Raw genomic sequence first — 141299 nt, 5'->3', positions numbered from 1 at the left:
TGTATTGGTGTAAACAGCCTTTCAGCAAATATAGGCTGAATAATAGCCTTAGGTAAATGCATTAAAATCATATGCTAATTAGCAATGTGTCCATCTAGCTTTTGTTTATTTAACCATGAGAAGCTGCTGGCTCCGGGTTACAGCATGCTAGTCTGATTAAAGCTATAATACTGAAGAGATATGTCAAGTTAGAGGTGTCACGATAGCTGTGTACTGCATGATATTTGAAACTAAAAGATAAGTGCCATTGATGTACATATAATGTAACTACGTTTTTGTATAAATTTGTAAAGCCCAGTTCAATTATTCCATTTTATTTTATTTCATTTTATTTAAATGTCACCAAATCTCAACAAACGTCACCTCAAGCCTCTGCATATTGCAAAGTAGCCTTAACCGGGGATTTACAGCTCTGTGGTAAATTTACACCATAGGTACACTGTAACTGCAAAACCCTCTGAAACTCTGCGCCTTAACCTCACGTGCACCACACCAGAAACTGTCGATTCTTCCCGTGCATTTCTGGATACTACTTCACCACAGTTTTTGAATTGATTAGTAGAGAACAGCAATCAATGCCTCATATATAAGAAAAGATATTTACAGTACCAGTACAAGGACTCACATGTGTCAGCAAATTCCGAGGGACATTCACAAAAATCAGAATAGATGTGAGGCAATGTACAAAGATGTGGAAAAACTTGAGGGACAAATGTGTTTCTCTAAGAAAAAAAAAAGACCACAACAAAGAGCGAGGACCCAGAAGGCAAGAGAGTCCCAGCTTTCTATTTATTGTATTGTTGCTGGCACTGCATATGAAACATGACCACACAGTAATTAACACATAGAAATGGCCCCGAAGAGAAAACCCCAACCATCAGACAATTACCACATCCGTCAGCAACACTTGGGGATAGTGGGGAGGAAGAACTCCCTTTTGACAGGGAGAAACCTCCAGCAGAACCAGGGTGGGGCGGCCATCTGCCGAGACCAATTGCCGGTGAGGGGAGGACAACAGGACAAAAGACACACTGTGGAAATGCAAAGTGGTGTATAAACATACAGAGTGAAGAAGAAACACTGCATTGTGGGAAGGCTCCAGCAGCCTAGGCCTATTGCAGCGTAACTAAGGGAAGATTTAGAGTCACCTGATCTAACCTTAACTATACGCTTTATCGAAAAGGAAAGTTTTAAGCCTGATCTTAAAAAAAAGAGAGTTAATGAACAATATTAAGGTTTAACTAGGATGAATTCTCTACACATGTGGCTACATTATCATTTTTGTGAAGCCAAATGCTGACATCAGGAGAGCCCCGAGTTGAAATAATTGATTACATCTGCGGAAAATTGATTTTTCCATCTTTTCCTCCATTAATGGACTGAAACCAGTGCCCAAAAATCACTAATAAACCTAACTGTGGATTTGGGGAATTATTGCACCCCGGCCGGTAACTGTAAAATCTATGAATGTGTTATTCAGTTGGTTACAAAAAGCACATCCATGAAATTTAGTCAATCTTTTGAGAGTCTTGATGAAGCGTCGAGTCCATTTATTACGGAGTTTATTCCATGACAGCAAAGCGGGGGAGAGAGATCATTAAATGCTTCCGCTTTCTCAGACTGAGACGGGGGGAGATGCGATGGAAAAAACAACACTTCACCTGTGCAGCACCGCTTTTGTTTAACCAGATTAAATGTCCCTCTGTGTAAAGACACCAACCTGGTGGAGGCCATCATCCATATTAATGCCACCTGCAACCCAATGCCAGTGAAAGTTGCTTATTGTGGAGTGTCTCTTTGACCCCTCTAGGAACCCCCCACACACACACACACACACACACACACACACACACACAGAGTGAGGAAAGCTATCAGCCTAATGGAAAGGTAAAAGTGCTGCTAGGGTTGACTGATGCAAAGCAAACACAGAGAGACAGATAGGACAAGACAAGAGAAAGGTGGGATACACACAGGACATTCACACACATATACTCACACACACAACCTGGAGAGGTAATAAAGGCAGTGTACTGTGCACACAACCACCCATGCAGACCACACCTCACTCACTCACACACCAGAATTCACTGACTTACATTAGCACACAGGTACACACACATACACGCTAGGTGCTCTCCCAAGGCAAAACCCAGTGTCTCACATCTATCTCAGAAGATATGTGTAAGTTTAGCTTTGCCGTGCCTTACTCTTCATGAACACCTGGAGGTTATTTAACCTGGATTATGTACTGCTTGCATATACGGGCCAGATACTGAAATCCATGGCTCCTAAACATGCACAGAGTCACCCCACCAGCTGTGATGTTTCACCTTTATTGTCCGGCTGAACAGACAGCTACATGTCTTCAGGTTATTATAGAAAATCTAGTCTAATAGCTGCTGTAATGGAGGTTATAATGTTCAGGTTTTTATCAAAGTGTGTGTAGAAGTGTGCCAGTTCAACTGTGTGGTCACTTTGGAGGAGGCAGTTTGGGTTCATTTGCACTGCCTTATACTGAGAGGTGCTTCTATTAATACCAATATCAATTATCTTCTTTATTGATTAATCTGGCAGGTAATTTCTCAAGTAATCGTCTGATCCATAACACCAGACCTGAGCTGGCCAGTTGGAGAGGTGATGTCTTTATGCTGTTGCCCAAGTCAAGAACTCAAACCTTTTATAATATGTTAGGAAAAGGAGAAAGCAGCAAATTCCCATATTTGTTTCCCACTAAATATTATTTTTCATTATTGATGAACCTGCTGAAGTTTGGACTGTCACAGCATCTAGTGACTTTATCCGGACAGCATTCCGGGACAAGGACGTGAAAAAGAGAATTTTGAGGAACTTTTAAGATTTTTAAACTAGAAAAGTCAGAATATTTAATATCTCCTTTCATCTCCAACCTCTAATATTTAACCCTCTCTGATAGGCAAGAGGTGGACAGAATATGAGCCACATAAAGATAAATCTCTGGAGATTCACCGCAGGGCTGATAGACCGCGTTGCATCGGCTTAATTCAGTGTAAAAATGTTTTAACAAGGGGGGATCTGTGCAGCACAAAGTCTAAAATCAGAAGAAGAAATGTGTTTTAAAGACGCCGCTTTAACCCGGCGTTAATCTGCACACTTCCTGATCTCTACCTAGTTATCGGAGCAGCAGCAGCTTGTGCTGACGTGCTCTATAGGCTAACCCCCACCACCACCGGTACCTCCACCTCCCCCGGCCCTGCGAGACAGGCCAGCAGCCTTATATTAATTACAACCCCCCTGTATGCTAGATTCCGCTGTCACATCAGCCGGCACCGTGAAGTGGTGAGCTGGGCTGCCTGGTGCAGACGCGCTCCGAGCCCCGGCACAGCGGGAGGTCTGTGTACGCCGACCAGCCAGGGAGTGAGCGAGCCATCCAGCCCCGCTACCCTTGTCCACACTCATCTCCAACCAAATCAATGCCTCGCCACTGATACAAGCAGGCCTTTCCCCCCTTTTTTTTTTCTTTAAAAAAACTAATTCCTCTCCGCATCGTGCAGCCGCAACCCCCCCGAGCCCCCAGAAAGGAAGAAAAGAGGCTCAACAGCGCCGAACCACAGCGCTCCATCTTCGCTTTGTCCTGGAAGAAAACCTCCACACGGACACAAAAAAGCAGTCGAGGAAAGGAAACCCTACCTTTCGACTCAACGCTGTCCCCGAGTAGAAGTAGTAGGCTATCCCCAGCACCCACAGCACAGCAAAACACAACAATATCCTTGATTTCCTCCGCATGGCTGCCTGGTTTTTGCGTCCCCCCGCCCGTGTGTGCGCTTCGCGGCTCCCCCTGCTCGGCTCTCCTTTCGGCTGTGAGCGGCGGCTTGTCCCGGTCTGCTGTGTCCGTGCAGGGCGCTTCGCCGAGCGGCTTCGGCAGGCTTCGTCAGTCGATCAGACGGAGCGGAGCGAGCAGGAAGCAGCAAGCAAACATCAGCGAGGTTAGAGGGCAAAGGCTAGCCGACTCTAATCCAATCAAAACACCGGCCTGGAAGAGGGCCGGAGCCGTCAGCGAGTCAAGCTGTACCGAGCGGTTCCTTACTGAAACCGAGAAACAGGGGCTGGATAGTCCCCGAAGGAAATGACTTGTAAACGTTCAGTTATGTGTCTGTGGGAGCTGTGAGAGAGGACGTGTGATCATCGTGATTTCACTCTGTGTGGAGCCGCATACGCTCTAAGGAGTCGGTAGGGGCGCCAGAGATATCCTCCCTGCTGCAAACCGGGTATAAAAACTGAAAACGAAAGCTTCCCGTTTAAACCTTTCATTGCCCTGACATGAACTGACCCATTAAAGGTAGAGACGGATTAAACAGCGCAGAGGTTTTGTTTGTTTGTTTGTTTGTTTTTGGGGGGATTGAAGAGTTACTTCTTTTCCATGTCTCCTTCCTGCCCATGATGTTGCACATCGAAATAGGTTTATTTCAGTAAAAAGATCTGGGACAGCAAAGGAACAATGGGAACTGCATCCATTCCTTTAGATTGGTGTGAAATCCATAAAAATGAATCCCACAGTGGAACCTTTCGTGTCATTTCTCACTCATATTCGTATTTAATCTAATGAATGGTCAGAAAATAACAATACTGAGCTATTTTACTGTAAAATTAATTATTAATAATATTTTTTTCCATTAAAAATGCCAGACTTCTTCCCTTTGTAAACTTAAACTGTGACTATTTACTGCTTTTCCATCACTTGTATCCTAAAGCAAAAATCTTGAGTTCCTCAACATGTGGAGCCACTTTACAATATTGAAGTGGTTAAGATCTTCCTACCTTTGATCCTCCCAGGAACATTAAAGTTCATAATTGACGCCTCTTGGTCTAACAATAGGTTTTTGATTTTGAACTGCAGACAAACAATCAATTAATCCACTGATTAATCAATAAAGAGATTAATGAGTTTAAGTAGAACGTTAAAGCAGACAGTCACAGTCATTCTAAGCTTGTTAGCTGTGTCTTACCTCTGTGCTCAGACCAGTCTGGATGTAGCTGGTTGGTCCTGATAAGCTGTTGAAGTTAAAATCTGGTGTTTGAAAACAACTTATCGGTTCTTTTAAATCAGTAATCAGTGCTCATAGTGGCCTGGCTGCTTCCCAAAGGACATGTACTATAAATATAAACATGTCCATGGAAACCTCAGACGCCTGTCTGCATTCATAAAGTGACTAACTATCACATCATCCATGCATTCAGTGACAAAAGATAAATCATGCTTAACTGGTTTTATTGAAAAAGCTAATAAATTTTGTCTCCTGTATTAGCCAGAGTTTCTTTTTTTTTTCCCCTGCAAGGGCAGGAAAAGCGGGAAAGACTAATTTATTTTCTTCCTCGTTTAAGGAGCGGAGGTATTGTGCAGCTAATGCATGTGCATGTGTCCTAGAGGAACTTGACCTCATCCATCCACTCATGCATCCATTCATCCGTCTTATTATTTTGTAAGCACGATTCACGTACAGTATGATTTTCAGTATGGTCTTTCTTAAATAGGAAGAACAATTTCAATCTTTTATATTTTCCTTTTTTGCATGTCAGATATTCTGAAATGGTAAATGTATTGGTTCCCATGTTGCACTTTTCTAATCTACTTGAGCACTTAGAGCACTTTATACAACATGCCTCATTCACAAGCTCTTCTGAGCGGCTGCACCAAGCCCAGCAAGACGAATAAGGGTTTTGTGAGGCATGCAAAGCTGCTTTAGTAGAGTCCAACAACAAGAATATGGATCTGGAAATGAGTGTCATAGGTTTCCTTTAAATTTCCTCAAATGTGCAGTATGTCATCACCTCCCCAGTATCTTTAGACTAATGAGAGGAGCAGTGAAAAACGTGACAACGATGGAAGAAAATCGTGCGCTTAGACTCCTTTGCTCACAGTAAAACGCTTTCAGAGGCTTTAAGCAGTCGAAATCCATAAAACTGCAAAACTTTCAGACACAAAGAAAAGGAAACATTCGTCCTGCCTAAAATTGTTAACATTTTTAAAACACAGTTGAAATAGACTTTTCTATGATCTGCAGCACTCAGACCAACTCTCTCTGACATCGAGCTCAGCTGGAACACCCCTGGCTAAACTAAAAGGTCTAGCTCATGTTCTGCGTGGTTCAATCTGCCTCTGACATTTTTCATTTTAATGGTGACAAAATGAGATTTTGACTGGAGAGCAAAATGCTTCTCGGTCCAAGAAAAGAAAAAAAGAAAAAAGAAAGAGATCCTATCAATACACACACTGTGCTTTTCTCCAAAGATGTCCCAGCAGATGTCCCAGCAGTACACACAGAGACAGACGCACATGCAGAAAAACACACATTTACTCAGCGCTGCTCTCGCTATGGTGGTCTGAGAAGAGACTCGGTGTGTTTATGTTACCTACAGTAGTTTTAAAGTATGGATGGATGGAAGTCAAACTGAGAGAATGGGGAGGAGGACTAAGAAGCACAGAACAGAAACAGATGTGCTTATTTAGCAGCACTGAAGTAAAAGAGGTTTTTATGTTTTGCCCTTTTGCCTCCGATGCCCTGATTAGCTCTTATGAGAATCTCAAGTTACCCCCGAAGGGGTCAGTTTGGCTCTAGGATTTCAGATAAAGATCAGCAGCAACAAGTGACATCTTTTTGGCTTTGATCATGGCTGTGAAGCTGTTATGCAGCAAGAAAATGTCATGTCTAACTTTGTTAAATCATGTTGTTGTCTTCTTGGTCTTATTTTTTTAAAGGCCTGTGCAGCAGCCATTAAACAAGAACAAGTGTGGTGTATTTTATCATTTTATGTTATGATAATATATATACACAGGAACTTAATTATATGCAAATTACAGTCTGTTTTGGCTTTTGGATTAAAGCTGAAATCTAAAAACTGTAATTAAAGGGTCAGTGAAACATGACAAAACCATCTGAGGGAAGTTTTTAATTTTACAAAATAAGCCACATTTAATGGGCAAATTTCCAAAGATGGCAACAATATGATAACAGGAAGTAGAATCCCAGGCTTTCTGAGACTCTGTGCAAATTTGTTAGTTAAATCTAACGTTATAAACACAGAGGAGAAAGAGTTGCACGGAGAATAACAGTCAGAGGATTAAGTGCAACCAAATTACAGCTGACTAATTTTGTTCATTGTTTCTATGATTAGAGCTCTTTTGTTTCCACAAGTTCACACCCCTGTGTTTGTTATCACTGTATAAATAAGTGCTGAATGGAGCGAACACACTGGTGTAGTTCATGGTTTAGAAAAATAAGCCTCAGATTTTAATTCACATGCCTTTAAAACCTGCTGTGAAGTGGCAGCGGAATATGAGCTCATTCACTTAAAGTGCAGGTGGTTCAACATTTGCTGAGCTGGGAGGACTGTTTAAAAGTCACTGCTGCCAAGAAAAAAAGGGATTTTCTTCCCCAGGTCTGGAACATGGAGGAATGGATCCAGTTTTGAAATATCCCAGTGCAACTGCCAACTATTTGTCAGACTCAGAGATGAATTGTGCAAGTATTTTTCAAGCTGTGGTGACCGGGGACTGCTTTCTTGATGACAAAGTTTCCAGATCCATTGTACTTTACGATTAGTGTGTACCGATCCTTCAAGCTGACTTGCCAGAGATAAACTAAGGCCATCAGTTACTTTCAGTGTCAGCTGGCTCTTTGGGCATCGCTAGAGTCATTACAGAGTCTGCTTTTCTTCCAGACATATATGCAGTATTTAGACAGCGATTACACGAAAAACCTGAATGCTTGACTCCCACAGTGAGGTCACATACTGCGAGGCCATGTCGTACACCTCTTCAACTGCTTGTTAACTCAAATATCTAATTAGATAATCACACGGTTGCAACTCAGTGCGTTTAGACATGCAGACATAGTCCAGACAACCTGCTCAAGTTCAAACCAAGAATAGGAAAGAAAGGTGATGTCAGTGCCTTTTGAATGTAGGCTGTTGGTGCCAAACATGCTGGTCTGAGTACTTCAGAATCTGCTGATTTGCAGGGATTTTCCAACATAACCATCTCTAAGGTTTATGGAGATGGTTAATATCCTGTTAGCGCCACTTCTTTGGGTGAAAATGCCTATTTGATTTGAAGGCCTAGTTTGCCTTGTATCAGTAGTTCAGGCAGATGGTGGTGGTGTAATAGTGTGAGGAATATTCTCTTGATAGACTTTGGGCCCCATAGTACCAATTGAGCACCATATACAGCTTGTCTGAGTATAGTTGCTGACCATATCCATCCTGTTACGACCACAGTGTACCGATCTTCCGATGCCTGCAGCAGGATGGCGTTCCATGCATCATGATTGGCATCATGGCTGTGCAGCTGACAGAGCTGCAGCAACTGTGTGATGCTGTTATGTTAGTATGTTGAATTTATGGTTCTGAAGGAAAAAGAGGGTACAACCTAACCCTAATGACCTAATGAAGCAGCTTTTGAGTGTATATTAAGATGCGGTGAATCCTACAGTGAGGCGATCCAGTGGCTGTCTTATGCTGTGGGGGTCATACAGTTAGCCTTTACTCCAGGGCGAATCATTTCTGTTCTGCACAAACACCTTTGTTCTATATATAGACCCTAAAAGCAAACTTGCTCTGACACGCTGCTGGTTTGCAAAATCTAGTGACCCACACATTTTTTTTAAAAGGTGCGGCCTCTTCAGACTTCATACCTCACACCTTCAGAGCTTTCAAGGAGCCAGAAGAAGTCAGAAAGAGCCAAAACAACAGCATCCAGTGTTTCTGAGAACAGCTGAAGACGTGCACGGGAAAACCTTTAACAAGACATTTCCTGTCTCCGTTGTTACCTGCAGTTTATGCCTCATTTGTGAAGCTTTTACCGAGGCAAGCGGCACCTCAAGGGAACGAGGTTTTTTTTTTCTTCCTTTTTTTTGTGTCCCGTTTGGATCTTTAGCCATCAGAATTGTTGTCTTAAGGCCAAGAAAGATGCCAAGCGGATTTATTTTACCAAGTGGATCATCATGGCCTTGCCATATTGGTCCATTTGATTGACCTTTATTATAATTATGAATTTATTTTATTTTCAGTTGCTACAAACGGGACAGACATGACTGGGGGATAGGACAGGGAGAAAGAATGAAAGAAAGAGAGGGAGAGAAAGAAAACCAAAGGGGAGAAGAGGTTTATAAAAAAAACAATTCTCTTGATCTGCGCTGTGACACTCCTGTAAATAAAAACGTTTTCCATTTATGCCATTAACGCAGAACCTGGAAGACGGGAGTTTTCAGACTGATCGATGCATTATGAGAGGGTAAGTTCTGTACACGCAGGCACAGTGATGACGAGTCCATTTAGTAGTTTTAAAAACACGTATATCTGACTACTTAGGGTTGTAAGAAAAAAAATGTTTTCGATTAATTTCTCCCCCCCCAACATTTAAAAACTGAGCACTTCCAGTTTTAAGAGACATCAAAGCTCCAGATCTGTTATTCAAGCACAAGTCACGCCAATATGTACAGTATATCTCTGTAAATACTGAAAGAGTTCGACTCTAGCCCCCCCACCCTTTTTTTCTTGACAGTTTTGCATTAATGTTTACAAACACTGTCAGTTTAAACACTCGCTCCAAAGCATGAAAATCCTAGCTGTCACTTACTGCCAGTCTTTGTAGCGCGGCTGATGTATTGAAAGATAGAAATATTAAAAGAACAAAACAAAAAAACTGTTAGATCAGTGTTTCTAAGAGGAGGGAGGGTCACACAATGGCAGATTTAAACTGCTCTTCATACACTTTTAATGGTAAATAGGCATGCTTTCATCGTTAGATGAACAGTTTTAGCAGCTGCAAACAAACAGAGCATGTATGATGAAAGCGTGTGTCTAGATGAAAGCTGCGATCATATAATAGCAATATCTGTCTTGCCAAAAAAGTGCCCACCGTGCACTATAAATCCAAATAATGAGTTTCACTTTTTTCCCATTGTAAAACAGCTACAAATCCTATAGATCGAATCAACATTTGGTCTTTTTTTAAACGGTTAATTCATCAGCTTTTCCATCAATAGGCAGCGTTTTTTCCTGGAGCTCTTCTTATATGTATAACTGAAACGTCTCCTTTTTCTCTTGCTTTACTCTTTATTAAATTCTGGATGTTTATCCACCCAATTTCCACCTGACAATCAACATTCTTGACGCCGACCTTCACTTTGCATCTTTTCTTTTATCCAGCCCAGTTTTGTGTCTGTTTTCATTCAGGCATGTGTTGCTCTGGCTCACCTGTGAAGTGTGTAGATTTATTGCACTAAGTTGAAGCCTCTACACTAGAAACGACAATAAAAAGTGGGCTCAACACTGAGCCTAGCAGTCTGAAAGACACGCGGATAACCTGCAGCATCTCCCCTTTGAATCGGTCTCTGTAGAATACCAGCCTTTCAGATCTTCCCACACATTTCCTGTCTGATCCGCTTCTATATTCAACTGAATAAAGGCAAAAAATGCGCACAGAATTTTGCGACACATGAAATATCGAGCCCTTTGAATGTTTCACAAGCATTTGTCCCCCTAAAATCTGCAACAATGTCATATTTTGACTTTCATATTTTGATTACACATATGCTGTTGTCCGCTATGAGTAAGTGCAGCAGATGAAAAATAGCAACATGCCCAGTATATCCATCAGAGGAAAAAAAAGGATTTTTTCTCCATTTTCTAATTAATTATGTATTCATTCATTTATTCTTTCTTATGTAGGGCTTACAGTCAGGAAGTCTCAGGCTAAGTGGGTGAAGAAAAGAAGCAGGTGCGCTGGCTTATAATCACATTTTCAGTGGGAGGTGGTTTTGCTAATGAGCTTCTGGTTTTCAAACACGGTGTTAAGATTTCCTGTACTGACGCGGTCACACCGGCGGTTAATAGCCACAGAGGACACAGGGTTGATTTCAGAAGTAGAGGGGCAAATCGGCAACCAACGCAAAGTCACTGCTGCAGGGGCTTGAAGATCTGCAGACTATATTAAGAAACATCATATCATCATGTAAGCCGCAGCACCAGTATGATTTCTATGTTTCAGTGTCGGTGCTTTGTTACCATTGCGAAACAGCTGCAAAACACAATGATATGATCTGTGCAAATGAATAAATTTACTTTAAAATGGTAGAAATATATCCAAAAATTGCATGTGGTGATTTAAAAGTTTCAAACTCCAGCAACATATTTCCTGCCATTGCTCATAAAGATGCTGAAGGGTGGAAGAATTTTGAGGAAGCATTTTTAATAAACTTACAAACTTAAAATTAATATATTTGTTACCATGCAATGATTGAAACGCAAAAAGAATACAGGACAAAGGAGTCATTTAAAGTCCTGCAATCACACATGTGCTGTGTCTTTAGGGTTCAGGGTGTAACTAAAGTGATCTCCTTGCAGTTTTGTATGCATTAAACAGATATTTATATGAGGTGCAACTGTGTTTGTGGTACCTGCAGGTCTGGTTACAACCCTCCTCAGGCCACTCCACGCAACTGCTTTACTTTACATAATCCTTGTAACTCTGCTAGTTCGAGCTGTTTAAATGTTCACAAAGGTGATGGTAGTCAGCTGTGGTGGTGCATAATACATCATGGAGCCAACACACACTCGAGACGCCGATCAAATAAAAAAGAAAGTTTCTTCTCTGTCCTCTAAAATATAAAAGGTATGATTTTATACATCTGATGACTTTGGAGGTTAAAGGTGCTTCTACACCACGCTGTTTTATTCTTTTTGAATAAAAACCTTCATCCAAAAGAAAGCAGCTGAATCTAACTTTTCAAAGGTTTGAAGTTTAAGTGAGTCAGTTAACTCTTTGGTATCCAGGGATGCTTGCTTGAGTTAACAATCTGTACATGTGATTTACAGGCAGGTATCCAACCATGAAACCAACATAAACAAAGTATGAGACGGCTTCACATTCCCATGAAATTTCAGAGATATTTATAAAACTGGACAATTTAAACTATCTGATCATCAATGGATGTGAACTATTGTGCAAGAACATGTCTTCTAAATTCAACTGTCAGATACATTATCATATATATTAATATTCAACAAGCTACTGGAAGGATTCCTGTTTTTTGGAGGGTGTAATGTCAGTCTATCACTGAATGTGTTCCTGTGACTGGTCAGCACTTCGTGGAGTGGGTGGGAAGTATTATTCAGCATTGTCTTTATCTTGAAAAACATCCAACACTCTAATACCACCAGCTCCACCCCCACAATGCTACAGGCCCTGCAGATCAGTTTATTGAGTCTGTTGGCATTCGCCACCCTCAACCTTCTGCCGCAGCATACAACAGTATAGAAAATGGGACTGACCATGACTTGTAGACAATCCTGAGCATGTTAAATGACCTCCGCCACCTCAGAAAATAGAGACGGCTCTGGCCCTTCCAGTAGAGTGCAGTGGTGGTTTTAAACCCAGTCCAGTTTATTGTCATTGTGAACTCCGAGGTATTTATAGTCCTCCGCTACGTCCACCTTGACCCTCTGGATTTCTGGTCTACTTAAAGTCTGCAATTATTTTCTTGGTTTTTGTTTCACCACATGACAAAGGAGTCCACCAAAGCCCGGTACTCTGTCACATCACTGCCACTGATGCATCCAACCACCTCAGTCATCAGAAAACCTCTGTAGATGGCAGGTCTCTGTTCAGTGGCTGAACTCCATAAAGAGATGGATAATACTGGATATAATCAGTAAATGATGCTCAGTTGGTATTAAGGGGACCAAAGTGTGGCAAGAAAATATCCCTACACCATTACACCACCATCAGACTGATCCACTGATACAAGGCAGGATGGATTCATGCCGTTTATGCCAGCTTTCTGCCAAATGTTGCACCAGAAATCCAGACTTATGAAACCAGGCAACCTTTCTCCAAACTTCTATTTTTAACAGGTTTAATATCTCTTCACACCTAAATGAAGGACAGGTGTGTAGGGGGAAAACATCTTTACACAGATAAACTTCACACACTGTCTTGCATAAATTGCATTTTAATCCAATTTAACTTCATTGAGTGAATTAAAGGTCACGAAGGTCAATTTAAGTCCAGGTTTTGTGAGCGTGAGTGAACTGTAGGCTTAGTTTCCTTCTTTTTAGATGGCAGGAGTGGCGCCCAGTGTGTTCTGCTGCTGCTGTAGCCCATCCAGGCTTTAAGGATTGACAAGCGTTGCTGGAGTGTGGTTCAGAGATGTTCTTCTGGATTGTATTAAGTGGTTATTAATTCAAGCATTCTAGCCATTTTTCTGTCACTCCTGACATCAACAAAGCATTTTCATCGATAGATCTGCTGCTAACCGGACATTTTCTCTTTCTCCGTTTCTCTGGAGAAAGCAGTGTGGGAAGATCCCAGTAGATCAGCAGCTTCTGAAATACTCAGACCAACAACCGTGCCACATTCAAAATCACTTAAATCAGTTTTCTTCCCCATTCTGATGTTGGGCTTGAGCTTCAGCAGCTTGTCTTGACCATGTCTACATGCCTAAATGTATTGAACTGCTGTCATGTGATCGCTTGATTAGATTAGTGGAGGTGTATCTAATAAAGTGGACAGTGAGTGTGTTTTGTCTTGGTTTTGAAGACAGGACTTCTCACAACATTTAACAAAATTGCAGAAATCATATATTTATTGTCTTAGGTACAAAATCCACCGTCTTAATTTTACAATAAACTCCGAGGAGCAAGAACATCAACAGTGACATCATATGGTATACAAAACTGATTTTCTACTTAAAAATAATCAAACATAAGCAGAAAATCTACTTTTGTGTAATTAAACTGAAACCTAAACTGAAACCAAAGGCGATTTGGGCAGTTAAACAGTGTACTTTTCCTCTCCTTGCCTTTGTGCTTTGTGATAGTGGGTGTAGCTGCCGTACAGCTCGTTGAAGACCTCCCTGACTCCCATCGGCAGTCCTGCCCTCAGAAACTTGATATCCTGCTCCTTGCACAGGTCCAGTATCAGATAGATGCCCTCAGTAAGATGCAGCTTCACGTCTGGTCGCAGAGTAACCTGGAGAGGTCATTTATGAAAGAGGACGAGACAGCAGAGACAATAAGAGATACAAGAAGAATTTATATGAATCTGAGGTCAGACATCATTTGCTCATTTCATAAATCACATCTGTGTTCCAGCGAAACGATGATCCTGTGTACACACATCTCTTCCTCTCTGTTTTGCACTTAACAAGGTCAAATTTGCATAGGAATATGATACCGTATGCTGCAATATCCATCAACCCGATGTCAACATTTCAAACCGGAAATTATGCGCCGAAACAGTTAAATACACATTTAAGTCGTTAGTTCAGCCATAAGTTTCAATTAGAGAGACATCAAAGGACAGATATAATCATTTATACTGACAAAAACTATATTACTGCAAATGCTCAGAGTAGGACTACAAAAATTCAACAATGAAGATCAATTAATTCCCCAGAAACCCAGAAAATATCTAAATACAGAGCAGTCCATAGCAACGGTCCACAAACCTAGATTCAAACTTCCAGGTGCATCCCAAAAAGAGTTTCTCAAATAGGATCGATAAACATCACAACTTAAAAAAAACAACATGATCTACATTAATTTGCAGTTTGACACCTCATGACAGCAGATTTTATAGTAATAATCAGCAGTTTGCGTCACTGTTGCTCCAAAATGCGCTAAAAATGTAAAAAGTTGTATTTTTAATCCCACGCTGTAGTTTACATATGAAATTCAGTACAGGGTTTTGCCTGGGGGATCAAGTATACGTGGCGTCACACTGCTGCAGAGGATTTTTTAGTTTTCTGAAAATAGGAAGGTCTTACACGTTTCATCTGCACCTGAGTGACAGAAGCAGAGCAACGTGTTCAGCCAACGACGGGTGGAGCTGTCTTACTCTAATAACACGTAAAATAGTCAAACAACAATGATTGTGCTCAGTGGACCCTGCACAACGAGCCAAGTGGATATTCAATATCGTCTGGTTATTCATCTCTGTTACACTACACTGCCACAGACGCACAGGTGTAACACACCATGACCTGATGCTATCAGCGGTGACCGCAGTCTACAGACCTCTGACAATGAGCGAGGAGGTGATGGCTGCTCTGTGCTGCTGACTGTACCCGTTTAACGATTAGATAAAACCTGAGTCACATAATGATAGGCTTCACACATGAAGGAAACAACCCACCATGGGGATTTCTGCAAACAAAGCAGTCAGCAGCACATAGTAACTGCTTTGTGTGCAGAAAAATACGAAACTGAGACAGAAGAGGCAGAAAATGAACATGATAACCAAAGCTATGTAAAGAACTCGTCTATTTCCGCTTTTTATATTTACATTCAGTGTTTACTTATAAAGCACTACTTGTTTTTGCTCGAAAATAATACAATTATATTCAATTTTTTATGGTCCAACAAGCGTAACAGAAAACCCCCAACATGTGTTTATTTTTCAGGTGATGATAGGATAAGATTTCCTGTTCTGTTTTCTGGTCCTTGTTTCAAAATACTAAATTTTTTTTGGTATTTTTGGCTTCTCGTTTATATGTTTTATTTTACTTCCTGACAGAGTCCAGCTGATGGCTAGGTGTGCGTGTGTGCTCAAACCGGGGATCCTTCATGCATAAGACAAAAGTGTTAACGACTACATGCAGAGCGACAACTGCACAAAACAACCGATGGTTTTGAGATTGCATTTTGGCAAACAAACGGCCTCTTTTGGCCTCAGCACAGGACTGTTTACTGGCAACCAAATCCTGCTCATCATATAACTCTACATAGAAGAAGGGCAAACAAACAGAAACCACAAAGCAGAAAATCACCAAAATCATGCTCCTTGTGACCAGATTTTACGCATTCATACGCATGCAAATATCTGTTTAAACCTAGATCAGTCTACCCTGTGACTGATAAGTTCGAATCGCCCCTTTGCTCATCACGTGAGGTTTGGAGCTTTGCTCAAATCTACAATTCAGCACTTTGCACACCGACGAGTAGTCTCACAGTGGATTGCACATTTGTGCAAATACTGTCTCGATCTTCACTGGTCCTAACCGAGGGGAAACAAAACTGCAGTTCCTCCAGGTGTCACTTGAGGCTTTCTGCAAAAGCGAGTCAATCCCCATAGATTCCCGTATTAAAATGCCTTAACGTTACAGTATTAAAAAGCATATTTACAGGGTGATATGAAATCATAGCTTTCCCACTCATACAAACTCCATGTTTGGTGATTTAATTTAATAAACTGTTGATAAAATGTTGCTTTGCTGCTCCACAGGAGGTTTGCTTCAAAGAGCCACGAGGAGAAGCTCTGACACAGAGGCAGCTAAATTACAAAGAGCACAGAGTCTTTAAACTATTCCCATAAGTCCAATTTTAGGATTATTAGATGATTTACGGAGTACAAAGAATCCCAAATATGACTTCCACGCTATTTCTGTCTGTCTGTCTGCCCGCCGGTTTGCTCATTTTCTTTTTCCCAGTATGCGACTCGACTGGAAACTGCTGAGTCAGGCTGGCGTCATGTTAAATACAGTCTGGCTCCTGAGAGCAGCCGCTCTCAGGAGCCAGACGTGACTCACTGTACTGAGGGAGCTTCACTCCAGCACTCAGAGTTACAGTAATCCTGGACCTGTTCACTGAGATTTGTGAACATCTACAGTTTGGCCAATGGAAATCACCGCTTCTGAGCGTCAGCGCCTCCATCGCTCAGCTCAACGGCTACCAGACAAACTGGGCTGGATCAAAGGATCATCTGAGATCCTGCTGCCTCTTCCATACATCAATGTCTGTGTGTGTGTCACTCACAGCTGTAGAAAATCACAGGGGATGACAGATGGGGAACTGTCTTGGCTTTCTGTAATACTATGTGTGTGTGTGTGTGTGTGTGTGTGTGTGTGTGTGTGTGTGTGTGTGTGTGTCTGGCATTTCATTGCTCTGTCACCAAATTGTAAAAACCATCAGAAAGAATATGTTTCCAGTACAAATATTAGTAAATCAAGACACAGAGAACATTCATACTGTGTGTGTGTGTGTGTGTGTGTGTGTGTGTGTGTGTGTGTGTGTGTGTGTGTGTGTGTGTGTGTGTGTGTGTGTGTGTACCTTCTGCAGCTCTGTGACGTACTGAGCCACCATGAAGGCTGAGAGCGCGGTGAAGCTCTGAGCGGCTGCAGCAATGTGAGAGTACATCCTCTCTACGAGCCTGGAGCACTGGAAATACACATCACTGTCTGGACCTTCAGAAAACAGAGAAAGGTGTTCATGTTATTCAGATGTTCATATGTGGAATGTAAAGATATTCTTTACTTTACAAGATTCTTATTTTATGTTACCCAAACCAAACTAATGAGCAATAGATAAACTGGAGCGTAACACTGCATTGACCGGCCGGATGTTTTCAATGACAGCTGGAGATACAAAGCTGCAAATCCATGATCTGTATATAAAAGATGGACATTAGTAATGGCTCGTGTCACAAGCAAATTGAGCTGTTTTAGCTTCTAGGTGATCTTTTAAGAGCATTGCCTTCTTAGTGTCTTGAAAGCAGATTTGATGATACAGCACTTTATCCTCCATTTTGACTCTAACTGGGGCCATAATTTGCAAAATGAGCACCACGTTGCACTTACAAAACTCAATAATCTCATAATGAAAATGTTTAATGAACAAAAAAACCAAAGAGACATTTGAGAGCACGCCGAAAATGTCGTCAAATTTTGCTAACGTGGCCTGTCGTTTTGGTGGCCGATCGTGCGCCTCTCAATTTTTGCAACTTGCCATATTATGGTTGAAGACACGAGCGTAACAGTGCAGAAGCCCAGAGAGTGACAAATTATACAGAGGATGTTGCAGCGACTTCCTGTGAGCTAACAGCGGTGTAAATAGAAGTGACAGTGCGATGATGTTGCGCACCACACAAAGCGGCCAATCCGGTGGCGTACCCGCACCTTAAACTTGAAAACAAGGTGACAACAAGCCAATCTATGTGCTTTTCTATTCTGTTATTCTGTTCAGCTTCATTCACACAGCTAAAATCATTAAGGGAAACACTTGATCATCAACCTGTGCGCACACTAAAGCCTTTTTTGGGGAGTTGTCTGCCACCAATGCAGGGAAATGGATTCACAATAGTTTATGTTACCTAACTGATCAGGTGTCCCCTTAAAATCTCTGATTAGTATATTGTTGTATCACACTGAAAGAAGCTGGATAGGTACATCCCTAGAAATGTCCAGTTCTTATATACAGTCTGTGCTTCAGCCTTTTTTCCATTTCTTTAATTACACAGTGAAGCATTAATCAATCATACATGTTTATTTCTACAGATACAAGAGCCTGAGGACAATATCATCATGGTGTGATTGCAGCATTAAGACAGCTGAAAATTTAAAGCTAAACCCCAGAGTGCTCATGCAGCACTCTTATTGGTACAGAGAATAGTTCCTATGGTGACTAAGTAGGAGGTTACTGCAAACAGAGGTCTTAAATTTACAGTGGATTTAAAATGAGAAAATGAGCCTGTAACCTTCTCTACTTCTGGGAGGCTACTGCCAGAAGTGTTGAAACATGTGTGGGCATAGCACAAAGTTTGTGTCAGCTCCAGATTACACAACGCAATTTATTATTCTTCAGTAATCTGCAGTTTTATTTTTTGTTGGGAGGACGGTAACAAAACACAAGCCACATCTGTAGTGAACAGTGAACGCTAGTACAGCCCCTTCATCAGAGTAAAGCAGACTGTTTTTCTGGGCCTTGAAGACATGATAACGTTTCCTGTTATGTCTTTCACCTACAACTTTACACTGTGCAGTCCTAACAGCCTGACTGAGCTGGTTTGGCCACATTAGTGAACGATGTTAATGTTACCTGCGTCACCGTCTCCTCTTTGCCGACCTTCCTGCACAATAGAAGCCACTAGACGGTAGAAGACATTTAAGAAGGAGGGAGCTGCGTTTAACATCGCCTGGAAACACACACAAAAAGTAAACAGTCAGTAACATATATCTGAATAGGTCATACTTCTGCCTGATAAAACACTGTTATACTGCAATTGCTGAAAAGCAATAGATCCTGGCAGAAAACTGTAGACTCTTAAATTCCCAGAAGAGTCATTAGATTTATTCTTGAGGATTTGCAACTGACTTTGGATTATGTTACATTCCATTCACACCACTAATACAGCATTAACATGAATTGTGCTCAACCCGACCTAAACTCATGAAATACTGTCATATGTGTGGTAAAACACTCAAAGGAGGACAAATGTTACATGTTTTTAGGATCTGACAAACACAGAGCAGAGAACTGAATCCAAGACGGTTTAAAAAAAAAATGGACTAAGCAGTCCTGACAGATCCATCTGTTACATCGCTTTCACAGAGTTGTAACGGAGCAGCCATAAACTTACAGCTCGCAAAATGACTGAGGTAAAAGTTGGATTCCCGCGAGAGCTACGCATGCATTTTTGTCTGTACCTTGCTCCCTTCGGGGAGACTGAGGCAGGGAAGGAGAGACGGGAAGAATATAAATGAGGAAGGGATGATGTCACCAGCTCTGGTTGGAGCTCAGCAACGGTTTCCATCGACTTAAACCTGCTCCATGCCAACCTACCCGGCCTGCCAGCTCCCCGACCTCTCCCTGCTGAGCCTCCTCCCTCACACCTCTCTGACATAACCCTCTTTTCTATTTTGTCTTGAAACTTCCCTCATGTATCACGTTCTCCATCTCCGGTTTTATCCTTTCATCTCTTTATCGCTTATCTTTTACTCCTGTCTCTTTCTCACTCTGCTTTCCTTCACTGCCTCCTTTTTCCTCCCCTCTTCCCCCTTCTCTTAGTCGTCTTTTGTCCTTGCAAACATCTGATATCACTTAGCTCGTTCATGGCTGGCTTTATTTAACACAGCTGCCCCATTTCAGCCCGGCTTTGTCGCTGTTACTGAACAACAAACTGTCAACATTTTAGATTCAGAAAAACTGAAAAAATTATCGCATTAACAAAGCCGGAGCAGAATAAAGCGTGTGGGCCGGGATGTAGATGGCTCCATTTCTTCAGGATAAAAAAAAAAGTTCATTTTTACGACCTTTTGGGTGCAAAGTGAACACTCCCAGTACAAGGCAGAAAAAGTAGACATCGTGATGTTTTCCATGCAGCTGGTGAGCTGCAATATCCTTTTGTTGAAAGCGGAATTCCTTCGAGGCATCCTGTGAGCTCAGCGGCACCACATACCACATTTTCTTCAAATCAAGGATTCAAACCAGCAGCCTTGACCTACAGAGACCTTCATTATACAAGTGTGTAGGTCTGATTTCATAAGTCGGGGGCAGAGTGCAGGAACAGCTTTTAAAAAGTACCTTTTTAATGTTCTTTAGCTGTACAAAAGCATCTTGTAGAAATTTATTAGAAAATTATCTATGAGAATTAAACTGCTCATTCAGCTTTTTGTAATAATAATGTAAGCGAGCAGCCGCACCCAGCAGCCTGGCTGCGCATTACAGGCAGCAAAGCCAAATAAAAACCTGTTTGGTCAGAATGCATTATGAATGTGGTGACAAGGAGTTTGCAAAGTATTTTAAGGTCTAGATTTACGAGTGAAACTGGGCGGTAGCTGGATGGTTACACAGGATCTTTGCCTGTTTTATGAAGTAGACAATGATGGCAGAGTTCATGTTTGGAGACAGAGCCTGATGGTTCTGAATTTGAGTGACCATTCTAAAAAAAAAGTAGGTGCTACCTTAGGCCATAAGTCTTTGTAGAAGTGTACTGGAAAACCTTCTGGTGCTGAGAATTTATTGTTTGGGAGATTTATTTATTTGTTGTGGATCATGAGTAATGTTCCCAGTGGAATCCTTTATAGAATGAATAACTGTTTTTTTCCACCTAAACGTTGAAATAAAGTCTTATTTGATATCAGAGCGGTGTGACACTTTGATCTTGTTGTCGGTACTAAAGTAGATCAGCAGCGAAGAGTGGCCTCACATCAAGGAGGTCATTCAGTGTTTGGAGTCCAGCTGCAGTTTACATAAACCTTACCTGCTGCTGAGTTATGGCTGAAAAACGATCTGTGTTTCTGCAGTAAATTAATTAACTGCTCATCTTTTTGCATAAAACACCAGGAGCACATAAACTCTTGAGTCAAGGCTAAAAACATCTTGTAACAGGTTAAACTGATCCTGAACTTTGGACACTGAAATCTAATCAGCTCATCTGCAATTCAAAGAGAAAGTTTGTTTGCAATTTGAAAATTCCCTTTAAGACATTCCAGAGAAACTTTCATTACTGTTCGCATGTCTCTGCCCAGGACGCCAAGATGTTCCCAAGCCCATCGTGAGATCCTGGGCTCTCCAGTCCCTAACAGATCAGCACAGCGTCAGTATCACTGGTACCAATCCATCCATCCATCTCCTGCTCCATTCTCCCCTCCCCTGACCCAGAGTGAGCACTCCACCCTTTTCCAGCTGACAACTATGGTCTCAGATTGGTGCTTATTCTGGTCCCAGTCACTTCACACTCTGCTGCAAACTGCCTTAATGCACACTGAAGGTTATCACCTGATGAGCCCAGAAGAACCATGTCATCTGCATACAGCAGCGATATGATCCCAAGGGTGGCAAAGTGGAAACCCTCTGCTGCTTGGCTGCAACTAGAGCTTTGCACAATGTGAACAAAGCTCTTGGCACGCCTGTACAGGAACTGTAGGCAAGTGCAGTTTAAAGAACATACTTTTTCCACATTTCCAAAGCCACTGTCATGTGCATTACAATGTTCAGTGTCTATTTACACGCACAACACCTTGACATGGTCAACTATTTTAGAGCTAAGCAGCAGTGAAACACATTTTATATAATTTAACTGAATAAGTTCTCACTTATTAAAAAGCAATCCCCTATGCCAGACTGGACCCTCTTACACACTGCATGTTTCACACCCCTGCACCACTTCTTTTACCTGTCCCTTCATACCTGAGGATGACACTGGATGATGGCGAACAGCGCCTCGTGAACAGCCAAGAAAGCTGAATGATAGACTGTTGGGGTCATGTGGTCAAGGGGGACTGACTGGAGCGCTCCAAGAATCAAAGTCACATGATGAGGGCTGGTGATTTGCCCCTCCCCCTGTCGAAGCAGTGATGTCATCGACATTATCGTGGGAATGGTAAAGGGAAGGGTCAGCGAGACGTCCTGACTGGATAATCTCACTAAGAACTGTAACACAGAAAGACAAAGACACAGTAAAGGTTCGATAGATGAACACGTACAAACAATGAGAGCAAGAAGCTACAAAAATCCAAGCCTTCCAAACATTAAAGTATTTCCTTCACAACTCATCTTTTTTTTTTTTTTTTTTTTTTTTTTTAAAGCTTTCTGGATGTAATGAATACCGAAAATACATATTTAACAAAACTGACAACAAAAGGCTGTTTCACAGCAGACATGACTTCCCACAGCAGCACAGGTGTGCCTAACAATATTAACAATGGACCTGTTCATCGTATTTTAAGGTCCCATTAAATCAAGTCAGTGACAATGAGCCAGCATGCAAAGCAACAGAGTCCACATTCACAAAGTACTTGGCTCAGAGTAACTCCCAGAAATGAAATTCCAAGTGTCAATGTTTTCTAAGGACTGAAAGTTTGAACTAAACCCTGCAAAAATAACAGCTATTTACAAATATCTCAAACACCTAGGAAAGCCCTTAAGGTGAAAAACCATTAGGAGTACTGAGGATGATTTTTAAGAGAGCAAAGGCCACAGCCACAGCAACCCCCGCCCACGCCTTCTAGCAAGGACATTACATATTTGCAGTTTGCATTTGTTGACTGATTCATGGTGTCAGCTCATGCAAAAAACACAGTCCACCGAGTAGACAGGTAGAGCTGGAGATGAGGCTGGAGAGATGGATGACCTCATGAACTATTCATGCAGTGAGATTTTGATCACGTGGTTATAGGTGACTAACGGTGATTACATAACTGCAGAAACGACTCAGTGCATGCATGCAGGCACGCCTCACTGGTGGGCTCTGGGAATTGGTTTAAGAAGGAGAAATGTTTTCCAAACCCTGGAGTAGTCGTTATTTTGCACTTTTCCATATTACAAGCCTACATTCACACACAGTTACACAGCACTTTATTGTATGACATTAAAAGCTTTCTACCTACCACACACATAATAAATAAAGAATAAATAAAGAATAAATAATATAATTTTAAGATTTCTAAAATACTTGTGTTTCCTATGTTTTTAACTGGTGGTCTAATACATTTGTTAAGCATTGTAATACTGTACTAAATAAATGCAAACAAAAATATAACAATCGGCATGTAAATTAAAGTAGTTTTGTGTATTTCCAAAGAGAAATCGTGACAAGTAACCACCATTAAGGAGCTGAAGAAAAAAAGATTTTAATAAAATTCTGCCTCTTCACTTAAAAGAAGAATTTAATTAGAATATTTTATGCTTTTGAACAGGCTCTCTCTCACATGTATAAAAATACAGACTTGACAGATAACAAAAGCGTGAGTGAGGGGATGTGTGTCTATCAGAGCACTCCGTGTGAGTGGGTGGGGGTCTTGATGAAAAGGCCAAAAGAGCATAAGTGAAAATTACAAAGAAGATGAACAAAAGACTGTGGCTGTCTTTGGGCGCTGGTGGCTGTCAAGCATTAAAAAATTACAGGCATTTTTATTGAATAAAAGAATAAAAAAGGTCCCATGTACTTCCAGCGCATGGTCGCTAAAACCATCACAGATGATGAGCCGGAGATCGGACTGTCACGTCTCATCATCATGGCCCAGTATCTGCTTGTCTTCACTATAATGTGAATGTTAAACTGATTATTCTTGTTTAATGGCTTTTACCTAAATAATAATAAAAAAACCCATATATCCTAAACATGTAAGCAGTCATTTAACTTGTAGTTTGAAGCCAGTTCATTTTCCAGTCACAGTTTCTGACTCTGGCCTCAAAACAAAGCTGGCTTCATTTCGAGGCGTGCCCCACACCCATAACCCCGTTTGTCATCATTCCAGTGATTCCACACCAGGTGTGCAAACTGATTTAACCGTCTTTTTTTGTGAAACAAACAACTGACCAATGACACACAGCATTCCCGCAATAACACAAAAGGTTTTATATTCTTTTAGCTTGGACAGCAGCTCCTCCCGACAGGCAGGCAGGGAAACTACGAGCGTGAAATGCATTTTGTTTCTAAAACACTGTCCTCACTCTCTTCATGGTGATCTGGGACATTTTGGTGGTCTGGCAGAGATTTTAATACCAATTTTAAAAATTACCGCAGTAACCCAAAGTAGGTCGTTAAAATTAGGGGAAAAAATCATAATAATTTTAAACACAGTTCAAACCAGCATGCTATTGAACTGAAAAATGTGCATACATACAGGGGATGCGATTAAACTTTAAATATGATTGAGATTAGACAGAAGGATCAGAAGAAGCACATGTTTTGGAGCATAAACACCATGATGTAATCAACTGATATTCCTGATGGTTTACAGCTTCCACCTCAGCCTCTCTGCAGGTGCAGGTGGGGCCAATAAGAGACCCAGGAAGCATTTGACTTGCACGTCTCAAGAGGAAACCACTTGGGAAACAAAGCTGACGGTAGCTAACACCGAGCGCCGCCAGAGGCAGTCCAGTCGACTGACACAGGCAATGCAGAGAAAAAGGCAGCTGCAGGCAACAGTTAACAAGCCTACCAGAGGTTACCTACAGTCTCTCTTACTGTCTTGATTGTACATTTAAGGGGCCCCTTTTAAGTACTGTATATATGTGCATGAGTAAAGTGGTGCTTTTGTGTGTGTGTATTCTCACTGCATTAAACTCTGTATGTGTTCGAGTGTGAGTGTTTGGTTTTCTCACCACCACAGCAGATATAATCTGTGGTGCAATGAGCCACAGAGCTCTGGAGCAGGTTTCAGGCAGCTGACAACAGGACAGCAGCTTAATGGTGATTACTGCAGATAGTGCCTCCTGGAGAGCAGCAAACAGATAGAAGAGTTTGAAAAAACAGTTAACACAGAGTATTAAACATTCTTATTCACTGTGGGGAAAAAAAAAAACCAAAATCACAACCTCCCATTTGTCAGGTAGATAAAGAGAAAGCCTCTCATCTAAAACATTGTATTAACAACACAGAAAAATCTAAATTGTGCAGATTCTACAGGTTTTAAGATCATGAAATCTGAAATAGGAAAATTCAGTCTCAGCCTCACCCTGCAGTTTCCTGCCCTCAGCTTGCTAATGTCCAGTCCTTCCCTGATCGTCATCAGCAGTAGATTAAATCGACTTGTGGTACTTTTCGCCACCAAGTGGCGCAACAGCTCCTGCACAGCCGGCTCCAGCTCACTGAGGTCAGTTGAAGGCAGCCAGGGAGCTGAAATCAAAGAGATCGAAAGAGATTTTAGCAAGAAAACAGAATCATTAATGTGCTGCATTAATAATAAATCAGTCCATTCAATAACACGATGGATGCAAGCAATGGTTGCTTCACTGAGTGAATGGGTTAAATGCAGAGAGGAATTCCCCCACAGGGAACAATAAAGTACACATAAAATATACTGATCCAAACAGAAATGTTGTCACTAAAACTGACAAAGGCAACAGGGAGACTGGTTTCATAAAAAGGGGTTTATCAGGCTTTCTCTTTTATTATTTTATTACTTTTTGATCTGTGTGATGTCAACCAGAACAGATATTCTTAATTAAATATTCTTAATTGTGTTTGCAAGGAGCAGCCAATCAGAAGAAAGTTGCACCAAGGCCCCAGGATAAGTTGTCGAACTAAGCATCATGTAAAGCTGCTCTAGTGGAGCCCAAGAATCCTCTGCAACAGAATTCAAATTCAAACAACTTGAAATTTAACTAGCTGGGTTGAATCTGACTGTCGTACGTGCGACAGAGAAAAGCTCATTTTCTTTAACAGATGGCATGAAATACTCCCTTAGTTGTATTCCTGTGTCAATGTGTGCGATGTGCAGAGGTAATTACTGAAAGGACAACACTGACTGATTGCACAGGTGAATGAGATGTTTGTTTTTAATATGGTTGCATATACCTGTCAGTAGCCTGTGCACAGTCTGCAGTATCTGAATGTAAAGGTCATCCAGCTCATTTCTTCCCTTCTTCATCCCTCCTTCCTCCTCCGTGTCTTTTCCCTCCACCATCTGCACAGCTTGGTAAAAGGAGGACAGGAAGCGGAGAGAGGAAACCAGGAAGTCCATGGGCCTGGGGGCAGAGCTTATTTCTTTAAGGATCTGCTGGCAGAAGCCTTGATAAAGGCTCATATGAGTGAGCCTGGTGCCACTGTGCTTGTTCTCATCCTCCACTGAGAGTGAGGACAGCTCAGACTGCAGCATGACTGTTACGACATCTACTAGAAAAGCTTGACCGAGGATGCTGGCGGGCTGGTTCACCCCCTCACTGAGAGTTTGGGGCTTTAGGACAAACTCGACAGCTGGTACCAGCGAAGCAGTTATTTTTGCAAGTATTTGGGTTAAAATCTGATCCAGTGCCTTGCTTCTTCCCAAATTGGAGATCATCACTTGGGAGAAAGAAGTCACAGATGCCAGCAAAAGATGAACTGATGACAAGGAAGCCCCTGAACTGGATTCAGCATTTTGTATGCTTGTCACTTCCTCGCTAGTAAGATAGGAAGCAAACTGGTCCAGGTTGAGTCGAACACTACTGTTTCTGATAATTATCAAACTGACTAAGGTCTGTATGAAGACCTGCACCGCTTTGATAAAATCCAACCAATCAGTGCTGCATGTGGCTTGAGCTCTCGCACTACTTCTATGCCACAGGAGAGACGACAAAGCGGCCTGCAGCAAAGTACTACCGTGCATGAGCTTCAGAACACTTTGGAAATTCTTACTCTCTAGGAGATGAGTGAGAACCCCGAGCAGCTTTCCTAGGAACAGAGCATCACCTCCAGATTCTGTCATCCTCTCTGGCTTACAGGAGGTGGAGGTGAGCATAAAGAAAAGCAGGAGGAACACACAGGAGAGATCCTCAGAGCTCAATCCATCTGGATGTAGGATTGTTAAGATTTGAAGTAAGCCTACCAGCTCCCTGCTTTCTGTTTCAGTCAGCAGTACAAAAATCTCTCCAGTTTTAGAGGATGTCAAAATATCCTCAACTATAGTCTCTTTCTTCACCAGCGTGGGCAGAGGCTGACTGGCATCTCTCTGTGAAGAGACTGCCTCTCTTTCCTGAAATGTCAGAAGTGTGGAACAAACCTCGGGTGTATGTGCTGCCCCGAGCACACAGATAATCCTTTGTGTGAGTGACCAAACTGTGGCGGAGAACAGTGAAGGCAACTCAGCAAGCATTGGGCTTTGAAGAAGCTGCGAAGATATGAGGGAGACGGTCAGAGAGTCGGGCGGCAAGTCTTCTGATCCGTCTGTCCGTCTGTTCAGAAATGAGCTGATAAGTACGTCAGCTATGCAGCGCACGTCTTCGCTGCTCAGGTGGCAAAGGATCAAAGGTAAGTTGGTCGTAACAAGATACCAGTGCGCTGCAAAGTAGGAGCTGGTGGTCACGCTGCTGATCTGCCTGTCCCACGCCTGCTCTCCATCCAGACTCACCTCCAGCTCAGATGTAGCTAAAATAAACTGTGCTGACCTTTTTAGAAGCGCTGCGGTGCTGGATTCGCCTAATAACACGTCGTCCAGCAAAATCTTCTTCATCTGCTGTAAAGTGAGGAGCTTGAGCAGCATGCAGCTCATTGGGCTGTAGGAGGGGGATGGACGGTGACAAGCAGGTAAGATGTCACCTGATAAAAGACTCTCTATGTCAGAGATTGGAGAACTAGAAGGAGCTTCATCAGGAGATGCATATTTGTAGCAGTGCATGTGGAAGAGTGTATCCACCTCCACCCAGGTGTATCTGAGCAGGAGAGCTGCCTCCAGGGTCTTCTGCTCCCACAGTGCTCCAGTTTTAGACTCTGAAGGTTTCTCTTTGAGGTTCAGACTTTTTCTGCCTTTCTTTGAGGCCTTCTGAACTGAACTTGTATTTCTATTCTTCTTCTCTGTTGAAACCACACGTAGTAACTCCTTTATCAAGCTCTGAAACCCCTTCATTAGGTCCTGACTCTGCCTCACCAAGGGAACAGGAGAGGCATTGTCTAGAGTCTTCAGATTGAATAAAACAGCATGAAGCAGCTGACTGAGGGGGAGGAGTTTGAGAGAAGCGTCTTTTCTCTCTTGGTCCTCATGTTCTCCATCAGTCTCCATTCGCTCTCCCTCTGTTTTCTCCTTCACCAGGTCAGGCAGTATGTATTTCCTAATGGCCTCCATCACCGATGAACAGATCTCTAAAACTTGGGATGGAGGTGTGTCCAGAAGGCAGGTCCTGAGAGAGGTGGAGATGCTTTCAGGCAGAAGAGGAGGTCGAAGGTCATCCAGAGCAGGCTGGCAGATCACTGACACGAGCTCAGAGAACAGACGAGGCAGCTGACGGAGCTTAGTGTAGGTCTGGAGGAGGCTGCACACCATGAGCTGTTGGCAAGTAAAGTTTCATTAAAACATCACCATCTGAATATTCATAAATTAAAATGAATAAACTCAATTCTTAAAAAGTTGGTGGTGCTGTATAAAATGTATATTAAAACAGAACACAATGATCTGCAGATTTTATAAACTCACAGAAAAAACACAAAAACATATCAAATGCTTACATTTAGACATTTTCACATGTCATGACAAACATCAGCTTATTAAAACATTAAAAAAGCAAAGAGTTTTAATCTCATAATCTATAATACATAATTTCAAAAATTCAGGGATTTTGGAGAAATCTAACAAAGGCTAACAAATCAACACTGGATGACTGAACTTTGGACCGTCAGTTAGCCATCATTCTGTCATGGAAATAAGGAACACTTCCAGAAATCCAGAAAACTATTTTGTGGTCAAACAAATCCAAATTTGAAATTCTTTCTAGAAAACACGAACACTGCGTCCTCTATACTAAAGAGGAGAAGGGACCATCTGGCTTGTTATCACCGCTCAGTTCGAAAGCCTCCATCTCTGAGAATATGAGTGTGCATTAATGCCTATAGTAATGGCAGCTTGCACATCTTGAAAGGCAGCATAAGGGCTGAAATGTATATACAGGTTTTAGAGAAGCATGACCTATCTAGGTGACATCTGTTTCAGGGAAAGACTTCCTTGTCTTCCTTCCATATTTCAGCAGGTTAATCTGCAATATGCAGTTTAGCAATGCTACAACTTTATTACAGCAGCATGGCTACATAGGAGAAGAGGGTCCAGGTGCTGAGCTGGCCTGCCTGCCTGCACTCCACACCTTTCATTAAGGGAAAACATTTGCACATAATGAAATGAAAAATATGACAAAGAAAACCTGGGACTGTTGAGCAGCTAAAATCCAATATGAGGATATACAAAGGTACTTTTTCTCAGTTTAAACAGTTAATATGTTTTCTGTGTTCTATTGTAAATAAAATATGGGGTTATGAGATTTGCAGATCACAGCATCTCAACTTTTAAGAACTGAGTTTGTAATTAAAAACACTGATTTATTGTCCTTTTTTTTTTTAATTTGTAAAATATAAAAGTTAAATGAAGACCTGTCTGGCGCGTTGCACTCGTGCTTCCATGCATTCGGCATTAATCCAGGCTGAAGATAAAAGCTGGTCCAGATCTGGCTCGAGAATCAGATGATTGAGACTCAAAAGCACTTTCAAACAGCGGTACCACGATGGAATGCTGAAAGTCAAGACGGGAAATTTTTCTATCATAAGAAAAGAAAATTATTCTGTAATTTTATTGGAATAAAAATGTTTTACAGAGAAGTTGTTCTTTACCTCGGCTGGGCCTCGTTGAAGAGCAGTTGTCCCACGGCTCTGTAAAAGTTGAGCTGGACGTCTTTGTGTCGTATCCTGTCTGCGGCCACATTATAAATACCGGTCGACAGCGCCTGGCTTAGGAGGGACTCCACAGCCAGCAGAGCCAGGTTCCAGTTCTCTGGGGAGCTCATGGAAGCTGGAGGTGACTTCTGCTCACCAAGATGAAGATCTAAAGTTGGAACTAATCTGCTTAGAAAGTAGAAACACAGCATCCTCTGCTCCTCCTCATCTTCTACCCTCGCTTTCCCGTACTTTTCCAGAAAAAACTTAAACAACAGACACAAAGCACTGGACTTCACAGGGTAATGTAGTGATGGCTCACAGTAACCCCGGTCGCTCAGTTTGGAAAGTACAGCGTTGACAGGCTTGAAAGGCCCCTTTGTCCCTCTTGAACCACGTTTCCCAGAATCCTCTTTAGGTGGAAGGAGCTCCTCCTTGTACAAGTTCAGGTGCTCAGAGGGGAAGAGTGCCAACTGAAGGATGGAGTCCATCTTCATGCGGATGTCTCTACAAAGCTGTTGACGGAGACGCAGGTGAGCGAGACGCGCTGCAAATTCTCCCGAGGTCAGCAGGTGCCGGAGCAGGACGAAGGGTTGGAGTAGGTGGTTTGTCACCATACTAGAGACTCTGCTAGGATTGGCTTGTTGTCGCTGCACTGACAAATACGATGACAGCACCTGAAGCAACACCTCAAATAGGTTAGCTGAATGGAGGTTTTCCTTCGGCTTGGAAGAGGATTTGTCAACGTCCGACTGTGGCTGATCTACTGAACTGCCATTCAGCATGTCCATCTGGGAAGTCTCCATATTTGTTGCAGGTTCAGTCTGAAGACACTCGGCCATCGATTCATCGTGACTCGTGACAGGCTCCTTCTTTAGGTATTCCATGGGCAACTGCTCCTGCAGCTCACGACAGGCCAGCGAGCAGAGCTTGGCCAGCAGATCAACCATAAGTTCATACTTAGATGTAAAAACAGATGAGAGTGCAGGAGAAGAGAAAATGCACTGACACACGCTCAGTATATAGGACACACACCCCGACGACTTGGAGCCAACGTGTGCGCACTTCTGCAGCTGGTCAAGCAGCTGGAAGCAAAGAGAAAAAGCTGTGAGTAAAACTTCCACTTGTCAAGTTAGTAATTCTGGGACCTTTTAGTATAATTGCGTCTTTATCAATTCATGCTACAACTGTAGTATTAACCCAGAACTGTGCAGGACATGCTCTTACTATCTTCTAATGACACAAGACAGAGTCAGAGGAGATCACATGTGCTGTTATATCACAGACATGATTTCTGATTTAACTGCTGGAGTACCTGTGCCATGTTGAGCTTGAGAGTGATGGTCTTTCCCTGCTTGAGGAAAGACTGGAGCTTCCGGCTGTGAAGCACATCATCAAGGTAGCACCACAGGCCTTCCAAGAAATCCTGGGAAAACTCCACCTTTTTACTGTAGTAGAGTGAGAGGGCATGGGTGCACCAGTCCAACAGCACCTACAGACAGATTTAGGTTAGCTGCTGCTTAATACACGCCAAAAAAGAAATTACCGCGCTACAAACATTCACAAGCTTCCACTTTTACCTGTTCTTTGTTGGGCAGCAGGCACTGTGAGGAGATCCAGGCAAAACGTGCCAGCTTCAGCTTGTTATCCCATGGAGTCTGTGGGCTCTTTAGTTTCAGGTGGATACCCGAGTAGATGGCAGCCATCGCTGCAGCTGCTGATGCAAAAGGTCTGGAAAGACAGGAAGAAGACAAGGAGTGAGCGGTTACACAGAGGAGAAGAAAGAGGAAACCTGGATATTCCTGATAATCATTAGTGATGGTGAAACCAGCTAGCTGGGATTATATAAGACAGACAAGGAAACAGAAAGAGATAAGTAAGGCTTTTCCTGACTCTTATTTTATGCAACAATAATTGGAAGTTTTACTTCATTTTATTTTTATAAATAGATGCTATAGAAGTATGTAACTGTCTGTCAGTTATAAAGTAATATTCAGATCCTGTTTTTTTATATAAAAGGGAAAAAACTATTCCATCCATTTTTTTAGTTTATTAGCATCCTCCAAATAGCTGCGATAAAATGAAAAGAATTACTATACACATGAAGTAGTTTAGTGACAAGCAAATTAAGTTTGGCACAGTGTTTAAACAAGCTGTCTGAAACAGTTAACCACATCATTTTAACTTCAAAAAGCTTTTTATATGTATTTGTCAATACCCTGAACTTCACCTACTCCTACTTAAATAACAGGAAATAGTGTCAAGAGTGAGGGGATATAGTGTTCTATAGAAGTGGCTGCTTGACTTTATTTTAGCACCAATGCGTGTCTTAGTATTTGTGACATATGTTGTAATGTATATATACACATATATATGTAATGACACTGTGAGTTTTACCTATGAACAAACAGCAAAACAGTTGTGTTAGGCTTCATCTAAATTATCAGACATCAGTTATCCCCATCATTGCAAACTCTCTGTACTCACTAGACTGCTCCCCATCTGTCTAACATCTGGATTACAACCGGATGTGACTACATTCAAGGCGGGGTTTTTTTCACTTTATTGATCAAACAACTGATTATTTATATCTATTAAACTAATTATGAGCACAAAAAAAGACTGGAAATAAGCTGGCTGGTCTGACGAGTCTCAATTTTCTGCTGTGAACTGCTGTGATCAGCTCTCAATTCAATATGGTCCCCTTTGGGATGTGGTGGAAGACGAGATTCACACAGTGGTGAGGAAATGCACCTGACACATCTGCAGCTGTTGTGTAATACTATTATGTCAACATGGATCAAAATCTCTGAGGAATGTTTTCAAGATGAATCCACGAAGATTTAAGGAAGCTCTCAATGAAAAGGGGATCAAATCCGATATTAGCAAGGTGCTCCTAGTGAAGTGGCCTGAGAGTGTATCGCTTTGCACTATTTATAAGCAGCCCGAGAAGTCTTTACAGCAGTGATAAATTTTTCTTTACCGTTTTAAACAAAAGTCATCAATTCATAATCTAGAACTGATCGTTTTTATGCATTCTGTCGTTTTATATTATAGAGTACTTGTTGTTCCGAGTTTATTTGCCCATCTGTCGGAGTTACTTTAACTTATAAAGTAAAAAAAAAAATCATTTATAAGAATGATAAACCAGTAGAAGTCCCATCACAGAAACACACACTGACATGCTTAATGCTAACGGCTAGCTACGCAGCATATATTGATACTAACGTGGACTAATCCCGGTGCTGCTAGCCGCCTGCACGCATACAAATCAGCTCAGAACGTCTGATTTACTTGATTATTACCATCGACCCACATCTGACAAATTTAGGTCTTTCAACTTACTGCTTTGGAATCCGCACGTGTCTCCTGTTTTCTGATTTGAACGACCCCTCAACTTTCACCCTGCCGGCCCAGGCACAAGCAATCGAGAGACGATATGAACCTGTCGGCTTGAAGTACGCGCACTACGCGTACTACGTACGGTGCGTACTATAAGTACGAGAAGTGCGGAAGTGAGAGGCTTGTGAAATGGGACGGTATACGCTTCGTCGCGCTGTTCAGGTTGCCTAGCAACCATGATACTAACCGCGAGACACCTTACATACAGCATTGTTTGACAGAAATGAAGGAGAAAAATGTTTTGTTGGTCATTCATTTTTGTCATGACATCACTTTGATTAGTTGAGTATCTGAGGCTGAGACCACGGGACTGTAAAACATGATTGTTGGGCTTCATTTCTGTGCTGAACAGTCATTTAAGATTAGTTAGTAAATAACAATTAGTTAATGTTGTTCATGAGACTAAAATCATCTCACTGTGGTAATGTAAATATAATATGGCCAATATTATAGTATTGTCAGATTATTATGATATATATATATATATATACATATACATATAAATAAAGTACAAAGTATAAAGTACAAAGTTGTTATGAAGTCTGTCACCCTTTTTTTTCTTTTTTCCCTTTATTTATTTATCCTTTATTTATCTTCTTATTTCATTGTACTGTATATTGTTACTCTTATTTGCCTTGTATGTCTACTGTACAAACTGAACTGGAATGACTGACTGTTCGCTTTATAATTTCAATAAAGTTTGGAGAAAAAAAACCTCTTCGGCTGCTCCCTTCTGGCAAAATTCTCCACACCCACCGCCGCGCTATGAATTGTGGGATATATGGGACCACGAAGCGTGCACCGGACCACGCTTGATATTTGGGGAAATCGACGGCACATTTTGAGTATGCATTTGATCACGCAAAATCGTCAACAATCTAATCCAGCTAACTTACTTAGCGAGGTACGAAGAACAGGCCCCAGGTCAGCCCCTAATCAGAAGGTCGGTGGTTCGATCCCAGGCTGCATCCTGGCTGCATGCCAAATATCCTTGGGCAAGATACTAACCCCGTGTTTGCCTACTGGTGGTGGTCAGAGGGCCCGATGGCGCCTGTGTCCGGCAGCCTCGCCTCTGTCAGTGCGCCCCAGGGCAGCTGTGGCTACAATGTAGCTTGCTATCACCAGTGTGTGAATGTGTGTGTGAATGGGTGAATGACTGAATGTAGTGTAAAGCGCTTTGGGGTCCTATGGACTAGAAAAGCGCTATACAAATGCAGGCCATTTTACCATTTACCATTAAAAAGATGAGCATAAATCAAGGACTTGGCTGGAATAGCTCAGGGTAATTTAATCAACCCACTGCTCGTTCTAATCATGACTAATGATATATTTAATCAGGTATCAGGGGACATAGATAAATCAGTTTTCACTGACAACACAGCCACCTGGAAGAGAGGAAGGGAGCCTGCAGCAGGTTTCAAATAAATTACAGGAAATAGGCAGATACAGATGTGGGCAGCTATGTGGTGATTCCTTTTTTCTCTGGAGAAAATGAAAATGATGCAATTAACCAGAAAGCACACGAGAGAGGACTGTTTTACCCATACAAAGCAGATATGACAGCAATAATCATGTTACTATGGTGAACAATCTCACAGAAAGAAAAGTTTTGTTTTACATAATCTCAGTTCTGACAGTCAGTCAGATTTACTATACAAAGCACCCCCCACTATATTATTGCCTAGAAGAGAAGGGGAGGGAAATTAATTTGTACTGGAAAATGTGGGTACGAGAGGAAATGGACGAGGTGGAGGTGTCACTAGGTAAACTGGCATATTTCAGCAAATACTATGCTAAACTGCCTACTGCAGCAGTTTGGATTCATAGTAGAATAGTACAGGTGCTGTAGTGCCCTGCCTTCAGTCCAGACTTTTCACCAACTGAAAACATTTGGAGCATCATGAAATGAAGAATACAGCAAAAAAGGACTTTTAAGCAGGTAGCAACCTCTATCAGACAAGAATAGGACAGTATTCTGCTCCCAGAAGTCCAGCAGTGGGTCTCCTGTTACCAGATGTTTACAGATGGTTGTTAAAAGAAGAGGGGATGCTACACAGTGATAAACACGGTTCTATCCCAGATTATTGAAACCTGTTGCTGCCTTCAAAATTAAAACGAACTCTTATTTTTGACAAGATGAAACATATTCACAGAATAGTAAAATGTCTCTTTAAAAAAAAAAGTTTTATACATCTTCTATGTTCTATAAAGGGTGAATTTATGAGATGAGATTTATGAGCCACCATGTGGAGTGATCTGGGATTGTTTGGTTACGTCTGGGAAAGTTTATATCGTCAGCCATTGAAGTCGGCGTTGAGTTGGAAGAGGTATCTTGTGTACGCGAGACAAATCAGGGTCACATTTCCTGTTTATATCTTTTACCCTCTTCGTTAAAGTAGGTCTATCCTTTCCAGCGGACTTTCTGTTGGTCAGTATTTGGCAGCTGGTGTTTTCACTTCACCCGCCTGCCAAACGGACTTTTAGCGGCAGATGAGAGCGACAGGCGGGGTGTTGGTAGCTGTTCGGTGATAAGAGATAAAGTGGGTAAAAGGTGGCTGTCAGGAACAGATAAAATTGACAGCAACGGTCTAAAAGCGACAATGTAGCGGTTACAAGCTGTACGGGAGGACACGGTGTGTTGGCAGACCGGCTGGATGTCCAAAAATGTTTCTCCTGGTGGACTTACTGAACCAGAAACACATCGACACCCTCAAAGACTGAGTCCGGAGAAAGCAATACAAAGAGATTTATTTATATTTTTTGACGAAATCATCAAGTATCATATATTATCTGGTAAATAGCTGTGAAATAGGACGATGTGTCTTTTAATACGCGTGCCAGGCTGCACACACAAAGTGCATCTATCCAGGTTGAAGCTAATGCATTCTAGGTTGTTATGGCTGGAGCATCGTCCGACCTTCTCAGCTGCCCTCCGGAGGACGAGGCAGTCATCCGGGCTCAAATCCTCACTCCATCCGACCCTGGCATTCCCTGTGTGGGCTCCCAGGCCCTACATTACGGTCCTACCGCGCAGCCCCCTCACGGGTGTCCCTGTGCTCTGCGCACACAGCCGGACTCTCGCTCGCACACCTGTTGCCTTTGCTAGCTCTTCAGCGGCCTCTACACCCTCACCTGCCGGATCAGTGAAGACCCAGGCGGACACAGAAAGAAGCCAGGCCCCCACCACGGTCCCCCTGGAGGATGTTAAAAGGATTTTGAGACTGGCTCACCCGGAGAGAGGAAGACTGGCAGGTAAACTTTATGTGACCTTTTACCTTAAGGTGTAGCCATTAACAAAAACCATCAACAACATAACTGGATCATTAACTTTAGGTGTTTCACTGACAGAGTAAAAAGCATTTCTTATTTTTAAAGTGCTTTAACCTTAATAAAAACAAGGTGTCACTTTTATTGTAATTTTAGAAAACTGTGTCTGATACTCCCTTTTGTGGGAAATATACGTTGATTTTGCATTTTATAATTTAAATATCACTGACTCGCAAAATGTGGACTGCTGTAGGTGATTTACAATCATTAAAAAAAAATGTAAATTTATTTTTAAACTTGACATGACGTGAATGTATTTTTAAACTTAAAAAAGCAGTGCTAGGGATTTAAAAGGAAAAAAGAAAGAAATAATAGTAGGCTTGAACAGTAGGAAAGACTTCAAATAAAACAGGTGCCCAAAGTAAATGTGTTACTGTGGAATCAGTTCGTTTTTGTTTTTTTTTAGTTATGTTGAGTGCCAAACACATTATATGCATGACAAACCCCACACTCTAGTCTGTGAGCTGTGATGCTACTCTGTGACATGTGCTGCAGAGTCCTAAAGCGTTGTAAACAATGATTTTGGTGCCCGGCTGATAGTGTCTCTATCTGCTGACACACTTTATCAGTTACCTTTAGGATATTTACAGCATTATGAAAGTTGATCCTTTCCTTCTTTTTTCCCGATGCCCACAAAAAACGTGTTAGCCTTCTGCTCAGTTTAAATTTCAGTTTTGTTCATAAAATGGGCAGCAATGTCAGAAAATGGACAGATGTCTATTAACCAAGGCAATATAGACTTGCTGTCCTAACCATACACAGCTCATTCACACTTATGTGCATAGCTGACACCATTAGGTCCATTTTAAGCCTGGAAAACCCCTGCTTATGTTGTGTAAATAGCTGTGGATTATTATTATTATTATTATTATTATTATTGGTCTGAAAACCTTCAAGCTCCCCTGGAGGTTTTTGCGTGTCGGGTTAAGTTTCAGAGCTGATGGTGTTCTGGCACACTTCATTTCTTCTGTTCTCTGGATTGATGATGGCACAAATATTACAAAAATAAAATCACAAATCTATTTCTGCTTGCCAAAGCTGACCTCACACATTAAACAAGAGGTTACTTCCTGTTTCTGTAGAAGTTTATTTGTAGTTTTATAAGGTTTTCGTAAGTCCTCCTGTTTCCCAACCCTCATGTCATGTGCATGCAAGCGTAACAATCAGTTGAAGTAAAACAGTGTCTACACTTTTACCATGTTTTTTGTAATCAGTGACAACCGGTCACCTCACTGTACTTTACAAAGTGGTCATTGTATTTTCTTTTAGGTTAGGGTTGCATTTCTTTAGGGTTCACAGTTCTTTAGTATCTCTGGCTTACATTAACCTCATCTGATCTCATGTCGAGACTGCAGCTGTACATGTTGAAGTCAAATGGTATTCATTGCCTACTATAAACCTTTCTTGCTCCTCTTTGCTCTGTTTAAAATATCTGTGACATTAGAAAAACCTCCCATAGTAGTTGTGTTGGTATAACTCTTTCAAAGAAGAAGATAAGACTTTGTTTAATAATTTCTAGCCCTGGGTTTTTATTTTTCACACACATTTAAAGTGTCACATTTTTGCTTTGGTTCTGATTTTTCTCTCTTTTTGTTGTTTTATCCACCACAGCTGCTATAGGCTTCCTGACTGTCTCCAGTGCAGTAACGATGTCAGCTCCCTTCTTCCTGGGCAGAGTGATTGACACCATTTACGCCAGTGCATCAGACGCCGAGACGATGACGGCCTCGTTGACGTCGCTGTGTATCATGCTGGCGGGGGTGTTTCTGTGTGGTGGAGCGTGTAATGCCGCCAGAGTCTACCTCATGCAGTCCTCAGGTGAGATTTACTCACCTGACGTAAACGAAGGCACTTAATTGGGTAACTATTAAAAAATTAAAAACACTGGACAGCTGAGACTACAGTTAAATTTGAGCTCTCTCCTCATGGTCTGTGCTTTAATCTTCATAGTTCAGGGAAATAATCCAAACAACCATTTAAGGAATTATTTATTTAAGAGATTGTTTGCAAAGAGTTGGATCTAAAGGTCAGTCTTACAGTGTGACCTGAAGGCTTTGATGTGATTGTGTTACCACAGAGAGCCTCGTGTCTTGCCCTGTTTATTTATTCAAAAACATAAATGTCACAACTACAAAGAGGTGGTTTTATGGAAAACTTAGAAGCTGTAGTTACTTTTGCCAGCCATTATCCCAGCACAGAGACTTCCTGGAGTCTCTGCTTCTTTTTCTTTCTCAGCCAAGAGTAACATTAGAGTGTTGGGGGGTGGGATGAAGAGCAGGACGTCCCAACCTCCTGTCTGGCTGAGGCTGTGTGGCTTCTTTTCATACTTGGAAATCTAAATTGGCTGTAGATGTGAGCATGTGTGTTACAGGATTTACCCAACCTCTCAATGGATGGATGGACATGAATGAGGGAATCTCCCAAAATGTTATTCTATCTCTTTAGTTAATTAATAACACCTGTAAACATTGAATTTACAATTGGCCAAATACTTACCCGAACATAATCAAGTGTGAACCAGACGTTTTTCTGGCATGGCCAAGTGCATGTAATTTTGCACAGCAGCAGTTGCTTTCTCCCTCTCTGATCACGTTTCCCATCTCTCTGCAGGGCAACAGATTGTTCGTAATCTCCGTGCCTCCGTCTTCTCCTCCATTCTCAGACAGGAAGTGGCATTCTTTGACAAGAATAGGACTGGCGAGCTTATAAACCGTCTCTCTGCTGACACGGCCGTGGTGGGCCGCTCAATCACAGACAACTTGTCAGATGGGCTGAGAGCCGTTGCCCAGGCAGCTGCTGGTGTCAGCATGATGGTGAGTACATCCCCTCCGAGTGTGTTGCTCTTGTCCCTCAGGTCATATCTGAACCCTCTATTATTGTTTTTTGTTTGTTTGTTTGTTTGTTTTAATTCTTTATTTGCAGTTGATATTCATAAATGCAAATTCGGAGCCAGTACGATCTCATATCTTCTGTTGGCTTTTACAGAAATATGAAAGTCTCATGTAATCTATTCTGGGAGGGATGGAGTGCACACACAAAGTTATGAAGAATTTTCAGAGCGACTTCGAATTGATGATATAATATATCTATCTACTCATGAATTGTGGGTGCTTTAGGCAGCAACCAATGTCTTTAGTGAGTGCTTTTTTTTTTTTTTTTTTTTTTTTTTTTTTTGCAGGCAGAATATCAAATATGTATTCATTAGAGTGTATCAGAGGAGAGCTGCAAAGGTAGATGAGTGTTAAGTATGTGTTTCAGCCCTTTGTGAGAAGTGAATTAGTGAATGTCTGCGTCATAGGGCCTCATCAGCCGACATTCCCAGAATATATGCCAGTGATTGGTTTCCTGGAACCCACACAACCACGTTTAGAATCTCCTCCTGCAAAATGTGCTTTCAGTTGTGGTGGGATAAACAAACAAATTAAATATGCCAATTCAAGTTCTTTCACTATCCGAGAATATGTATATTTCCACTGAAATTTAATACATTCAACTAGTTCTCATTGGATATTAAGAAATTGCTCCTTTTTTCCCTGCATTTCTCTTTAATGATTCCATGGTGTGAATATATTTATTTAATTATTTGGTCAAATGCTTTTTTTTTTTATTTTTATAAATTTTAGAGATGTTGCCCTTAGTTGAATCACTTTGGTAAGCATCAAGGAATATTTTCAATATTGGGTCATTAAGATCTAGTCTGTGTCTAATGGTGTGTTCAAATATCTGAAAAAGTCCTGTTTTTCACAGTGACAGACCTTCCTCAAACTTGATCCATTTCATTAGGCTTAACCTCAGCATGTATTTGTAAATTATCCTCTAGTTTATCTTCTCTTCTTAAAATATCCCAGACTTTCAGCTGAACCTTGATCCATGGATCTGTACATTATTTATAAGTCAGGTTTTATATGCCACTAGTGCACGCACCAAATCCAGTGGTATATAAAAAAAATAATACGTAAAACAGTTGGGCTTACACCAAAGGAAAATCACAATGTGATGTTTTAAAAATAGGTTTTAAGTTGCTCAGTCATAAATATTTTTTGTCATAAAGTGTCAAAAAACAACAGAAAAATGCTAAAGTGTATTTTATATAATATAAAAAATACTGTACGTCTACATGAAGACCAGCTGGGAACCTGGAAAAACCCTGTGAATGAGGGAGGAAGCATAAAAAATTGCTGATTAAATAACTGTGTAATGATTACTATGGACATAAATATTATAAAGTCAATGTCCTGGAGCCACAAAGATAATTATCCTCCTCAGAATGAGCCTTTTGAAAAGGCACACACACAGCGGTGAAGTATTTTGCTCTTATCCGTGTGACTTCTGGAAGCAAAGAATTGTTGGAAATGTCATCTTCAAGCTGAAATGTCACGTAGTTCCTGTTTAAAAAAACCTTCCTTGTATATCTCTCATGCTCTCTCTTACATTAAAGCTCTGTTTTAGTCATTGAGCAGCACTGGAGCAGAGCATGTCTGCTTTTGAAGTGTCTTATTATTATTTTTTCTGTGTCTGATCTGCAGCTTCTCATTCTCTGCTGCGTGCTTGTGGTCACAATGCTATTGTTAGACTATAAAACTGTTGTACAGCAGGTTTACCAAAATAATTATTAGCATGAGGAAATGAGTGTGAGGAGCTGCCACGTCTCTGACAAACAATGCTCATTACTAAAGTCACAAAATGTGTATATGTGAATATAAATCATGTAGAGTTTTGACAGAGAGGTTGCTAAATTGTTGCTTGCTTACTGGCCTTTTAATAAACTGGTTTATCAATAGTTCATTCTACCCATTTTCATACTTTATAAGATTTTCTTCATGGTTTAACCTCTCCCCCTTTACAAGGTGTTTTTACTTCTTGTAAGGAAGTAAATGTATTTCCACTTTTTGTAAATGGTCAAGGAAATGAATGGAAGTAATTACCGTAATCAGCTGTTAAACTGGGTGGATCAGAGTATCACAGATCACAATAGCTCCATTAGCTGTCTAAGTCTTGTGATGTGTCACTGTGACCTCACTGATTTAAATGCTTTCACGCTTAACAACAAAAATGCACCCAGATTTCCGCACAGTGGCTTCTACAGTGGATTCAATCAGATCAGAGCGAAACCGGCAACTTTTTAAAATTTTAACACAAGTTTAACTTTTACTATTTGAAGAAGAAAAGATTTTCTTCCTTGTCAAGTGAGCTATAACTGAGGTTTTAATGTTGCTGATTAACTCGATTAAACTTTTCAGTAGTAATACTGAAACAACGCCAAAATAAAATAACACTCTGTCTTCTTGTGGTTGGTGTAGATTGTGTATTGGCCCTTGATGTTTGGTGTGGAGTATTATCGTGACTTAGGATGGTAAATGAGTAAATATATTTTCTTTCATGTTTTGCATCTTTATCAAACTCTTAAAGGTCATCAGCTGTGTTGTTACTGTGAAACCATTTTCTATAAACTTCCTTCACCAGAACTCCTGTTTTCGCTTCTTTCTCTCTTCTTCTAGTTCTACGTCTCGCCCAGTCTTGCGAGCTTTGTGTTGCTGATTGTTCCTCCTATGGCCGGTCTTGCTGTCATCTATGGCAGATACCTTCGCTCAATCTCCAAGCGCACACAGGACGCACTCGCACAAGCCACACAGGTACGCAAACAGACCGACACCGCATCTGGGTTAAACAGCTTGAATTTATATTACTAGGATTATTGTTATGATCCAGTGTTTTGGTTTTTAAGGGTAGTTACCCAGTGTTTTTGGCCTTTTCAAAAAAGATCCCATGTAAGTCCTACAAATAAAGTTTTCAATTCTTCACAAAATAAATATTATTAAATATAACAATAATTTGATAGGCTAAATAATAAAAAGATACAATAAAAGTAAAAAATAAGTTGAAAATGTATAATAAAGATAAACTACAATATAGAGCCATGTAAATATATGACTATAGTGCATAGCTTAAATAGTTTACTAAGTGTGGTGAATGTAATTCAAAGTGGCTTTGAAGGCAGTCAGTATAACAGAGTGTTGTGCAGTAGATCCTTAGTTTTGTGTACATGTCATATAAGTGCTTTACTTCCTTAGGTAACTTAATTAAATAGGCAGACAGAGTAAATTTTCTTGTTGATAATTTGATTTTCAATCAGTGAAGTCCTAATAAAATCACGTTTGTGTGTAGTTGGCAGAGGAGCGAATCAGCAACATGCGGACAGTCAGAGCTTTCGGTAAGGAGCTGTCAGAAGTCGACAAATACACACAGAAGACTGACCACGTCCTCGGCCTGGCTAAGAAGGAGGCTGTGATGCGGGCTGGTTTCTTTGGAGTGGTGAGTACGTTTGTGTCCTTTCAGTGATGCAAATCAAATACGTTAGCAAATGAGGTGTTGCACTCAAGCTTCTGCTTTTTGCCCCATAGTTTGAGCTTGTCACAATCAAGGAGGTGTTGCACCATAATTGCCGTTTGATTCAGTTCTCCATGCAACGACGGAGAATATTTAAACCAGCCTGTGTGCATTAAAAGTTAAATAAAGCGCAACGCAGCATGTCCAGCGTTATAGCTTTTAAACAGTTACGTAGTCTATAAAACCTGCACGTCTTCTCTTTTCATAGCTTGGATTACTCTCCTTCTTTTATGAACGTGATCATATATAAAGCATTTAATCAACACCATGTGATGCACTGTCAACAATAAACATGCACTGTGTGTTACCTTTTATTGCAGGGCTGATGAGTTTGTTTGTTGTGAGGCACCAGATAAATGTGCAATATTTGTAACAGGCATTAAGACAGAGACTGGTGAGAAAACTCAACATTTAGCTCGTTGTGCTGGTTCCCTAATAGATGATTATCAGTGTAATTGAGGAGCAGTGGTCCCAAATGTTATGTTAATTAGATAACATGTGATCGGTGTGTGTGTGCGTGCGTGCGTGTGTATTTCAGACTGGTCTGAGTGGTAACATGATGATCCTGTCGGTGCTCTACAAAGGAGGCCTTCTGATGGCCAGTCAGCACATGACTGTGGGAGAGCTCTCATCCTTCCTCATGTACACCTTTTGGGTGGGCATCAGTATCGCAGGTAAGATGTACATATTCATACATACATACCAGTGTATGTAGCATGTGGATGTGCAGTTGCTGACAGCACGCTGGTTTTGTGTTTTACTTGCAGGTCTGAGTTCGTTCTACTCTGAGCTGATGAAGGGTTTTGGAGCCGGGGCCAGGCTCTGGGAGCTGCTGGACAGAAAGCCTGAGTTTCCTCTAAATGGTCAGTACACACAACATTTTATTATTCTGATTTATACCTGCGCGTGTTATGTTGTACTACTACTCACTCAAAGTGTATTTGTATAATGCCTGAGCACATTTTACCTCTAAAGTCAAGTTCAAGTGAGTCTTGGACCAGGTCCATTATACCAGAGATGCCACATACAGACCATTGAAACTCTCCTTTCTGTCAGTGTAAAGAAGTGCAATTTAACAGTGCCTCTCAGTTTTCCTACATTATAAAGTCAGAGTCAGCACGACTCTTTGTGCTTAAAGTTTTAAGAAATAAATACAAATAAAAGAAAAGGCTCTGGTAGTTCATAGCCCAGACTGTGCTGTAATTATAAATCATAAAGAAAATATCTTTTTTTTTTTTTTTTTTTTTTTTAATTTTTATCCTCATTGTGGACCCAATGTCGATAGTGGAAAAACAGGAACTTAATTGTTTATATTGTTTATCTATTGCTTAATTACATTGGTTCCCTATGAGTGGCCATGGGGAGGTCTTACTGTGTGTGCGTGGAAAGAGAGGAGTTGAGATGGTTAACGAAGTGCAGGAGAGCGGGGAGGAGGGACGATCAATTTAATGGGTCTCTGGTTTGTTTGGGGAGCTGAGCAATAACTGCTCTGAAACCTGAGTACGTGATCTTAGCCTGGCCACAGAACTCTCGAGTGGTTTTGTTTGTGGCGGCAACTTAATCTAACATCGAACTGATCCGACTACCAGGTCTGCTCCTCGAGTTTGAGCTAAACAGCTCCTGTTGTCAGGTGTGCTTTAAAATCTGGGGCAAACTGGAGCAAACAAATTGTAGCAACCTGCCTAGTTGTGCTAATGTTTCTCTCACTGTTGTCTGAACTGAAAACACAGGCCCCTAATTTATTTACAGGCCACAACTGAGCTTCAAGTACAGTAAAACTTCTCAGATGGAGAAGCGTCAGAAATGCAAATCCTGACATGTTTAGCATTTTGCTTTCATTTTTCCTTAATGAAATAAATAACCTAAAGCAAGTTTTCAGACTCTTTTCAAACCAGAACAAACTGTAGGTCAGAAACACAAAAAGTGGTACAGATGCTTTTATAAGCAAAGTATGACGTTGTTGCATAGAAGTGCGTTTACGCTGTATATTAATTTTCAGAGGTTTTATTGATAGTTTCAAGTTGCTACTATAAAACACAAGTTGATTTAACATTTCGAACATCTCTCCTAGAAACATTCATCTCACATTTACGTGTTTAAATGTACGATTTCTGTTTAAAATCAATCTCGAGTCGAGTTTTAAGCTTTGTCTGGTTTAATACAATAAAATCCTCTGCTCCTCCACAGAAGGTAAAATCCTCCCAGCGGACCAGCTGAAAGGCCAGCTCAAGTTCTGTGATGTCTCTTTTGCCTACCCGACACGTAAAGAAGCCCCCATTTTCCAGAATCTGAATCTCTTGGTCCCGGCCGGTAGCATCATGGCTGTGGTGGGGGCGAGTGGATCTGGGAAATCATCCATGGTTTCACTTCTTCTCAGGCTGTACGACCCCGATGCTGGTGAGAACGAGCTCGTTCTGTCCTCTCCGCCGTGACTGTAACACTTGAAGCTACTGATAAAGTGGATTTGACATGGATGTTTTTGTTCAGGTGTGATCACCATCGACGGTCATGACATCAGGGATTTAAATGCTTACTGGCTCAGAAGTCACATTGGAACTGTTAGCCAGGTAATACTTTAATGGTTAACTTGTTTTATACAGCAGATATAACGCACACCACACAAGTTAAATACGGCAAAAGCAATGCATAATGTATTACAATACATGACCTCTCACCCCTGCTGCACTTTTCGCCTCCCTCTTGCAGGAGCCGGTGCTCTTTTCCTGCTCTATCAGAGAGAATATCGCTTATGGAGCGACGGATCCAGATGCTGTAACCACAGAGGACGTCTACAGAGCAGCCAAAGTAGCCAACGCCTATGACTTCATCCAGACGTTTCCTAAAGGCTTTGACACTGTGGTGGGGGAGAAAGGAGTGCTGCTGTCAGGTGAGGAACCAAATCAACTATTTATGAGCCGACACTACAGAAAGTTTTATTTGTGAGACTTAAATGGGAACTATTTTTTCATCTGTCCAATTCCTTAGACATTTATTTGTGCTTTCACTGTAGTGCCTTAGACTGCTCTAAATGCTCCCAGTATAAGATAAATTTAAAAAATATATATTTAGTGCCATGAATTAAATATTTAAGAGTAAAAATATGGAGCTGAACATGAACACAATAGACCTCATTTAATTTGTTTTAATTACTGAGGAAGCATGTTCAAAATTCTCATCATGAATGGATGGATTTAAACTCCAAAATCATTTTATGTTTTAATATTTGATACTACCTGTTCAGAAGCTCTATCTTTAGACTTTAAACTCCTTAAATGGGCGCAGGTTTCTTTTTTGAAAGCTTGCGCTATCAGAGCATCATTTCATTATTTCTTTCTGGGGTTTTTAGCTGCTGTTGACTAACTTGACTCTGACTGTGCACATAATTACCTTGTGTCTGTTTGTCAGGTGGTCAGAAGCAGAGGATAGCCATAGCCAGAGCTCTACTCAAGGTAAATAGACCGTAATTGTTTTACGCATCTAGAATCATTGCATTCACCGAAGAACTTGAGTAGATTTATTTTGACTAGAATCTTCTACTCTTTTTCCAGATTTCCTTTTTGTGTGAAATGGTGTCTTTTAATCATATTTGTGGTTTCTTTCCACAGAATCCAAAGATCCTGCTTTTAGATGAGGCTACCAGGTGAGAGACGGGGAATGAATTATAACTTATCATACTTTGTTGATTTGTTTGTCATTGTTTGCTCATCTGAACATGAATACGGATTGTAAGTAACCTGTGATAGAAACTTAGTTTAAAGGTGGATATTAATTTATTTTAATCTTCATTTTTCTGTAGTGCGCTGGATGCTGAGAATGAGTTTCTTGTCCAGGAGGCTTTGGAGCGTCTGATGGAAGGTACACTTTACCCGCTTTGCTTTCCCTGCCTTTCCTGTTGCGTCACACATACGTAGCCACACTTATATTTTATTTCGTGCTGTTGTCGTCCTTTTAACAGGGAGGACAGTCGTGATCATCGCTCACCGTCTCTCTACGATTAAGAACGCGGACGCTGTTGCTGTGCTGGACCAGCGGCGCATAGCTGAGTGTGGCCAGCCTACTGAGCTGCTAGGAAACAGGCAAGGACTATTCAGGAAGCTGATGGAGAAACAGGCGTTTCTACAGGAAGAGCAGCAGCGAGCACTTATCTGATAGGACAGGGAGCACGGATGCGTGAATGATAGAGAAATCAGGAGGTGAGGTCACTGTCTGTGATAACCTTTGAACTCCAGTTGAAGGGAAGCCACTGGAAAAAATCAAATTTTATTTAAGGCTGAAGCTTTTCTTTCTGTCTCGTTGCTGAAAAGACTGCCGTACATAGCATCACATGTGGATCACTCAGTACTTTTTGAAAATATCTCATCTTATGCTGAAGAAGGTGAGATTAAGAGAAAGGACTTATAACTACAGTTTTAGGGGAAAAGCTCAAATCCTGTTTTCTATCATTCAGACGTTCAGGAGGAATTTTGAAGAATTTAAATGTGACACTGTGTCTGCATCTGGATTTCTTTTTTTTCTTTTTTTTTTTTTGGTCAAGTTACCAAAACAGTCCAGATTGATTTTTACAACTCTGCTAAATGTATATTTGTTTTTGTCTCTCTACAGCTGATTTTTTTTTCTATAAAGACTTGAAGCCTTTTACTGTCATATTAGAGTCTAAAGAACTAATGAAACAAATGAGCAGCTATATATATATATATATATATATATATATATATATTTATATATATGTATGTGGTGTTTACACCCTTGTAAAACAGGACTGAACACTATTTTAATACATTTTGATTAATGTAAGCACATTTGTCAGTTTTAGTCTAAACCAGTTACACTCGTGTAACTGTTTGTGTTCAGGATTTAACTGACAGCCTTGAAACTGTTGAACTCTACTGTCTTTGTTTGTCAAATGTAATACAAATGAGTTCAGATGCAGGGTAAAGCTGACTGAGGCTGCTGAGCAGACACTTTTATGTTTGGAGATCTGCTGCTCTCAAGGAGGAAGGACACTGGAGTCAAGTCAATAGCGTCTGTGCAGGTCTGCGTATCATCAAAACGTCTATTTCACTGTCAGAAATCCACATTTTCATCATCTTATATTGTTTTCAGAAAGCTATGCAGCGCAGATGAGAGTTTAACCTTTTAATTTGGAAAAGCCGAAAACGGCATTGCACCTTTAGACATGTGAGTGTACATGTGAGCACAGATGACGCTGCTTAAAACTGCCTATGTGGCACAATCGTCTCCTCTGTGCACAGCCGGGTGTTTACTGGATGTGCACTTGGCTGGCTTTAAGTTCTCTATAGACATGTAACCATCTACATGTAGCTACAGTGCTGAAGCTTATAAGACACAGACTCAGAAGCGATGACACTCCTGCATAAATATTAGGTTCATAAATGCCCTCTTCACGTCTCACTGAGATTCTGTTTGAGAGGATATTCCTTCATTTTTAACCCAGACATGTAAATGTCCTGAGGCCAAATTCCCTGCTTCTCTATCAGAAACGGCTCCTTTTGATTTGTCGCTGTAGAGCCCAGTTAACCTTTGTAACGAGTAGCTGGGAACATTACTGATGACAAGTCTGCATTAGTTACTAAACTCCTTTTATATTTCAGTGAGTGAGAAAAAACAAGCAACATGAAGGACTCGTATAATTTATCACGTATCATTAATATAGATGTTATAGTGCTGTCTTACACATATTTGCTGTTTGTTACATTTGGACACTCTGGTCCATTTTGAACTAATTAATCGTTGGAAACTGTCTATGACAACTGGCTAAAATATCAATTTAGCTCACAGTTTGTAGGCAGTGATGTGAGGTGGCTCATAAGTGACACTAATGCAGATGTAGTTTTAGGGGAAATTAATCCGGCATTGATCTGCAGTGACTTATCACTTTTAGAGTTATTTATTTATTCATTGCAGCGTGTAGCCTGTGTTTCAGGTGGATTTTATCTGTGTGTTCTTTATGTTAAGTATATTGAACACAAGGTGGTTTATTGTGGACCCGTTTCTTCTTTATCATTTTTTTTTTTCACTTCAGAAGGAAAAACAATTTTACTCAAATCACATTAGAGTTTCACATCATTGCGACATGTTAGTCCACATTTTAGAGCTAAGTTTACTTGAAAAGTTGCCTTGAATGTCTTTTTGCTAAACTGGAGAAGCTGGAGAGTAAATTCACTCCACACTAAAGTAAATGCTGAACGTCCAGCTGACAGCAGGTCAATGTGCTCACACAACTCACAGCTGCAAGTTTCTTTTTCTTTTTCTAACTTGTAAATAGTGACATATAAATATGACACGGTGGGTTTATTATGATACTTCTATGTAAAGATAAATAAAGTAAAATACTAATAAATTGCTGTGTGTGTGTGTGAGTTTTATGTGAATTTTTTGTAAGTGGTTTGTTATCATACACAGCTACTAGTCCCCATAGAATCAAATTACACCAAAAGTCACCCCAGGGTGCTTAATATTGTAAAGTAAAAAAAACATAGAAAACCCTAACAATCAGATGAACCCCTATGAGCAAGTACTTGGTAACAGTAGGAAGGAAAAACGTCCTCGTAACAGAAAGAAACCTCCTGTAGAACCAGGCTTGGGGAGGGGCGGCCGTCTGCCACGACAGGTTTGGGGATCTGGGGAGGGAGATGGGACAAAAAGACACTGTGAAGAGAACCAGAGCTTAGTAACCAATGATTAACAGGCCTTTTATGTTGCGGGTCAAACTGGCCTGTTTTAAAGTTAAAAAAAAATTTTCCCTTCGATTTTTTAAAGTATTTTTTAACCCCCGCATGTTTATATCACATAGATACTGTCTATCTTGCGTGCTGCACAATATCGTTTATTACTTAGTAAATACTGATATCTATGACTAGCTAGTTTATTGTGATGGTGCTTTGTTTTCTCTATTATTATGTTGCTCTTTGTTGTTTGCTGTCTCCTCTGTTTGTTTTTGTTTGTTTGTTTTTTTTTTTTTTTTTTTCTCCATACAGGTGACCCAGGAGTTTGTTTTTTTTTCTCTCTCTTCCCCCCCCTTCTCACCGTCTCTTCTCCCCTTTGGTTTTCTTTCTTTCTCTCCCCCTCTCTCTCTCATTCATTCCCCCTGTCCTATTTATTAAAAAAAAAAAAAAAAAAAAAAATGACAAAGGATGAACTGAAGCTCTGCCATCACGTAATGTCGCATACTGCTGTTTCTGATGTCATTTAAAAAAAAAAAAAACATAGATAGTGTTTGGGTCAGTTCGACCTGGCATTCAAAGTGGTTGTTAAAGGGGTCAAAATCTATTTGTTTTATGTGCAGCTGTGAGACACATTTCACCACACGCACAACACTCCCTACATGAGGTTCTATTGACCTCGTGTAAACCGCGTGAATGCAGGTGGCGTTATGACTTCTTCTCCACCCACATTGAGGGGACACTCGCCAGCAAGAGAGCAAAACGTGTAAAGAATCTCTGCAGTGGAGTCCTGACAACATTCCACAGCTACATATGAGACATTCTCCTGTCAGAGTTTTACCGAATGAGCAGCAGAATAAAGGGTCATATCCCTGAAAGCTCTAAAATTCAACTTTGATCATAGAGGAGGAGGATCTGTCTGCAGATGAAGACCATCGTGAAGTTAATTCTGAATGTGAACCAAATAAAGAAACTGATTTATATTTCTCCAATCATGACAATAACATCAAAATGGTGAAATAGTCATCTTCATCCTCAAATATACATCAGGCAAAACTGCAACATAAAGATGGCCTTTTTGGCTCCCAGAAACAAATCTAAACAAAACCACATGCGTAGCATAGAGGAGAGAAGGGACATATTTTAAACAATCAGCCACGTGGTGACAGGTGTGCTTCCTCTTAAGCCCCGCGTCACACGGGTTGCCCACCTCCAAACCAAACCGAGAGAGTTGAATGAGTTGAATGGTCATCACACTAGTATTTAAACAGTTTACAAAGAAGCTGTTACACTCCCACTCTTCAATTGACTTTCCACTACAGTTCCAGCAGAAACCATGTGATGATGAATCAAGCAGTCCCAGCTGCTCTGCCGTTCTGTCATTATATCACATTTGTTCATCCATATTACATAAGTATCTGGATGATTACATTTTCAGCCTCAATTCAAGGAGTTTAATAAAAGTGTTGCACTAACTTGCAATGTAATATCCACGGGAAATAATTCTGTAGTTATCCACTATAGGTGCCTCTCAGGGCTTTTGGTGTTGCTGACTGAGAAGTGCTTTTATTCTTGAATGTATCCGGTCCGTGATTTGACCACTGTTAAAGTCTCTCTGATTGGTTTATTTTGGTTAATGATGAGCTCCTTCATTTGCACTGACATCACTTCACTTCATATTGAGAGTTCAGGTGAACAGCCTCTATATTGTTAACACTTGGGGGGAAAAATCCAGATGTTTTATCAGCTAAATTTGTCATGAAAAAACTCAGTTGTCCAACTACTTTGTGCAAAACGGCAGTAATTCTCCTCATGTTCATTGACCTAACCGCGTTTCAGTGCGTGCCTGTGCAGTGTTTCAGGCTCTCACTAGGTGGCACTGCTGCTTCATACACTGAGCTACCTTCCTGCTGTGAGGCTCTCACTTCAGGTTTCTGGTTCAGTCCTTCATACCAGACTGAAACCTCATGGTTGTGATATGATTAATGTGTATTCAGCTGCTGGTAGGTTGTGATGACAGTGCTGTGAGCTTTGCTGCAAATAGACCGTTGTCCCATCTGCTGGCACACAGACAGGTCGTGGCATTGAAGGGATGCAGTCGATATATTTATCCTTGTAAAACGTTTGTTACACCTGGGGGGCAGCTTAAAAGTCCATGAAGATGAATCAAGTCTTTAAAATTTGAAATTTGTCAGTTCTGCTTTGTAAATGACAGGTTTTATAGCACATCCACACAAGACTGAACCACACTGAAAACATCTGGAATAAAACAATGATTTGATGAATAGTTTTATTAATTCTTGACCTTAGTGACCAAATAATGCTGTAAAAAAGACTATCTAATTTAAAGTCTAAATATCTGATCTTGGAATATTTCTGACATATTGCTCAAGACTTTGATGTCTTGCTGCTTCCATTAGTTGGCATTCAGCTTAAGACTATAGACTTTGGGTTCTCCCCTGCACCAGACCAGGTCTCCAATTCCAGCTCCATGTGCTGCAGCTCCCCTCACCGATCCCCACGTGACTACACTGAGCTATTTGAGGAACGCCAAGAAAAGAGGTCCTGACCCTTCTTGGCCTTACACAGCAGCATTCAAAGTCTTTATTTGTCACTTGGAAACACCACACAGAGCCTTACATTGCTAAAAAACAAACAAACAGGAATATAACTATATAATATATAATAATAAATATAACTAAATAACCAGAATAATTTACGTTGCGTTTTGAATCTCAGTCATGCCAAAGCACCATATGGAGGAATCTCAGGAGAATTTCTACAGTCACATAAAGCAGAGAAGACTCAATATAATTTTGAGAAATCCACCGAATAGGTAGCCATGCATCAACCTCTGCCTGTCTTTGGCATGTCACACCGCCCATCATCTTCCATAACACTGCCCACATGGTGACATTTTACCATCTTCATGTTATGCTCACCCCGAGCACTGGAGGGTGATTCCATGAGCTGATTGAATCAAAATGAAGAGAAACAAGAGCTGATAAAGGAGCTGATATTTTATGGTTGTGTTCGATTTTTACCTGTCCACTTACAACATCCTCAGTATCCTCAGCCACTCCTCACAGCAGCAAAATGGACAGCAAGTTCATTTAAATCTCCAACATCAAGTCCTGCCTATTCGCTCTTAAAATAAAGAAAGATCTACTGTACATGTCGAGCATGCTGCCACACTTTAAAAGGTAGCACGCTCATGTACAGCAAGAGTATTGGTTCCAGCTACTGAATGCCTGAGCTTGTGCTATTCTTACACGTTCCCTGTCACTCTCGCCCTCTGTGCTCCCATGATAGTCCTGAAACTTTCAGCTGAAGAAAGCCTCACTAGAAAAGTTGCAGGTAGGCAGCCACAGAGACTGAGGGAGCTTTTACAAAGAAAATACCCTTTTCCTTCAGCCTATTCACGTCTAAAAAGTGTCCAAAATGCTCTCTGTCACCAAACTACATCTAATTTTCAAAACACACAAACCCCCCAAAATATTCTACCCTTTCCAAAGTCTCTGTCTCTCTTCAGCTGCCTCGGTCACACATCTTCCGACCAACTGCACTCATCTTTTCTGCCACCTGCTGCACACACCCTTTCACCTCCATCTTCCTCCTCCCTCTATGCTCCAGGCTTGCTCTCTCTAATCTCCTCCCCCTCGGCCCCTCTAACCTCCTCTTGCGCGTCTCCCTCTTGCGCTCCCCAACAACTGCCCGTCCCTTTACATTTTAGGTGTTTCACTGGCCCCCGGATCCAAAATGGTTCACAGCAAGTGCATAAAAGTAGCTCAACCTTGCTCTGCAGCTCCTCCACCCCTTCAGCCCCCCCACACACACGCAAACACATTCCCTAATCCACATTCTCTCTACTTTCGGCCTGTACCCAAGGAGGCCCTGCTCATTTGCTCTCATCCACCAAGGCATCCAAGATTTTGTCAGCCTACCTCCTCTTTTCCTATTTTCATTGACATATCAGTGAGCACAGGTGCTGCAGAAATGCATTTTAAGTTCAGGAAGGAACCACTGAATTACTGAATGCAATTAAAAATTACCTGATTAAGTCCTCTGTTTACACAGGCAATCAATTCATTACCTCCAACCTCTTGCAGGCCATAGTTAGGAGCTGTAATGACAGTCCAGGTTATGTAAGACTATGTGTTGATATTTCTCTCTTCCCATTGAAACCCAGCTCGATAAGTAAAATATAGAGCAACCCCTTTTTATCAGTCAATATGTCCATTATTGATAAATTACCCATCATGATATATTTCAAAATATTTGCAATTAGATGTGTACAAACAGCCACAGTCAACACAAATAATCTACAAAGAAATCCTTGATCTAAGATCTGAATATTAAAAAAATAAATAAATGAATAATTAGTCATGTTAATGCTGTCCTGCTTTCTGTATGCTGCTTTCAGGTAGGAATTCCAGGAGTTGCCAGACCCATTGTGATTTTTTTTCTGTCTGATTGATCAGTTCACCATAAATATGGTTCTCTTCTCTCCTGCTTTAGATCCATCTCTGTTTTTGTTTTGTTTGTTTTTTTGTTTCTACTCTAATCTAATCCTCTCTCACTCCTCCTATGGAGTTATTATAACCACCTTGGCACCTCCTCTTTCATTCCTTTCGGTGTATCCGTCAGTAATACACACTAACATGCATGTACACACACACACGCACGCACACACTCTCCATTTGTCACACACGCACCAGCTCCCCTCCTCCATTGGAGTTATAATTAATCCAACTGCTTCACTGACAGAGCAGAGTAGCCCCTTCAAATAAGGTTTCAGCTGCTGGCTACTTCGAACTTAGAGCTCCGTGAATTTGAAGCCACATGGGCTGCAGAATCCGATTTTGAGTTTAATTCATTGCACGTCTTGATACACGATTTAATGCATCTTAATACATTTGTGGATGCAGTTATAACTGAGAAGGGGGGGGGGGGGGGGGGGTTACGTTTGCAATCTCCTAATTCTGATTGGTTCTCTGTACATTGATCAATATGTTTAGTATTTAGTGTTTTTTAAAAAAAGAGTATATTTAAACTAGCAATCAATGAATAAAAAGTACACTTTTATAGCAACACTGTAAGTTAATTCTACTCTAATTAATGTGATTAATTAGAAATAAAGGGTTAATTCTGACATATGATGGCTGAAATAATGCAGTACATATTTAGCTGTTATATACAGAATTTCCAACTTCAGCTTTTGTCCGTTGACCTTTAATAAACCTGTATTAATTGAGTTATTAATTGGCCCTGTACAGCTCTCTTCCTGGTTGACCTGTCAGTCACTGCTTCAAGCCCTGGCCCTCACCGTGGCCTAAATCTGTTCAGATGAGGGAAGCATATTCCCATTTTAAGGCTGGATGAGGCCTACTAGCAACAAATCTATAACCCTGCTTGGTAGCAATTGGCGTCTCCCCTAGAAACACTCCCCAGTGGTCCGCATGGTCCTTATACGGCCCTCGAGGTGGGACCGCGAGCCTTGATGGGAGGTCAGAGCGACAGTTCCATATATGGCGCGCGCTCTCTCCACGTCGGGGGCGCGCAGCGTCACTTGTGATCCCCTCCTGAAATCCGATTGATGGAGTGCCCTCCTTGCCTTCACGTCGGCACCCCACCTCCACCCACTCCCTAGCCTCGGCCTGTCAGTATCCTAATATGGCAGAGGGCCGGGATGGGGGCCAGTGCTGAGGTTTGTGAATGGTGGACGTTCGGTATAAAAGGTGGACAGGCAGCAGTAAGGACTGTAGCTGGTTCAGCAGCAGCACTGGTTGGGTCGTTCTCTCCGAGCCGCAGACACACCCCTAAGGTAAGACCCTGCTAGGACCTGACACTCCTGAAGCCACTCGTCCAGGCTGGGACACTAGACTAAGCCTTAACCGGGGAGCCACTGCAATTACTTAGGGGCAAAAATTAGGAAGGACCACCGGGGACAGGAGGCATAGGACTTGAGGCTGATTTGGGGCAACACGACTGCTGGAGGATAGCTAGACCATAGGAGAGACCTGAAGGAAGAAGAACTGTTTACAGTTGAGGAGGCAGAACACAAACACTGTGCTTGACAGGAGAAGCCTAAACTATCAGATCTGTAATTAAATAGACTAAATAATTGATAAATTGATAGATAGGTAGATAAAACATTTGGACTGAGTTTCTGGTCTGATCTTAAGCTGTTCTACTTTATGACAATTTAAAAACGAGAGAAATTTACCTGAGGGAGGATTGGTGAGACAATGGGAATACTAGGGATTTTGGTTCAACTTTAGCTTATTTTAGAGCCTTGATTTCTTCTAAGATTAAATAAAAAGTAAATCTTAGACAAGTCTGGCCAAATTCCAATAGAAAATTTAAAAATAATATCAGTTACTTTTAATAAGATTTAATTGACGTTTACAAAAGATACTCATCACGCGTTGGTTTGTTAATGCACCATAGATTTATATAGCGCAAGCAGTGGACTTGAACAGGTTCATGCTCCGTGAAATTATTTTTAGTCTTTTTAGCCACACGTAGGATGAGAATACAAAATAATGATAGAGTTAATCAACGCCTTACTGTGTAATTCATTTCTGTCACATACATTATGGATTTGATGTGATTTAAACTCAAATATTTTGTCTTCCTCTCCTCTCTTACAGAAGCCAACATGTGTGACGACGATGAGACTACCGCCCTTGTGTGCGACAACGGCTCCGGCCTGGTGAAGGCTGGCTTCGCCGGAGACGATGCCCCCAGGGCCGTGTTCCCCTCTATCGTCGGCCGTCCCCGCCACCAGGTAAACAGCGAAGAAAATTAACCGATAGACTTGATATTAGCCTGGACTAATTGGCGGCAGTCATTATTTCACACTCACTAATTGTCACACCTCACCCATCACACCGTTCAATATCAAGAAATACAATTAACCTTCCAAAAAATAAATTAAAATCAAAATGCAATAAACAAAAACAATAAATTAACATTTTGGATTGTTAAAACATTTAACATTTATTGCTAAAAATGATTGTAAAAGTTCAGCTGCTTGCGCAGCTGATATCAGCGCAGTCACAATATTTTTGGCTTCTTTTACCTGGAGCAGCCTTTAAATTAGTAACAGATGAAGTGCCAACTTCACAACTGCTCTGTCTGTCTCTGTGACTGATATGTGGCACATTTACGCAATGGTCACTGTGTCTGTCCGAAGACTTTAATCTGTCCAGGAAAGGTCGCACATCTGTATGGATCAGTTGACGTCCCCGGCTAACCTTCCTTTTATCTTCCCCTCTCTCCTCCCTTCAGGGTGTCATGGTCGGTATGGGTCAGAAGGACTCCTACGTCGGTGACGAGGCCCAGAGCAAGAGGGGTATCCTGACTCTGAAGTACCCCATTGAGCACGGCATCATCACCAACTGGGACGATATGGAGAAGATCTGGCACCACACCTTCTACAACGAGCTGAGAGTGGCCCCCGAGGAGCACCCCACCCTGCTCACTGAGGCCCCACTGAACCCCAAGGCCAACAGGGAGAAGATGACCCAGATCATGTTTGAGACCTTCAACGTCCCTGCCATGTATGTGGCCATCCAGGCTGTGCTGTCCCTGTACGCTTCCGGCCGTACCACTGGTAAGACTGACATAAAACAAATAAACAAACATAGCTTACTAAACACATAAAACACATATAGCTAGTTTACCTTATTACTTAATAATATGTTACTGACATAGTCAATCGATCTAACATAAATGACAATAACTATTGAGGGAGCAATTTCACAACAAAACGCTTTTACGCACAACTTTTACGCACACTCGACCAGCCTTTCTGGAACTGTTCATGTAGGTTTATTTGACTTTATCTCGTAAATTCACCCCCAAAGCACTCACTTTACCCATGATTTTACGCACAAAACGTATTTTTTAACCTTTTTTTTTTTTCGTTTTTTGTCGCTCGGACTTTACTAAATTTTCTCCGTGGCTCTCTATAGGTATTGTGCTGGATGCTGGTGATGGTGTGACCCACAACGTCCCAGTCTATGAGGGTTACGCCCTGCCCCACGCCATCATGCGTCTGGACCTGGCTGGTCGCGATCTGACCGACTACCTGATGAAGATCCTGACTGAGCGTGGCTACTCCTTCGTGACCACTGGTGAGCAATTGAACAATAATCAACATGGCCTGAAAGAAAGAGGAAAAAGAAAGAAGGAAACTAACATTTTCTAGCAAGACGTTATCTGGGCGAAGACGAGTCTAAATTGTCAGTTAGCGTTCACTTTTATTAGCAGTGTTTGGGATAATTTGCTATGACATGCTTTGATCAAAGATTTACCCATACAGATAAAAAGGCGCAGCAAATAATTGTCACACTTTGTGAGGCCTATTAATGCCCACATGCGAGCATATTGATACTTAAATGTAAAGATATTGTTTTAAATAGAGTGAAAATAAGATGTGTACATGTTCACAACAGCGAAGAATTTGTGTAGTTTAGCCCATTAAATCCGTGTTATTACGCACATTAGTATTTCACGCTTCACGCTTTTGGCACTCTGAATAATAACTTATCAACTTATAACTCCACAGCCGAGCGTGAGATCGTGCGTGACATCAAGGAGAAGCTGTGCTATGTGGCTCTGGACTTCGAGAACGAGATGGCCACCGCTGCCTCCTCCTCCTCCCTGGAGAAGAGCTACGAGCTTCCCGACGGTCAGGTCATCACCATTGGTAACGAGAGGTTCCGTTGCCCCGAGACCCTCTTCCAGCCTTCCTTCATCGGTACTTCAAAGAATCAGTTCTTTAAAAAAAAAAAGTTTTTGCCACCAAATAGACTTATGGAGGCTACTGGTACATACCGGGTAATAATTTCTTAACACTTTTTCATCTCATCTGAACAGGTATGGAGTCTGCTGGTATTCATGAGACTGCCTACAACAGCATCATGAAGTGCGATATTGACATCCGTAAGGATCTGTACGCCAACAATGTGCTCTCCGGCGGTACCACCATGTACCCTGGTATTGCTGACCGTATGCAGAAGGAGATCACTGCCCTGGCTCCCAGCACCATGAAGATCAAGGTACTTGAAATTGAACTCAAATCAGAGAAGCAAAAGCTTCAGAGTTTACAAGAAGATTGAAATATTTTATGCATAAATTGGCAAATACGCACCCGATTTCACTGAACACTTGTTTACTTATAGAAACCGGCACTTTACTAATCCACTCTTTCCTCCTCCAGATCATTGCTCCTCCCGAGAGGAAGTACTCCGTCTGGATCGGTGGCTCCATCCTGGCTTCCCTGTCCACCTTCCAGCAGATGTGGATCTCCAAGCAGGAGTACGACGAGGCCGGCCCCAGCATTGTCCACAGGAAGTGCTTCTAAATCCTTCATCTTTTTCTCCAGCTTCTCCATCATCTCAATCATTTTTACCACCAGCCATCTGGAGATCAAGCAAGGAGGAGGATCGACCTCTGCAGCACGACAACACTCTGCTGTCGATGGACTGTCTGTCCGCGCTGCTGACATTCATATGCATTTTTTAATCCTTTCAAAAATGTGCATATTTTATGGCTGTCTGTTGTCTGTGTTGCACGGAGAAAGGCTGTGAAAACCACCACTGAACCATGCATCCACCAAAAAAACTTTAATAAAAAAATAAGAACAACATGTTGCCCAACACATGTGAATGTAAGTGTATATACATATTGATAATTTATTAAAGTCCATTATTTGGTAACTTTGCCCCTGGTCTTGTTTTTCCGGTATTGGCAGAGGATGACAAACAAAAGCGCAGGGAAATCAGACGATAAATATATTTTTATCTCTTAAAAGATAAATTTGCCATAAGCCAACAATGCAATATTACAGTATTCAACAAATCCTGCAAGAACTGTGGGAAATAAACCGGGATAACCACTAAACGAAACATAGTGCGGCTAATTGTTCCACGAAAGACCAGGTGCAGGGCGCATTCATGGACATCTAAACGCGAGCTGGCACTAATGTCTGGATCATATTTGGATGGACGAGAGGCAGGGGGAGGGGCTGCTAGGTGAAAGAGGTATTGAAGGGCGACGCCTTCGAGCAGTTGCAGACAGTCGGTGTTTGACTTGCCAGGAATGCGCGAAGGCAGCAGCAGCAGCTCAGCCTTTTAGACTGACTGGATTAGTAGCATATCCGACACCTGACACCCTCCCTGCACGACCATAGGAGCTCACCCACCGGCCCCCAGACCATCTTTAGACACAACCAGACTCCGGGTACCGTGGGTCATCTCCGCAGGATTATACCTTATATGCATATAAGCTCACAGGTTATGTAGATGTAGGTTTGGGAGTAGGCTGCAGGCGCGCACATCATTTATAGCACCCGAGTAGCCTATTGTAAGACAACATGTTTCCTGTTTTCCCCCCTACAGAGCACCATTTATCTTAACAAGTTGGCCTAGGTGTAATCACTGAAGCCTAAACGGCTCATACCTTATACGACAAAAACAAACTGTATTTCCATCCTCTTTTGCCATTTTGTACAAGTTCCATGGCCGCACAGACGGCATTCCTGACACCCCGGCGCGGGGCCACCTGTTGCGGGTGTGTTTGGCTTTTTAAAAACGTCTTCAGGTGGGCGGAGCTAAGCTCGGAGACGCAGTCCCGTGTGTGATTACAGCAGCGGCACTGTGAACGCCATCTGTCCTGCTCTGCTTCCGTGAAATCCGACCCCGATGTGAGTATATTTACTGTACGCAAAATTAGACAGTTACAGCCCCGAATTTCTCCGTGCCAGGCGCGCACTGCTGTTGAGTAGTGACGATGGATGGTCTGTGACATTTAACGTTTACTGCGCTTCACCTGCGGGCGCTGACAGGCGATTATCACTGCCCTGTGTCAGTATTAGCGCCATATGATTAATAATGGAGGTTTATAAATAACACATTTGTCATGAGGAGGTAATAGCTATAAAAGCTACAGGCAATAAATAGCCAGCTCACTGATTCTCAGTTACAGCCTAATGGCGTATGGTACACTTGTGCTTTCTGTACGCAGGTGTTGATTAGCTGGACTACGGAACAGCATTTTTCAGCAGTGAGGACAGGCTTGTAGAGCTGTAGCTGAATGCGTTTCACAGCCTGTCGTGTTTTTTTTGTTTCTTGTTTCCTTTTTTCACACTGATTTGTATCCGACCTGTAAATTGGAATACTCAAGAGCAGTTTACACCTCTGCGGCCAATCAGAGGAGAAGGTGGCACTTACGTCATCGCGTTCAGGAACTTTCTGCTCTTAACGATGTAACGGTTTTTACCGGAGGCCATTTAAAAAAAACGAAACGCCGATTAAATGAATTAAAAATGGATCATTTACTATGTAATTGTCCCCAGATTTGTCTTTTGTCCTCTTTCCTAACACAAGGAAGCAAACTTCCCCCGCCTGCATCCGCCTTCGACAGGATGTAGGCGGGCTCCTTAGAGGAGGGGGAACCCCTCGTGCTGCTCCGTCATTGGTTTTAACGGCTTCCCCATTATCTTTTAAATGTCTGGCGGTGCTAACAAACACGGAGCTGTGTGTAAAGGGGCGTGGAGGCTGTTTAGGCGTGTTCTGCTTGAGTAACAACAAGCTGTTTTTTCAGTTTATAGAGTTTTCAGAGGAGCAAGATGGTGGCGAAGAGGATCCGCTCGGAGTACATGAAGAAGTTTAAAGATCCCAAATGGGACACGTACACTAAATGTTACGAGGAGATGTTGAAGTACAGGCTGACCCGCAGGCTGCTGGAACACACGCACAACCCCTGGTTCTGGAGCGGCTCCGATACTGACTCGGACTCGGGAGGTAGAAGTCCTCCTATTCCTCCAAGCAAGAACCAGGTACGGGACCAGGAGGATACCGGTGGCCGCGCGGAGGCTGAGCTAGAGGAGTGTGGGGGTGCGAGGACGGACACACAGCAGGAGCAGAGCAGAACCTCGGGGCCCGTACCCAGGCTTCCTATTCAAGAAGAGGAGGAGGATACAGGGCCTGCTGCACAGTCTGCACTTCATGGTAACCTGTATAAAACCCTTAATAACATACTGGGATGTATCATTTTAAATATTATGTATTAAAGCCACCGAAAATATAATATTAATAATAAAGATAAGATAAGACTTTATTGATCCCACAACGGGTAAATTTTTGCATCACCTCAGTTCAGGTACAGATATCAGAAGGAAATACAAAAATACAAATAAGTACAATCAATGAAAAAAAGTAAGATAATACACTATATACAATGGTAGCATACACAGTATGTGATTATGGATATGGTTGGAAATATGGAAGACATAAAGTATATAGCTTGATATAGCTATTGTACCACTACTATTCCTATTTATAGACATGTACACACACACATGTAGACACTAAATATACATATGTATACATATACATACATATATACCTGCAAATGTCCATACACATGGAAGGTCCATTATGCATGAAGTGGTGACCGTGGATGTTCACAGTGTCCAGTGACTTATGACATTGTGATTGAGGAGTTATAGAGTCTAACTGCTGTTGGGATAAATGATCGGCGAAAGCGCTCCTTCCTGCAGCGAGGGTGTTTCAGTCTGTGACTAAAGGAGCTGCTCAGCCCACTCAAATACTCATGCAGTGGGTGATGTGGGTTGTTCATAATAATAATAATAATAATAATAATGATAATAATAGTAATAATAATGTTCCCGGAAAAATTCTTAAGTCTTTGACTCAAAGCTTTTGGTTGTCAAGTTTATTCTCCAAATTTGAGCCCTCTTGTCCAGCTCCTTTATTTCTTTTTCATTCAGTTGCCCTATTACTGCATTGTAGGGATACATGCTTGATACTTTACTGTAACTTACGATTTTCTTTGCTCTTTTGGCCCAGCATCTGATGCTATGAGGGAGACAAAGGTACTACAAGAGGAGCAGAGAGCCAGCAACAGAGGTAATAAGTAATTAACAGTTGCTGAGTCAATTAAAAATAAATAAATAAATGAAAAAGCCTTATAATAAACACTGTTAATGAAATGATGAACTGAAAGTTGATTAAAGTTAAATCAATTTGTATTTTGCTTTTAGCAAACAACTCTCTGTTATAAGCAACGTCCATAGATAGTTTATAGTGCCTCTGGTTTATTTTGTGAGTTCCTCTTCCATGTTGGTGGTGCTTTAGCCCGTTTGCTTCTTCTGTTTATAGAGAGAGACTCTGAAGGACCCCGACCACAGCAGAGTAAACCCTCAAAGTCCTTGAGGCAACCCCGGCGATCACAGCGGGTCAGGCCTGCACCATCTCGACTGCCCAGAGAGGACAGTAAGGAGAGCAGACATCCTTTCGCCTTGTATGGGTCGGGGGAGAAAGATGCAGACACTGCAGGAAGGAAGACGCACAACGTCGGCCCAGTGGCTTCGACTAATGAGGTTATTTTACTGTCATAGTGGATTTGTTGACAGGTACATACAGAAGCTTGTTGTTACATTGGATTTTTGTTTACCTGATAGATCTATGAATCAGCTCTGCGTGCTAAGACCAGGCGGGAGGTGGAGCGTCATATCCAGACTCAGCGGTCTGAGCGGCGGAGAGCCAAGTCTGCTGACCTGGACAAGGCCAGAAAAGTGGTCCAACCTGAGTTCAACCCCTGGCTAACTGAGTACATGCGTTGCTTTTCGGCTCGCTCGCGATAGGACACAAACCGGAAAAAAGACCCTCTACATCAGGATGACTCTAGACAACAAACACAAAACTGAAGCCATCACTGCCTCTCACCTCTAAAGTTTAAACTTCAAGTGGCCGAGTAGGACTATATTTATACTGGGATTACTTTAATGTTCCCTACTATGAATTTGATAGTTACTTCATCTAGAGTTTTCTGCAGTTCCTTTTTTAAATGTTCTTTTCCCCTAAATTTTAGAGTTAAAATTGGCATGCTGTAAAACAAACATACCTCAAGGTTTAAAATGAATCTTTTTTTCCCCTAGTATTATTGAAACAAAGAAAATAGTTTTAATAGAAGTAACAGACAGACAATAAGGTCTGTTTTTTGCGTAAACAATGCAAAAGAGCATAAAAAGCATTATTGAATGATATTAGAGCACAAGCACTAACAGAGCCCTTTAAAAAAAAAAAAAGAGTTCTTGCATATAATATAATAGGGTCATAAATGACCACACTTGGTCATTTTAGTGGCTAAAGGAGCATGGTCACTTGAGGGTTAAACACCGACACATGTAAATGATAACATGAAATGGATTCAAACAGATTCTCAGGATGGAAGCTGACTTTCCTTCAATGTTAAGTTTCACTGTGTGGCTTATTCCTCCATGGTTCTATAAACCGCTTTTACTAAGACAGTACAATAATATGTATTTTACAGAGTAAGATACTTTATAACAAATGTAAAAATAATGGATACGTCTGTAATACACAAGTTTAGTTGAGGATGAGGAGTCCCAAACGTATGTCAAAGCCATACTTTGATGCAGCCCCTTTAAATACATGCTGTATAAGATGTACCCATATTTTTATACATAGATCTCAAACTACAGTGGGACATGTCGAAAAGATAGAGCCTTGTTCTTCTGAGGTAAAGTGAACAATGGTGTGAACGTATATAATAATACGTCATTTCCTGTGTGCGCACACAGACACACAAATTTATGCCAAGAACTCGGAGTAGTTTAATCAGATGAAAGTTTTATTTCAAATTCACTTGACTTTTAATGTGCATATTTTCCTATTTGTGCAGAGTACAGCTGAGTACACTTAATTGATGTATAGATATATTGATATGTAAGAGTGGATTTTTAATGCTGGGAGCTGCTTCACGTTTGTGTCCCTCCTGATGGTTCAGACGTGGTTGTTAGGTAGTGACTCACTTTATGCTGACAGTGAAAATCGCACGTGTTTTGTGACATTGCATTTTCAAGTATTTTCATGAACTCTGATGCGTTAGTGACTTAAAGTGGTTTTATAACTGATAGCATTGCTTTGTTCTTAATCATTTTGGTGCTAAGGTCTCAACGGTATTGTGGATACTGCGGACTTTCCTTCATACATCCATACACGCAAGTAGCAGCAGCATCAGAGAGAGTTGAACACACTGCAGTTTTTTTGTTTTAAAAGCACAGGTAAATAGAAAAAACACAAGCAGATTTAGAAACATTCAGAGAAAATAACCAACTACAGAGAAGTGCTGCACAGACAACACCTGAAAGATTTACAGGGGACGCAAAAACGATAGACTGTGTTTGGCTAACGGAGCACAGTCTATCGACTTGCAGCTGACTTGCTGCTGACTTCAATAACTTAAGTCACAAAAACAACAAGCATGTATGGAAGCTGTATGGACAACAAACATTTTTTGGCATCCATGAGTAAAATCTTTGACTAACTTCTGAGAAAATAACTTGAAATTGAAATAAATACATTTTTTACTTACGGCTCAAAACTAGGGTTGTCAACATTAATGCAGATTAATCCGTCATCACACTTAACGCGATTAAAATTTTATGCAATTCACCCATCTGAATTGCAGAATGACTCAAAATCCCTGAAATGTCTCCGTCAATGTATTTCGGGCAGTTTGTCCAAAGTTTGTCCATTCTGACCGCCAAAGATTTTAATCACATTAATCATGATGATGCGTTAATGTTGAGAGTCCTAGTCAAAATGTATGTATGTTTGTTTGTTTTTGGTGTGGTGGCAAAAAAGCTTCCTTATGGTTTGGTTTATCACCTCTTTGTGTCATCTAGAAATATTTCCAGTTTTTGAATAGGCCTTTGTGAGGGTTTGACTAGTACCTATGTAAGCACATACATGAAAGGCAACCAAAATCTGTGTTGTCCTGTTGCTTTCAACAATTTAATATTTGATATTTAGCAAAACTAAATATCAGAATATTTTAATCTACGTGATTTGGCTCCGTTTTAAGCCTCTGTATTTAAAACCTTCTGTCTGATTGAGTGTTGGATTTGCAGTTGCTGCGCTGGCAGATGGAAGATACTTAAAAAAATTAATTGCTACTTGCATGCATGTCATTAAACTAGAGCGTGTTGAGCTCCCTTTGGTTTGTTGTTGAGGCCAAACGTCTTTATCGTTATTAATTTAGAGTCAGTTACAGCTTAAATAACCATTAACAGGAAATGCATACAAACACATTATGCTGATGTACTGTTTGGTTTTCAGCCAGTCAAGAAGCGCTTTGATCATTTAATCACTGTGTTGTTTTCATGTAATTAATTTATGAACATTAGACAAAAGTATGTAAACTCAAATAATGACTGTTCAAACCACAAGAAGTCAGATCTAGTAATGTAACAAAGATCAAATATGTTGGTGTAAATATTTTGCAGATGATAGTTTGGTTAGTGGCCCCGCTTTTACTTTTGTTTTTACTTTTTCACACTTGATTTCTGTGAATGTTGAAACTTTGAGTTCAGTATTACATTAAGATTTGCTTTTAAGTTATAATGAAATGCAGGTTGGTGCAATATTTTGATGCTTTAAAAGTCGGTTTTGAGCCTTTGTGATTTTAGATGTGATGAACTTTGACAATCTCAAAAAACAGGAGGGAAGCAGGACGATACATTCCTTACTTCTTTGTTAGTTATTGGGACAAAGCTTTATAGTCGACTTAGACTGTTTAGACGTGTACCTCTAGTCAGGAGATATTTTACTCACTATGTGTTTTTCTTAGGTTTACATGATAATGTGTGGCAGAAATCCACCAAGCCAAAACATTCCTGACACGTTACTCATTCACGCTTCACAGTGCAGGATGATGTTAGTGAAAAATGAGTTTCACGTGATTGTGAAGGCACTTGCATGACAAATAACTGATGTACTTGGTCTAGTTTACTAACAACAGATGTAACAACTGTAAAACTGCTTAATTCTGTACATTCTTTGTTTACATATTGAGCTTTGAACAAGCTTCATTGTCATAATTAAAGGATTTAAAACAGGTGGGCTTACGTGGTGTTACGCTGAGCTTTTAATAAAATACATTTACATCTGTGATTATTCTCAAGACTTATTTAATATTAACAGGCTATTTTCATTGTCTTAATCCTGATTCTTGCAGTGACATGGTGTGGTCTCTCAGTACATTATCAAGCACCTGCTGTATACTGAAATAAGTCTGTTTACACTAAGTTTTTGTACAATAAATTTAGCATATTTAATAAGGCCATGTACAATTTTAAAGGTCCTGCAAATATATATATATATATATATATATATATATAAATACATTTTCAAGGCTTTTATTACCATTTGGGTTAGGTGGATCGCATGAAAGATCTGTTTTACCTACTGTTTGATAACCAGGCTCATCTCCTAGCTTTGCTCTGGACATACTCTATCTCATCTGATTTCAGAAGCTAAGCAGGCTTTTCAACATTGACACTAGACATCTAAAGTTCCATAAGTGGTCAAGAAGATTAGAGGACTGCTATTGAAATGCAGTAAATATGCACATGCAGTACTGTACATTACAGCTGTGAAACTGAGAAACTTCACTGGTGTTCACACGTTCTATATCATTGTTGCAACATTTCAGATTAAATCCAAAACAAGTTTGTCAAAGTGGGAACGTTTTTCATACTTGATTGATTTTATATTGAATGACCCTTTACTGAATCTATGACTGTTGCAAATAAAAGGAATCCTCTGATTTTACGTTTGACTATACTCCATCCATCAGAGCTCACAGAGCTCATTGAAATGGTTTCTGCTTGGTCAAAGATTGTAGGTAAAAAAGTCTCGTTTAGTGAAGACAATGCTGGATTTGTAGTAGTATTTATTTTAAAAACATATGCCTTTATCATACATAATAAATTATAAATCTATGATATTCATAATGACAGGAAAAAAGGACACACATAAATACAAACAAATGACCTGATGAGAAAAACACATGATAGAGAACAACCAAAGCCACCATCAGATATCAAACACCGAAGGATGGGAAACATTTGAAGTGTCTGATTCAAAATCCGCGTTTTAAAATGGCTAATATCATCTAAAGCGGGGAAGGTGAACGTATGGCCCGGGGGCCAGAGAAGGCCCCTCGTATGGCTTTGGAAAATGTGAAATCTTCACAAGGGCATAAACTTTGGACTCTCTTATTATTGTTAGATTCCATCACATAACAGAAAACCTTTTTTCCATGCTTCCTTATAGAAATTAAAACATATCGTAAGTTAACAGAAAATGTCTGTTTTTTTAATTAAATGATAAGTAGATAACTGGGAGGTAATGAACTGCCAGTGGTTTTCCTGTAATTTACACCTTTATTTTTTCAACTGTAAGCCTATATGTTATTAGTCGATAGTTTTACTGGTCTGACCTAATTGATATCAAATTGAGCTATATGTGGCCCAAAATGTAAAATGGGTTTGATACCCCTGATCTAAAGTATATCTGAGCTGATGCGACGCGTGAATGCTCTGATGCAAAACACGCCTCATAATCGTTTCCTCCGACTTAACACGGTCAAAGTTAACAACAGGAGATAACAAGGAGTAAAGCACACACTGGATAAGCCTCAAACCATCGTTAAAACTTAAAAACCAACAAGTTAGTATGACCCCACATCTGGCAGCAGTCAGCACTCATGTAAACAGGCAACATTTATGTACGACAGGTCAGTCATTAGACTTGAGTGGAAAACTTTGGATAAAGAAAGTTTTACACCAACATTTTAGTCAGTTGCGGTTGCTGACTTGTGAATTCAAAGATGTACCTTCATTTAACACAAATGAAAGCCCAGTGTCTACACAGAACATGTCAGGCTACCTCTGTTTATTATCTGTGAGCTTGTCAAAAAAACCCCAAAAACAACAAATAAAAATTTGTTTCAGAATCTTTCCCCTCATAATTCATAATAAAATCTGAATCAGCTTGTCCTGTTTAACAAAAAAAATAAAAATACTGAGTACTGCCCATCACTAGTATCCTGCTACAAGTTGCCAGTGTATAGTTGCTTCAAATGATAATGATGCAGTGGAGCACGAAGCAGATGCTGAATATGATATCTATTATAATATACACGTAATATCTCTTCATAATGAAATACTCTGATATTTTGTTTGAGAAAACATGCGTCAAACTATTTACAGAAACACTGTACAGGTACAGGGATGCTTTAGGGGAGAGGAGGAGAGAAAAAGGGGGATGTAAAAGTGTGTGTGTATTTCCTGCAATATCATATCAATATTAAGGTGTTGCCCTGGGACCATCACTGTTACTGATTAGTCATGCTTTTTAATAGAGAAATAACATCGTTAAAGACTCTGTTTTAGGAAAAGATCCATGTTTCTGCTAATTTTAATAAAATACGGTATTTTTCCCCTTTCTCAAAACACATTTTTACAATGAAAATGTAACAGGTCATGGAAGTACAAATATTTCCATGTTTGCTTTTGCTTGAAAGAAACAAATTAAGTGTTTCTCATCCACTCATTTCCTGCTGAAGGCCATGAGAGCAGCAGTGTAAGCAGAGATGCCTAGACCTCCCTGTTCCCAGCATCCACAGTTTTTAATGGTCCAGCTGAGAGATGCAATCTCAACAGCTTGTCTGACAACAGCCCATAGGACATGCATCAAACACCTCAACATGGAGGAGCAGTGTTTCTACTGACTGAGATCCTTACTCTATCTCTAACAGACCCCATACACTACAGCTGGGGATTGTTCGTCCACTAATTCTTTAGTTCAACACCCGCAGCTTGTGGCCACAGGTGAGGACAGGTAGATTAATCTGCTTCAGTCTCAGCTGAGAGCGGGTAATTCACCCTTTTACAGCCTGGGGTCTGATCTGAGGGTGCCAATTCTCATCCCATCCACTTCAACACTCAGATTTGAGCCATTCATCCACCACAACCTCATCTTTTTTTCCTCCTGTGACATCAAACCCATGACATCACATCCTATGCATAATTATTCAGTTGCAATGATGGTCTGGATATTTTAAGAAGAATACAAACAGTGATATCAGGTGAAGAAAGGGAGTGGAGGTGGCACACAAGAAGTGCAAACTGCACAGCTACACAGGATACTGTTAGTGGTGTGTTTGCAAATGCAAGCATGGAGTTAGCAGATAATTAGAGCAAGAGAAGCAGAAGACCTGTGGAAGGGAAGGGACTTAAATTAGCATGTGGTCGAAGGAATATTTCCACAAGACGAGAAATTTTTTTTTCTGAGAAAATCAAGACCACGCATCAGTGCACTAAGTATCAAACTGGAGCCAGGGGGCAGTTAGTTTAGCTCAATCTAAAGGTCTGTGGAGCTTGCTCCAAAAATCTGTATTTAGTATGTCTGTTTAAGTAGCTGGAGGGTCGACTGGGAAATCTAAAATGTGGTAATCTGGGTTGGCAGGTGTGTGGACGAGAGAAGTGTTGGGGGTGGTCTTGGTTGGAGGGACAGTTTGGTCCAATAGAAGAGCAGACTGTTGGCTGATCTCTGGTTACCTTGGAGATCTTTAAGTTCTGGGAGGGGGCGTGACAGGGAAGTCTTTTGAGCTATCTGCATGGCAACAAGGTTCTGAGGGGTCCGTGCAAAGGTTAGGGGTCAAAGGTCGGGGAGAAGTCACCAGCGTAGCGATCTGAACCCCACGTTATCAGGTCTCACATGGCTGTTTTTCTCCTGGTCTTCACAAACCTGCATATAAAACACACAGATGTTGCAGAAATATACAAAAGCTTATCAATATCAGGCTGTCCACCCAGTAATTAACAAATTTCCCTCTTGTGGGACTAATAAAGGTTAATAAAGTTTATCTTAATCATCTCTCATCATTATGAAGCAAGAAAGAATTACAGAGCTTTGACCAACTAGCTATTACAAAAAAAATTGAATCTGCCACTGAAAAAAAAAACATTACGTCTAAATTGAATTAAGGTTATTCTCTCAAATTATTTTTTGACTCATTGTAAAACACCAGCAGTTCCAGAAAAAGAGGCTCCAGTAACTTTAAAGACCCAGCAGAGCAGAACCACAAGACTCAGTGATCGTTTCTCCCTGGAGTCTCTTCAGCTCTGGTGATCCTCAGCTACAATCCACCGCACACAATCTGACACTTGGAAACTGACTTGTCATTTACACTGTAAATATACTTCTTGCTCTTGTTTCTGTCGCTCTTGATGTGTTTTATCCTCATTGGCCTGAACAGGGACCAAAAATAAAAACTGTAATTCCACTTCATGTAAATACATGTGCTGGAATGAGAATTAAAAAAAAACAAAAAACAAGAAAACTTGAATCATTAAACATTTCCACTTACTCGAGAGTCATAGATGAGATCATCACAATTAATCAAGCTATTTTAAATATCTGCCGCTGGTCTGGTTTTTAGCGCCCTGAGGAGTGCTTACTGGACTTCATGTAGGAATCAGCAAAACTGCTTCATAGTGTTCTGATGCTAATAATAATAATAATAATAACAACAACAATAACAATAACAACAACAACAACAATAATAATAATATCTAGGCAAAAGCAATAATCTGACATGTAAACAGGGAAAACTGTCAGACTGCAGCTGGAACTGTGGTGTAATGACTTTCTATCAGCGATCAGGCATCAGTGCAGCCAAAGTCTGGTGCAAATAGTTATGGACACCAGAATTTCTACGTTCATCTTATTGTGTAATATGTAGGTAATAACATACATCCACCTTTTACTTTATGCCACTATTTAATGATTACAGCCTTCATGATTACTGTCTTGGACAATCATAATGAAGGCTTCCTTTCAAATGATGGGTGGATCAAGTGCGCAGAAGCAAAAATGGGCACTGACTAAATATAGAATTACTGAGTCTGCACATCTGAGAGACACTGCGGGGAGCAGAAGGCATAATTTCAGCTTCTAAACACAGGTTCTCCTTATTTGAAAGCCCTCAGACACCTTTTCATTTTAATGCTGTGTAGACAGTACAGACTCAGGACCCCCTCACCTCGTCTGTATCTGTTACAGGACACGTCCACTAGCAGCCGCATTCTTGGGTGCCCTGTGGCTGAGCACGACGAGGAGAGCGAAGCTGTCGTAAAGCAGCGTCGCCGTATTGGATACCTGAGCCCATCCTTTCTGGATCCAGCTCCCCTGAAACACAAGAGATCACATGAGTGAACAGTCAGCGAGATAACCAACTTACACCTATTGTGCTTAGTTTACTGACAGTTAAGAAAAGGCTTTAATCATCTATATAAGTTTGCAAAAGGCTTTTGTTAAAGTTCGATTCTTCCTGGAACAATGCTGTAGGCCAGCTAGTTGATGGGTTAGCTGTCTGGGCTTCTGAATGATATAAAAATATTTTGTTTCTGACTGAGGTAGTGGTGTTAAGAGATATACAGAATCATGTGGTTTGACAGAATAAGCGCTGGGGCACACACAGGTAAGGGTGTTGACTACAGCTCATACCTGACTCTATCTTGTTGAGGATTTTCCGAGCACACTGGACAAAGGCCTCTTCGACGTTCTCCCCTGTTAGAGCGCTGGTTTCCAGGAACATCAGTTCTGTTACATCAGTTTACAATGAACACATTATAATAAATAACAATTCAATAATTCTTTGAAGTTGATGGTCTACACATCTAACAACAACAACAACAGGAATCGTTCCCAATAATCAGCTGCTGGTCTTACCGTTCTCCTGAGCGAAGCGGGAAGCCTCCAGAAAGGTGACCTCCCTGTCAGCATCCAGGTCCTTCTTGTTCCCACACAGGATTATGACGATGTTCTGACTCGCCAGCATCCTCGCGTCACTCAGCCATGTGGTCAGAGCGTTGTACGTCTCTCGACTGCAACAAAAAATAATAATAAAAAGGATGGCAGGTAATGACATGTTACAGTTTGGAATAGATGTGGAAGCTAATTAGAAAACAAAAATAAATTAGAGGCTTGAAACACAGAGCCTATCATATTTCTCAGTTTGTGCATCCTCAATTCCTTTTAGTCTTAGGCAAGAGGGTGGAGAGAGGAGAGGAGGAGGAACAAATTAGAGAAATGTGAAAAGTCTAGCATCACATTGTGTGATACCTGGTGATGTCATAGACCAGCAGGGCTCCTGCTGCTCCTCTGTAGTAGCTCCTGGTCACAGACCTAACACACAGACACACACAGATTAGTAGACATACATTGAGAACAATCAGGAAGTATACAATACATTCCCCCTGAAGAAAAGAAAAAACATCAATGCATGTGTGAAAAACCATTTAACTCCTGAACTTTGTAGAGACCTACTTAAATGTCTGCTGCAGTTTAATCAGGTTGGTCTTTAACTTGCTAGCTCTACAGTCCACGTGAGCTGGATTGTGGCAATGCACAGACAGACCTAACCGTCTGGGGCATGCATCACTAGTGAGTGGGTGTCATGTTTGCTGCTCAGTGCACCCTCTGTTCAGACAGCTGCATTTAGCCAGGACAAAACAACAGAACCAATTCCTGGCGTGTGCTACCTCAAAAAAAAAAAAAAAAAAGCAATTCTGGAAAATATCTTCACCAGATTCGCCTTAAATTGTTATAGCAGCTATAGCAGAAAATTGAATAAATAAAATAATCAGAAGCAACAAAACTATTCCTGTTTTACTCAGGACATCAATTAGGCAGCCGAGTTTAATAACAGCTTTTTGAGCTCTCCGTTACCTTCCAAAACTCCTGTGTCTGTTACTCTGGTCTTTAAGCTATAGTACTGCTAGCTGAATGTCTGCAGCATAACAGAGATGACTTGTGTGCCAAGTGCATATTCACGTTGGGCTTTTTTCCTACCTGAACCTCTCTTGTCCTGCGGTGTCCCAAATCTGAAGCTTGACCATTTTGTTGACCACGCTGATGATCTTAGAGCCAAACTCGACTCCGATTGTGTGGTTAGATTCATCCTTGACTAGAAAAAAAACAAACATGTAAATGCATTAATATTATTAAATAAGGGGGATTAATAGGGATGATATGATTATCACTGTGTGGCTGTAAGGAAAACAACTGTTGCTTCTGCACTTCAATGAAAAATAAGCCAATTTCAGCATGTGTAGATGAGACAATGATTTTCTTTGAAGTTTTTCTCCTGAAGTCTGGTTGTAGGTTTTGGTTTCACCCTTAAAAAACAGAACCAATCATAAAAATCACACATTTAGAAGTTGTTTTTTCATAAATGTATCCCTTCATGCCTTAAAATGTGGTTCAACCTGGTGTAAAATGTGATGTAGCTTGATGTCACTCACACTTTTGCCTCCTTTCGCATCTGTGAATATGAAATTTCATTCCAATCTCTACTGACACCCACTCCTCCCCTGCTGCTGCGCAGTTCCAGTAAATCGGTTCACCTCTGACTCTGCTCACACACTAACACTGCTCTACTTTACACAATGGCAAGTTGACACTGGAGTATTTGAGCTCTACATGTTTGAACTGGAAAGTCATTCTGAAGAAAAACAAGGGGAAATTGACCACATGTCAATATATCAGATTGGCTCAGACTGGCAAATTTCACATACACTATATTGCCGATAGCATTCACTCCCCCATCACAATCATTGAATGTAGGTGTTTCAGTCATTTCAAATCCCACTGGTGTATAAATATCAAGCACCTATGCCTGCAGACTGCTTCTACACACATTTATAAAAATGGGTTGATCTCAGGAGCTCACTGAATTCCAGCGTGGTACTGTGATAGGATGCCACCTGCCCAACAAGTCCAGTCTGAAATTTTCTCACTACTAAATTTTACACAGTCAACTGTTAGTTGTATTATAACAAAGTGGAAGCATTTAAGAACGACAGCAACTCACACACACAGTGTCTAGAAATAAAAAAGTCAATTTTGTCAATCACTGCAGACCTCCAAACTACATGTGGCCTTTAGATCAGCTCAAGGACAGTGCATAGATAGCTTCATGGCCACACAGCTGCATCCAAGCGATGCATCACCAAACACAACTTAAAGCGTCGGTTGCAGTGGTGTAAAGAGCACACTGCCACTGGACACTAGAGCAGTGGACAAGTATGAGTTTGGTGGTTGCCAAGAGAACAGCACTTGTCTGACTGCAAACTCTTAATGCTTCAGCATATCAAGACACTTTGGACCATTTCATGATCCCTATTTTGTGGAAACAGTTTGGGGATAGCCCCTTCCTGCTCCAACATGACTGCACATGTTTACTTACAAAGTAAGGTCCATAAATGATTAAGTTTGGCATGGAAGCATTTGACTGGCCTGTAGAGTCCTGACCTCAACCCAACAGAGCACCTTTAGGATGAATTAGAGCAGAGACTGCAAGCCAGGCCTCCTCAAACCACATAAGTGTCTGACTTCACAAATGCACTTCTGGAAGAATGATCAGAAATTCCCATGAACACACACCTAGATCTTGTGGAAGAGATCTGGAGCTGTTATAGCTGCAAAGGGTGGGCTGACATATTAAACGCAATGGATTAAGAATGGGATGAGACTCAAGTTTATATGAGTGTGAAGGTGGACGAGCAAATAGTTTTGTCATTACAGTGGATCATCCTCAACAATATTAGAAATGTAAATGCTTTTCTTATCTAACACAACCCCCTTTCCAGCGTGTCAGCTCTGAGAAGCTTAGCTTTAACCCAAAGTTAACAGGACAGATTTCTTAGTTTTGCCTATAAAACTCAGAATGCAAGTATAAATGCACACAGTTAAATCCATGGATTAAGAATGCAGTCATATCCATTAATTTCACTGCTTATTTCACTCATGAAATATTGACTTAAAATGTTGAAATCTTGATTTCCATCCTAGGAATCTTTAACATGTGGAAATTACTGGCATATTTACTGTCTCATTTGCCTGAAGAAATTCCCTGATGTAGTGCTGTAGTTTGCAGTAAACAGTCAGGAGTGTAATGGATCTTTCAGACTTACACCTCTTCTCTATGAACTGGTGCAGAAGACAGGATTTTCCCGTTCCAGCATTCCCAATCACCAGGAATTTAAAGAGGAAATCTGCAAAGGGAAAAGCAAGGACACACATTACATCAGTTGGGCTATTATTATCAGACTATATGAAACTAGTTGCTATAGACGGTAGCTAAAACGACAGGAAATTACAAGAAAAATGTGGGAAAAGCTCAGTTACTGTAGTCTTAGTTTGGTATATCCAGCTCGTTTTTCTTGTCAATTTAGTTTCATTTCCACAGTGAGTTTGCTCGTTTCATTTTAGTGTTTAGCTTCAGTGCTAGCTTTCTTATTTATTGTAATCTGGGTTGTGCTTTTCAGGGGTTCAGAACAGATATTATAATACAAACACAGGCAGTTAGCTCACAGTCATTCCAAGCCTTAATAACCAAATGTACCAAGGCCTAATGAAGCTACATGTGACAACAAACTAAATAAGTTTAGTTTAATTAGTCAATGTCATGTCAGTTAGTCCATCTTTAAAAAACAGTTTTATTTTTTTAGTTTAGTTTTAGTGAACTGTAATAACTTGACCTGAGAGATAAAACTCATCCTTCAGTTGATCCATCTACAAACTCAGTTGTTCTTAAGGAAAGGAAACAGGGAGAAAAGGTTGAGGTATGCCAAATTACACAAGAACTGGAGTGAAACTCAGTGGCAGTTTGGGATCATCCTGATAGAAATCAGAAATAAAGGCAGTCAAAATCCAATGAAGAGCTTTGAATGTCCTTTGAGAAGTCCAGTGAACTATTCCTGAAGACTACTTAAAGAAATTACAAAAACCTGTCTAACAGAGTTCAGGCTGTGCTGAAGAATACCAAATCCTGACTTTCACACTCATTACAAACTCTGTTTTTGCCTTATATTCTGTATTTCCATATATTTTTGCATGTTTCAAAGAAAGTGCTGCACCTATTTCTTATTTTCCTTGCAAAATATAAACAAATGAGGGTGTGGCTCAAGTTCCGTAAACATGACCTTTCAAAATATTCTAGAGAAATCAGAAACTGTAGCTTCATATATTTTGTAGCTCATTTAAATTTAGTTTTCCCCCCACTTGAGTGGTGAGAGTTACCGTCACTGTTATGAAGTCCAGTAAATCCAGTAATCTCTGCAGTAGCCTTGCAAACACCCACATTTACCAGCATATACTCCTGTAGTATTATTATAGCTAAAGAGGACAAGTACATTTTTTCATACGAGACAGAAAAGAATCACCTGCGATAAAATACAATGCAAAAATCAAGGTGCAGACAAATCATATCACCACATCACCACAGTCCAGCACAGACTAAATTGTGGATTACAGAATGATTTTAAGAGTAGTAAACTAGAAATTTGATTTTTGTCTTTAATTTTCTTGGCAGGTGTTCTAAATGGGTTTCAGATATATAACTGTGACAAACTGTGCACATCGGCTCCCAAAATCAATTTATCAGTCAGGCTCAAGCATATGCTGCACAATACTGTGATGCTTTGGCCATAATAAACTGATGTTTAACAACAAACAGCGCATGGCTTTACTTGCTTGATTTTATAGCTTTCAAATATTGATATAGGTATCATCCTAATGAAAAACAAACAAAAAAATTAAGTACCCCCCCCTCACAAAGAAAATATTGTGGAGGCTTTGATGTAGGCAAACAAAAACTACAGTCAGCTGTTCTGTGCAGCGGAGGAATTTCTCCACTATTAAACCACTAAACTAGCAAAATAATCATTATTTTGGTGTAAAATGGTCAAGCTAAGAAAACAATGCCTCATATATGACTGTAATGTTGCAGCTCAGTCAGATATTACAGCTGCACCAAGCCCCAGCCAGGTGTCAGCTTCCCTTGTCTTTTACGATACCCTCCGGGGAGCTTTGTAACCTTGTACCGTGGGTACGTTTTTTGCACACGGCGACACTAAACTCTGCTGTACAGCCTTTGTGGGTTTCCTTACGCTGACGAGGCAACTTTTAAGGCCAGCAGCCTTCAGCGGCGGCTCGGTTAGCCTGTCAGCTATCTGTTTACGATGAGAAAAAGCTCTCTGGGCACACCTGCCCCATCCCATCTCTGAGGCTACGGGAGGATGATAACGGTGGCCACAGGTCAAAAGTGCAATCTTACCGTACGACTCCGACATCGCCAGTGTGGCGGTTTGACAGCAATAAAGAATGGAGGGAGAAATGGGAGTTGACAGATGGTTAGCTAGCTAAATAAAAGGAAAATACTCCTGTTGGTGATTTCCGCGGAGTCCAGCTGATTTTCCCCTCCGACTTCCCGTACGCGGTTTGTTTCAAAATAAAAGCCGTCTGTGCTCCTAACCGAAGAACCGTTGGATCACTGTAAAGTCTTCAGGCAGCCGCAGGGTGGCGCTGTGTCTGCTTGAGACTTTTGACACAGACTGCTGTTTGGGTCAATTTTTACATGTGACTAAACGAATAAATATTAATTATTTTATTTTGAAATTGGATGACTTTTCCTAAGGTATAAAAAATATTAATTTTTTATGTTTTAGGGATCCTAAAACTTAAAAAATAAATATTTTTTAAAATTTATGTGCTACATATTTCTGTACACTGAGACTGCTCCAATCAAATTTGACCTGTCCCGACTGAAATTAACTTTAAATCCACCAGTGTAGGTCAAATCAAGGAAAATGTCATACCTGTGTGCATTATTAATGGGACAGTGGTAAAGGTAAAACTATATGTGTTCCCATCACTCCTGTCCCAAATCTCTTCACTCCCAAGTGAAGATGCACTGTTGCCTCACAGCTGGCTTAAATCCTGGTTTGGGCTTAGCTGTGTGGAGTTCACATATTTTTCTTTGGGTACTCCAGCTTCTTCCCTTACTCTGAAGACATGCATGTTCGTGCACTGGTGATTCTAAACAGATCACGGATGTAAGGTAGTTGAAGTTTATAGAATAAAGTCCTGCATAAATGTGTAGTTGAAAGTGTTTTGAATCATCAATAAGACTAGAAAAGCATTATATAAATGCAAGTGTATTATCTGAAAGTGCTTTGCACCTGCAAGCATAGTACACAACGTAAGTTAACAATGCAACAATACAAAAATAATTAAATAAATCAATCTGTGGAAGCTCTACTTGAGACTAAGAGCAAAATGGTTAAGCAGAAAAAAGCAGAAATTAGACCACAAAACTAACTGAGGGTTTCATATGATTTACAATTTCACCTAGTCTAGCAACAGAAACCATATGAAGTCCCTCAAGAGTGTTCCTGACCACTGGACTGCTTAACGAAGTATCAGGAAAGGGAAAAAAATTGATCTAATGTGAGCAATCTTAACATGGAAAAACTTCCAAAACCTCTCACAGCCATTAGTTACAGCTTCAATGTCAGACAGATTCAGGATTCCCCTCACTGTTCTGAATGCACAGAGTAGTTTCTGCTCTAAATAAAAATAGTACTCATGGGGGGGGGGGACACAGAAGTCAAGACAATGTTTAACACTAGTAATTTTATACATGTTTATATAATAATAAATTTATATTGCTGTTATGTTATCACATCTTTGGTAAAACAAGACATGATATTGCATGACAGTAAATGTTTTGAGTTTTTATAAACCCAAAAATGAGTTTTTATAAACCCCAAAAAAGAAACTCTTCTTATATCAGACAGGCATTCCAAAGTAAAAGTAACATGCCCATGTTGGAGCTCTTATAATTTGATGTAGAGAATTTTTTTACTTTCAACAATAATAAAATAACATAATAAAAAATTATGTTAAAGATTTTTTTTAAAGTAAGTGAAAAGAGTGACATAAAAATAATATGTACAGGGTGGGCCATTTATATACACCGTAATAACATGGGAATGGTTGGTGATATTAAAGTCCTGTTTGTGGCACATTAGTATATGTGAGGGGGCAAACTCATCAAGATGGGTGGTGACCATGGTGGCCATTTAGAAGTCAGCCATCTTGGATACAACTTTCGTTTTTTCAATAGGAAGAGGGCCATGTGACACATCAAACTTAGTGGTAATGTCACAAGAAAAACAATGGTGTGCTTGGTTTCAACGTAACTTTATTCTTTCATGAGTTATTTACAAGTTTCTTTTTGTTCACAGCCATTGACATGTCGAAGAGGTTAACACGTGAGGAGCGGATTGAAATTGTGTTGATATCTGGTGAACGCAGTAACCGGGTCATTGCAGCAGATTTCAATGCAAGACACCCTACGAGACCACCCATCTCCCATGCTACAGTTAGCAAACTGCTTGCAAAGTTTCATGAAACTGGTTTAGTGTTGGATTTGCCAAAATGTGGACGCAAGAAAACTGTCACTAATGAAGAAACATCAGTGGCTGTCCTAGCTTCATTCAGCAAAAGCCCACAGCGTAGCACTCACCGCATGTCACTGGAGAGTGGCATTAGTTGGTACAACTAATTCCTCAATGGAAACCTCAAGGCCACTGGATATTTGAAATTGTTACATGATGATTTGTTTCCCTCTTTATGCACTGAAGCTGGCACGTTCCCTGAGTTTTTCCAGCAAGATGGTGCACCACCCCATTATGGGTGCCAGGTCGGAGCATTCCTAGACCTAGAGGAACAGTTTCCTGGAAAGTGGATTGGTCGTTGTCGGCCAGTTGAATGGCCCCCAAGGTCTCCCGATCTGACCCCCTTAGACTTTTATCTTTGGGATCATCTGAAGGCAATTCTCTATGGTGTGAAGATACGAGATGTGCAGCACCTAAAACTATGGATACTGGATGCCTGTGCTGGCATTTCTCCTGTGGTGTTGCTATCAGTGTGTGAAGAGTGGGAGAAGAGGGTTGCACTGACAATCCAACACAATGGGCAGCACATTGAACACATTTTATAAGTGGTCAGAAACTTGTAAATAACTCATGAAAGAATAAAGTTACGTTGAAACCAAGCACACCATTGTTTTTCTTGTGACATTACCACTAAGTTTGATGTGTCACATGGCCCTCTTCCTATTGAAAAAGCAAAAGTTGTATCCAAGGGCGTAGATTTGGTTTTGGCATTGGTAGGGACGGATGATTCAACCACCGAACTCTGCCCTGTTTCTTTTTTTTTCCTTTTTGTTTTTGCTTCTTAATAAAAAGAGGAGAAATATACTTGCCTACATATGCTATTCTACATGCTTTTAAACCATTTAAAATCACAATTCATAGTTGAATTATTAAACAAATGACTGACTAAGTATTTTAGGCTTTAGTTTACTTCAGCCATAATCCATATAAATCAGGTATCATACAAAAATAAAAATATCTTCAAATACAGTCATGACAATAAAAGAATATGACTTTAAGGACTTAACATCATTACTTCAGTTATAGTACACCAACATCTGTTATATTTTGGCACTAAGGGAACACTGAATGACCTGGTGGTTTTTGTCCATAAAACTACTCATCTAAGATTACCACAAAGTAAAAGATCTCTCAGCAAAATTATGCAACATTTTAGGCACTATTGCCCCGATCAAATCAGTGAGCTGAGATTTTCTATTCTAAACATGAACTACTGTTACAGCAACAGACATTAATACTACTGGTGTCCCACACAACAACTCAATGTCCACTATGTGAAGGAGCCAAACACATGCCTGCTCCTCTCGTTAACTGAGATAAACTGCTGGCAGTTTATCTCAGTTTTACATCTATACTGTCCAGTCTCTCCTGGTGGACATGGCATACAGCAGCATTGTTTAATCTCATTTGAGTCATTGTTAACCTTAGCCATCTTTTTAGTCTTCTGAGAGCACTGAAGCTTCTTTCAGCCTCAGTACATGCGTTTTATCCTCAGATTACAATTATTATTCTGTGCTTGATGTGCCTCACCTTTGGCCCTGGCTCTTCCCCTCTGACTGCACTAGGACATATTGCCACCTGATAAAATAACACATTGATTCGTGCCATATAAAAAGTGAGACATGTCAATTCAGATTCTTTGTCAAGTATACACTAATGAATCAGTTTACATCAGCAGCCTAACAATTGTCATGATAATAAATACTATTTAATCTATAGCACCAAATCATCAGTCAGTCACCTGTGACCTTGCCTCTTCACCTCTGTCTGAGCTACAACATGGCAGAGCTGCCTCTGTCACCTGATAAATAACAGTGAGACATTCCAAATACATGCAGTCACACATGTGCTTCAAATACAGTAATGAACCAACAAGTCATCATCCAATTTCACCTGTGATCTTGTATCACCATTGCTCTCTGAGCTTTGTGTTGGTTCTTCTGTCACCTGACAAATAGGACATACATGACAATAAGAATAAAATGTGGAGCTGCTTCAGTGTTTCTGTCAATTTGTGCAGATCTTGACTCATCAGTAATGGTTGTAGGGTGAGTGCATTTTTAAAACAATTTGTGGAAACTGCACTACAAGGTGGATATTTGCAAAATCATGACTACCTCATGACATTTTGTCTCAAAAATTAACCCTATGAATATGTCAGTACCATTAGGATGAAATTATTGTGTCACCAACATTTTAATGTTAGACATATAATTTTACCAGCCTCTGTAAACTAATATCCTGGCTTGCTCAAAGCTGCCGTTTTCTCTTACAGTTTCAATCAAAATTAGAAATGCTACTCTGGGAGACTGAGAAAACTAATAGTGCTGCCTGTCGTGCAGTTAGTTTCCAAAACACGTTATTCGTTGTTACATACAATTTTAGACTGATGTGGGCCAAAGCCTAGCATAGCCTGTAACGTTATTATACCGCGGTAAAGTGAGCCGTCATTTGTGAGCCGCGGTCAAGCCAGCCGCCTCCTATCCGCCGCATAAATTTCCTTGCGCTTTTACACCAGTCTTTACGGTAGCGCCTTTTCGCTTTATGTGCCGATTGAAAGCCCCGCGCACACGTGCACGCGCGCGAACAGTCGCGCGCGCACAAATTACAATGTAACAGCCCGATACAGTCAATACAATTATGGAAATGTCAGAAATTCACTGTACCTGTGTGCCAAGTTTCATCCAGATTTACTGTAGAATTCCTCAGAAATTAAAGGGTACTTTATTCAATTCAATACAGTCAATACAATAGAATTATGTCAATTTTCAAAAATTCATTAAAAATCATCCTGAGTAGTTGATGTCCAACTTTCAACACATCCCTCCTCTGGGACACCTACTGTACCTGTGTGCCAAGTTTCATCCAGATTTACTGTAGAATTCCTCAGAAATTAAAGGAAACTTATATTCAATTCAATACAGTCAATACAATAGAATTATGTCAATTTTCAAAAATTCATTAAAAATCATCCTGAGTAGTTGATGTCCAACTTTCAACACATCCCCCCTCTGGGACACCTACTGTACCTGTGTGCCAAGTTTCATCCAGATTTACTGTAGAATTCCTCAGAAATTAATGGAAACATTTATTCAATCTAATACAGCCAATGCACTACAATTGTGTCAATTTTCAAAAATTCATTAAAAATCATCCTGAGTAGTTGATGTCCAACTTTCAACACATTCCTTCTCTGGGACACCTACTGTACCTGTGTGCCAGGTTTCATCCAGATTCACTGTAAAATTCCTCAGAAATTAAAGGACATTTATATGCAATTCAATACAGCCAATACACTACAATTATGGAAATTTCAAAAATTCATTAAAAATCATCCATAATAGTTGAGGTCCAACTTTCTACACTTTCTTACTCTGGGCGTCCTACCGTACCTCTGGGCCAAGTTACATCTCAATTCACTGTAATCTTTATCAAAAATTGAAAGAACAATTATATGTCAATGCTGGATGTGTGTCCTTTCAAAGTGACACTAAATAACAGAACTCAGGCACATCAGGGAATAATCCAAAAGGCGGATTTATTAAACAAAAACAACATACAAAATATCTCTAACCCATACTACATAACCTAAAAAGAAACAAAGGGACACTTAGAAGCACAAGGAAACAATACTGAAAGGGCAAGAGACACAGTCCAAACATAATCCACAACTAAAATGCCAAAAGAACAAGTCATCCCACATAGCAGACGGGTCTTGCCTGGATCTGGTGTCAAGCCGGCACTGCTGGCTGACTTCTGGCATGGTAAGATGGCACTGTTTATGTGATGGCATGCCACATTTGGCCTGATTGGGTGAATGTGACATGTTGTATAGAGCACTTTGAGTAATATGGGTGAGTAAAAAAGTGCTGTATAAGAATCAGTCCATTCACTGTCTGAACAGAGTTTCGTCATGTTACTTTTGCACTATTATGTTCCAGCACATGTTGTTATTACATGGCTTACATGGCTAAGGTACACATTAGGCTGACATCTGGGGCCAGAGCTGAAACTGTTCTGGGCCAGCACAGGGCCAGCAGTGTGTCTGCAACTGGCCTTGTGCTGGCTCATGTGTGGGCCACCTCTGGTAAACCAGATCTGGGCCACCATAGGGCCGTCATTCTTTGCGGTACGCAGGCCATGTGTAAGCACATTGTGTGGGACAGATCCAGGCCATACCAATTTTGCTATGTGGGAGGAATTATGTAAAAATAGAAACATCATAAAAATGAAAATGAACATAAAGTAAAATGTACTGAAAAGAACATCAGTATGGCCATCATTATTTGCTTGGAAAGTCTAAAGTTCCATGGCTTTGAACAGCCAGAGAACGCAATGCCCAGCTTAGAATGACTAAAAGTAACTTCTTTTAACATTCTGTCATTCTGCTTCTATATCAAAAATCCACTAAAAATAGTCATTTGAAAAAAAATATTCGCCACTTTTCATCAGTTTGGGTTCCTCTGTTTATAGCAATTTTTAGAAAAGAACCCAATACCTTTGTCACTATACAGTTGTACAGTGAGATACAGAGCATCTCCTACTCATTGCAAACATGCTGGGAGGGTGGCTCTATCCGCCTTAGTGCAGCTGCTGTACCATACTGTGATGCAGTAAGTTAGTAGGCTTTCAATGGGCGAGTGGTGGAAGGGTGAGCTGTAGTCCACAAAGAGCATTCTGGCGTAGCTCTGCCGCTGTTCTAGGTGACTCAGCACCGAGTGGAGGGTGATGGCATCTTCTGTGAATCTGTTTGCACGGTATGCAAACTGGTGGGGGTCGAATTCTGGGGGGAGGTAATCCTTGGTGTGCTGAAGGACTAGTCTCTCAAAGCATTTCATGATTACCGGTGTGAGGGCCACAGGGCAATAATAGTTCAGGCTGGTGATGGGAGACTTCTTTGGTACTGGGATGATTGTGGCTGATTTTAGACAGGATGGGATGGCTGCTTCATCCAGTGAGAGGTTGAAGATTCTGGTGGAGATGAGGGTGAGCTGGTGGGCACATGGTCTTAGCACTTTACCACGTATTCCGTCTGGATGCCTTCCTGGGGTTCACTGCTAGAAACACTCATCTGACATCGTGCTCCGTTACAGTGAATGGAGCGGTGCAGGAACCAGGTGAGGATGAGGATGGGAGCAGGGCTGAGGCAGATGAATGCTGCTGTTGTGGTGTTTCAAAGCGGGCAAAGAAGCTGTTTATGTCCTCTGCTAGCTGCACACTCAGGTTTTCTGTTTTCACAGTTCTGCCTCTGTGGTTTATGATGTCTATTATTCCATGCCATGTGTTGTTGCTGGACAGGTGGGACCCCTTTTCAGGTCAGCTCGAGCAGACCTGTACAGAGCTCTGTCAACAGACCTACAGGGAGTGCAGAATTATTAGGCAAGTTGTATTTTTGAGGAATAATTTTATTATTGAACAACAACCATGTTCTCAATGAACCCAAAAAACTCATTAATATCAAAGCTGAATGTTTTTGGAAGTAGTTTTTAGTTTGTTTTTAGTTTTAGTTATTTTAGGGGGATATCTGTGTGTGAAGGTGACTATTAATAATAATAATAATAATAATAATGGATACTTTATTGATCCCCATGGGGAAATTACTTGTTTTTCTCTGCATTTGACCCATTCACTCAGTGAAGCAGTGGGCAGCCCACTAAGCAGGTGCCCGGGGAGCAGTGTGTAGGGACGGTACCTTGCTCAGGGGTACCTCAGGGTAGCCGTTAAGTGGATTCGACCCGCCGACCTTCCGATCATGGGGCGACCACTTTACCTACTGAGCTATCCCTATTACTGTGCATAATTATTAGGCAACTTAACAAAAAACAAATATATACCCATTTCAATTATTTATTTTTACCAGTGAAACCAATATAACATCTCCACATTCACAAATATACATATCAGAATCAGAATCAGAATCGTGTTTATTGGCCAAGTATATGTGCAGACACATACAGGGAATTTGGTTCCGGTAGATGGTGGCTCTCAAGCACAGCAATGTAAATCTCACACACACACACACACACACACACACACACACACACACACACACACACACACACACACACACACACACACACACACACAAATGTCTATATATACACATTACACATACATACACAAAGCTATGTAAACCAACTATAAATAACGAATCTAAACTTATATACATAAAATACAGAAATGAATGAGGTGGAATGAATACTACAAAATGTACATAAGGTGCAGCTGCAGTCTGGCAGTGGGAGCAGTGTGACAGGTCAACTGTTAAGAAGGGAGATGGCGAGGGGAAAGAAACTGTTCCTGTGTCGGGTGGTCCTGGTCTGCAGGCTTCTGTACCGTCTGCCAGAGGGCAGCAGATCAAAAAGTCTGTGTGCAGGGTGTGAGGGGTCTGTGATGATTTTCCCTGCCTGTTTCCTGGTTCTTGAGAGGTACAGATCCTGGATGGAGGGCAGGGGGGCGCTGATGATCCTTTCTGCCCGGCAGATTTAAGACAGCGTCTGGGACTCGCCCACTGAGCCAGGTTTCAGTGAAGCAGAGGGCAGCAGAGCGTGCAAAGTCCTTGTTAGTCCGGTTTAAGAGCAGTAATTCGTCGACTTTGTTTGGAAGAGAGCAGAGATTCGCGAGGTGAATGGAGGGGAGTGCCGTGCGGAATCCTCGCCGACATTCAAAAACAAAACAACAACAAATCAGCGACCAATATAGCCACCTTTCTTTGCAAGGACACTCAAAAGCCTGTCATCCATGGATTCTGTCAGTGTTTTGATCTGTTCACCATCAACATTGCGTGCAGCAGCAACCACAGCCTCCCAGACACTGTTCAGAGAGGTGTACTGTTTTCCCTCCTTGTAAATCTCACATTTGATGATGGACCACAGGTTCTCAATGGGGTTCAGATCAGGTGAACAAGGTGGCCATGTTATTAGTTTTTCTTCTTTTATACCCTTTCTTGCCAGCCACGCTGTGGAGTACTTGGACGCGTGTGATGGAGCATTGTCCTGCATGAGAATCATGTTTTTCTTGAAGGATGCAGACTTCTTCCTGTACCACTGCTTGAAGAAGGTGTCTTCCAGAAACTGGCAGTAGGACTGGGAGTTGAGCTTGACTCCATCCTCAACCCGAAAAGGCCCCACAAGCTCATCTTTGATGATACCAGCCCAAACCAGTACTCCACCTCCACCTTGCTGGCGTCTGAGTCGGACTGGAGCTATCTGCCCTTTACCAATCCAGCCACGGGCCCATCCATCTGGCCCATCAAGACTCACTCTCATTTCATCAGTCCATAAAACCTTAGAAAAACCAGTCTTGAGATATTTCTTGGCCCAGTCTTGACGTTTCAGCTTGTGTGTCTTGTTCAGTGGTGGTCGTCTTTCAGCCTTTCTTGCACTGAACATAAGTTCCCTGCAATTTCTGAAGAATATTACAGTAAATCTGGCTGAAACTTGGCCCAGACGTACAGCAGGTTTCCCGGAGGAGGGATGTGTTGAAAGTTGGACCTCAACTTCTCAGGATGATTTTTAACGAATTTCTGAAATTTCCATAATTGTAGTGTATTGGCTGTATTGAATTGCATATAAATGTCCATTAATTTCTGAGGAATTTTAGTGAATCTGGCTGAAACTTGGCACACAGGTACAGTAGGTGTCCCAGAGAAGGAATGTGTTGAAAGTTGGACCTCAACTATTCAGGATGACTTTTAATGAATTTTTGAAATAAACATAATTGTAGTGCATTGACTGTATTGCACTGAATATGAGTTTACTGTGATTTCTGAGTAATATTACAGTAAATCTGGCCCAGAGGTAAAGTAGGTGTCCGAGAAGAGGATTGTGTTGAAAGCTTGGCATCAACTTTTAAGAATGATTTTTAATGAATTTTTGAATATGCAACCAGACTGTCACGATGGCTGTATTGGGCTGTTCCATTGTAATTTGTGTGCGCGCGTGCGTGTGTGCGCGAGTCTAGGCTTTCAATCAGGATATAAAGCGAAAAGGCGCTACCGTAAAGACTGGTGTAAAAGCGCAAGGAAATTCATGCGGCGGATAGGAGGCGGCTGGCTTGACCGCGGCTCACAAATGACGGCTCACTTTACCGCAGTGTTATTATGACGGACATATTTTATGAGTTCATTTGGATTCTTCCTTTTTGCTGCCATCATCCTCTCCTGGCAGCGCAGGCTTGCCGCTGCTAAAACTAAACAGAGCTCCCTGAAAGGCACAGCCAATCACATTGGCCATATTTGTCACATGAGGTAGGACTCCAGTAGAGGACGTAATTTAACTCTTTCTGCACCGCTGGGTGAATGAGACGTTGACAGATCGTTTTTTTTCTTTCTATCGGGTTTGATTTTCTTTACTGGAATAGATCAAATTATTGGTGGGGACAATTTAATAATCGCTGAATATTGGTGGGGACATGTCCCTTCCGTTCATGTCAAATCTACGCCCTTGGATTTAATAATAACGAATTAAATCATAGATAAGAAATGTTTGTCCACTTTTCGCGCATAGAATTTCGAAAAAACATCGGTGAAAATTATAAGTATGTATTATCACGCCCCCATCACGATGTTGCCCTGGGCAACCGCCCATGTCGCCTATATCAAACCCCGCTACTGTGTGGATCAAAATTCGTTGTAGGTACTTTTTATGAGGGAATTCTTGGCCTATGTCAAAACTGGCCTAAACCACGTTGTCAAAGAAATGACACGTGAACAGCATGTAAGGGTTAATATAACTCAAACTTGTTCAAACTTCTCATCAAACGTAGTTTTAATTTATGCAGACTGTAACGACCATGAATTCACTTTAACTGTCTATAATAATTAAGATAAATCGAGATTATACCACACAGTCCCAGTCCTGTCCTGAAGTCACGCGTCCAGTCCAGCAGGTGTCGGCCATGTTTCAACGCTCGCCAACAGCCGCGAAACTTCACCAACGAAGGAGTAACGAGCTAGTATGCTAGCCTAGCTGCAGAAATCATTTAGCAAAAAATATGGCTGCTGTGCTCCCCGTCAGGCCGCCCTGCGATAGCAACCCCGCTACCCCCGGAGCACAATCCATAAAGGTGACATTTGTACGCCATAACAATATTAATAATACTAATAATAAAAACACGAGTCACTGTTTGCTCAGTTCCCTCGGCTCTGTACGGCTATAGCCTGAGCTAATAGCTAACTGGCCATTTATGGGACACTTTAGTCCATGATTGATGATCAGTAGCCACATTAGCGTCCCTCCTTTGTTTTCAGCTGTGTAGTAATTGGTTAGTTAGCTCGTTCGGTTTGAATTTCCTCGTTTTATGTATCTGCAGTGATCTGGTCTGTGTACGTTTTGAATGATCTAAGTAAAAACGCGACGTTTAATGTCGTAATATTATAAGTGATTTGACAATTTGTGCTCCTTCTGTCAGTCAGTTCTGGCGTGTAAACTCATACATGTTTTGGTCTGTATTTAGCATAAAAAGTAATTATAATCTAACTCTATAATCTAACCGTCAATAATATTGAATAAAGCTTCGTGTTGATGTAAGAGGGAAAATATCCTTATCTGAAATCATTTTTTAGTGTGTTTCAAAATGAACCCTCTGTATTAAACTGGCTAAATCTCTGAATGTTAACTTTTGCAGTTGTTTAAAAAGTTTTCATCAGGCCGGGAAATACTATCATGTCTAAAATAGCAGTAGTGTGCACTGTGTGTGATTTTTATCTCATGCCTGTGGAGCATATACAGAAAATCACACTCGGTTTAAATACACTGTGATTCATTAATAGTAAAAGTATGCACTGCTCAGCCATTAAGTGGGCCTGATTTGTGGATACAGCAGGCTGAGCAGAGATGCCCAGACCTCTCTCTCCCTGGCCCGCTCTTCTATCTTTTCTTGGTGGGATACTAAGCTGTTACCAGGCCAGCTGAGAGAAGTAATCTTTCCAGCACATCCTGGGTCTTATCTTAGAATATGAAACAACTCATCTAGGAGGTGTCGTAGTCCCTCCATGAATTGTCACATTAACATGGTGTCAACCAAGTGATCCTGGGAGCCTCTAGTGGGGTCTCTCAAGGCAAATTGGTCTTAAGCGATGATAGAATGGAAACTCTTTCAGGAACCAAGTGGGTCAGATGGGCCCCCCACTTGGAGAATCACATGTTAAAATTTGTTGTAGCAACAGGAAGATGAATCCTGCAATTATGAGTCCTAGGGTTCAGGTTTACCAAGCAAAAATGAATTTGGGCTCTATTCATTTCTGTGTCATAAAAGTGTCGAATACAAAATCAGAAAGCTCCTAAAAGCTTTGTGGATATACTTCATGCTCTGGAGTTTTCAAACATCACATTATGTAATGTTAAAAATTAATTCTGATTTTTCTTTTCCTCTGAAGGAGGATGTCATAGAAGAAGTGTCCAATGATGGCAGCCAACCTCCCAAGAGAAGGAGAATGGGTTCAGGGGACAGCTCTCGAAGCTGTGATACCTCAAGTCAAGATCTTGGGTAAGCTGGTTTGGCATTCGGCAAGAAACATCCACTGGCATAATTTTCAAGCATTCTTGACAACCAAGTAGGACAGAAAATTTGTTGTTACCATATGTCACATTCTTTTTATTTTAATATATATCCCCAAAATATACTTGTATATGATAAACCCTAAAAGCTGTAACTGTCAGTATTGATGTCTATTTAGTTCTTCCAATGGCGATTTTTTTGTCTATATCAGCAAAGATTAATCTTACAAAATCTTGTCCAATCATCAAACTCTGTTGTCCCTCCAACCTTCCTTTCCAGTCCGACGTATTTCCCAGCAGAAAACCTGACGGAATACAAATGGCCACCAGACGATACAGGAGAGTACTATATGCTGCAGGAGCAGGTCAGCGAGTATCTGGGAGTCACATCGTTCAAGAGGAAGTATCCTGGTAAGAAGTGAGATTTTTTTGTGTTTACCTGTTTTTTGTTGTAAAGAGTTACTCTAAGATATTAACTGGTGGTGTTGGTTTGTGCTTTTCTGTTTCTTTTTAGATATGGAGAGGAGAGACTTGTCCCACAAAGAGAAGCTCTACCTTCGTGAACAGAATGTCATCACTGAGACACAATGCACTCTGGGTAGAAACCAGTCCTTCAAACTCAGACTCGACCGCTGTTCCAGTTGTGATATTAGAAGGTAACATCTTTCCGTTTCTTTCCTGTTCTTCAGGTTTGACAGCTCTGAGGAGTGATGAGGTGATCGATCTGATGATAAAGGAATATCCCACTAAACATTCAGAGTATTCTGTCATACTGCAGGAGAGGGAGCGACAGAGAATAGCAAAAGAGTACTCCGTAAGTTCACAAGCAACAAAAAAAGATCCTGTAGAAGTAGGGCCACATTATTTTCATCTAAAGTGTAATGAAAATCTTCTGCATACATCTCCAAATATATTTCTAACATTCTTTATTCTTTCATAGCAAATGCAACAGCAGAACCCTCAGAAGGTGGAGGCCAGCAAAGTCCCCGAGTACATAAAGAAGGCAGCAAAAAAAGCTGCCGAGTTCAACAGTAACTTCAACAGGGAGCGCATGGAAGAGAGGAGAGCTTACTTTGACCTCCAGACACATGTAAATCCAAACTAAAGTTGTTGTTTTTTTCAGGGTTTTAGTAATAGCCCAATAGATGACTTAATTTAAATTTCAGGCATTTATCAAAAAAAGAAAGCAGAGCGGATGTCTGTCTCCCAAAACCAAAAACAGCTTGCAAAGCTTTTTTTGGCTTCCTCTTTGGAGGCTATTGTTTCACTTACTTCAACTGGAAATTCTCCAGTTTTATGCCCTAGCGGTGCAGGTTTTTCTCTTAAAACATCATTACTTCTTTCTCTGTGATGTTTCTCTATAAAGAGAAAATCCGTGTATGGCACTATGTAGTTTAAAATGACTCGTGATACACTGATATATTCACATTGGTTAGATCAAAATTTGTTAGATGGTGCACAGGTGTCAAAAAAGTAAAATTGAATGACATAATTGTATATGTGGTTATAGCTGATTAGAGGCTTATGAATGCCACAACAAACTGTCTTTTTTGTTGTTGAGGTTTTTTTTTTTTTTTTAATTTTCTTATATGTGTTGTGTTTTGTTGTCCCAGATCATCCAGGTGCCCCAGGGCAGGTTTAAGGTGCTGGCTCCAGAGCTAACCAGGACAGGGCCCTACCCTGTGGCTCTTATACCAGGACAGTTCCAAGACTATTACAAAAAGTACGGCACCCACTAAAATAAGTACTTTCACTTCTAATTACTGTTCGGTGCAATGTATCAAAGGTTTCGCCCTGATCCTCTGTTATTTTGATGTATGACAGATACTCTCCCAATGAGCTGCGGTACTTGCCGCTGAACACAGCTCTGTTCGAACCTCCACTGGATCCAGAGCTTCCTGCACCGGACTCAGAGCCTGACTCAGACGACGCTGAGGATGGCAAGGATGACAAGAAGATCAAGAACTCATCTGTAAGACAGTATTTTGTGCACAGCTATATGAATTTGTTATGGGAGTAATATTAATCCGATGAAAGAGGTTTAGTTTATTGTATAGATTTTCTATTTAACCAGATATTCACAAAAAGAAAATCAGAAGTATAGAGTAACTGGATGCTACTTTAACCAAAAAGTTAACTAAAACAAAGAGTGACTTCTATTGTAGGTGTCACTGCTGTCCATGAATATTTTGATTAATCACAAGGCAAACTACCCAAGCTTTCATTAGTCATAAATGAGCCAATCTAGTTGCCTCTTACTCATGTTTGTATGTGATTACTCACTCTTCATTTTACATCGCCCTGTTGGGTATTTTCACAGAGTGATTTGATTGGCTGGGAAGGGAGAAGTTAAACCTTTCTAAGCTTTTTAACACAAACAGTGCAAGGAAAGTGAAGCAATGGATCCACATTACAGTTTGGTAACACACTGAAGTCTGAAATGCCCAACTGTGAGACTGATCCTAGGTCTCATGTCAAAGTCACTAACCTCCATCACAGTTACCTCGTCATGGATATGCTCTCTCGCACAGCAGTGCTATATCATTTGTCCTTCACTGATCCTCCACCTGTTTAATTCTTTAAATCTATAGGACAGTTCTTCCGGCAACACATCTGATGTGGAGAGCCAGGAGGGTGTGGGGAGACAGAGCCACAAGTCCAAGGCCAAAGACAGGACATCAACAACGGGAAAAGACGGCAGCCAGCGCCACTCTGCATCCCAGAAAGCCACCGCAGGGTACAAGGTAGAGGACAAAACCACCTGAACTCTTCTCCAACAACAGCAGCAGCACTTTTCTACCCCCTCCTCCTCTTTCTACTACTACCACTCCCTTACTCCATCCATCCCGCCACCCCTCCCTAGCTTTCTTCACTTTTTTTCTCCAGCTTCTACAGTTTGTCAGTTTTTCAGCTGGGACAGCCTGGTCCACACAAACACACAAACACACACACAAACACACACTGGGAGTCCCATCTTCAGGTTTTTTGTTGTTGTTGTTTTTAGGATTGCCACGTGGCTTCCCCCCCCCCCCCCCCCCGTTTTTTTGTTCCTCTTTGTACAAGACTGTGAGCAATAAGAACTTTTAAAGGAACAGTTCACGTTTCTTTCACCGCACTTTCACTTTTTTGATGATTTTATGTTTTTTTGGTGAAGACAAAGTTTTGCTTTTTGATCGTCTTCAGTATACCTCTTGTCTGTCCTCACTTGTCAGAAAAAATACTTCCAAGACAAGTAAGTGGATGTTTTTGGCTGCTAGTTTCTTCCTTTTTGGTCAAAAATGATAAAATGATTTTGTTAATCTAATATAGAAAATATAAACCACATATAGTTTGTAGTTGCTTTTAAAAAGTAGTTAATGTTAACACTAAAGAATTTTAACATTTATCTCCTTAAGTCTAGAAGGCACTTAACCCTACTGTTTTAAGTGTGTATCGGTAAAGTAACATACTTTGTTTATACACTCTGTGATGTACTGTTAATAAGTATCAGACAGCTGTTTTGACAAGGGCATTACCTGCCCCTGTGATGTCATCATGGCGTGACGAGGCCTTGCTGACCTTATTCACACTGTCGCTGAGCTGAGCTAGAAGTAGACTGACACACAGTCGTGGAATATCCTCATTTTAAACTAAAAGTCTTTGAACTTGATGCAAATGCACCACTTTGCTTCCCCACAGCTCATTGTGCACTTTCCATTTGTCTGTAGTTTTCCAATCCAACTTTATAGGACTATTCAGATGTTAAAATGGACCTGGGTATGTCCAGTTGAGTTCAGCTCAGCTTTGTGGTGTGGGCATGGTCCTTTTGATAGTGTAAGACCTGTTAAGACTTTCAGTGTTTGTTTTTTTTTTTTTAAAGTTTGCTTTAATTGACATTTTTATCATCACAACTTTCTGCATAAGAGCGTCCAAATGTGGCATGGCATGTTGGTAGCCAGAATCAACTAGAGGTAGTCAGCTAATAAAAGTATATGATATAGTATGACCTATCATTTTGTTAAGTAAAAATATGCCTGCTTCCTGTTAAGTGATGAAGAATTTATTTTTTTCCCCAGTGGATGAAAAGTTTGAGTGATTTTTTTTAAATGACTGTTACTGTTTTTCAAATGTCACCACATGTGAAAGGCTGCTAGCTGATTAACGTTACTTCGCTCTGGTTTGGCTACCATCTACTGGACATGCAGTGCTTAATGGTGACCTCACTTGAAAGCTGTTTTATAAGCAACTCACAAATAAAAGCTAATTATGAACACCAAAGATGGAATTAGATTGTTGAATACCTGGCTCTACAGCAGACTTTTGTTCAGGTTTTGCACGTTTAATATTTAGCGTAATATAAACAAAGTAAGTGTAGTGAGTAAAAGAGAAAAATCCTACTGAAGCTTTGGCTCTAGAGCCTTTCGGTAGCTTACACGTTGTTTCAGTCCTTAAATACGTGGCTCAGAGGAACCTAAAATATGTGACGCACTACACTGCTGCATTTTAAGCATTTTAAAGATGCAAACAAACACAAATAAGTGAGACTGGAGCCCCGGCAAAAGCAAACGAAAGAGTAACAATGCAAACCAACCCCACAATAGTTAGATTCAGCATTTCTCCTCATTTAATAAACAAAAATAATAAAACTAACATTAAAAACAAGACTGCTTATAAATCCAAACCAAACTAATAATTAATAGTGCGAGTCGAACCCCATGCCTTCCCTTCTCTGGCTTCTTATGCATGCAGGTGACGCAAGCCAATCAGTCAAGAGTCAACAGGTTAATAAGGATGATAGTAAATTATTATTATTAACCGTTATTTAACCAGGAAAAAAATTAACTCTTGAGCTAAAAATATATATATTTTTTTGAGATTGGGATTAAAAATGTGCCTGCACATCAAGGCACCGCCCTGCTGGTTCACTTGTATTGGCATTAATTGCATTAACATAACAATCAATCAGTAGATTGTATTAACAGTAAATCCAGCAGTTATAATGCAATAAAAAAACGAAAGTAGATTAAGTGTCATGATTGCTCTTATTCATTTTTGCTGTGTGAAAGTTAAAAAATTATGCTTCACCGTAACATATGACGTAACCGGAAACCCCTCTTAACTCCACGCTGTAATCTTCTACGTAACCTGACGTAACCCGACCTCCTGGGAAATGTAACTACCTGTCAGGCAGATGACTTAATATTAAAGTTACGGCGTAGGGGTAAGAAAGGTTTCCTTTTGTGTCGTAAGTTTCCACCCAGATTTCCCGCCTAAGCAAAATGCAGGCATGACTTATCTACAACCAACAAATACGTTTAAAGAGTCCGTTTTAAATGGCAGTATAGATGTTACTGGTGACATCAGTAATCCAGCCAGACCAAACACATAATCAGCGGGGCTCAGTTCAAGAGACTACTCTTAGTTTTTTCTCGTTTCCTTCTCCTGCTGCTGTTTCACTCTTAGTTTTCTTCTCTGCTTTGTTTCTAGTTTTTGATTGCCACCATTAGTAAGCCACGCCTTTTGTATAGTCTAATCTAATCTGTCAGGGGATATTTTTAATGATGGATGTCACGCTGTATCTTCAGGCATTTGAAGTAATTGGACATAATGCTATGAGTTTATAAGGATAAATAAATATAATAATAGTAATAAAGGGCTACATGTGATTAATGGGATGTTTCCATTAGCTCAGTTCATCTTTATAAGAATTTCATCCTCTTTAGATACTTGCTGAGTTGACTTTTACTCAACTTTTTGTTTTTAGAGCTGTGGCTCTACCCTCAGATGTTTATTTCTTCAGCTTCCTGTACAGTTACATCAAGATTCATAAGTTTTAAATGGTTGTCCATTTGTGTGATGTCTGGACTTAAATGTCCCCGAGCCACTTTTTTTCTGCTCTTTCTGTTTCTTTACTCTCTGCCATCTTTTGAACTAGACGGTGAATTCACAGGGTGGTCGTTCCATGTAAAATCAGTCAGTTCAGGAAAAGACCTGACTCCCCAGAATTGGCTGGTTTGATGTTTGTTTGTTTGTATTTATACAATAACTTAAGCATATCTAATAAGGTCAGGTGAACTTTATCCTCATACTGTGAAAACTGTCAGTTACATGCCCTTAGAAAGTACATTGTTATGGGTTGCAATTTGCCGCCATTTGTCGTCTATTTTGAGTCCTTTTAGCTTCCTCAGTAAAGGAGATATCCACATGAGTTAAAACGACCTTTAAGATCCTTTCAGAACTGCAACCCAATCAATATAACACTACCGGGGTCAAAATCTAAAGCTTATAATATAATGGGATGTCAGTTTCACCCTGTCTGTGATGTAGAGTAAAAAGTAACAGAAACAAGCATTGGTACCCTGGATGCTTGATTTGATGTCTAATAGTACACTGGAGAAAAACTTTAAAAAGTGCATTTTGGGGTCAACTTTATCGAAACAAGTTACAACATATGAAAGGTCCCATATTTTCTTACATTTTGACAACTGGCTAAAATCCTTTTAACCCACTCCTGTGTATGTCCAAAGCCTGTAGTTCGGGGAGTTATATAGGATAGGATTCTCAAATCTTCTAGGAGGCTGATGGGTAGCACTGCCAGCCACCAGTATTTTTATAGTTTGCATGGTGTCATTAGATATGCTAAAGTTACTAGAAGTTCCTACATTAAAAATCAGGTGATTCTCAGGGGGTCAGGTGGGGGTAACTCACTGATTTTCTATGGAATGAGTCAGGTACTTCATATTTCCACATTCATAAGTCATCATGAGAGAGTTTGCACACTCGTGGGGAGGACAGAAGTTATGTTAGGGTCAAAGCATTCATTAGTCAGAGTGTATAAATGTTTTTCAAATTTATTGAACATTTTAACATCATAAAGGGTAACTTTGTGTGGTGCTGCAGCTGATTGATCAGATGATATTTTAGGGCCATCCTGGGGTCACTTTTATTTAAAGATCACATTTATAGTTAAATAAGAAACATAATAAAATCTATGTTCACCAAAACCTTAAATGCAGCTTTGACACCAAATATTGAAAGTTTTGTTTCTAATTACACCCATGACTGCAGGATGCTCGTGTGTGATTTTTATAGCATTATTCTGCCCTTGCAGCCTAAGGTCATTCCCAGTGATATATGTGGCATTTGCCAGAAGGGTAAAGAGGCCAACAAGAAAGGCAAGCCAGAGGCTCTCATTCACTGCTCCGAGTGTGAAAACAGCGGTAAGTTCACACACTCAACTCCAGAGGGCAGTTTAATCACATCTGTTTGTATTTTGCTACAAATTGTCTAGTTAGTCATCAGCAGTTAACATGTATTAAGTCACCTCCATATTTAGTCAAAGGAAACTTTTAGTTAAGTGTTAAACAGCTGGCTAACCTTATATACCTGTGTGTAAGCATGATTTAAAGTATTTGTACTGTTTATGATACTGTATGTAAGAGAGTTTAGCTTGTGTGGTTCAAAGTCATCTGTCAATTGAATTAGCAGGTATTTGGATGAAGGCTGTTTAATTGGTAGAAAAATTCAGCATCTTATTTATTATACCTGAAAATGTTCTAATGTCACAAATATTACTGTTTTAGATGATGGGCTTTAGTATGTCGGTGGATAAATGCCTTACTGGGGTCAGTAAAATATCAGGGCGGTATTTTGCCTGTCTTTTCCATGTGTCATGTATTTATCTGGGTTCGTGTGTGTCTCTCCGGCTCTTCTGCTTCTTTGCACATGTCCGTGAACTTCAGGCCACCCATCCTGCTTGGATATGAGCGAGGAGCTGGTGAGCATGATCCAGACGTACCGCTGGCAGTGCATGGAGTGTAAGACCTGCACCGTGTGCCAGCAGCCCCACCACGAGGACGAGATGATGTTCTGCGACATGTGCGATCGAGGATATCACACCTTCTGCGTGGGCATGGATTCCATACCTACAGGTGAGTAGATGGACCTACAAAGGCGATTTTTAGACCAACAAATACCTGAGGCTTGTACTGCAAAACACGATTTGGGGCTTAGCCAAGTAACCTTCAGGTTTAATCCCAGATTTTTAGGTTTGCAAAGGAAGTTCACTTCTTGAGCTGAGTGTAGTTTTTTTCATGTTTTTGATTAATTCTCTCTGTCTCCTCAGGTCTTTGGATATGTGAAGTTTGCGACAAAAATTTCACCACGCCCAAGAAGAAAGGAGGAGCTAAAACACCCAAAAAGAACAAGTCAGCTCAGAAATGATCAGCGGTTCCATTAATCATAACAATCCTGTTATCACATTCTAGACAAATGCACTGCTATTAGAAGCTGTGGAACTGGAAAATGACAGATAAGTGTTTGGCCAAACAGCTTTGACGGAAAAAGATAAATGCACAGTTTGTGATCCATTTAAAAAGAAAAAAAAAGCAAACACAGTAGTGAAGCTTCCTTCCTAATATTAAAAAATCCAAACTGAATGTTTAACCTGCTGTTGCTGTTTGGTGTGTCTTTAATATACAGACTAAGACTTTTCTGCTACAGGCCTATAATTTAAAACATAATTAATTCCCACCAATAAACACGATCAGTGCATTACGGTTTTATTAACTTATGTATGTGTCCACATTAGGGATTACCTTCAACAGAGCAGCTCGGGAGAATGACCTCCACATACATAAATAATGTAGAAGCTAAACTGGAACTCGGATCCATCCAGATTTGCTGCACTGAATCCTTTGACCAAACCACTAACAGTGTCGCCTGTTCATTGTTAAATCGTGCAGTTTGTGCCTCGTTATGTTGCTGCAGTGATAACTTGTTTGCTGGGAAAATGGTGCTTTTGATCGTTTTACTACTGAAACAGCTGATCTTTTTTTCTCTCAAAATTCTGTCTTTGTCTTTGTTTTTTTGGTGTGTTTTTATTTTTTTTTATATCTTTTGAATTACAGTTTGTATGTTGATAATGTGTGATTCACAGAGGCGGGCCAGTAAAATCTTATTCAAGTGAATAATGACATGGTGCTTATGTAAAAGACACTGGCTGTCAGACCTCATAGCTGCAGGAGTTTTCAAGTTTTGGGAGTGAGTCTTTATTAACGAAACAAAGTCTCAGAAAAATGGAACCACTCGTAATTACATTGAATTGTGATTACATTGAATTTAGCGTCCATCACCTCGATGGTTAATTGATGTTTCTGCAATTAACTTGAAAAGTTTCCTGCTGTCCTGCAATAAGCAGGTTGTTAACGGGATATTTGTTGTTGAATATAATGCTTTGGTTATTGAAGTTAAATGTGTTTTTTGTTGTTTTTTTTAAATAAAGCTTTTTTTTTTTTTTTTTAAAAAGAACAGTTTATCTTTTTTTCTATCAGTATTTTATGATGTTAAAAGGAGCCCCTGTCAGTCATGTGTCCTCCTGCTTTACCTTTCCATTTATTTTTTTCACAGGCTGAGCAGAAAAAACTGTCTCAGTTCAGCATTGCATTATTTTATCTCTTAAATATCAGAGCCAAACAGCTTTACCACCGCATAGACAGATGGCAATTTAGTTAATACTGTAAGGTTATATTGTGTACATTGCATTATTTATAGAGAAGTACATCCATAGTTCATATATTACTGATAAAATTTTCAGTATGTACTAACAGGTGTGCTTTTATCGCTAAGTGTGATTTTAATTTAGGTATTTTGTGCAGAAACTATACATTTGAGATGCATGCTCACAGCAGTTCAGCAGTGTGATGAGGCTGAAGTAATCTGATTCAGCCACTGAGCCATGTTGGAGAAAGTGGCCATGTTGGAGAAAGTGGCCTGCCACAGCACCATACAGGATAACTTTTTTTTTTTTTTTTTAACTCTCCCAGAGAAAATCATCCTGGATCAGGCAACTGCTGCACTAAAATGTCACACACAGACTTAAGAATAGGTGATAATTAAAAAACAACTAACTTTAAAAAACCTCGACACTTCTCTGTCATTCACTCATGACCTGCTCATTTATCAGTTTAATTGACAGTGGAACAAATAATGTTTACAACAGTTATACTTACACTGGGGACTTGGTTCCTTCTGCCAGAGTTCATCAACTCTGAGAACAGGACGTGTGAGGGGTCGGATAAAATCCTGGTAGCCTGCTCAAAAGCAGGCAAAAATATCTTGGTGACTGAGGAGTGTTGTTGCTGTGATTTTTTTTTCTCCTGCCGTTTTAATCAAATTAAAATTTGATCTTGAGTGGTAAATTTCCAAACCAGTTGCTGATGCCATAAATTTAAGACAAACTTTGTAGTAGTTCTATAAAAAATTGACACAGTGTTGCAGCAGACCCCAAAAACTCAGTCTCCAGTGAAAATGAAGCTGCTGATGAACTCTGACACATACTTTTCACATGTATGTTCCAGGTAAGTGCATTATGAATTTGCACCCCTAAGTATTTGTACATTATAAGCTGTCTAATGGCATTACCATGTATATTAATATGGGTCAAATCTCCAACTGATTTTAGATTCTTATTAATTTCTTCCTGTTTCTTTACATTAATATGCAAGTGATGCACAAAAGTTCCAAGAAGCCAGTATCCCCAGTATTTCAAGCCTAAAATAAACTAAAACTGTAATTGCTCAAAAAGAAATGCGCTTCAAGTCAATTCAGACTCTTAAGATTCTGAAGTATCTTATTTCAAAAAAAAAAAACGGAGCAAATTTGATCTTTCGATTACAATTTGTCTTTCTTTCTTCAATTTCAGAGATATTTTTTTGGCTAGTGAAAGCATTAAACGTGTGGTGTGCATTACTTCGAGCGGCCTGTGGAGGCGCTGTCACGCGGAGGCGCTTTGAGGACTCGGTTGTGACGACCGTAAAAGAAGAGGCTGCCATATTGCAGTGATACAGCGAGTTTATCTGAAAGAAGCTTCAGCACCGTCGGCCTTTTCCTTCAATTATGCTTTCTTCTCAGCATTTCGGGGATCCTGGGAAGATGAAAGATTATCATTATACTGGTCCAGTAGAGCACAAGTTCTCTCCATACGCCTTCAACGGAGGGTGAGGGCTTATTTTCAATTCCTGTGTAGTTAGCTTGCTTCTTTGCTAACGTTTACATCCTATTACATTGGACTCAAGCTAACCCGCTCCGAAAATGAATTGTCAACAAAGCAGTTGTTGAGTTAATGAAAAGTTTCTGATCCTGTCTGCGATATAACTGTATACCTATATATTTATCTAACCTTAGTGGAAAAAAGTTATATTGTGAGCGAGAGATTTTTGTTAGAAATTAGTTAAACCTACAGTTTCAGTTTCGGATCAGTAGCCTGTAGCTGCCATTTGCAGTTTCCTGGTGCAGCAGACTTTTTTCCGCTCTTGTGAGGTGAACAGGCTGACCTCTGTGGTGTATTTCCTCAGAACTGTACTGGCTGTTGCCGGAGAAGACTTTGCCATTGTAGCCTCAGACACCAGGCTGAGTGAAGGCTACTCAATCCACAGCCGGGACTCCCCAAAATGCTATAAGCTGTAAGTGCACTGTCATCTCTCTGTGAAGCCACTGGGAAACAACAGGTTATGAATTATGGGTAGAGCCCCGTGAGACCTTTAATAGTGTGTACATTTTTTTCTTTTTTGTGCCAAAAATGAGCTGTTGTTTTCTGGGGATAAAGCTACCAGATAAATAATATATTGATCAGAATGTTCTCCTCTTGCAGGACTGACACAACTGTAATTGGCTGCAGTGGTTTCCATGGCGACTGCCTGACTCTGACAAAAATAATTGATGCCAGACTAAAGGTGAAGTGGTACAGAAAGACTTCACATTGCATGATGGATAATATAACAGGCTATCATCCACACCCACTTCAGGACTCTCAGTCAGCATCGTCTTGCTAAAACACAGCTGTTCTAATGCTTTCTCTCCTTTCAGATGTACAAACACTCGAACAACAAGACGATGACCAGCGGAGCCATTGCAGCCATGTTGTCCACCATCCTGTACAGCAGAAGATTCTTTCCTTACTACGTCTACAACATCATTGGAGGATTGGATGAAGAGGGTGGGTGCTGATATTATGATGACTACATTTTTTTTTTAAACTGTGTTTGGGCTGCAGATCTTTTTTTCTTGCTATGGTTATAGATTATTTTTTGTGCAGAAGACACATTTAAGTGAATAAAGTTTGTGAGACTACATTAGTTTGTATAACAACTTTGGGAAACAAACTAAAAGTTGCCAAGAGACTTCATTAAACAACTTTTATTAACATGGTAAAATAATTGAGCTAAAGCTTGAGTGGACAAGCTATGATGAGCATTTCCACTGTAATGTGTCTATATATTAAAAAAGCAATTATTGTAGATATCAAGTCAGTTGGATATCAGACCTCTCTTAGCATACATAGCCATGAAAGATGGGTAACAAGAACTTGGGAGCCTTCATCCACTAGTGTGTGAACTTACCTGGCACATAGTCTAACACTCAGAATTTTTAGTCCGGTAAAAATGCCAGGAAAGATCACAGAGAAAACAACATACTTTTATTCTAAAGGCATTTTTGGAGCAGTCCACTGTTTGGCAGGCTAACTGGATTTTAACAGCATGTCTTGAACTCTGAATTTGTGCTAATGAACTCGGTAAAAGGTACAGGATACAGTTAAATACGTTTTTACTCTCTCAGTTAAACTGATAAATGAAAATGTCTTGCAGGATAGACAAAGAAGGAGGGAGGTTTTGATCTGATCACACTTTTTTAACCAAAACTTCAAGGTTTACTTACTTTAGTGTTCATATTTAAGAACTTTATTATTATTCTCTCTAATCCACCACTATAATCTAATGACAACATGCACAAAATAATAAGAACAAACGGGCATCCCCCCTCCCGCGCCAAAAAAAAACAAAAAAAAAAAACGACAATGATCCCAAAGAGGTGACAGTCTACAAAAAATAAAATAATTCATGTGTAGTGTAGTGCTGGGTGAGGTGTTATTTTTAATGTTACTCTTATGTCATACTGTTAGTTTGTGTTATGTTTAAAACTATTAAGATTTTACTGTGTTACTGTATGTAAAATCCTGTTTCTGTTTGTAATATTGTGTAATTGTAATACAGGTAAGGGAGCAGTGTACAGCTTTGACCCAGTGGGTTCCTACCAGAGAGACACCTACAAGGCCGGAGGATCAGCCAGCGCCATGCTACAGCCACTACTAGATAACCAGGTTTTTTAAAACGCGCGTGTACTAACCTGATGTTTCCATATTAACATTACTATATTCATGTGCTTGTATCTTGGGTGTGTATTTTTAAGCTTATTTAGCCTCCCAGTATCCACCAAGTCATGACAAACCACTTCATAGCCACATTTTAGGTTTCAGAATCTCGACCTTCCAGTTATTCTGTTATAAGACCTGCATTGAGGTATGCCATATGGAAAAAAAAAACCATTCTGTATAAAGGAGAAAAGGCAAACCTGAACTTAGCTCTAAACAGGGTGCTGGTGACCTGGTGGATGGCAAGGGTGGACCTGCTCAGAGACTGCAGGTGGAAGGGAGCCTAATCTGGTCTCTGGACCCTTTTTTCTCTCGCTCGCTCACTCAAGATTTTTTTTGTACTTGGGTCCTTTCTAAACAAAAAATCAACTAAACATATTTTTCTGAGAATACAGACAAATACAGGACTCGGTCTTCTCTCTCTCTCCACAGATTGGTTTCAAGAACATGGAGGGTGTTGAGCATGTTCCTCTGACTAAGGATAAGGCAGTTCAGCTGGTCAAAGACGTCTTCATCTCAGCCGCAGAGAGAGATGTCTACACCGGAGATGCCCTTCGGGTCTGTGTCATCACTAAGGAGGGCATTAATGAGGAGACTATACCTCTGAGGAAAGACTGAGGAGGAAACGTATTGTTTCCATCTGCCTCTAGTTTTTCTGTTTGGTGCACATTCATTTTATGGCTTTGGCACCTTTACGTCAGGTTTCTCAAAACAGGAGTGTTGATTCAAGTAGCCACCTTAGTGGCTAACTGGGGAGCTAGTTTCCTTCCCCCTGTTTCCCAGATACTCCAGTTCTCCTGTTCACATGCTCTTTTATGTGGTCTGGCAGGCTGATCCTGGATCAGCACTCCTATTCTGAGAAGTAAGTTCTTCACTCGCCCATACCTAGACCCTGCCTCTGTTATGATTTTTCATTATGTTTTCAAAGGAGATCCTCTCTGCTATTCTTTTTACATTCTTAATAAATGTAAAGAATTTAAAAGTCTGCTCTGCTTGTTCATTGCACATTCCACCTCAGATAGACCTGTCTTTTATGACCAAAAGAATACAAATGGAAACAGTATCTTAATACAATATCTTGTTAAATAATAAAATTGGTTTGTTTTTTTGGTTTTGTTTTGTTTTGCTTTTTCCATTTAGAACCATCGGTTAGCATAGTAGGCATAAATAATTCATACACATCATCAGTGGATTAAAATCATTTTAGTTTGTTGGCTATGTACAACCCAAGTGATCTCATGTGACTGTATAATAAAATAAAGGAAGCACCCAGTGAACAGTCAGCTATTGAAACTGATGTGCTTGAAACCAATAAAATGAGTTAGGTCAACTTTGACAAGGGCCAAATTGTAAAAACTGAGCTTGTCACATTAAGTACTTGTAAAAGTATTTCAAAGAAATGTATGACATCATCATCGTAGGCTGATGTATAAAAGGGTTGTGTGGCTGTAGAACAGTTGGAGCGCTCAGTGTGTGTCTATATGGTTGTCAAATTAAAAGCATGACTCATGTCGTGATCAGAACAAGTGTGTGTATAGGAAAAGAAAATCTAAAATGTGAACAGCCAGCATGTATTCATTGATCCATCCATTTTCTTCCACTTGGTATACAGTCGATCCGGGGTTCGGTATTCATGGATTTTTCTGTGGAAAGCAACTCCAAAATATTTGCAGATTATTTCATGGATTTTTAATGTAATTTTTCTGACTAAATACATTTTTTATGATAAAAAATGTACTTTTCAAATTTGAATATTAATGTAAACACAGCAAAATATCATTCAAATTGTTTTTTTTTTTCTTAACAAAAGATGCGCAAATTCCAAACACAAAGATTCCGAAAAGATTGAAATAGGTAGTTATAAGCATTTTTAGAGGGGGTACTGAGTATTTGTGGATTTCAGATATTCATAGGGAGTTGTGGTCCCTAACCCCGGGGAATACGGGGGTTGACTGTACAAAATTGTTGGAATAATGAAGGACTACCTCCAAATTCTTCCACTTCACTTTAGATTAACAGCAAAATAGTTGAAACTTGGAGACAGTTGGACAATGATCCCAAACGTGTTAAAACTGATTAAGGAAAGGATAAACCAGGCTGATGCTGAGCTTCTGAAATGGCCTTTCCAAAACTCCAGTCTCAACCCTTTTGAAAATTTCTGGACTATGCTTAACAGCCAAGTCAAAAGACCGGAAACCAACCAATATAAATTAACTCTACCATTCCCCAGAATTTTTACTAAAGAACATTAAACGAAATATTAGTGTGTGTGTGTGTGTTTTGACCACAACTGTATGTTGAACCCTGCCATCTATTCTTAACTTTAACTGCTTTAAGTTAAGAATAAATTCATGACTACTATGCAATTCCAGATGTGCAGCTTCTAAATAGCACCAGGTACCCTTACATTATTTTTTTTAAAATTGTTAGCGGAAATAACAAAAGATACTCGAGGCATTTTATTTTATTGACTCAAGATAATGAGAAATCATAACATGTTTTCTCAACAGCTTTTAATAGTAATCAAAGACTCTCACACACAAATACACAGACACAGGTAGTGTCCTCAGGCATAGTACTGAAGGTTAGCCTTCTTCTTAGCTTGGACCTCCAGGATTCCCTCCATGTAATCCTCATGGTTCAGCTCTGTGGCTCCGCGGCGCAGCGCGATCATACCGGCCTCCACGCACACAGCTTTGCACTGAGCGCCGTTGAAGTCGTCGGTGCAGCGGGCCAGCTCCTCATAGTTGACGTCGGGGCTGACATTCATCTTACGAGAGTGAATTTGCATGATGCGAGCCCTGGCCTCTTCGTTTGGCATGGGGAACTCGATCTTCCTGTCCAGACGACCTGAACGGAGCAGGGCAGGATCCAGGATGTCCACTCTGTTGGTGGCAGCAATCACCTAAATAATAAAGACAGTATCATTGCAATAAACTCCAGTCATCATAAAAGTATTAATGTGGGGGTTTGGATATTGATGAAATTTTAACGTTTTTCTTAATGAATTGTTGTACAAATTCACTTTAAGTGCCTCAGATCTACTCAGATGTAGTTTTAAATGTTTTATCAGTATTGAACATTAAATAACAGTGAAGTGGTAGCAGAATTGAGGTGCACTTTTGCTGTATTCAAGAGTAAAAAGGCAAATTTACCTTGACCAGCATGTTTGGCTGAAATCCATCCAGCTGGTTGAGCAGCTCCAGCATGGTCCTCTGCACCTCCCTGTCTCCAGCCTTCTCGCTGTCAAACCTCTTGGTTCCAATGGCGTCCAACTCATCTATGAAGATGATGGATGGGGCCTTCTCTTTAGCCAGGGCGAAGGCATCTCTCACCAGCTTGGCACCGTCTCCAATGAACATCTGCACCAGCTGTGGACCTGCAAGCTTCAGGAATGTGGCTTTGGTTTGAGCGGCACATGCCCTGGCCAGTAGGGTCTTCCCGGTGCCAGGGGGTCCATACATGAGGACTCCCTTTGGGGGCTGGATGCCCAGGTTTTCAAACTTCTCCTTGTGGTTCATCGGCAGCACTATCGCCTCCACCAGCTCCTGGATCTGCTTATCCAGACCTCCAATGTCGCTGTACTGCTCTGTGGGGCGCTCATCCACCTCCATGGCCTTGACTCTGGAGTCATACTCGGTTGGTAAGGTCTCCAGGATCAGGTAGGAGTCTTTGTTAACACCTACGAGGTCTCCCGGTTTTAGCTTCTCGGCGTCCACCAGCCCGATCACCGGCAGGAAGTAGGTCTGCCGGGTTGAAGTTTTGATAACTGCGCACTTTCCTTTTCTCTGGGAGTCCAGGTCCACGTTAGCCCCGTCCTCCTCCTGGTCGTTGGGGTCCACATCCAGCAGCTCGATCACGTTAGACACCAGGTAGGGCAGCGTTTTGTTCACCTTTATCTTCTCCGTGTTTTCTTTAATTTTATCCTTCATAGCCTGAAGCTCGTGGGTTACTCTCAGCACTTCGCTCTTCATTATCTTTATCTCGCTGTCGAGGAGACGAGTGCGCTGAACTATCTCCTCTGTGGACATTTTTAACACTTCTTCGCCGATCCCATCCTCCACTTCATCCCAAACTGATTTGTCACTCAGCGACGCCATCTTTGCTGTGTCTGCGGTGAACTGTGACACGACGGAAGAAGAAGAAGCTTCCGGAAGTAGGTCGTGAGCGCCCAAGAACAAGTCCGGGGTAGTTACGGAGCTAGAGCTGAATTTATGCTGTTCGTGTGTTGATTTTAACAGCGACATCTTGATTGTAAGCTAAAGAATGATTTTCTGGTTCATGCGGACAGATTTTCGAGTTATTTGCAGTTGTTTTTACCGCATAAATCCGAAATTTTTAAACGTTTAGCTTGCAGATTCATGATTGCTAAATTTGCTAATGCTAACTTCAGCTAGCCCGTGTGCTTACACGTTTCATTTTGTGCGAGGAATGTTTGGTAACTTTATTAGCGGCATTTTGCACGCTTAACTGGTTAAAGGACACCTCATGTACTGGGCAAGATATGAACGAGAGAGTTAAAGTAATGTTAGAAAAGGTTAAAGTTATTTAAATGAGTTCGCGCCACCGCTTGCTGCTGCACGATTTTGGTTTCATTCATTTGCATGTTGTTTACGCCACTTTGTTTGAGTTTTATCTGAGTAAAGTGTGCTTCTTGTCATCTTTTCAGCCAAGACACTACTGCCAGGGGTAAAAAGAAGAGTGCAGTGTTTGCGTCTGGTGTTTGACATTGTAGGCTGGAGGTTTAAAGAGCCCTGCTGGGTTAGTTATCACGCTTTTACTGCCTTCTACTGGGTGGCAGTGAAGTAACGTGGGAATCTAAAGGGATGGACCAGAACAACAGCATACCAGCCTTCCAAGGGCTGGTGGCTTCCCCTCAGGTAACATGGGCTTTGTGTTTCATCATTAAGACTTTTTGAAAATTAAGTCACAGATTTAGCCATCCGTTGTTTCTTTATATTTATGCATCCAAGGAGCCACGTTTTCTTCTATTTTTGAAGTGGTCTTAAACAATAGTTCTTCAGGCTTTCTAAAGTTCTTAAAATGGGTGCTTTTCTCCACATTTTCAGTTCAGTCCCTGTTTTCATAGAAATCTTTTTTTGTTTGTTAAACCACTTAAAATGACGTATGAGTCATTAAAGCATTAAAAAGGTACCTAATTCAAGGCATGTACCAGTGTTGTGTCTTGTGCTTCACTTCATTCATACATCTGCTGTATACTGAAGCCTCATCAGAAATGGTCTTAGTGGAACAATTATGGTCAAGAAGCCTTTCTTAAGAAAGGGAAACTGGAGGGGGAAATGCTACAACAAATTACACAAGAACTGGATTGAAAATCAGTGGTGAAGGGAAGAGGTCTAGAGCCATTCCCTGCAGGAAGTGAATTACTGTGATGACCTAAGACCATATACAATCAGGGATATTCAAAGACTTAAATCGATACAGGGTGAAATAGGTGTTGGTGATGCAAAGTGGGTGGACACAAAGTTTTACGTTTCTCAAATTTGAGGTGACTGATTGAAGTGACTCCCAATGAGAATGAGGGATACTGCTGATGAATGTATGTTACTTATGCAACTGGAGCCTGCTTTCCAGTGATGAACCATTAGCGACAAAGTGATGGATGATGAGTAATGTCCTCCCTGTGTCAACACCCCTTAAATCATCTTATGTGTTATTAAATATTAAGGTTGGGTGATTGGACAATATATTGACTATTGACGATAGGCTGAGCCTTTCACCGATCATTTTTACAAGAATGATTTATTTATTTATTTGCCTATGAGTAAGTTTGCTAATGATGTTGGTTAAAGCTAAGACAAGCAGTCAACGGAAAAAATAATTTAACTCAAACTCATAATAGAAAAAGGCAGTAGCCTATGTTCAGAAGAAAAAAACAACAATCATATTTTTAAAAAATTAAAAAAAACCCCACACACAATGGTGGGGAGGGAAACGGAGATACTGGCTAATAATCCAAAAAGTAGCTGTAATAATACTGAAACAAACAAGAAAAGAAGGTGAACTATTCCCTCCAAACAAAACATATAAATTCTAAATGCGCAAATCAGATTACATTACATCAAAAAGCCTGCACCTGCGTGAATATATTGTATATCGTTATTTATCGGGCCGACGATTGTCGTTTGGAAAATTTTACATATCATCCAACCTTACTAAGTATGATTTATTTCTAAAGTTACGTCTTTATTTCATGAAAAAAAGACACCTTGAGCTGTCACAGTTGTGATCTTTTCTGTTCTTTCACTGGTCAGAAATGGCTGTACTTCCAACAGAACCGACATATTCTTCATGGGTTTAAAGTCCGTGGAGAGACTGCTGTCATTTAGATTTTTCGTTTTATTTGTGTAAAGAGAAGAATCAGACCTAAAAACAAGAATACTAACACTGAGGGAACTGTCTTATATCTCTAGTTAGTTTCTGCTTCATTACGCCCTTCTTTTTGCTTTATCCCCATGCAGGGAGCCATGACTCCAGGCATGCCGCTCTTCAGCCCCATGATGCCATATGGCTCTGGTCTGACACCCCAGCCAGTGCAGAACACCAACAGTTTGTCAATACTGGAGGAACAGCAGAGGCAACAGCAGGCTCAGCAACAGCAGCAACAGGCACAACAACAGGCACAACAGGCCAGCTCAGGTACTCCACAAGCTGTCATTTTTTTATCTTCCACATTTATTATGAGAAATCTTGGTTTTATTTAGCCGTGGTGGAAGTTAATCTCCGGTTACACATAAATAACCACCTTTTTTTTTTTTTTTTTCCCCCTTCGCAGGGACATCAGGGCAGACCCCTCAACTTTTCCACTCCCAGGCAGTGGGAGGCTCGACCACAACTGCACTGCCAGGAAACACCCCCCTCTTTACCACCCCGCTGACCCCCATGACCCCCATCACGCCGGCCACCCCTTCTTCAGAAACCTCTGGCATAGTACCGCAGCTACAGTATGTTTCACATCTCATCCCACCCACCCCCATTTTTGGTGATAACTGCTTTAAAAGGAAAGAAATTCCTGCACATATATTGAACCAAATTGTACTTTAAGGGAATGAAATTTTTAATTGTTTGTATGTCCTTCACTCAGTTGTTTTCTCTTGTTCTTTTCTCCCCTTCACTTTTAGAAATATAGTATCTACTGTAAACTTAGGCTGTAAACTGGATTTGAAGACCATTGCCCTGAGAGCCAGAAATGCAGAGTACAACCCAAAGGTGAGGCTCTTGGCTTTTTATTGCTCTACAGCTTACTGATGTGACTTTACTGGCTGCAGGCTACAAATTACAAATTGTGGATGTTCCTGGTAATTAATTTACTAGAAAGGCCTAAAGTCAAGAGTGCTGTGGCCCACTTGAAAACCAGGAATTCTGACAGGGCCCAAATCTTAAATATCCACTCTAATCAAAATAAAAGACAGAGTGGCGTATTTCCTTGATAATTGTATTCAAAAACTTAAACAACACAGGCCATTGGCTATAAATTGCTAATGCTACCCAATCATATGCAAAGTGACACAAACTTCAGTACAAGAGGAGTAAATTAAGGTCAGTGTAATGATTAATATAACAAATGAACTACCTCATATTTCCAGTTTTTAATTCATTTTTATATAATTAAATTCATTAATACAAATATGTAACTATAAATACTTGTGAGTGATTACAAACTGAATTTCTGTTATTACTTCGACGCACACTCTGGAATCCACTGTACTAGATAATAAACCAGAGAGAGAAACTCTCATCAGCTGATTAGTCTAAATTGGTCAAAAGAGACAGGGTGTGCTGTCTTTATATATATATATATATATATATTCTGTGGGTTTTTAAGATCCAGCTGAAACAGTTAGGTACATTTTGTTGCACAATGATTGGTCGTGTAGATTTGCACTACTACACACAGCTGTCAGCTACCTAATTTCCACCCTGTTTACAACTTCTCATCACATAGAGATTTTGCAGAAAGTGATGTCATTACATATTACAACTAATGGTTATCTGGTGTTGTAAATCCATCCAGCTGTCCATAGCGTTCATTTTCTGCCTGTGATCTGGGTGTGGGACTCAGGGGCGGCAGTCTAAGCAGGGATGCCTTCTTCTGAGTCAGCCACCACCTCTAGAAGAGCTGTAAGAGATGGCTGGTGGGAGGAGAGTTAAACTGCTTTTGAAACTGAAAAAACACGTTAACAGACTTGTGTTCTTGTTTATTCTTGTAGTCGACTAGTTGCACACAGCTCTAGTCTCAACATCTTTCCTTCTTCAGCCCCCTGTTTAACTCACTTTTAAAAAATAAATATTTAAACATGTCTCCTCTACCGAACTCAAATATCTATATAGAATTAAAATCCCAGCTTGGATCAAATTCAAGCAGAAATTATTGTATTTTAAAAGTAACGTGTGTAATAATGGTCAGCCTCGCTGTCTCCATTCATTAGCGTTTTGCTGCTGTCATCATGAGAATACGAGAGCCCAGGACCACTGCTCTGATCTTCAGCTCTGGAAAGATGGTCTGCACAGGAGCCAAGAGGTCAGATTACAGTTAAATTTTTTTATTTTATTTTTTTTACAAAAAAGGGGGGGAAAGTCTTTCTGCTTTACTTTACTAATATTTGACTGCTCCCCTGGGCTCTCGATGACATTTATCTTTCTAGTGAGGAGCAGTCGAGGTTAGCAGCCAGAAAATATGCGCGTGTTGTGCAGAAGCTCGGTTTTCCCGCCAAGTTCCTGGACTTCAAGATTCAGAACATGGTGGGCAGCTGTGATGTGAAGTTCCCCATTCGGCTGGAGGGATTGGTCCTCACACATCAGCAGTTTAGCAGGTAGTTTTTGTTTGTTTTAAAATGACTGAAAGCATGTGAATTGCAAAATTAAAAATGATTGTTAATGATTTTGTACTCTTTGCTTTTTAAGAACTAAAATAACCGACTTGTGTTTTGCAGCTACGAGCCGGAGCTGTTTCCAGGACTCATTTACAGAATGATCAAACCCCGAATTGTCCTGCTCATCTTTGTGTCTGGGAAAGTTGTACTCACAGGTAAGAGCCCATCCTGTCTGCTTAAAAAACAAAACATTTCTCTTTTGTGTGTATTAAACACAGGAGGAGAAGTTAAAGTTTGTTAGTCTTGTTTTCTAAATGTCCTCATGTCCTTGCCACTCATCGTAAATAAGATAAATTATTTTGATGTATGAGCCATACAAAAGAAATCGCGAGTCCAAGAATTAAACATGGAGTTGATGATACATTTAAAGTTGATACTGAACTGGACATTTTGTAGTTGGGAAAATGTTTCACACAGAATCTCTGCACAGTCGAATGATATACTGACTGTCGGAGAGACAGAAAGGATTTGATTTAATAGCTTCTCCAGTCGTAAATGATAAAGTTTGAGGGAGTTCCAGTCAGTTGATTTGTGTAGTTGGCGAAAATCAAATTAACAAAATATCTTCAAATAACCTCCTTGAACCCATGATCCAATGAATCTATAATAAAACTATATAAAACTATAATAGTACTAAACGTTGATCAATAGATGCTTTTTTTTTTTTGATTTCGTAACAGGAAATTGTTTTAAAGTGGATCGGGATAAAAATAATACAATAAATCTATAATAAACAAACAACAGTTAAAGTGCCACAGTGCATAGTGAGGACGTTATTCTGTGAGGGTGCAAACATTTTAAATTCAGTTTTCAAACTCTGTTAATGATTGTTGTGAATTAACTTTTGTAACTTACTGTACTCCCTGTTTTTGTTTAAGGTGCCAAAGTGAGAGGAGAGATCTACGACGCTTTTGAAAACATATACCCCATCCTCAAAGGCTTTCGGAAGACAACATAGACCCTGCATCTCTTCTTTTATCATCCCCACAACCCTGTTTCAAACATTGTTTTTTCTTTTTTAAGCTTCACATCAAGCATCAGCCTTACGCTGACCTCTTCATGTGGACCTCTGTAAGAGATGTGCTACAATGAAGTGATTCCCTCACTTTTACTTTTTGTCCCTACAGTATTTCATGTTATCTTAAAAGCAGGGTTTTAAGGATTGTCTCTTCTGTGTTATGATCTCACAAGTTTCTATATTTAAAAGTCAGTTTATTTCATACACATTTTAAGTCCTCTTTCGATTGTACATAAGATTGTAAGAAAGTGTAAAAACTGCTAATTAGAAAAGGGGCAGTCCTGGACTGTTTTTATTTTATTTTTTGTTTTTCTGCAGTTAGTTTTCTACTTCTGGTTTTTATTAATTGCTCATATTTTATTTTGACATAATCAGCTCTGTAAGCCCCAAATCAGAGAGAGAGACTTCAAAACCGAACTCGCCTACTTTGCAAAGGTAGATTTCTTTCTAAATTTAAGGCCGGTAAGTTCAGCAGTTATTGACAGTGAATTCTCTTAAAGTTTGAAACACTTAAAGTTGAACTAAACTGATCCAAATCCTACAGCTGAAGTTGAGTAGTTCATCAGTTTGGTTTCCTGTTGCAATCCTGCTTAATTCTTTAATAGTTTGGAGTCGGTCTAAAATTTTCTCTGGAGCAGATAACATGTTGTAATTTTTGAAAGAAGTGTTTTAATGCTCAAACTTTCATGTGTATGTACATATAGAAATATTTTTTCTACTGTAAATAAGTGATTCCGACCTTGAAGGAGATGCTGCTCTGCAGATATTCTTTTTGTTTCTTTGACTAACAGGACAGCGTGTTTGTAAGATCACTGGCATTTAAGTTTAGCCAGGATTGAAATGTGACCTGCAAGAAAGACGCTATTAGCTTTGAGTACAAGAAGCGGCTGCCAACCTAATCCTGAATTTACATCTAGTGATTGATGGCAGGTAAAATATGCATCACGTTGCTGCATATTTTTAATATTTTTAATTTTAATAATTTGTTTTTGGCTAATCAAACCTATATTTAAAAGTTTTTTTTAGGTACGTTTTACAAACAGAAAAATATGACTCTGTCCTGGTTACTAGTGAACTGTGCTCAGACACACAGCTGGGGAAAAAAGCCGTTTAAATGTGTTTTAATTCTGGTCACGTTTTGATGTGCTTGTGTATCTCATGCAGGTTCAGCTGGGCACATCCTTCACACCAGTGTTAACATGTAGTTCTTAACCGGTTCAGAATATTTGATTGGCAGATCGTTTGGTTCACATGTTCAGTTAAGCCACTTTTATCAACTGTATGTATGGAAATCAATCAGGAACCTGTCGCATCTACATGCTTCTTAAACTGTTAATGTACTTCTCAGTGCGTTAATAAACTTGTACATACGGACTCCTTTGTTGGATCTGGGTCTTCTGTTGGATTAAGCACCGTTTTTGTTTGGTTAACCCCCTGTGTTTTGAATTCAATGTTATTTATGTCACCTCAAAGTGCTTTAATATTGCAAGCTAAGCACCCTACAATATTAAAAATACAAAAGCAACAATCGTGACTTACTATGAGGAAGCACTTGGTGATGGTGGGAAAGGAAAACTTCCTTTTAACAGGAAGAAACCTCTGGCAGAACCAGGCTCAGGGAGGGGCCTCGGACTATAGCAGAATCAGAATCAGAAAGGGGTTTATTGCCAAATGTTGAGCAGGTTTACAACATTAGGAAATTGCTGCGGTGCTTCAGTGCAAACATAGTGTCATAAATAGCACTTAAATAGACATGAAAAAATAAAAGTAAGTAAACTTTAAAAGTTTTAATTCTAGAGAGAGTTTCCTGATTCCCAACCTGGGAGCTGGTTCCACAGAGGCGTCTGATAACTGAAGGCTCTGCCTCCCATTTTACTTTTGGAAATTCTAGGAACCACAAATGAGCCAGCAGTTTGAGAGGGAAGAGCTCTTACTAGGATAATATGGTACTAATTTTAGGTTAAATCCACAGCTGTAAACAGGTTTGGCAGTGGCTTCATCCTTGTTTCATATTATATAGCAGTAAAGGAGCATGCATCATAGCATACTGTAGCTGGTATCAAGTATTTGATGTGTTTTTCCTGTGCAGCCCTTTATCAGACTCGTTCATTAAAACATTCGGTTTTCTGTATCTGAATACATTTTAATTACTTAAATGTTCTGGCTAAGATACTTAACCTGAACTATGAATAGAGTTTGAAAGACGTAGTCAGTAACTTGAGGTGAGTCTTGCTGGTAAATGTCAGAATTTGTCTCAATTGGTGACTTATTGCTGTGGTTATTAAACTGTGTGGGTGGACGCTGGTGAGCCGCTGTGAGGTGATTAGTGGAAAAATCCAGATGTTTCTTTAAACATTGTTTTGCTAAATTTGTTTTTAATGATGCAACACACGTCTTTTTGCACACACGTCGTTTATACATTTGGAGATGGCATTTTACACTGATGTTTATGTTTGCACAAAGTTTATGATTAGTTAAATCTCCAGTCCATTTAATAGGGAGAGGCAGCATTACTCCCATGTGATTAGCTCAGTCAGCATAAGTAGTCAGCTCTTACCTGCAGCACCACGCAGCTTTTTGACTGAATGACAAGTTCAGGTGAAACATTTGGATATGTCAACATCAGGTGTCCCACCAAGCCACGTGGGTGAACGAACACACTGAAGCGGAGTCGCCTAAACATATTAATGAAATCAGCACCACCTGTGCTTTTCCTGCTATGCATGAAACAAGGGACGCCCATCATCTTCGTTCAGTCTGCGTGTGTTGATCTGAGCTGAAGTCCTGCTTCCAGATGAACTCGGGGCAGTACTGGTCGCTGCGTTCACAGCTGGCAGAGCACGTGTAGACAGCCGCAGTCCCCCAGTCAATGCTAGCTCCAGTCGAGTCCACGCTTAGACTGTTTAACAGCTGCGGCATCACCTACACGCACACAGGATAGCAACAGCACAAACTTGTGAATAAATCAACCATTAGCGAAAGATTAAAGACCCGAGCAGGTCTTCAACAGATCAGCAGGTCGATTACCTGGAACTCAAACGTCCTCTTGGCACCACAGGTGCATGGTGGGATATCCTCATCTGAAGGGATGTGCTGAGAGGAGACCCACAAGGGAGAGCCCCCTCGACTGTAACGTATCACCTAGAAATGACAAACACTGTGAGATATGGACAGAAGAAAACAACCGTCTGGATCTTTTCAGCTCTTCTATTTTCTACCTGGTGAGGTTCAGGTGCGATCTTCTTCTTAAACCTCTGGAACACTTTACTGTCTTCAGTCTCGTGCATTGCCATCTCGTCCAGGTCGCTCTCTGCCAGGGCTGATAGAGAACAGAAGGGTCAGGATTGGTTATAAATTATAATGAAATAAATATACAGTGGGGCAAAAAAGTATTTAGTCAGCCACCGATTGTGCAAGTTCCCCCACTTAAAATGATGACAGAGGTCAGTAATTTGCACCAGAGGTACACTTCAACTGTGAGAGACAGAATGTGAGAAAAAAATCCATGAATCCACATGGTAGGATTTGTAAAGAATTTATTCGTAAATTAGGGTGGAAAATAAGTATTTGGTCACCTCAAACAAGGAAAATCTCTGGCTCTCACAGACCTGTAACGTCTTCTGTAAGAAGCTTTTCTGTCCCCCACTCGTTACCTGTATGAATGGCACCTGTTTGAACTCATCATCTGTATAAAAGACACCTGTCCACAGCCTCAAACAGTCAGACTCCAAACTCCGCCATGGCCAAGACCAAAGAGCTTTCGAAGGACACCAGGAAAAGTATTGTAGACCTGCACCAGACTGGGAAGAGTGAATCTACAATAGGCAAGCAGCTTGGTGTGAAAAAATCAACTGTGGGAGCAATCATCAGAAAATGGAAGACATACAAGACCACTGATAATCTCCCTCGATCTGGGGCTCCACGCAAGATCTCATCCCGTGGGGTCAAAATGATCATGAGAACGGTGAGCAAAGATCCCAGAACCACACGGGGGGACCTGGTGAATGACCTGCAGAGAGCTGGGACCAAAGTAACAAAGGTCACCATCAGTAACACACTACAACGGCAGGGAATCAAATCCCGCAGTGCCAGACGTGTTCCGCTGCTGAAGCCAGTGCATGTCCAGGCCCGTCTGAAGTTTGCCAGAGAGCACATGGATGATACAGCAGAGGATTGGGAGAATGTCATGTGGTCAGATGAAACCAAAGTAGAACTTTTTGGTATAAACTCAACTCGTCGTGCTTGGAGGAAGAAGAATACTGAGTTGCATCCCAAGAACACCATACCTACCGTGAAGCATGGGGGTGGAAACATCATGCTATGGGGCTGTTTTTCTGCCAAGGGGACAGGACGACTGATCCGTGTTAAGGACAGAATGAATGGGGCCATGTATCGTGAGATTTTGAGCCAAAACCTCCTTCCATCAGTGAGAACTTTGAAGATGAAACGAGGCTGGGTCTTCCAACATGACAATGATCCAAAACACACCGCCCGGGCAACAAAGGAGTGGCTCCATAAGAAGCATTTGAAAGTCCTGGAGTGGCCTAGCCAGTCTCCAGACCTCAACCCCATAGAAAATCTGTGGCGGGAGTTGAAAGTCCGTGTTGCTCGGCGACAGCCCCAAAACATCACTGCTCTCGAGAAGATCTGCATGGAGGAATGGGCCAAAATACCAGCTACTGTGTGTGCAAACCTGGTAAAGACCTATAGTAAACGTTTGACCTCTGTTATTGCCAACAAAGGTTATGTTACAAAGTATTGAGTTGTATTTTTGTTATTGACCAAATACTTATTTTCCACCCTGATTTACGAATAAATTCTTTACAAATCCTACCATGTGGATTCATGGATTTTTTTTTTTCACATTCTGTCTCTCACAGTTGAAGTGTACCTCTGGTGCAAATTACTGACCTCTGTCATCATTTTAGGTGGGGGAACTTGCACAATCGGTGGCTGACTAAATACTTTTTTGCCCCACTGTATACATCACTAAGACTGGACTTTTCTACATAAAAGTTCACTTTTCAATTGAAAACTGAGAAAAACTTTAACCTTTAACCTTACATTCTGCCAAGGCGGGACAATCCACACTCCTCTGAGTAATGATCCCTCCACCGTCCTCTTCTTCTTGTTCTCCTTCAGCCTCTTTGACATCTTTCTCCTCCTCCTCTGGCTCAGTGACCAGCTCAGTCTCAGGAAAGAGGAGCGGGGAGGGTGTAACAGGAGACCCTTCTAGACAGAGACGGACAAGTTTAGTCTTTCTAGTGATGAGAAATGACGGTCATAATTCTCTTAACTCACGGAAAAGGATTATGGACCACTTCTCTTTTTATCCATCGCTTTTCTAAATATAGATACACTCTGGATCAGATCGGCTGCCCACTAAAGGGCTAACACCCATTTTACAATCACCAATTAATCTAAATGTACCGAGGGCTGTGAAATTACTCAAATATTATTTTCAATTACAACCTTAGCTTCCATCAATTAATAAAAGGTTTATTGTGCTGTTTTATGATTTTGAACTCATCACCTTTCTTTACTTTTGCCTCTTTATAAAAATCCAAATTCACTCCTTTCATTTTTTTTTTTACTCTAAATTCATTTTATGTATTCATCTATTAAAATTTCAGAACCAGATTTCTTCTTTGGAAGGTTTAATGAACACAATCATTAAACTCAACACTGAAAAAATGTGATTACGATTTTTGCAGCTCCAGTAAATATCCCCCACACACACCTTGGCTGCAACACTCCTTCTTGTGAGATTGTTTCCAGTGGAGGGTCTGGTGGTGTTTTCCACAGTAGGTCACAGTGTGGCACCGAGAGCAGGCTTTGTTACCGGGGCATCCGCACACCCAACACAGTTTAACTCCCGAAACGGGCAACACACTCTGGCCCTCCTCAGCATCACAGGGTGGTTCATCCTCTAAAGGGAAGATGATAATTTTATATTTGTTGATATACAGTTTTGGTCAAAGGTTCACATACATACACATTTTTATACTCCACACAGGGTGAAAAGTATAGTATAAGGTTCAAATATATACATACACACTCTGTATATTTTGTTAAATGTTCTTTAGCAAATTGCACCTCAACCAGAAACTTTTGGTAGCTGGAAGGAACATCCAAGTGTGACAAAGTGGTTAAACTGGTATTCCATTCCTTCATTATTTCATCCACTTTGTGGAACCACCAGCACTACTAACAACAAAACAGTCCCAGAGTATGATGCTACCACCACCATATTCTTCTACAAATACTCAGAAATTGAATCTTGAATACTTCATTAAGAGTTAGGCAGCAAAAATTCACAAACCTGCTGGAGGGTCATAGGGGTAGAACTCGTTCCTCCTCTGTAACTGGTTTCTGAAAACTGGCATGAAGGAAAACACAGCTTTTTAAGAAATACTGCAAAATCTATTGAGAAAAATTAGTAGAATCAGACAACATCTCACAACATCACCCCTGGGAAGTGACAGACATCAAACAGTGAAGAACTACCTTTCATGCAGCGGCTGTCATTTCGCGTGTAGCACTCTGGAGTTTTGCAGCAGAAGAGAAAGAGCGTTCGGTGAAAACTTCTGTCCTGACCGGATATTGGTGCATACACCTGCAACAAGTCAGGTAAATCTAGTATTTATTTATTTATAGTGAATAAGGCTGAGGTGGGATGCAGAAGTTAAATTGGAGTTGACCCAGATTTGAGTATGTGTGCACTTAGGTATAGGGTGGGTGGGTGGGTGTGTGTGTGTGTGTGAGAGAGAGAGATCAGGCTTGTAAAAAGTACTTAATTAAAGTTGAAAAATACTCACACATTGTACACCACCTGGGTAATATGTTCAGATTCTTATATCAGAATATATATCAATAACCAGCCGGCTAATGAAGGTCTAGTACCTAAACCATGCAATTAAATATATTTTGGGGGATTCTAATTTATTAAGGATATATTTCAGTATGTACCTTTTTAGGAGGCTTATAAAATACAAATGTTTGATATGTGTGCCACTTTCCTTTCTTTGTGTTTATGCTGCTAAAAATGTTGTGTTAATATGTTTACTGTTTGTCTGTGAAGGTTCTCAGTCATCCAGGTCATCGTAGTCAAAGGAGCTTGCAAAGAAAAGCGTCTGGACTTCTTTAAGTTTACTGTTTAACTCTTTATACAGGACACCAAAACTGTAGTCTAAAAGTTATTTCAGTCTTTATATTATACTGTCAGCACATCTCTCTATACCACAGTACAGTACAGTGAAGTAAATATTTTTATGAAGTAGGATAACATGGCTCCTGGAGATTCACCTGCAGCAGGAAAACCATAGGCAGACGGCATATCTCACACTCCAGTCCGGGCAGAGAGGGCAGGCCTCTCTGGCTGAGCCACGCCGGCTTCCCTCCGACTTTACTCGGGAACTGAGGAGACCGAAGCCGCCACGGCTCCGCATCCTCCAGGAAACCCAGAACTACCTCCGCCGAGGACATACTGGTATTACAGAATATTTAACGAACAGACTCTAACCCTTACTAACGGAGCGTCTTCTACATCTCACAACCAAAACACATGCTGCTACAGTTCTGAAACTCGTCCGTGAGGAAACACAGCCCAGACTTTTGTTCCGTGGGCCTCGAAACTGTCACTCTGTTGGTAAATACTCATAAATATATGATAGTGCTTGGTGGCTTGAATTAACACGTTTGACTGCTATTCTACAAGTAGAGTTTTAATATGTTTTAATAAGTTTAACTTTAGTTGTATTTTGTTGTGTCCACCAGATGGCGCAAATGTCACACCTGTAGTCTAAAAAGTTTTACAAAAAGTCACGTTTGAATAATATAATTTCACGTTATTACAATATACATAATTATAACGTTCGTACATTATAATATTTATATTGTACTTTTCACGTTATAACGTGATATAGCTCTATTTTTCTTTCCCGAGGCTCCCCTCAATATTTATATTTTGCTTTAAATTGGAATTGGAGGGACTACAGCTCACAGCTCTGGAAAACCTCCTGTGTTGTACCAGTGCCAAAGACTTCACGCCCCAAGGACCTCAACAGCTACAGGCCGGTGGCTCTGACATCCCACCTGATGAAGACCCTGGAGCGGTTGGTCCTGGCTCAGCTTCGGCGCCTAATAAGCTCATCACTGGACCCACTTCAGTTTGCCTACCAGCCTGGCATTGGAGCGGATGATGCCGTCATTCACCTCCTACATCGTCCCCTCGCTCACCTGGAGACCGCTGGAAGCACTGTGAGAATCATGTTCTTTGATTTCTCCAGTGCCTTCAACACCATTCTTCCCTCGGTTCTAAAGGACAAGCTGGTGAACTCTGGAGTGGACCATCACCTCACTACCTGGATCCTGGACTACCTCACCGACCGACCACAGTATGTGAGGACTCAGGGCTGTGTGTCGGACAGGGTCGTCTGCAGTACGGGGGCCCCACAGGGAACGGTTCTGGCTCCGTTCCTCTTCACCATCTACACTGCAGACTTCTCCCACAATTCCACCCAGTGCTTCCTGCAGAAGTTCTCTGATGACTCTGCAATAGTCGGCCTCATCACTGATGGGGACGACAAGGAGTACAGAGGACTGACTCAAGACTTTGTGGACTGGTGCCAGCTGAACTACCTCCAGATCAACGCCAGTAAAACCAAGGAGCTGGTGGTAGACTTCCGCAGGCACAAGCATTCTCCACTGCAACCACTGAACATCCAGGGTATGGACATTGAGGCTGTGGACAGCTACAGGTACCTTGGTGTTCATCTGAACAACAGACTGGACTGGACTCATAACTCAGACGCCCTCTACAGGAAAGGGCAGAGCAGGCTGTACCTGCTGTGGAGACTCAGGTCGTTTGGAGTGGAGGGCCCACTCCTGAAGACCTTCTATGACTCTGTTGTGGCTTCTGCTATCTTTTATGGCGTGGTCTGCTGGGGCGGCAGCATCTCTGCTGGGGACAGGAAGAGACTGAACAGGGTGATCCGAAGGGCCAGCTCTGTTCTAGGATGCCCTCTGGACCCAGTGGAGGTGGTGAGTGACAGGAGAACGGCAGCTAAGCTGTCATCCCTGATGGACAACATCTCCCACCCCATGCAGCAGACTGTGACAGCACTGAGCAGCTCCTTCAGTGGGAGACTGCGGCACCCACGGTGTGGGACGGAGAGATTTCGCAGGTCTTTCCTCCCCACTGCTGTCAGACTCCATAATAAAGACTTTAACTGATCAAGCACACACATCCATACATATGCAATAATACTAAGTGCAATAATCCTTTCTGTCATCGTTGTATTTTTACTCAGTTGTATATAGTATTTGTATTTGTATTCTATTTTTATCTTATTGTATATTTATTTTATTTTATTCTACTGTATATAGTATTTTATTTTATTCTATTCTGTACAGTTGTGTACTGTATTTATTCTTATTGTATTCTAATTTTTGCCTCATAACTTTTGCACTGTCCACTCCTGCTGTGACAAAACAAATTTCCCACGTGTGGGACTAATAAAGGTTATCTTATCTTATCTTATCTTATCTTATCTTATGCTAGGAGGCTATTTCAGCTGTCATAAGGCTGGAATAGCAAGGCTAATAAGTAAGGCTAATAAAGCAAGAGGCAGAGGGGGGGGGGGGGAAAAGAAAAAAAAATCCCATCCATGTTCTTAAGACACAGTTCTCTGGGTTTTCTGGGGGTCTTTCAAAGTTTTTGTTAAGCTACTTAACACTTCCCTATGAGTCAGGCAAGCATAAAAACAACAGAATACAAGGGATGAATCAATGTTGTGTCTGGCCCTTCATCCACGCACTGTTCACTAATGCCTCATTCATTCATTCTCATTCTTAAGAAGGGGAAATAAGGGGGGGGGGGGGGGGTTAAGGCAGAGGTATTAATAATTACACAAGAACTGGACTCAAAATCAGTAGCAGCGGATCTGATGGAGTGATGAATCATCATCAATGGAGGAGTTCAAGAGAGTTGAATGTCTACAGCCAACTGTAAAACACAGTGGAGGTACTGTTATGTTTTACAGCTGCATTTCAGCCTTGGTGTTGGGATCTTGTCAAAATTGATGAAATTATGAACGCAGAAAAGCACCATCAGTTTTGAAAAGCATCTGATTGGTAGCAGCTACAGTTCTTTTCTTTTTTTTAGCATAGTAATGATCCCACTAAAAATGCAGCATATGCATACCTGGATAGAAAAACACACAATAGTCTCCCCAGAACCTGGACCCTAACATTACTGAAGAAGTGTGGGATCATTCAGTTCAGTTAAATTTTATATAGTGCCAAATTGCAACAGTCATCCCATGGTGCTTTATAACTATTTTAAGGTGAAGACCTTACAATAATACAGAAGGAAACAACAAAAATCAGATGACCCTCTATAGACAAGAACTTGGTGACAGTGGGAAGGAAAAACTCCCTTTTAAGACAAAGAAACATCCAGCAAAACCAGGCTCAGGGAGGGGCAACCGTTTGGGGATGAGAGGAAGGGGACAGGACAAAAGACACACTGTGGAAATGAGCCAGATATTAATTATAAGTAATGATTAAATGCAAAGTGGTGTATCAATACACAGAAAGTGAAAAGAGATGAGTGAAAAAGAAATGCTCAGTACATCGTGGGAAGCCCCCATCAGCTTAGACTTGGTGTAAATAAGGGAGGGTTCAGCATCACTTGATCGTCTTGACAGAAAATGGAACAAAAGGCAGCCAATGTCCAAAAAAGAACTTTGAATGTCCTACAAGAAGCCTATAGAACTATTCTTGAAGACCACTTAAAGAAATCACAAGAAAGCTGGCTATGAGAGTTCAGACTGTGTTGAAGAATAGAGGTGGTCACACCAAATATTGACTTTCAACTCATTATAATTGGACAAAACTTTCCCCCCCTCATATACTGTGTATCCATGTGTGTGTGTATATATATATATATATATATATATATGCAAACCACAAGGCATTTGTGTCTCTGTGAACTGGGGATCTTTTGTTCCTCTATGTTTGACTTCAGTTTGTTTTTAAGTTCCAGTAGTAAAGTACATAATAGGCTACCAGTAAACCAGCTTTGCTGTGGTGTGATAAGATGTGGTATGCGATTTGCAGTAAGTACTCCAGAATAGACAAAAAGAAGAGAAAACCACATACCATGGTTTTCATTTCAAAAAATGAAAATAAAGATGTTAGACTATAATGCTGATATTTCATACAAGGAAAACGCCACTATAATGCTTGATGAAAGCAGCAGAGCATTTTCAAAAGAAAGAAAACAAAAGCAACAGGAAAAAAAGAGGGAAAAAATAGATCAAATTTCAGTCTATGAAACCATCGTCTACTACTTTTTTTACTTAGTTAACACCAACATCAATCTAAACCTTAATGGATTTGTAAGACATCCGAAGAGTTTGTCCTCCGAAGAGTTGCAAGTCCATACAGTGTGAGTGCGTGCAACCGCTATGTGTCCCCACAACACCTGTAATCCAAGCACACACACACACACACACACACACACACACACACACACACACACACACACACACACACACACACACACACACACAGAGGCACCGTGATGTCACTGAAGGGGAGTTAGCGGCGGGTCTGTCCGTTGGACGTCTGGACGGACATAGACTCAGACCAGCGGCCAACGTTAATTCATCCTCCGCTCTTAGAATCGGACTCTCATTAATAATTTAATAAATCATGACGCTTAAAGGGGCTGTGTTGGGTGAGCCTCGGGTCCAACCTTGGTGATTTAACCATGGTAACTAAAAGGAAGAGGGCTTCGGCTACCACATAAAGTCAGTTGACAAACTGTGGCGGACGTTAACGGAAGAATGGACGGAGTGAAAACTGGCCCTCAACAGGACTGAACCTCCCGCCCGGGTCTCCTCGGGCTCCATGTCACCCTCCTCTCCGTGCCAGATGCCCCAGCGGGGCGATGGCTGCTACAAGCCGGCACCGGTGTCCCCTGCTCCGCCTGTGCCCCCGCGGAGGGTCCGGAGCCGGGACAGAGGCTCGGGCAGGACGCGGCGATCCGCGGCAGGGTCAGCGGGAGCCGGAGCAGCGGAGAAGCGGGTGAAGTGCGTCCTGGTCGGGGACGGGGCTGTGGGGAAAACCAGCCTGGTGGTCAGCTACACCACCAACGGCTATCCAACCGAGTACGTCCCGACTGCGTTTGACAACTTCTCAGGTAAAAAATAGGAGAAACTCATGACATGGTTCATAGGATCCAATAAATCCAATGATCTAAGTTTCAGTTCATCAAGTGTTAGAAATGATATCTTTGGCTTTAATGATCCTATTTCACACAGCCACAGTTTTGCCTACTAGATGCTGTCTCAAGGGATTGATTTATGTGTTTACTTGACTTATTTAATATATTAAATATTTTAATTCATATTCTTTTAATTTTTTTTATCATACTGACTTTTTTGCCAGTTTGTGTTGTCATCAAAGTCAAAGTTTGTCATTTTATTACAACAGTAAACTTTACATTGGTGATACTAACCTCAAGATGATGTGTGTGTGTGTGTGTGTGTGTGTGTGTGTGTGTGTGTGTGTGTGTGTGTGTGTGTGTGTGTGTGTGTGTGTGTGTGTGTGTGTGTGTGTGTGTGTGCATGTGTGCATGTAGCGGTGGTATCAGTGGACGGGCAGCCAGTTAAACTACAACTCTGTGACACAGCTGGACAGGTCAGTGACCTCTGTACAAACTAACACTAGACACTCAGAGGGCAGTGTTTCCTGTTGTTCTTTTTTTAAATTCATGTTGGACACAATGCCTCTCCCAAGGAAATCATTCTTTCTTACTTTCTTGCCTGTCTGAGTAGCATCCAGTAAGACAAATGCCTTTTTTTTTTGCCTGAGCTACAAAGGAAATGGGAGGGAAGAGGGGTAAGACGTGCTAAAGAGGCTGCATTGAAACAGGACAATGCACGTCCTAGCCCTAGTCAGTGGGATAACATGTAAACAGGTTAAAACATGAAGTTCATTAGGTTCTACATTGCAGGGATGTTTCATAGATGACAGGAACATAGATTAGGATTACTCACAGACTAAAGATAAATCAGTGTTTTGTGTATCTCTAGGTCTTTCCTTGGAATAACTCTCTGGCACACAGGAAGTGATGTAATTCTGTCTACATTTGCGAAGGAGTAGATGTTTGTTTGAAGATAGTGGAAGATGTAGAACACTGTGATAAGCTACAACTGGTTAAACATCAAACAGAGGGTATATGCTGATAGAGATAAAACAAATATGGTAAAACAAAATCACCACACATGCAGTATAATCACATAATCATGCACCAGAGTTATTATAGTCTTTTTTTTTCTAATGAGTTTTTATTTTTTACTTCATTTTGACTTTTTGTTTTTAATTCAGTTTAGTTTCAGTAAGTTTCCAGAGTGGATTTTCTTATTTCAGTTTAGTTTTTATTGTTCAAAAATGTTTAGTTTTAATTTATGTTTTATTAGTTTCAGTGTTAGTTTTTTAAGCATTATTTTTGAGGGCATAATAATAATAATCAGAGGCAAGATTTAGGAAAATTACTATAGGTATAACAAAAACCCCAAAACATTTTAACTCACAGTCAGCTCACAGTCTTGTAAATAGAGTCTCAAAAAAACAAGTCTATCAGTGACTCATCAGGCAAGTTGTAATACATTTATTTGATCCAAAGTAACAAATACTCAAACATTAAAACTAAAAATGGACATTTCCTCTATGTTTTTATTTTATTTTTGTTAGTTTAAGTTTACAAAATCATTTCATTTGGTTCTAGTTTTTATTTTTATTTTAGTTTCACATCTAGTTTTAGTTTTTAAGTTTCGTTTTAGTTAGCTGTAATAACCTTGACATGTAACATGTAAAAAACATTATAATCACCATTTTTCAGCTCACTTCAGCTGTATTTATATGTAAGACAGTTTGTAGTATCTGGAAACTGCAACCATCAGCTGATGCCCTATGAGAAAGGATTTGGTGACAATGGGGAGAAAGAACTTATTTTTAGCAGGAAGAGAAACAGTAAAGTAAATCAGTAAGTAAAAGTTTATTTATATAGCACTTTTCACAGACATATGTCACAAAGTGTTTCACAAGAGAGGTAACAAAAACTCAATACAATCACAAATACATCATAAAAGCCCTGGTCTAATTAAAAGCTTTTTGAAATAAAAATGTCCTTAGCTGCTTTTTGAAGGTCTCCACAGAGTCTGAACGCTGTAGAAATATAGGAAGTGCATTCCACAGTCTGGATGCAAGGAAAGGTCAGTCCCCTCAAGCTCTGAAACGAGTGTGGGGGAACACCGTGGTCCCCCGGAGGTTACGAGAGAGGTGTATATGTGAATCAAATCAGCAATATAGGGAGGGGCCTGTCCATGTAGTGCTCTAAAGATTAAAACAAAAATTTTAAAATGCAACCTAGATCTGATTAGTAGCCAGTGAAAGTGGTAGCCTTCTGGTACAACCAGATAAAGAATGAGGGGAAAGAGAAGAGTAAGGAGAAAGGAGGAACAGACAAACAAAAAACAGCAGAAAATACAAACTCTGGGAGAGAGAAGACAAACATTAATGACATGTAGCATCATCAGTTGTACAATCACCCTGGTTCTATAGCAAATGGCAAGAAACAAAAGTTAAACCTGCACTTCCAGAGAAAAGTGCACTGCTGGGATAATATGGTAGATTATCACTACAATGATCAGCTGCCCTCAAAAACAGTGGGACATTGAATGAGAGAGGAAAGATAAAGTTGGAGATCAAGGAAAAACAGAAAGACAATTTTTAGGTTTTGATAAAATGTGCTTCTCAAACTTTTTCTGATAGGCTTCACCCCAGAAGCAGAAATAAAGTTCACACTCTTCTACCAATTATTATCTATCATGAACAGTAAAATGGGATCTGAGGTGAACTTTAATAAACTAAAGGTTAGCATGATAGCTTAAGTATGCTATATATTAAAACCAAAATCACATTAATTGAACATTGTGTTACTCCTAGTCCTCATCATCCCACCTGCAGTGGGGCCCGTCCTTTAGTTTAAGAACCACTGCCTTGAAGCAGAGGTAGGCAGTGATGAATCACAGTATCTCTGTGTGAACACTCTCGGTCTCTCACAACCTTTCCAGGATGAGTTCGACAAGCTGCGCCCTCTGTGTTACACCAGTGCAGATGTGTTCCTGCTGTGCTTCAGCGTCGTCAGCCCTGCCTCATTTCAGAACGTTCCTGAGAAGTGGGTACCAGAGATTCGGAAACACGCCCCCTTTGCGCCGCTGGTTCTTGTCGGGACGCAGTGTGATCTCAGAGAGGATGTCAAGGTGTTGATTTTTATTCTGTACATAAATCACAATTTATGTAATTCTATTGCCTGTTTCTCTCTCTTATCATTCTTATCATTGTGTAAACCAATGACACCATGCACAAACTAAATGGAAGCGTTATTATAGTTATTGCACAGCTTGGTTGTGAATCTAGAATTAAACTGTAACATTTTGAAGGTTATGACGTTCAGCTGGTGTTGATTCTCTTGTAGAGAAATATTTATTCACCTTTATGGTCATTTTGGCAGCCTTAGTTATACCACTGTCGAGGTTTATACATTTTGTCTGCTCCATTTAAATCAGTCAGGGTAGAGTAAATATTAGAAACACAGCATCGTTCAGCAGCACCACAAACTGGAGCCTCGTAAATGTCCAAGTCTCCGTGCTGTCTGGATGTTTTTTTGTGACCACAGAGAAGAGTTGTCGCAATGTCACAAGTTGGTAATGTTGCAACTTTCGACATTATGACCAAATGCAATTTTGGCATTGCATAATGTGTTTGTAGGAAAAAGCACATGCATGTATACTCAGGGGCTGTAGCTGTTTGGATTATAAAACCTTTTTGTGCAACTTACCCAGTGCATAAAAACGCTAAAGCCTGTACAGATGCATCTTTCCTGTCTCCTCAACTGATTGTGTGCTGAGGTCAGTACTGTCACTTTACAGTAAGCAGGTTCCTGCAAATGTGTTCCTGCTATACATCAGTGTTGTCAGATTCTAATCTTTCTGGCTTCGTCCCACAGTAAAAAGATATGTGAGTTTAACTGGCAATTCTAAAATTGACCATGGATGCAATTTACCCTTAATGAAAGTATGAAGATGCAATCTGATATCAAAGCGTGTAATAAACACGCTGGTCCACCGTGTCCATTTTCATGTCCACTTCATGTTTTGACCGTCGTAGATTTCACGTTTTTGCTTACACGTTTTTCGATGATGCTGGGTATATATATATATCTGTTGTAGTCTAAAGCACTTTGAATGATCAGTACAAATGTCAGTCCATTTCCAGCAAGTAGCAATTGGAAAAAACACAAGACTAATTCATTTAAGAAAAAGAGACAAACAAGAGCTTAGACGAAAAACATACAAAACAGGCAAAAAATGTAAAAAATTATAAAAAGGAAGACTAAAAGCAGGCAATACAGATTAAGAGGACCGAAAAGGGAAAACAATAACTAACTCTGTGAGAAGGATCTCCTCAGGCCGGTGCTCATGTAAACATGCAGTCACCCTCTTGACTTTAAAACAGCCACAAGGGCCACACCTGGATCTACTTTTATGCTGTATGTCTTTCCCCCATAAAGATGAGATTTGACTCTAATAGGCATCCAAGGGGGAAAGAGATATAACTTAAAGTCAGATCCAGATATACCTTAAAAGGCTCAATTAAAATGTAAAAAGCAATTCTAAGACAAATAGTATTGGGGTGATGTGATGCTATTTGCTTAAACTAGTAAGTATATTTATTTCATATTTTTGTAATTTTCTTTAGGTCCTCATTGATCTGGCGAAGTACCGTGAAAGACCCGTGGACCCAGTGGATGCCCAGGACTGTGCGATGGAGATTGGAGCAGTGGCCTACTTAGAGTGCTCTTCGCTGACCCAAAAAAATCTCAAGGAAGTGTTTGACACAGCCATATTGGCCAGCCTGCAGAACTACAGCTCCCATAAGCACCAAAGGGGGAAAAAGAAACGCAGAAAAAAGCAAAGACAGACACCGGACAAGATGAAAAGTCTGTCAAAGTCGTGGTGGAGAAGGTACTGTTGTGTGGCTTAGAGGAGACTTTATTCTTGTCTGATTCAGCTGGGTTTTAGTTGACAAGCACAGAAAGGTGGTTTTCTCTTTAAAAGGAGACGGATACAGGACCTCTCCTGGACTGCGGCTGGGAAGTGTCACAGATGTAAAATATTTTGTTTTTAGCCCCCATTCTGGATTCTGGATGAGATTTACTACTGAGCCTCCCTGCAGGAGAAGGTGGTGCTGTGTCTCCTGGAATTAAACTGGCATGAACCAGTTCTATTGTGGGACTAGCAGAAGATGTGATAATATTGTTCAGGATTAGACTGGTACAGATTTGAACAGGAACTTGGAACTGTGTTTTCTCTGGAGTTAGATCCAACCTATAATGGATTTATGCAGCCTGGTTACGAACCCTGGAGGGGAACTGGACTGTCTTCAGAATATAATTGTTATTATTAGTGGCTTAAAAACTGTGCGTCCAATTCCTGGTCCTTTTTTTAAATTGCTTCTAAATTTAGTCTGGTTTCAGATGCCCATGATTAGAAAGAACTGCTAACTGAAATAGACCGGACCAGACCAAACGTTGTCATTTTGGAGTTTCTGACCCAGACAATGATCAGTGGCTATAATTATAGTCAGAACAAGTCCAACCCTCAGTTAATTTTAGAGCTGCTTTTTATAACTGGGGCCATTGTTATTCATAATGAAAAAAAAAACTTTATTAAACTGTTAAGTATTTCCTGGTGACACACATGTTTAGTCTATAACCTGGATCAGGTTTTCCCCTTTTATTATAGTGCTGATCTGGACAATTATGCTGTTAGATCTGGCATGAAATTAAGCATAGTTTTCAGCGTGTCCTGACAGAAAAAGGTTCGGTGAGGCTTAGGCTTTGGATAGGTGCCAATCATGTCTTTCTTCTTGTGCTTTGATCAAAAGTGAGATTTCAAAGAATAAGGAGCCAGATAATGAAGAAAAAATCATAATATGTTAAAAAGCATGTCTGAATATCCACTGCTCTCTAATAGCAAGTTGTATCTTTAGTCAAGAAGATACAACCTGGATCCAGGACTCAGTGACCCACTTTGGGTTTCCACTGGTAGCTGTGGTATTTTATCATCTTCATCTAGCCCCCATTATCACTGAAAGACTGAACAATCTGTTAAAATAGAGTGGTACCAGTGTGGCGTGGTTAAATATAAATCTCTGCACTGTGCTGGTGACTGGTGCTTGACCTTAATCGGGCAGGAGGACATTTTGTAATTCATGATCGCATTGTTCCACAAACGAGAACGTTGCTCAGTGCAGTACTCAAGTGGCTCTTTTCACATGGAAATGAAGAATTCAGTTTAAAACTGAGACATTCGAATCTAAATCATCTACAGGCACAAGCTGCAAGGCAGGCAAATAAAAGCCAATTGATGTTAGATATTTGTTCTGCTTGATGTGGGTTTGATTTATCTTTGCAGACACTTAAACAACCTTAACTATGAGCACGTAATGTAATTAAACCCACGCAGTGCTCTTTGCATGTGCTTGTTTCTGTAAGTTTGCAAAAAAAAAAGAAAAAAAAGAAAGTGACTTCACCTTTTTTTTTTTAAATGCAATTAAGACTGTGAAGTTTGAATTTTCTACTAGCAATGTTAACCATCCGTTTTTCTGCCCTCACTGTTATAGCCAACCCTGTGTTTACTGTTTTCTGTGATAGTGCTTGCAGGCTGTCCTCTCTCAAATAGATGTAGCTTTATGTGTTGTAAAGCAGCAATAAAAACAAAAGTGAAGATGGAAAACATGTGGCTGTCACACACTCAGCTGCCACACCTTCCTTCGTACACCATAGTTACTAAACCGAGAGCACAGACCAGCAGGGTCTGTTTTATTTTTCTTCAGTGTCTCCGTCTAAAAAGGCCCGTTGTATTAAAGTCACTGCAGCAGACAGGAAAGAGCACAATGTTTGTTATGCCATTTTGTAGCATAAAACACAATTATTCATAGAGATCAGACATGAACACTGTCATAGCTGCATTTCAAAATTTGGAAGTTTTATCTAACTTCCCAGTTAAATGTCAGAATTTATTAGAAAAAAAAAGATAATTATATTATGAAAAACAGATTTATTATTTGACTGACGCATTTCAGCTTGCGGCCTTCATAAAACATATCACAGACCAGATTCTAAACAGCACAGAGTAAAGATATATACAAGAGCCAGCATACATATCCACCAATGAGGCACCAAAAAGGATGGCCTGGGCAAATGGTTTAAAGCTCAGGGTCTTAAAATTGTTTAAAAGATTTGATTTAATGACATATTTTCCTTCTTGTATTGTTAGTAACATAAAAATAACTGAGGCTGTGGATGTGTGAAGTTACAATGATATCAGGCCCATGTAAGATGTAACTGACAGGTATTTTGGCTTTTAAGCGTGGTGTGAAAACCTTGTACAGTTCTCAAAATAAGCATTTTCCCCCAAAGAACTACCCCGCATCACATCTGTGGCCATTGGGTTCTTTACTGGTGTGAAGCAGAGTAAGCCATGTTGTGCCTGGGAAGTTCAATTCATTTTAATAATGAGACTTTTATTTAGATTAAAATATCCACAGTTTGGAATCCACGTAGTGTTTTCTGTCAGAGTTGCATATTTTCAGCCAATTAGTAAATTACACTCTTGTGCTCATTTTCAGCTTCATATTTATTCTTGGACTCTAGAGTAGCTTTGCATGAGTCACAGTTCAAAATAATCCTTATGTTTCTTGCACTGGGCCTTCTGTCATCTTCTGTCTGAAACAAACTGTTTTTAGGCCCTTTCAACCTTTTTTGGATTCCTCTTGTAAACAGAAGGTCTGAAAAGTTTGGCAGGTGGGTGGAGCTTCTGTGCTCAGAAATTACCATATTAAAGTCATCACCTCTCAGTGACATCATAAAGATCCAAGAGTAAAAAAACAGCCTCAGCCTTTGGGCTCACAGGGATATCTGATGTCATTATTTGAAAATTTGCCTGTGTTTAATACGACCATCCATGAGTGTAACAGTTGATGTATAACAGAAAATAAGAAAAAGCAAAACAGATCAGCTTTAGAATGGGTTTTACTAGAGCTGCTTGGTAGCTTTCTATTGAAGATGTTACAGTGGAGACTGAATGGTTTCACTGTTTCACGGTGTTTTAGGCTTGATAGCAAACGCATTGTTTCTTGCAGGGGAAAAGGCATAATAGGTTACTTGTCTTGCTGTTTGTGTGCAGTCTTGGCTGATGGTGCAGTAAAGTAGGCTAAAGGTCATGCAGAGTCTTTATCATAGCTTGTGTTTCCCTTTATCAGCTTTTACCTAGTTTAAATTTTCTGGAAAGTAGGATGTTTGCTCACTGCAGTCTTTCAGTAAATATACTTTTTTTTTTTTTAAATGTATACCTACTGAAATACATTAAATCAACATATTCTTACATAGGTCTGAGTTGGATTTGAGGATAAATCCTCCTTGATGATTTTTTCTCCTCCTTATACATTAAAATTTGATTCCATAAAGCATGCAAATTATGCCACTCTGTTCATGACTGACTGATTAATAGGATATTACAATTCAAACTGCTGTCATGTGATACAACTTTTAATGTGTAAGACTGACTGTGCTACCAGAAAACAGCATAGATTAAGTTTTACTTCTTTTAGCTGCCCCCTCCCCCCTTTCCCTCCAAGTGTTCAACAGCAGCATGCACCCTGCACTGTATGATGGATGTAAGGCATTGCAATGTAGAACAGATCGGTCTCGGGAAGTGAGCAGTGTTTAAAGACAGTCAGAGAAGACATGTGGTGTGCTGGTATTCTTCTAAAGCTAAGACAGAAATGTTCTGTGTTTGGAGCAGGTCCAAAGTCAGGAGTGTTATAGGTGTTATTGAGCTATGAGTTTTCAGAGATGTGGTTGAGTTTAGCTATTGCAGTAGATTTGGTGCTGGAACTGGATTCCAGAGTGACCTAATTATCCCTGCTGAGGACACTTATCAATAAGTAACTTGTGTAGTGCTATTGGATAGCAAGTTAAAGTCATCCAATAGGAAAATGTTTGAGTCAGACTACAACAAGAACTGATCCTCTGTTTACTTTAGGTCTAAATGTGCAACTTCATGCACATTTAGACCTAACTGGGCACTAAATGCCCATGTTGACCTAATTTCTGATTGCACAAGACTGCACCACGTGGTTATGTGAGTGTAAACAGAAGCATTGCCAAACAGAAGGTCTCATTTTTGAGGTTCAATTGTTTTACTGAGGTTGATACCCCCTAGAGGACACCTGAGCTCACTCACATGAGACACCAGCTGAAAGCTTCTCTTAGGAAACTAGTCCACTGAGCCTGTGTGAAGTGCCAGTGTTTTCATTTTCTCTGCATATAAAAACACTGCTACAATTCTCTGTTTAACCGAGGGCTTTGGTTTGTGTTTGATATATTTGTACAGATGTTTTATACCCTGAGAAATAAAGAATATTTGGTATAAAAATATGTTGTGTTTGAGTGCTTAGTGGCAGACTGAGAATGTGTGTGTATATAAACTCTACTCCCACAGGCTGTAAACAAGACTGAGGTTTCATTTTAAGGTGCATGCATGTTTGAAATGAGGGCAGTAGGGCATGCAGCATTTTAGCACCATTGCTTGAATGCAGAACGGTTTTGAGTTTGACAAAAGTCCAAACTCCACAGAAAGTACCTGAAGTCCAGAAAATAACTATGAGCACCAAAAAGGCATGAAAACCCTTAGGAATACTGGAAAGCTTGAAGGAGACAACACACTCTGGCAGGTAAGAAGAACAAATTCAGGTATATATGCTGAGGAGACTGATGGCTATCTGTAAACATGTGTGAAGGACCACACGGCTGAGATATTTGGCGGGATGGAACATGCAAACTAACAAGGCCAGGAAATAAAACTGACAACAGTGTAAACAGACTAAGAATCATAAAGTAAAACAGCACATGACTTATTATTGCTTTCTTTGGCTTCCTCTCAGAGTCCCAATACATGCTTTTGAGGTTAAATGGTGATTCCAAACTGTCTACATGTGTGTGGAGGTGAGAGTGTGTGATGGTCAGTCTCTTTGTGTTAGCCCAATGATGGACTGGCACCCTCCTGCCCTCGCCTTGTGCCAGCTGGGTTAGATCCCAGCCTCTCTATGACCCTGAGTTAAATAAGCAGTCAAGAAAACAGGCCAGTGGTGTCAAGCGTGCATTCACTCAAGCCCACTGGATAGCTTTGCCACTGATTAATCATTAGTCATTAATATTTTGGGGTTTTTCAATAAAATCCACTGCTACTCCTAGTGGGCACTTGTATGGGTGAGAAAATGCATGGAAAGTTAAAAGCATTTCTAGAGTTGATTGCCTGGATGGGTGGCATCTTGTGTAGTCAATCTTTTGTGTCTTTAACTTTATATCAAGCTTTCTTAACATTAAAGGAAATCTAAGCTATGGAATTTTTTAATGGAATCAAACTGAGCTTCATACGGCCCATTAACTGAAGGGAGTTTAACACCCCTGAAGTATGAAATAGTTCGTTTACAACATGTGGTTTATATTTGTGTGTTTTGTCAAAAAGGAGGTTTATAGTTAACTTTCTAAGTTAACTTTTAAATAAGCAGACCCTCAACTACTTTGTTAGAAAGTACGAGCGCCTACTAACATGTTTGTTCATGTTGTTTTTGCTGATGTCATGTTCCAGCTTGCTTTGTAATGTTACGCTCAGCTGATGAACATCAGGACAGTGAGATGAAAGATGTGAGCAACGTCTGAGGGCATAGAGACCAAACACAGATACAGACAAATACACACACACACAAAGAAAGCCTACAGAAAGTCATCCAAATTCAGACTGGATCATTGTAAACAGACTCTCTGCTTCCAGGCCCTTACGGTTATGCAAGAGCTTTATTTTGAAGGCTGTCATGTGACATTTGGTTAGTGGTCTGTCTCAGCTCTTGGAGACTCTGTGTGTGTGTATAGGAGAAAGTGATTGTAAATCTTACTGAGATACAAACTGCTTTGCTCCACATGACAACACAGTTAGTGAATAAAGAGGCGGCCGACTTTGTTCTCCTTAGGTCAGCTGCTCTGTGACTCGAGCAGTGCCAGGTCCTGTTGGATGATCAGCTCCTGACACAAATTACAGCCTGTTTTCCAAAATGCAATAATGTTATTCCCTTATTTCATGTCAGTTCTGTTTTGATGGTTTTTATGTGCCAACCGAACCTCGTAGGAGCAGTAACAAATGATTATGTAATTCTGCAATCGTAGTCAAAATGTAATACAATACCCCCATTAACTATGCTTATGATAAAATGCACAACTGACTAAAAACACATGTCACGAAGGCTGACACATCACTAGTTTTATAAAGCCACTGACCTCATGATGAGGTCTTAAAAGTGTTGGTGATGCCAGTTCTCAGAGGTTCCCAAAGCTTTCCGTGTTTTTGTTGCATTAGTCTTATCGAATTGCTCAAGTTTCAGATTTGTTTGGTTTACCATTCATAGCCACATCCTGTGTCCAGCTGGTGTTTTTAAGACTTAAAATGATTAAAATTGTACACTGTGAAATTAGTATAAAACTGCTGGTTAACTTAATAAGGTGCAAAATAAGATCATGCTGCAGTTGCATTAATGTTACTGTATTAGGCAGATGTTTTATCAATATGATGATATTCACACAAGAAGCAATAAGAATGGAAATCGGTAATACACATGAGAGTGCATTTATGCTAATAAATGTTACAGTCACATGTTCACAAAGCTGCCAGTATAGTCAATGGTTTAAGTGTTGGCTCCAATTCATTTTATAATTTTATAGCCCTCTCTGTGTGCGTGCGTGCGTGCATGCACGCGCGCGTGTGTGTTATGTAACCAAAAAAGGAGCCAAAGTGACATCAGTGCTGACTCTTAATGAGCAGAGCTGAAATATGATCTCCACTTTCCTAACAAGCTATAAACCCAATCAATGTGTGTTCTGACAGCTGCTGTATGTATGTGTGTGTGTGTGTGGGCACGAGCATGTGCTAAAGAGTGTTAAGAGAAAGTACAGAACAGGAAGTTCAGGGGAAAAACAGATGGGCAGGAGTAGATAGAAAAACACAAATAAATACTTGATCAGTTAGTGACAGAGTGAGAATTAGAGATCTTTAAAATCCAGTTTTAATACATTAGAAAACTTTATGTAAAATTAAGAAATAAGAGATGCCTCCTGCCACATTAATCAGACTCACTGAACTATCTCCAGAGATGCAGGCTTGATAACAAGCTGGACTGTCCCTCTTCTCTTTAGTCTGGAGGACACGGCGTCCATGATTTCTGATTACTGAACACTTTTTCTCTGAGATACTCGTCCTCTCCAACATGCTCTTTTTAGACCCAATCATATAAACCCAATCAACTGCCAGTTAGCATAACATTAGTTGCAAAATGTTCCTACGGCTTGTCTCTTTTTTTAGTACCACTTACTTTTACAACCCTTTAATTGCCCTGTCTGAGCTTTCTTTGTTTTAAGTGTTTATGTCATCAAATTCAAAAGAATTTACATGAAATGATAAATGTCACAGTTTAAACGTTTTTGTTTTCTATATTCTTTTGTGAAACAATATAGGTATATGAGATTTGCAAATCACTGAATTCTGTTTTTAGTTGCATTTCACACAGCATCCAGTGGGATTGTGTATTATGGAGACAATAGTAATGACAGTGCAATCTTCAAAGATAACATTTTTTGTACTGAATAAAGAAACAGGACATAATCTGGACTGCATTAAGCAATCCTTTAAAACTTACTTGCTGCGGTAAATGATTTTTATTTTAATGTAATTTCTAGCAAAGTTGATAACAACCAGCTGCTTTCGTTTTGAGTGCTCAGCTTGTCTTTGTTAAGTAACACTAATAGTGTTGCCTTGCTGACAACATTATTAGTGTTACTTATTTTTTATACTGAATCCAGGTGTTATCCATAAGAAAACATCTTGCAACTAGCTGACTCAATAGTTTACAATCATGAGAGGCTATCATTTTTACTGAAGGGTTTTGACCTTTTTCCACAGAGTGCAGTCACAATCAGAAAAGCACAAGAGTGAGGCTGAATGGCTGATTTATATTTAGCGTTGCTGTTTTTGTTTCAGGTTCTTGGTAGGGTGGATGCTGGCCTGCTGACCATGACCATGACTCATGACATTGTTAGTTACACCTGTGTTTTTCCTGCCATGGCGAGTCAAAATATCTTCTGTAAGTAAAGCTCTTCTGTTATCTGCATCAGACAGGAAAACAGCTCAAAAAGAACCAGATGTTGTATCCATCTACACTGATTACTGGAACTAAAAAATAGATTATGACTATGGCTTATACCCAGCAGCTGTTAGTCAGACATTAGTAAGACATCTACGTACAGAAATGTAAAAATGAAAATTTTCATAGAGCTCCATGCACTACTGTGAAACTGTGAAAAACTAAGCATAACCATAGTAAGGTTGGTCTTCTGCACTATTTGTGATACTGTTCACCCATTTACACATCCATCATTTAGGTGTCTCCAGCACCAATTGACAATGGACGGTGGTAGAAAACCTTTGCAGGCACAGAGGGAACATGCAAATGTCATACAAAAAGGCCAGAGGAGATCACAAAATACACAGCAACAACTTAATCTACACATTGTGACAATGAGTGGATTTTCCCCTCACAATGATCCGCACAGACCCACTGTTCAAACACGCTGACACACGCTCCTGGAATCTTTACTGAACGAGTGAAACTGCTGCCTGAATGGACTTTATCTCTGGCCATTCACCTGCTCTCAAACAAATATGCTCTTTCCTTTTTTTTTCTCCCTTTCCGTATCACTTTCCAGTCAAATACACTCTCTCCTCTCTTGGTCTCTCTCTGCCCTCTTGCTCACATAGTTTATGAGGATAACCCATGAGGGAGAAGGTGCCATATAGCATTTGAGTTGAGAAACAGTGTGACACACATTCAGTGTATACACCTTCCTCCCACTTTCCAACTCTTCACATTAATACAGCTCATCTGTGAACTGCTAACAACAGCTGACGACTGTAACCGCCATAAAATCCCTGTAACCGCCCTGGAAATGCTGTGTATTTAATAAATGTGTTATTTCAAATGCCACTAAGCCTTTATATCATGGCCTCCATGATATAAAGGCTTAGGGGTCACCAGCACTGTGAAAACTTGAAGAAACACTTTTAGCTTGAAGTAATTGTTTTCTGCATGACTTCATCAGTCCCTCACATCCTTGCTGGGGAACTCTGGCCTGCTCTTCTTTACAACACGGCTGTAGGTCATTGAGGTTTGTTGGGATTTGTTTATGCATAGCTCTCAGTCCCACCACCGCATTTTAATCGGCTTGAAGTCTGAACTGTCATTGCAACACCTTGAGTCTTTTTTTAATTTAGCCGTTTTGTTTTAGATTTGTTGGCATACTTGGACTCATTGTCCTATTCCAGTTTCAGCTAGGCTTTAGTTGTCAGACAGATGACCTCACAATGAATACTCTGGCATACAAAGGAGTTCATGGAGGACCCAATGATTTCAAGGTTCCCAGATCCTGTGTCTGTGAAACACATCCGAATTATCACCCCTCCCTCCACCACTCTATTTCACAGTTGGTGTCAGGTATTTGGTTTTAACCAAGCGGGGTTCTATGCATTATGACCAAACATCTCCACTTATTGGTCTAAAATACATTGCTACTGAAAGTCTTGTGGTTTGTTCAGCTTTTATAGAGGCTCTGATGATCAGTTAATCAGATACATTTGATTAGACACAGTAGACTTAAACTGGATAAACGTTTAAGGACATGGACAGATTAATGCTGTATTTAATTTTTCACAGGACTGTACACAATTGACACTCAGCTATTTTGAAAACAAATTATTATTTTCATGTTTTACATTTTCCCATAAACAGCCGCAACCAAAAAGTACTGCAGGGGGACTGATTAGGATTTTCCTTATTTTCTGTATATAGACTGCAACAATAATGAATGCTCATATTACAAAGTTTCAAAGACTGAGGTATGTGCTGTTAATAACTATGACTTAAGCTTTAAAATGTTTGTTTTGTGTTTTTTAACTCTTGCTTCTAGATGATCAGTTAATCAGGGACAGGATATCTCTAATATGATCATCTCATAGCAGCTCCACCTGTCTGACCATCAAACTTTCTGTTTGAGACATAAAACAGCTCGTTTCAGGGAGTCGATGACTTTGAGGGGCTATATTAATGCTCCATACAGGATTGACGAGTATTATTTTTAAATTTGAGTCGTGTAAGTATAGAATAAAACTGTGAAGAAAGAAATGAGCACAGCAGGTTCTCTTTAAATTAAAAAACAAACAAACAAACAAAAAAACTTTTTGCAGCAGTTTAGCCTTGATTTTTGACAGGATATGAGAGCAGATAGACACACAGGAAATGGCAGGGGTGGACTCAAATGTGGGTGCCTGGAAAAATCTTTCAGTATATGGGTCACATGCTCAACTAAGTAAGCTATACTGGCAGCCCAACAGGTCCTCTTTATGAAAGATTTAACTAAATGGTACAATTGGTGTTTTAATACTCAATAAACCATAATAAAATACAAAAATACTCAAAGTCCTTATAATCCAAAGTCCTTTAGTAATCTGTTATATGAATGTAAATGCCTTGTAATAAAACTATAAATGTTTTATTAATAATCATTATACTGGCACATACTAAT

The 141299-nt window shown here is 40.5% G+C and overlaps 12 protein-coding genes across 15 annotated transcripts in view; 7 read left to right on the top strand and 5 right to left on the bottom strand.

Moving 5' to 3' along the window:
- The window catches only part of galnt2 (UDP-N-acetyl-alpha-D-galactosamine:polypeptide N-acetylgalactosaminyltransferase 2), a 68011-nt gene extending 63543 nt beyond the window's left edge, over positions 1-4468 (bottom strand). Inside the window, exon 1 of one of the 2 annotated variants that reach the window (XM_080884711.1) lies at positions 3667-4468. In XM_080884711.1, coding sequence (XP_080740837.1) covers positions 3667-3762 — 96 coding nt within the window. In that variant the 5' untranslated portion in view covers positions 3763-4468. The remainder of the gene's footprint in view (positions 1-3666) is intronic. The other variant, XM_080884712.1, reaches the window with a different exon arrangement.
- A 9123-nt stretch (positions 4469-13591) lies between these two features.
- urb2 (URB2 ribosome biogenesis homolog) lies at positions 13592-33313 on the bottom strand. The gene is made up of 12 exons (XM_080884665.1): positions 33212-33313; positions 31447-31597; positions 31182-31358; positions 29825-30951; positions 29588-29726; positions 26054-28496; positions 25212-25372; positions 24859-24969; positions 21940-22182; positions 18847-18943; positions 17083-17216; positions 13592-14005 (listed from the first exon to the last, which is right to left on the bottom strand). Exons 2-12 carry the CDS (start codon positions 31570-31572, stop codon positions 13808-13810), a joined length of 4956 nt encoding a protein of 1651 aa, XP_080740791.1. The 5' UTR covers positions 31573-31597; positions 33212-33313; the 3' UTR covers positions 13592-13807.
- Positions 33314-34057: 744 nt separating this feature from the next.
- On the top strand, positions 34058-49343 carry abcb10 (ATP-binding cassette, sub-family B (MDR/TAP), member 10). The gene is made up of 14 exons (XM_080885331.1): positions 34058-36520; positions 38207-38413; positions 39206-39408; positions 42094-42228; positions 42761-42907; positions 43521-43656; positions 43750-43845; positions 45170-45379; positions 45470-45549; positions 45689-45869; positions 46388-46431; positions 46588-46622; positions 46779-46837; positions 46938-49343. The coding sequence occupies exons 1-14, from the start codon at positions 36085-36087 to the stop codon at positions 47129-47131; spliced, it is 2163 nt and encodes a 720-aa protein (XP_080741457.1). The 5' UTR covers positions 34058-36084; the 3' UTR covers positions 47132-49343.
- A 5990-nt stretch (positions 49344-55333) lies between these two features.
- acta1b (actin alpha 1, skeletal muscle b) lies at positions 55334-59393 on the top strand. Its single transcript, XM_080885226.1, has 7 exons — positions 55334-55489; positions 56319-56455; positions 56959-57283; positions 57645-57806; positions 58241-58432; positions 58552-58733; positions 58895-59393. The coding sequence occupies exons 2-7, from the start codon at positions 56327-56329 to the stop codon at positions 59036-59038; spliced, it is 1134 nt and encodes a 377-aa protein (XP_080741352.1). The 5' UTR covers positions 55334-55489; positions 56319-56326; the 3' UTR covers positions 59039-59393.
- Positions 59394-60225: 832 nt separating this feature from the next.
- On the top strand, positions 60226-66677 carry ccsapb (centriole, cilia and spindle-associated protein b). The gene is made up of 5 exons (XM_080885230.1): positions 60226-60379; positions 61279-61685; positions 62547-62606; positions 62859-63079; positions 63161-66677. Exons 2-5 carry the CDS (start codon positions 61304-61306, stop codon positions 63341-63343), a joined length of 846 nt encoding a protein of 281 aa, XP_080741356.1. The 5' UTR covers positions 60226-60379; positions 61279-61303; the 3' UTR covers positions 63344-66677.
- Positions 66678-67446: 769 nt separating this feature from the next.
- Positions 67447-77843, bottom strand: rab4a (RAB4a, member RAS oncogene family). Of its 2 annotated transcripts, XM_080885232.1 has the most exons (9): positions 77695-77782; positions 76118-76168; positions 75551-75631; positions 73428-73542; positions 72699-72761; positions 72306-72460; positions 72081-72176; positions 71617-71762; positions 67447-70319 (listed from the first exon to the last, which is right to left on the bottom strand). In XM_080885232.1, exons 2-8 carry the CDS (start codon positions 76149-76151, stop codon positions 71647-71649), a joined length of 660 nt encoding a protein of 219 aa, XP_080741358.1. In that variant the 5' UTR covers positions 76152-76168; positions 77695-77782; the 3' UTR covers positions 67447-70319; positions 71617-71646. The 2 variants fall into 2 exon arrangements, with proteins under 2 accessions (XP_080741358.1, XP_080741359.1); XM_080885233.1 differs by lacking the exon at positions 76118-76168 and having other exon boundaries at positions 77695-77843.
- A 10945-nt stretch (positions 77844-88788) lies between these two features.
- Positions 88789-99400, top strand: phf10 (PHD finger protein 10). The gene is made up of 12 exons (XM_080885224.1): positions 88789-88945; positions 90258-90367; positions 90659-90789; positions 90893-90976; positions 91068-91192; positions 91319-91468; positions 91992-92101; positions 92203-92350; positions 92970-93122; positions 97469-97577; positions 98100-98288; positions 98483-99400. The coding sequence occupies exons 1-12, from the start codon at positions 88874-88876 to the stop codon at positions 98578-98580; spliced, it is 1479 nt and encodes a 492-aa protein (XP_080741350.1). The 5' UTR covers positions 88789-88873; the 3' UTR covers positions 98581-99400.
- Positions 99401-101168: 1768 nt separating this feature from the next.
- On the top strand, positions 101169-104549 carry psmb1 (proteasome 20S subunit beta 1). The gene is made up of 6 exons (XM_080885231.1): positions 101169-101354; positions 101712-101819; positions 102008-102089; positions 102223-102352; positions 103407-103513; positions 103997-104549. Exons 1-6 carry the CDS (start codon positions 101254-101256, stop codon positions 104180-104182), a joined length of 714 nt encoding a protein of 237 aa, XP_080741357.1. The 5' UTR covers positions 101169-101253; the 3' UTR covers positions 104183-104549.
- Positions 104550-106012: 1463 nt separating this feature from the next.
- psmc3 (proteasome 26S subunit, ATPase 3) lies at positions 106013-107691 on the bottom strand. Its single transcript, XM_080885225.1, has 2 exons — positions 106720-107691; positions 106013-106469 (listed from the first exon to the last, which is right to left on the bottom strand). The coding sequence occupies exons 1-2, from the start codon at positions 107662-107664 to the stop codon at positions 106131-106133; spliced, it is 1284 nt and encodes a 427-aa protein (XP_080741351.1). The 5' UTR covers positions 107665-107691; the 3' UTR covers positions 106013-106130.
- Positions 107692-107699: 8 nt separating this feature from the next.
- Positions 107700-114850, top strand: tbp (TATA box binding protein). The gene is made up of 9 exons (XM_080885229.1): positions 107700-107818; positions 108234-108444; positions 110047-110224; positions 110361-110529; positions 110707-110794; positions 112015-112106; positions 112231-112398; positions 112519-112613; positions 113337-114850. The coding sequence occupies exons 2-9, from the start codon at positions 108391-108393 to the stop codon at positions 113414-113416; spliced, it is 924 nt and encodes a 307-aa protein (XP_080741355.1). The 5' UTR covers positions 107700-107818; positions 108234-108390; the 3' UTR covers positions 113417-114850.
- A 975-nt stretch (positions 114851-115825) lies between these two features.
- On the bottom strand, positions 115826-121069 carry pdcd2 (programmed cell death 2). 2 transcript variants are annotated; one of them, XM_080885228.1, is made up of 8 exons: positions 120782-121069; positions 119984-120092; positions 119799-119855; positions 119217-119405; positions 118541-118705; positions 116695-116795; positions 116504-116617; positions 115826-116398 (listed from the first exon to the last, which is right to left on the bottom strand). In XM_080885228.1, the coding sequence occupies exons 1-8, from the start codon at positions 120959-120961 to the stop codon at positions 116219-116221; spliced, it is 1095 nt and encodes a 364-aa protein (XP_080741354.1). In that variant the 5' UTR covers positions 120962-121069; the 3' UTR covers positions 115826-116218. The 2 variants fall into 2 exon arrangements, with proteins under 2 accessions (XP_080741354.1, XP_080741353.1); XM_080885227.1 differs by having other exon boundaries at positions 115827-116398; positions 118541-118708.
- A 4002-nt stretch (positions 121070-125071) lies between these two features.
- Positions 125072-132153, top strand: rhoua (ras homolog family member Ua). The gene is made up of 4 exons (XM_080884848.1): positions 125072-125684; positions 126126-126184; positions 128623-128811; positions 130310-132153. Exons 1-4 carry the CDS (start codon positions 125393-125395, stop codon positions 130592-130594), a joined length of 825 nt encoding a protein of 274 aa, XP_080740974.1. The 5' UTR covers positions 125072-125392; the 3' UTR covers positions 130595-132153.
- Positions 132154-141299: the final 9146 nt, after the last annotated feature.

The sequence above is a fragment of the Rhamphochromis sp. 'chilingali' genome, assembly GCF_963969265.1.
Source record: "Rhamphochromis sp. 'chilingali' genome assembly, chromosome: 6".
NCBI classification, from domain to species: Eukaryota; Metazoa; Chordata; class Actinopteri; order Cichliformes; family Cichlidae; genus Rhamphochromis; species Rhamphochromis sp. 'chilingali'.
This window is presented reverse-complemented; position numbering and strand designations above follow the sequence as displayed.

Bases quoted from the DNA above. Each gene is read 5' to 3' on its own strand.
- rab4a (XM_080885232.1), bottom strand. From the start codon at position 76,151: ATGGATCAACTGAAGGATGAGTTTTATCTCTCAG. The intron at 72,762-73,427 runs GTAGGAAAAAAG...TCTGTGTGTTAG, and splicing joins GCAGGACAAGAGAGGTTCAG to GTCTGTGACCAGGAGCTACT. The intron at 71,763-72,080 runs GTATGAGCTGTA...CTTGTGTTTCAG, and splicing joins CCTCAACAAGATAGAGTCAG to GGGAGCTGGATCCAGAAAGG.
- pdcd2 (XM_080885227.1), bottom strand. From the start codon at position 120,961: ATGTCCTCGGCGGAGGTAGTTCTGGGTTTCCTGGAGGATGCGGAGCCG. The intron at 119,856-119,983 runs GTAGTTCTTCAC...CCTTCATGCCAG, and splicing joins TGACAGCCGCTGCATGAAAG to TTTTCAGAAACCAGTTACAG. The intron at 119,406-119,798 runs GTTTGTGAATTT...TCTTCCCTTTAG, and splicing joins CCCCTATGACCCTCCAGCAG to AGGATGAACCACCCTGTGAT.
- tbp (XM_080885229.1), top strand. From the start codon at position 108,391: ATGGACCAGAACAACAGCATACCAGCCTTCCAAGGGCTGGTGGCTTCC. The intron at 110,225-110,360 runs GTACTCCACAAG...CCCCCTTCGCAG, and splicing joins GGCACAACAGGCCAGCTCAG to GGACATCAGGGCAGACCCCT. The intron at 112,399-112,518 runs GTAGTTTTTGTT...TGTGTTTTGCAG, and splicing joins ACACATCAGCAGTTTAGCAG to CTACGAGCCGGAGCTGTTTC.
- abcb10 (XM_080885331.1), top strand. From the start codon at position 36,085: ATGTGTCTTTTAATACGCGTGCCAGGCTGCACACACAAAGTGCATCTA. The intron at 38,414-39,205 runs GTGAGATTTACT...ATCTCTCTGCAG, and splicing joins CTACCTCATGCAGTCCTCAG to GGCAACAGATTGTTCGTAAT. The intron at 39,409-42,093 runs GTGAGTACATCC...CTCTTCTTCTAG, and splicing joins CTGCTGGTGTCAGCATGATG to TTCTACGTCTCGCCCAGTCT.
- psmb1 (XM_080885231.1), top strand. From the start codon at position 101,254: ATGCTTTCTTCTCAGCATTTCGGGGATCCTGGGAAGATGAAAGATTAT. The intron at 102,353-103,406 runs GTGGGTGCTGAT...ATTGTAATACAG, and splicing joins TGGAGGATTGGATGAAGAGG to GTAAGGGAGCAGTGTACAGC. The intron at 103,514-103,996 runs GTTTTTTAAAAC...CTCTCTCCACAG, and splicing joins AGCCACTACTAGATAACCAG to ATTGGTTTCAAGAACATGGA.
- phf10 (XM_080885224.1), top strand. From the start codon at position 88,874: ATGGCTGCTGTGCTCCCCGTCAGGCCGCCCTGCGATAGCAACCCCGCT. The intron at 97,578-98,099 runs GTAAGTTCACAC...CGTGAACTTCAG, and splicing joins CTCCGAGTGTGAAAACAGCG to GCCACCCATCCTGCTTGGAT. The intron at 98,289-98,482 runs GTGAGTAGATGG...CTGTCTCCTCAG, and splicing joins CATGGATTCCATACCTACAG to GTCTTTGGATATGTGAAGTT.
- urb2 (XM_080884665.1), bottom strand. From the start codon at position 31,572: ATGGCTGCCATCTACTCGGGTATCCACCTGAAACTAAAGAGCCCACAG. The intron at 17,217-18,846 runs GTAACATTAACA...TGTTTTCTGAAG, and splicing joins AAGAGGAGACGGTGACGCAG to GTCCAGACAGTGATGTGTAT. The intron at 14,006-17,082 runs GTACACACACAC...TGACCTCTCCAG, and splicing joins ACGTCACAGAGCTGCAGAAG to GTTACTCTGCGACCAGACGT.
- psmc3 (XM_080885225.1), bottom strand. From the start codon at position 107,664: ATGGCGTCGCTGAGTGACAAATCAGTTTGGGATGAAGTGGAGGATGGG. The intron at 106,470-106,719 runs GTAAATTTGCCT...TTTATTATTTAG, and splicing joins AGCCAAACATGCTGGTCAAG to GTGATTGCTGCCACCAACAG.
- acta1b (XM_080885226.1), top strand. From the start codon at position 56,327: ATGTGTGACGACGATGAGACTACCGCCCTTGTGTGCGACAACGGCTCC. The intron at 57,284-57,644 runs GTAAGACTGACA...GGCTCTCTATAG, and splicing joins CGCTTCCGGCCGTACCACTG to GTATTGTGCTGGATGCTGGT. The intron at 58,433-58,551 runs GTACTTCAAAGA...TCATCTGAACAG, and splicing joins CTTCCAGCCTTCCTTCATCG to GTATGGAGTCTGCTGGTATT.
- ccsapb (XM_080885230.1), top strand. From the start codon at position 61,304: ATGGTGGCGAAGAGGATCCGCTCGGAGTACATGAAGAAGTTTAAAGAT. The intron at 61,686-62,546 runs GTAACCTGTATA...CTTTTGGCCCAG, and splicing joins TGCACAGTCTGCACTTCATG to CATCTGATGCTATGAGGGAG. The intron at 62,607-62,858 runs GTAATAAGTAAT...TTCTGTTTATAG, and splicing joins GCAGAGAGCCAGCAACAGAG to AGAGAGACTCTGAAGGACCC.
- rhoua (XM_080884848.1), top strand. From the start codon at position 125,393: ATGTCACCCTCCTCTCCGTGCCAGATGCCCCAGCGGGGCGATGGCTGC. The intron at 125,685-126,125 runs GTAAAAAATAGG...GTGTGCATGTAG, and splicing joins TGCGTTTGACAACTTCTCAG to CGGTGGTATCAGTGGACGGG. The intron at 128,812-130,309 runs GTGTTGATTTTT...AATTTTCTTTAG, and splicing joins ATCTCAGAGAGGATGTCAAG to GTCCTCATTGATCTGGCGAA.